This window comes from Drosophila elegans, unplaced genomic scaffold, assembly GCF_018152505.1.
Source record: "Drosophila elegans isolate 14027-0461.03 unplaced genomic scaffold, ASM1815250v1 contig_349, whole genome shotgun sequence".
Taxonomy (NCBI): Eukaryota; Metazoa; Arthropoda; class Insecta; order Diptera; family Drosophilidae; genus Drosophila; species Drosophila elegans.
The window spans coordinates 1,815,102-1,954,318 of NW_024545729.1; the positions used below are offsets into that span (position 1 = coordinate 1,815,102).

General features: G+C 33.7%; 7 protein-coding genes and 3 long non-coding RNA genes across 34 annotated transcripts in view; 7 read left to right on the forward strand and 3 right to left on the reverse strand.

Annotated features, from left to right (window-relative positions):
* The window catches only part of LOC108148387 (polycomb protein PHO), a 7,602-nt gene extending 7,351 nt beyond the window's left edge, over positions 1-251 (forward strand). Inside the window, exon 7 of the mRNA XM_017275414.2 lies at positions 1-251. This exon is cut by the window's left edge and continues 147 nt beyond it. Within this exon, the coding sequence (XP_017130903.1) occupies positions 1-10 (10 nt within the window). The 3' untranslated portion in view covers positions 11-251.
* A 3,036-nt stretch (positions 252-3,287) lies between these two features.
* LOC108148311 lies at positions 3,288-12,693 on the forward strand. 4 transcript variants are annotated; one of them, XM_017275297.2, is made up of 10 exons: positions 3,288-3,504; positions 4,425-4,596; positions 5,650-5,742; positions 5,849-5,994; positions 8,140-8,300; positions 10,659-11,300; positions 11,370-11,503; positions 11,560-12,042; positions 12,222-12,364; positions 12,421-12,693. In XM_017275297.2, the coding sequence occupies exons 2-10, from the start codon at positions 4,489-4,491 to the stop codon at positions 12,518-12,520; spliced, it is 2,010 nt and encodes a 669-aa protein (XP_017130786.1). In that variant the 5' UTR covers positions 3,288-3,504; positions 4,425-4,488; the 3' UTR covers positions 12,521-12,693. The 4 variants fall into 4 exon arrangements, with proteins under 4 accessions (XP_017130786.1, XP_017130787.1, XP_041564556.1 ...); XM_017275298.2 differs by having other exon boundaries at positions 5,650-5,700; XM_041708621.1 differs by lacking the exon at positions 3,288-3,504 and adding an exon at positions 4,126-4,381 and having other exon boundaries at positions 4,454-4,596.
* LOC108148312 (phosphatidylinositol 5-phosphate 4-kinase type-2 alpha) lies at positions 12,627-18,628 on the reverse strand. 2 transcript variants are annotated; one of them, XM_017275299.2, is made up of 10 exons: positions 18,467-18,628; positions 18,013-18,170; positions 17,857-17,954; positions 17,534-17,783; positions 17,348-17,478; positions 17,120-17,288; positions 14,734-14,885; positions 14,580-14,674; positions 12,892-12,956; positions 12,627-12,825 (listed from the first exon to the last, which is right to left on the reverse strand). In XM_017275299.2, exons 2-10 carry the CDS (start codon positions 18,148-18,150, stop codon positions 12,709-12,711), a joined length of 1,215 nt encoding a protein of 404 aa, XP_017130788.1. In that variant the 5' UTR covers positions 18,151-18,170; positions 18,467-18,628; the 3' UTR covers positions 12,627-12,708. The 2 variants fall into 2 exon arrangements, with proteins under 2 accessions (XP_017130788.1, XP_017130790.1); XM_017275301.1 differs by lacking the exons at positions 12,627-12,825; positions 12,892-12,956; positions 14,580-14,674; positions 14,734-14,885; positions 18,467-18,628 and having other exon boundaries at positions 17,253-17,271.
* A 3,606-nt stretch (positions 18,629-22,234) lies between these two features.
* LOC108134617 (microphthalmia-associated transcription factor) lies at positions 22,235-34,238 on the forward strand. Of its 4 annotated transcripts, none has more exons than XM_041708639.1 (9): positions 22,235-22,582; positions 27,872-28,205; positions 28,258-28,377; positions 28,435-28,869; positions 31,021-31,041; positions 32,549-32,708; positions 32,777-33,018; positions 33,073-33,237; positions 33,299-34,238. In XM_041708639.1, exons 1-9 carry the CDS (start codon positions 22,407-22,409, stop codon positions 33,872-33,874), a joined length of 2,229 nt encoding a protein of 742 aa, XP_041564573.1. In that variant the 5' UTR covers positions 22,235-22,406; the 3' UTR covers positions 33,875-34,238. The 4 variants fall into 4 exon arrangements, with proteins under 4 accessions (XP_041564573.1, XP_041564574.1, XP_017110492.1 ...); XM_017255001.2 differs by lacking the exon at positions 22,235-22,582 and adding an exon at positions 27,147-27,776; XM_041708640.1 differs by lacking the exons at positions 22,235-22,582; positions 32,777-33,018; positions 33,073-33,237; positions 33,299-34,238 and adding an exon at positions 27,109-27,776 and having other exon boundaries at positions 32,412-32,616.
* A 4,890-nt stretch (positions 34,239-39,128) lies between these two features.
* LOC108134618 lies at positions 39,129-40,568 on the forward strand. Its single transcript, XR_001773829.2, has 2 exons — positions 39,129-39,452; positions 40,373-40,568. It is a non-coding gene; the product is annotated as an uncharacterized LOC108134618 (long non-coding RNA).
* Positions 40,569-42,197: 1,629 nt separating this feature from the next.
* On the reverse strand, positions 42,198-43,157 carry LOC108134619 (ADP-ribosylation factor 2). The gene is made up of 4 exons (XM_017255004.2): positions 43,006-43,157; positions 42,606-42,868; positions 42,425-42,550; positions 42,198-42,368 (listed from the first exon to the last, which is right to left on the reverse strand). The coding sequence occupies exons 1-4, from the start codon at positions 43,070-43,072 to the stop codon at positions 42,282-42,284; spliced, it is 543 nt and encodes a 180-aa protein (XP_017110493.1). The 5' UTR covers positions 43,073-43,157; the 3' UTR covers positions 42,198-42,281.
* A 4,133-nt stretch (positions 43,158-47,290) lies between these two features.
* On the reverse strand, positions 47,291-52,981 carry LOC108134616 (putative dual specificity tyrosine-phosphorylation-regulated kinase 3 homolog). Of its 4 annotated transcripts, none has more exons than XM_017254999.2 (6): positions 52,725-52,981; positions 51,384-52,514; positions 50,461-51,323; positions 48,400-48,994; positions 47,966-48,343; positions 47,291-47,902 (listed from the first exon to the last, which is right to left on the reverse strand). In XM_017254999.2, exons 2-6 carry the CDS (start codon positions 51,793-51,795, stop codon positions 47,610-47,612), a joined length of 2,541 nt encoding a protein of 846 aa, XP_017110488.1. In that variant the 5' UTR covers positions 51,796-52,514; positions 52,725-52,981; the 3' UTR covers positions 47,291-47,609. The 4 variants fall into 4 exon arrangements, with proteins under 4 accessions (XP_017110488.1, XP_041564567.1, XP_041564566.1 ...); XM_041708633.1 differs by having other exon boundaries at positions 51,384-51,565; positions 52,725-52,975; XM_041708632.1 differs by having other exon boundaries at positions 51,384-51,636; positions 52,725-52,975.
* Positions 52,982-53,904: 923 nt separating this feature from the next.
* Positions 53,905-107,309, forward strand: LOC108134592 (calcium-dependent secretion activator). 7 transcript variants are annotated; one of them, XM_041708609.1, is made up of 25 exons: positions 53,905-54,225; positions 58,562-58,937; positions 59,443-59,563; positions 66,889-67,056; positions 69,154-69,329; positions 69,394-69,625; positions 69,683-69,933; positions 70,012-70,026; positions 75,347-75,577; positions 75,628-75,772; positions 75,827-75,933; positions 75,993-76,168; positions 76,235-76,441; positions 77,974-78,110; positions 80,583-80,770; positions 80,827-81,116; positions 83,092-83,204; positions 90,917-91,123; positions 95,126-95,282; positions 97,421-97,562; positions 97,851-98,018; positions 103,112-103,421; positions 103,488-103,868; positions 105,743-105,879; positions 105,936-107,309. In XM_041708609.1, exons 2-25 carry the CDS (start codon positions 58,603-58,605, stop codon positions 106,138-106,140), a joined length of 4,599 nt encoding a protein of 1,532 aa, XP_041564543.1. In that variant the 5' UTR covers positions 53,905-54,225; positions 58,562-58,602; the 3' UTR covers positions 106,141-107,309. The 7 variants fall into 7 exon arrangements, with proteins under 7 accessions (XP_041564543.1, XP_041564544.1, XP_041564545.1 ...); XM_041708610.1 differs by having other exon boundaries at positions 53,905-54,159; XM_041708611.1 differs by having other exon boundaries at positions 53,905-54,159; positions 58,590-58,937.
* Positions 107,310-114,816: 7,507 nt separating this feature from the next.
* On the forward strand, positions 114,817-115,251 carry LOC121467290. Its single transcript, XR_005977421.1, has 3 exons — positions 114,817-114,910; positions 114,981-115,105; positions 115,169-115,251. It is a non-coding gene; the product is annotated as an uncharacterized LOC121467290 (long non-coding RNA).
* Positions 115,252-115,446: 195 nt separating this feature from the next.
* LOC121467289 lies at positions 115,447-117,373 on the forward strand. Of its 9 annotated transcripts, XR_005977417.1 has the most exons (7): positions 115,447-115,666; positions 115,737-115,784; positions 115,857-115,912; positions 115,983-116,030; positions 116,103-116,159; positions 116,230-116,759; positions 116,832-117,206. It is a non-coding gene; the product is annotated as an uncharacterized LOC121467289 (long non-coding RNA). The 9 variants fall into 9 exon arrangements; XR_005977414.1 differs by having other exon boundaries at positions 116,103-116,759; XR_005977419.1 differs by lacking the exons at positions 115,447-115,666; positions 115,737-115,784; positions 115,857-115,912; positions 115,983-116,030 and having other exon boundaries at positions 116,065-116,511; positions 116,587-116,642; positions 116,713-116,759.
* The last annotated feature ends 21,844 nt before the right edge of the window (positions 117,374-139,217 follow it).

Sequence of the window (139,217 nt, forward strand, 5' to 3'; positions counted from 1 at the left end):
TGCAGACTGAAAGTGTACATCAACCAACACTATTTAAAATTCGGTCTTGATCAAATTTGGAATGCATAGAGATATCGTGATTCCTTTTGCACAATTCTGTTTTTTTAATTCCTTCTAATAATCGCCAGAATTGCAACTACAAATTTCTCAAAAGTCAAACTAAATCATCTTCGAAATCATCAAATTTGATTTTGACTAGAAACCGGAACAACGGGGTGTATATTAAATTTAATATTAATAATAACTTTGTAATTTAGTTTGTAAACATTAATAAAAAATGAACACAAACAAAAGTTCTTTTAGAATTATTAATTATTCCTAGAACTATTATTATTAAATAAAACAAGCATCAAAATTTTTTCTGCCGTTTTTAAAATTTTATTGTGTAAATATAAAAACCGAACAGAACTAATTTTTGTAAGTCTATACTTATTGTTTTTAGTTTGTAAAGGGGTTTTATTATTATGGTTATTATATTAAAAATATATATATGTGTAGGAGATAGGGGGTCTGGTTCGTCTGCCATTATGGAATTATATTTTTCTTCAGCGCAGCGAGTCGCAATGGTTTCTCTGCATGAGCGTCTGTTCCGTTTCGCAGGCTTTCTTGAACTGCCTTCCTCTCGCTCATTATTCTCTACCTCTCATTGCGCCACGCTCAGTAGGGATTTCGCTCTCCTTCCCCACCGCGCTCTCATTCAAAAGCTTCTCTCTTCCTTATTTCTTTTTAACTTCGTTTATTCAATACACTCAGAGACTTACAAATAATATTTCTTCATTATATTTCAAATTAATCTCCGACATATGCATTTTTTTATTTAAATATTTTTAATGTCTTAGCAAAGGGTGTTATAATGTAGTTTTTTTGTCAGCAACCACAACAACGTCTCACAGATTCGTAAAGAGCATCAAGTAAAAAAAACATTCAAATTATAAAGGGAAGCACTTTCCAAAATATATTGCTGGCCGCTAAGACTTCTCAGACTTCAAGAGACAGAGCCGTTGTTGGAATAAATGATTCAGTTCGGCAGTTGTGGAAAAGCCAAAGAGTTCCGGATACACTAAGGAGAAGATTGAGTCCCAGAGTCATTTTTCCAAAGTATTTGTAGCCTCATCATTGCGTTCTGACGAGGGAGAGCACAAGAACTAAGCTATGAGTCGTTGTTTAACGGATCTGCTGTTTCATCATCAGGCCGATCCTTATGACATTTTTATAACTGGACTTACAATACAGCGATTGCTATTCGTAACGTTCCTACAGTTTAGGTATATCTTTTCAGTGGCTTTTACTGGTGACATCTGCAAAATGTACAGATGTGTTCGAATTGCTGGATCAGATAGTTATTTCCAATGTTTACTGTGGCGTGGTTCCCCGCATCAGCCCATTTAAAATTTACAAGCTTGACACCGTAACATGCGGTACAATGCCTGAGTCATTATTTTCAGTTCGAGCTATGCAACAATTGGCTGCTGATGAGAAATCATAATTTACCATCAGATCGAAGGTTCTATTACAAGATTTTGATGTGGAAGACTTAATCACAGGAAGCTCAGGAAACCATGCATCAGACCGCATATATTTTGAAGAAGGGCCATTTCAAACTGCGCAATTCAATCAGCCAGAACTACTTCCCGAAAAATTTCTGATCAGGGTAGGGAAACGTTGTAAATCTAATAAAAAAAATCGAATTGAACTACAACTTAAAGCTTCCATGGGAACAATATAAATATAAAACAAAAATGTTTGAAAAAAATTACTTTTTTATTTGGTAGTTTGCAACGGCAACAACAACGAAATATGCAACAAGATATATACAGGAACAACAAAATCGAAACTAAAAACCATACTAGCACAGCATAGATCGGACTTCAGAACTAGACACCATACGAACGCGCAAAAAAAACAGCACTCATGTCCCACTGTGCCTAGAATAATCACTCTCCGAACTTCGAAGAGGACAGTATCTTAACACAAGAACAACGATTCACCACAGAAATGCTACATATCATAAAAACGCCTACAGACATACGGATGAACTACAAAACGGACACTGACAATTGCGCTCATAAAGACATTTACTAGGGAAAGAAAAATAAAAATTAGTTAACAACTCCACGTCACCGGACGCAGACGTGTAAGTTATGTTAAATGTAAATTGTTCTCGTTTGTTGAGAATATTAAAATTGTTGTTATTCTTTTATAGTTGTCCTGAAGACGGTTTGCCGAAGAGCATCCGAAATATATCGACAGAAGAGCCCAAAATTAAAATTGTATTATTTTTTCAATATCCTGAAGTAAGCCGGCTAACAACCAATATTATTTAGAAAGGTCGCCAAAAATAACTACATTCTTGAAAACATTAAAATTATGATTTACTTGGGTATATGTTTAAACACATTGAAGCTATGATGATTTGCAGCTCAATTATTCGATAGTTCCTATGACAGCTATACGACATAGATTTACGATTTTAATATAATTAAAAGGGTAATTCTGAACTGTCAAATTATAAATAAGTCAAAAGAATTAAAAAACAAATTAAAATTAAATTTGAAAATAAAAAAATTTTTTTTAATACAATAGTTTTATTGTTTCTATGGAAGCTATATGATAATATAGTCGTTTGATTTTGATGAAATTTAAACAGAAATTCTGAAATATTTAACCATTACTGTAGTCGAAGAACTACAGTATGGGAGTTATATGCTATAGTCGGCCGATGCGGCTCGTTCCGACTTATGTACTACCGTCAATAGAAAGACAACTTTTGGGATAGTTTCGTGCAGATAGCTTTAAAACTGCGAGACTAGTTGGCGTAGACAGATGGACAGACGGGAGGACAGACGATCATGGCTAGATCGACTCTCCTAGTATTGCTGATCAACATATATTAATAGGTTCGGAAATGTCTCCTTTACTGCGTTGCAAACTTTGACTGATATTATAATACCCTCTGCAAAGGTATAATAAATCTTTTTTACATTCTGGGTACACACATACTCTTATAAAGAAATAATGAAAACATTTTGTTTCTCTAGATCTTTTGGGTTATGTTCGGGGGATTTGGTGGAGTTTGAACTAAACTAATGAAAATATTGATATCCCAATCAGTTGGCCTTTTAAAGGGGTTTCTAGATCCCGCCGCATTATTCAGACATTTCTATTGTGTAAAAAGCTTTCAAAAACTTTTTCGAAAAAAGCTTTTACTCATTTAAAATTAACTCAACTTTGAAAATTATATCAACATGTACAATATCTGACAACACAAAAAACTCTTTGCGTCTACATAGAAATAGTCTATATTGTTCGCTCGTCAAGTTCTGAACACCGATCTTTAAATAACAAATAATTTTTGGTGTGCTTATTAATAAGTTTAAACAAAACTATAGTTTTATGCACTTGACAACTTAAAGCGAAATACAATTAAATAGCAGTATAAATACAATTAAACAAATTACACTGTGCCCAGATTTGGTTCAGTTGTGAAAGAAAATAATAAAAGAGGTAACCAAGCAAAAATTCATTAACTAGATAGTTATTTTTAATCATGCAGATGAAGAATAAATGGTTCTATAAAATGGGAGCATATAAAAATGTACTTTTCCTTTCTAGTAACCATATACACATAAACATACAATCAGATGCTGATAAATTCATTTCAATCTAGTGTGTATCCATATGTACACTAAAAAAATGCATGCACATGCATGAATTCACAGAAAAGCTTCCTTATTATATAAACATCACAGGTAGAGATTGTAAATAAGGATTTTAAATTCAGGTGGATAACAAATAAATGAACAAAGCAATCCAAAAACAAAAAAATGTTTTTGACAGCAAAAATCATTTGGGTCACGGTTAAACTTTGTTTTTTATGAGATTTTCCGCTCAATTTTTTCGATCTATTCTATATAAATAATATCTTGGTTTTAGAATAGTTAAAACTAGCATGTTCGCTACAAAACTTAAGATTTAACATGCAGATTTCAGTAATGCCTACGCAGAGCAAGTTTATTTCACAACTTGGCGACGCACATTAGTAAAATTATACAGACACACGGTAACGTTCAGATATTGGGATCATTATTTCAAATTAAACATTTATTTCAGAAGAGTTTTATAAAGAAATTAAGTCTATAAAATTAATTTACGCACTCTGACGTTAATTGTCTTGGGAGAAAATCGGTGTTTAGCAGTGCGTTTTTAACAGAATGAGAAACAGAGAAAAGATTTTACAAGCAGTTTTGGAAAGGCCTTTTAAAATTGGTTAGCTGTGTAACGGGAATTTTATAGGCAAATCACTCTCCTATAGCGATCCTCATTGTTATACCATTGCAAATTGAATTGGTATGAAAACTGTTTAAAGCTCCTATTTTCAAAAGTAAGTACAAATAAAATTAAATAAGAAAAAATCTTTATTTCAGCGGAACTAATAACTAGTTTCTGAAAACAGAACCCTAGAACCGACCAAAACAACGAAAACAAGACATGGAATCTCTTAACTTAAATTGTTCAAATGAGTCCTCGGGACCATCAAGAAAAGGCAAATCAAAAAAATCAAAAGCGTATGAATATGATACCCAGAACATAAACATGGTAAGAACAAGTTAAACAAGTTAAGGTGAGGCAGATACATACTGAAAAAATTGTTCTTATTCTAATTCTGATTATATTTCTTAAGTTAGAAACATATGCAAACAAAGGTGACACAGAATTTAACCAAATTTCAACAAAAACAAAAAAGAAAGCAAACTTCGGAAAGCCAAAGTTCATATACCCTTGCAGCTATTTCAAAAATTAAATATTCTTGAAAACATTAAAATTATGATTTACTTGGGTATACTCTATGTTTAAAAACATTGAAGCTATGATGATTTGCAGCTCAATTATTCGATAGTTCTTATGGCAGCTATATGATATCGTTTTTCGATTTTAACAAAATGTAAGGTGTATTTCTAAACTATCAAATTATTAATAAGTCAAAAAGAATTTAAAAAAATATTACAAAATATAAAAGTTACATTTTTTCCTTTCAATTTCAGTCAGAATTTTTCAATGCAGTGAAAGATACGTTTCCGACCCTATAAAGTATATATATATGAGCTATATGCTATAATCGTCCAATCCGGATCGTTCCGACTTATATACTACCTGCAATAGAAAGACATCTTTTGGAAAAGTTTCATAAAGATAGCTTTAACTCTGAGAGTAGTTTGCGTAAAAACGGTCGGACAGATGGACATGGCTAGATCGACTCTCCTAGTGATGCTGTTAAAGAATATATATACTTTATAGGGTCGGAAATGTCTCCTTCACTGCGTTCCAAACTTCTGAGTGAAATTATAATACCGTCTGCAAGGATATAGACTTTTGTATGTTTCCCCTGAAGTATTATATCGTGCCCATGAAACTTCGCACACACTTTACAATTAATTTATCACACAACCTTCAGTTTTTAACATTATAAAATTAAACTAAAGATAAAGATAAAACAAAAAAAATGTATGTTTCAACGTAAGAACTTCTGCCCTTAAACGTTTTTAATAAAATTAATAAGAACAATATGACATTTGATCCTCTTTTTGGTCTGTATCAACCCCTTTATAACACATAATATTAAAAATTTCCTATTTTTATTTTTTTTTTTAGAAAAAAAGTTTCACTAAATTTGACGATCTTCAAAAACGTAATCTTATCCATGTACGTTCACGAGATTCTAAAAAAGCTCAAGAACTTTTTCGAGTAAGCCATATTTCATAAAATTAACTCATTACATATGCATAATAATAAAAGCTTGTTATAATTTTATTTTATTATGCAACTTACGTTTTCCTATTATTTTATTTAGACTACAGTAGATGAACAACTTGACACATGCCGTCAATGCAAAAAACCCGTTTACAAAATGGAGGAAATCATTCTTCAATTCAAGACGGGCATGAATATTTTTCATAAAACATGCTTACGCTGCAAGGACTGTAACAAACAACTTAAGTGGGTATTTAAATATTGTTTTCCCTAATTATTTTTCGTTCTAAATATTTTAAATCATTATTTGTTGTTAACAAAATTCTTCATTTTGTAGTTTTATCGTTTTATTCGTTGTTACTGTTAATGCCTAGTAAAGCGGCCCCAAAAGTCACAAACATATTATGTATAGTGTTAGAATAATAACTGAATAATAAAAAAAAACACAATAAAAAAATATACAATATATGAGCACAGACAGCATTATTGATGGTATACCTATAAAGATGTTAACCATTTTTTATACTTAGAGGCACCAAAAAAGATTTTAAAAACCTTTTAATATGTTGCCACACCAACTGAAAATTGTCAGCCATTGACCGAGAGTTCTTAAGATTACCTAAATTTCAGTATAAACAGTTTGTTGATTTTAAAACATTAAAGTTCTATATAATTAGTTATTTTGTTATACAGCAGATATTTGTGATGTTCTGAACAACGTGTAAAAATTATAAACCTTTATTGTATTAATCAGCATTAACAAAATTTATCAATTCGTATATCAGTCTGTTTTTACGCAACCCAGACTTTTAGTCTTTTTTATTTGCTGTTAATATATAAATCCGAACGAACCGGATTAGACCTCTATGTCATATAGAAACAATAGAAATATTAAATATATATTTCATTTATTATAAATATTTCATTTTGATTTCCAGTTACTTACAAAGACTTACCCTAAGGTTTATTTAAGCATTTTTTAGGGATAAGCAATAGTTGTTAAAAATTAATTTAACTAATATTTGTATTTGGTTACGGACGACTATAGCATATAGCTGCCATAACTTTTAGCTCCTTTTAAACCTGATGAGTGCTATGAGGGCTATGTAGTTGAGAATAGAAGTGTTAAGCCAGGTGATGAAAAGACTCGAGCAGTACGCGATTTTCCAATTCCGCGCGATAAAAAGGAAGTCCAAAGATCTTAAGGATTGACGTCGTATTTTCGAAGGTTTGCGGAAGAATATCCTATAATTGCCAAACCGTTGTACGACTTGTTGCGCAAAGGAGTGAAGTTGAGTTTTTAGATAGCAGCATTCGAAAAGTTCGTACTCGGAGCAGTCTTGCTTCGAATAGATTCCAAGGGTAACTTGTGTCATCCAGTTTTTTACATGAGTCGTAAAACCAAGCCTAGCGAACAAAAGTATCATTCCTATGAGCTTGAAGTGTTAGCATTCACATCCCATCTTTTTAGGGAGTACTGCGATCTAGAGAAAAGTAAGCATTTGCTTAAAGCGGCAGGCGTACCTGCCGATTCTTTGCCATAATCTCGTAGAGAACAGTTGAGAAAAGCATATGTATTTATGTTAAGTTTAAGCAAAACCGTCGATTGTTAATTAAAGGCAATTGTTACGTACAATATTAAAGTCAGCATTCTTTATTAAGAGAGGAACAATTGCAAAAGTTAAATATTCTTTAAAGCAAATATATTTCGACTTTCATGAGCTTATGTTTAAAAACTGTGAAGCTATGATGACTTTTTGCTGAAATATAAGTTCGCTCCTTTGTCAACTATGTGATAAAAACGTCAGTTTTTACTAAAAGTAAAAGCGTAGTTTTATAATATTAAACTATTACTATACCCCAAAGAATAAAAAATTTTAAATCAGCAAAGTTATGTTTTTTAAATTTGTTATTTTGATTGTTCCAATGAAAGTCCCATCCCGCTCGTTCCATATTATATATTACCTGCAATAAAAGACAACTATTGATAATGTTTCATGCAGATAGCTTAAAACTGAGAGTCTTATTTGCAGAGAAGGGAGGGAGGGAGAGAAGGACGTGGCTAGATTGTCTCTTCTAGTGATACTGATCAAGAATATATATACTTTAAAAGGTCTTGTGTTCATCACTGCGTTGCAAACTTCTGACTAAAATAATGCAGAGGGTGGCAATACATTGAAATTGGGTCTACAGAATTTTTGCAGGGAATTTAACGATATTGATTTTTATACAAATTTAGAAACATAAATTATATTGTAAATTTGTAAGTAAAGAAATTTTTTGGTATAAAACAGTGATCCCTAGAGTGAGCACTAGATTATGTGATCCAATTGTAAGAGTGAACCAAAAATTTGATTGTATATACATTCTTTTGTTTATTATCGCCCACAGAGCTGATAGCTATAACGTTCATGATGGAAGCCTATACTGTTCTATGCATTTTAAACTAATATTCGCACCAAGGGTAGTTTATGAAGAATTTACACCACGAAAAGCGGAACTTATAATACGTGAAAACCAACCAATGGAGTTACCACCTGATGTCGCAAGAGGTAAAAATTATTTTAAGTCTTTTATTTGCAGATAGCTTTAAAACTGACTAATTTGTGTAGAAACGGACGAACAGACGGATGCGTCCATCCAGACAGACAGACGGACATGGCTAGATTGACTCTCCTAGGGATACTGATCAAGAATATATTTACATTATAGGGTCGGAAATATCTCCTTTGCTGCGTTGCAAACTTCTGACTGAAATTATAATACCCCCTGCAATGGTATTAAATTAGTGAAGTTACATTTTTAATTTTTTTTTCAATGTTCCAATTGTTTGTAGTGGACAAAACGACAGGTAGCCGTTCTCGTCTAGTGTAACAGTATTTTGATCGGCGGTATTAAATCATTTACTGTAGTACTCCAGTACTCCTGGCCATCTCAGAACTCAGCACCGCACCAGGTCCATGTTTCGAAGCGTCTGTATCCAGAATAAACAATCCCTCGGGATCGGGGAGCATAAGAAGATTTTTAACTTATTGTAGGCATTCTGAGCCATTAACGAGCGATGGAAGCGAACTCCGGAATCAACTTGCGACAGTAAGAACAAAGTCCAACAAACGATCGCACTTCCTTTTCGCTATAAGGCGTCGGCCACTCAACGACTTTCCGAATCTTTTCCGGACATGTCATTACTTTTTGTTGCTCACGATATGACCGAGCTTATTCACTTCGGTCCGGAAGATATGACACTTACGTGGACTTAGCTTTAGTCCCGCGCCTTGAAATGCCTTAAACACTCGCTGCAAGTGGACCAAATGATCCTCTGGGGTACTAGAGTGCACGATTATGGAGCCGGAGAGCAAGCCGCGGAGAGCATTAACCGCTCAAAGGTGGCGGGGCATTGGTCATCACGGCATCACTTTAAATTCACAGAGGCCGGCGTCGCAAGTAAAAGAATTCTTGGGCCTGGGTTCTTCGTCCATCTCCACCTGCCAATAGCGCTCTGAAGATCGAACCGTCACGTGAGAGTTGCTGCATGGCTGTATTCTGGTTACAGTCGAAAACAGCAAACTCAGTTTTTCGGTAGTCGGTGCAAATAGCGGCAGCGACCCCCAAGAAAATCGTAGATGAAGAGCCCTCAAATCCACGGTGGCCTGAAGTCAACAGGAAGTCCATGCCCATCAGGCATTCACTAAGTCGTTGTTGCAGATCCTGATCGTTCGGTAGGGTTACTGCGGAGCCGCTATCGCCGATAAGTTGTACGGGAAACTTCTGTAAAAATATCAAACAGTGTGAATTTTGGCCACCAAAGGCACTACAAGTATACTTAGCCTTGGCGGGAAGGAGCAACTGGTTCCCGCGATGATCATCTAATTTAGAAGAACTAACTTTATTTTGATTCTCCTAAGTTAAGGCCGTTGGGGCTATAGCCCTGATAGCCCTTACTACGCCAGTGGTCGACAAGTTTATATACCCTTGCAGCTATTGCAAAAATTAATTATTCTTGAAAACATTAAAATTATGATTTACTTGGGTATATGTTTAAACGTATTGAAGCTATGTGGATTTGCAGCTCAATTATTCGATAGTTCCTATGTCAGCTATATGATATCGTTTTACGATTCTAATAAAATTAAAAGCGTAATTCTGAACTGTCAAATTATTAATAAGTCAAAATGAATTGAAAAAAAATTAAAAAATAGAAAAGTTACATTTAAAGAAAAAAAAATTGTTATATATTTTTATTGTTTCCATGGAAGCTATATATAAAATACCTGCAATAGAAAGACAACTTTTTGGCTTTAAAACTGAGAGACTAGTTTGCGTAGAAAAGGACGGACAGACGGACATGGCAAGATCGACTCTCCTAGTGATGCTGATCAAGAATATATATACTTTATTGGAAAATCTATCCTAATATTTCTTAAGCAGCGCAAGTTTATTTCAAAACGAACCCATGCCCACTCTAACTCCCACAAATCGTGAATGAATTTACTGGCACTCTGAGACAAGCTAGAATGTAGGTGTTAGTTTCTGTGTGTGTTTCGGCCATATCTATCGGTAGACACAAAAATTGCGCTTTTATTTTAGAAGTTATGAAGGTTATGAAGTCCTCTGCCGACGCGCTGCCCCTCCTCTGGTGCCCCTCTGTCCCTGCTCGTCCGGTGTTCTGCCGGTAATCGACAAAACGAAAGAACAGTAAGCGGGGATGGACCCCCATAGTGCTGACTATGCTGTTCGACAGATGACGCCAGCTAAACTTCGATTGTTTTGTAGGAGGAATACTTAGTTTGAAGTTTTTTGGCTGAATAACGGGTATCTAATAGTCAGGAAACTCGACTATAGCGTTCTAACTTGTTTACGGGCCCAGCAGCTCGGGCGAAAAAATATAAGAAATTTAATATATATTGCAGCCTCCGACAAACCAAATCTTGGACTTGACGAGCTTCAGCAACTAAACGTGCGCTCAAAATTTAAGGTGTTTGAAAATGTCTGCAACGAACAAAATAATCACTTACAAGAACGTCAGGATACCGCTATTACACTTAGCAAGTCAATAAAGACCACGCTTAACAAACTTCATAAGCTCGGGATCCCAAATTCCGAATCAGAAAAATTAGATGAAATTAACAACATTGATAACTCGATTACGGAAGACGATATGGATATGGACCTTTTTTGCTCCAGAAAAGACATTGAAAAGGAAAGACCTGTGGGCTTAGGAGAAGCGATGAACGATATAAGATTGAAATTTGAGCAAGGAGAAGTAATTACAAAAGAAGAACGTCGCGAAGAAAGAAAGCAGGAAATACAGAGCATACGATCTCGTCTGTTTTTGGGTAAACAAGCAAAAATAAAGGAAATGTACCAACTAGCTGTAGCTGAATCAGAACAGGGCGTTTCTTCGGTCGGTAAAACCCCCGATATTAATGTTATTAAGCCCACTCAACTTATAAAGGATCGCTTTGAGAATGGCGAAGTTTTTAACGATAAACGAGTTCAATCAGAAGAAACCACTTGTGGTATGCAGGCAGATGCGGATGTTTTTGAATCTGGTATGTATAGTAACTATAGATATGATACCTTTGTTTATTCACAACTTAAATCCTTAATTTCAAATCCAGCCATAAGCAAGGCATCACGAAGTATTTTTATGGAGCTTGACGCAAATGTATCATCTCATTTAAGCAACAAATGTATTCAAAATAACCGTATTCAAAATAATAAAGTTTCAAATCAGAATCAAATGTGTCAAGAGGTAAGTCTAAAATATGATTATCTCTCGTTTTCTACATAAAGTTCTAAAATACACAGAATACTAATGTTGACGTTATCAAATCCGACTCAAAGCCACAAGAAGTTAAAGTTACCACTGAAGAGTTAACAGAAAGGTTCAAATTTTTTGAAACATATTCGCCTACCGAAAATACAAAAAAAAAATTTCGCATAACCCCACCACGTGAGGGTGTTGTGATGTTGCCAACTCTTGATTCAGACACGGAAGGACCAGTTCAATCGTCCTTATTTAATGATAACGTCTTACAGAAAACAAAAACAACATCAAAAATTTTAAGCAAGTTTCGCGAAATAGAAGAACAAAAAATGAATGATAAAATAAAGGAAAGAAACCCGAAACCAATGAAGTGCTTTACTCCACCACCTGAAAGCGGTAACACTTTTAACAGATCCGATTCTGAAGAAGAGACCGATAGTGAAAGCGGACAGAATAGTGATGACGATGAAAAGGATTTTGAAAATGTTACGCCTAACATTAGTAAGGATCAGTCGCTTTGTGAGGTACGTTTTACGGAAACGTAAACATTATAACAAAATAACATAAATGATAAAAAGTTTTTTTTTCATTACTCTAATCATTTTTTCATAACCAAAGTTTATAGACAAATTGTAAAATTAGATCTGCTAGAAACAATAGTCGTTGAGTTGTGCCCAAAAGTAAAGCTTTTCATCGTTTACAGGCTCAGAATGCAGCTCGTGCCAAACAATTACGAGCGAAGTTTGAAAAATGGCAAATAAACGAAATAGAGCGCGAGCTCAACGAAGGACGCGTAAACGTATATTCAGAACTCATTTCAAATGAACCGATTGAAAGCGCAAAAAAGTAAGATCCAACAATCGTATAAAAAACTATGCCTGGTAAAGTTCTTTTCATTTTAGAATACGGGAACGATTTGAAAATATGAAATCCTTTGACACCCATCTGGAGAACACGCCAAAAACTCAAATTAACCGTTTTGTTGTAGGTGTCAAAAAGTAAATCAATTTGTTCAGCTTAAAGTTATTTTAGTTACTCGATGACGAAATATCACTAAAATCAAACGCATCGGAAAAAGAGGATCCCCCAGAAGTTTCAAAATGATACCTTATATTTTATGTATTATTTTATCTTATATAAATAAACATTTGACATTTTAAATGTGGCAAATACAATATGGTTATAATACTTTATTCTATAGCTTTATCCATGAATTCCAAGAATCGTTTGGCATACTGTTCAGGGTCACACGTAGATATTCCATCTACATTACTGCCATATTTAACAGTTTTGGCTGCTTTAGCTGCCTGAAATATGAAAAAGTGACAGTTAAACTAAGAAATCGATTTTGTTTTAACTTTAACTGTAAGTACCTGCTTTTTTACGCCGTACTGAGTAAGAACGTCAATAATTGCTATAAAGTAGATTTCGCGTTTTTCTGCAATAAAGTTGTATAATATATGTACCAAATATGAGTAAAGTAGCGGCTTGTTTGCTTTACATTAAAATTCAAGTAAAGGGCAAATCTTTGCTAACGTTATTATAAAAATAATACTAGTTAAGAGCACTGGCATACAAATTTATTCGGTCCAATTAAACTCTCTAATTTAAAAACTGACACTTATTTTTGTATGGTACCATTTATTTGATTTATTTATTTGAATCGCAAAGCCAAAAATCCATTAAACTCAGCAATCCGCTGGCAAATCAAATTTAAACAGATTTTTCTGTACGTGAAAAACGGCTATTTTTGAACAGGGTTCTACCCGGTAGCCTTTTTAAACTGTTAATGGCACTTAACGTCACAGCTTCACAAAAAAACTGTATAAAATAGATTTACCGGATTGTTGAGATTTATAGTTTGTTGGTTCTCTTTCCACCTTTAAAGGGGGTATAGTTTTAAATTATTTTTTTTACATTTTTATTTATTCTTTTGTATTTTCTAGCGCGACCAGTGCGTACTTATATAAAATGCGCTAGTCATATTGAATGGCATACAAAAAAATATATACTAATGTTTACTGTAAAACTTATAAATTTATTTATAATTTATTTTTTTTTAGATTTTATTAAACATGACTATTATTAATATTTAAATTATTATTATTTTTGGTTTTGTATATTTTTTTATTTTTTAATTTATATATATTTTTAGTTTTAAGTTTCGTGGTGTGTCATTAACGCATGTTTAAATTGTGGAACCCTCTTAATTGTTTTGAGGCGCACTATTAAATACAACATTTACTTTTCCTTAATTTAAGCATCACTATTACCAAATATAAAGTCAAGTAAAAAGTAATCCACTATTTTTACATGAAATTTAAAGCTTTTTTTATGGTTAGTTATGGTCAACCGATTTGGTTGACCATATGGTTATGGTTATGGTCAACCGATTTATTTTAAATAAACACCATTTTTTCTACAGTCGATTGCCATTTTTATGGTAATTTCAGAAACCAGAATTGTGTACGGTTGGCAGTTACAGTATTAGGGCCATATATGTACTCCATTTACATTTTCAGATGCCTGGTTTGCGTTTTCGCCTATTCCAAAACAAAAATGTAAAAAATAGCGAATATTCTTAACTACAATTATAAAAAAAATTTATATTTCAGCATAAAACAGAAAGAGAAAACAAAAACAAAAAACAGCAAACATTCAATTAGTTAGTTAGTTAAGTATCATCATTTTCCATTTTGCAAAGAATTAGTTGACATACGGTACTATAACAAGCTCTCACTTCTTTGTGTGAGTAATTTCCACAGCGAATCTTGTCAGTGTGTGTGCGGTTTTATTCTGTTCGTGTCGGCCTCTGTCGCAGCGCTGCTGCTGCTCTGCCGAGTACTTCAAGGATAGGCCTTTGCTACCATTGCTCGACACTGACTTTGTTACTTGTGTGCGACAGTTTTTTTTAAATTGCCATAAGGCAGTTTTGAGCAACCATGATTTATATTGATTAAAGTCGATTAAATCAATCTGCTAGTGCTCTTTCGACATAATAATTGTATATCTATCCATTTTACCAAGTGTAGTGATAAGACAAGTATTAATATAAATTTACCTTCAATACTTGGAATGTCATATATATCAACCTCGTAAACGACTTCTTTATACTGCGCACCTCTTGGAGAATCTGGAGGCGTGTTGTACGTCCAGCTAAGACGATAAGAAATACGGAATAATAACTGACTTCATATATAATAACTTTTATTTACCGTTCGCCGCTGTCGCATTCCTCGCTCTCGCTGTTCTCACTACGACCGGCAGCCGGAACAGTATCTCCTTGTAAGGCTTCCTCCTCCGCACGCACACAGTCGTGCACGCCAACCAATAATGAGTAGTCCATGATGTGCAACTTCGTCAGAAGCTGTATTAAAATTGGTTTATGTATATTACAAAGGCGATTACTATGTTTATGCTATTCGCCTGCGGGTTTAGATATTCATTGGCACACGTTTTCACATTCTGCCCAATGTGAAATCATATTTTATTGGAGTTCGGTATCGGTATTTCGTCAGTTTAAGAATGCGTGACAATAAGTCTCGATTATTAAATATTAGGTTCCCATCTCTTGTTCTTAATTTTGTTTGGATTGACTTGAAATTTTAAGGAAGTAAATCGGTTTACAAATTAAAATCGATGAAATCCTTAAGGACTTTTGGGAAAGTTTCATGCAGATATCTTTAAAACTGAGGGACTAGTTTGCGTAGAAACGGACGGACAGACGGTCAGACGGAAAAGGCGATATCGAATATATATAGGAATATATAAATAGTTTTGAGGGTCGGAAATGTCTCATTCACTGCGTTGCAAACTTCTGACTGAAATTATTATACCCTCTGCAAAGGTAATTAAGAATCATGTTGACAAAGAGGAACAAGACTAACAAGCGCATTGTGCACATTGAACGCAGGCGGTACCGGGCTTAAATTGTATAGGTTTTGGTCGAAAATAGCTCGAGTTCGAATCCTGCTTGAATGCATTATTTCAATTTGTATCCTTTTTTTAGGTGATATTCTTAGTTATGTATAATTATGTATTAAAAAAAAAAGAGATCAGGCATACAGTATTATGGGAGCTCGTGTTTTTGCCAAACTGACTTCTTAGTAAATAAAGCTTTCTATTTATGTAGCTTAAGTTAAAGTTTTTTTTTGTGGTTTATGTTGCCGCAACAGCCGTAAGTGCCGTGGACCTTCCTCGCTATCCTCGCGTACGTGGAAATCGCCAAGCTATTAAGTTTAAGTTTAATAAAATTTTTAACTTTGTTTTTTTTTTTCCTATGAAATCAGGCTGGCATTACCGTTTTGTTTTTACATTTCGTTTTGTTAGCTGATCATCAAATAGAAATTAAACATTTTTGGTTATTAGTTTTTAGAAGTATGTTAAAAAATAATCCTAAATTTGTTATATTATTAATAGGTGTTGTAGTTTTCAAAATAAAAACAAAATTTTTTTAATTTAATACGTTGAGTTATTTTTTTTTTAGACATATATAAAAACAACATAACAAATTAAACGACAAACCAAAAACACATTAAAAACACAAACAAAAAATTAAAAACAAAAGGTAACTTAAAAATAAAAACAAACAAAAAATCATAAAAAATAAAATCATAAAAAAAACATACAAGCTAATAAAAATGCAACAAAAAATAAAAAAGGCAAACAAATTTTAAAAGTAAAACAAACTAGAAATAAATACAGAATATAGTTATTGAAAAAATTGTCTGCAGCCAGATTTGAACTCGCGCTGTCCTTCCTAATAGACGGGTACTTTGACCTCTACACTACGATGCCACTTAGGAGGCGGTCGACAAGATATGATGTTAAGATTTAGATTTGCAGGAGCGTGTTCAAAAAAAAAACACTAGCACAAACAAAGCGTCAAACAGAGACAATGCAGTCTATGAAATTCGTGGGTCCACATCGAAAATCCGCGCTAAAAATGTTGTTTGCCATTCGATTGTTTGAGCGTTACGCATTTGAGTGTAATAAAGTGTAGTCGGTAGAACGGTTGGATCACGAATATATGTATGTACTTTATAGGGTCGGAAAAGTTTTCAGCGTTTTAAAGTTCTGACAAAAATTATAATAGCCTCTACAGGGGATTTAAGATCTATATAATTATGATTTTGAGCTTATTAGAATAAGCAGTAGATATGCCAAGCCAATTTGATTATGACAAATTCTTAATGGAGCTCTTGTTAGTAAAATGGAAACATAAGCAATGGTATTAAACTCAATAATAATTTGTTGGTGTACTTTAAGATTTGTTTTAGTTTAAAAAAATACTTATCATATCAAACAAAAACACCTCGAGGTAAGAGTAAAGTGACGATCGAACTTTTAACTCCAAATAGGTCGGATTTCAAATTAATATTTATTTTACCAAAACTTAACTTTTTTTATTTGATTAGTTTTGTAATCGGCATAAAGCTGCATGATACTTAACAATGTTTGATCTTCACCTTGTTCTTACAATGACAAGAAGTGTTATTCGTTTGATAATAATTGCTAATTCAAAATCTCCCTTGGGGTAACTACAAATGCAGATGATGTGTGCTTATAAGCATTAGAAGAAAGTTTTTTACAATTTCTTACGTCTATATCGTTGTTTAAGGTGTCCATCAGTTTCACTTTTGCTTCTTTTCCAATGTCTAATTTCACTTTTTGTTTAATGAAATCATTATCCTTGAAAGTCGGCAAATGTTTTTCAAGTTCCTTCTCCGAAGCTTCACGATCCACGGTACTACCTTTTAAATCAAACTTTCTATAAAATAAATGTTTGGCTATACATATCAGCAGCGTAACTTTTAACAGTTTTCATACTTGTGAATTGTCAAGTGCGAGCTGAAAACATTCCTCATAACAACGAAGTAGTATTGCACGCTTTCTACAGTGATCCGATACATTCCCAAGTATTGCGGTAAAAGTGTTTTTCCATGCCTCTCAACAATGTACTAAAAAATGTATAAAAATATACTTTTTTCTATCAATAAATTAAACTTTACTCACCGGGTGATATTGTTTTAAAAACGCGTGCATACGCTCAATTTCTTCAGATGTTAAGCTTTTAATAATAAAAAACCTATCATAACTCTGATAAAATTGTGCTCCTGACTTTCCAGACGAGTCTATTTGTATAGGCTGTGAACGAGTTAACGACTCGCGGTAGTCAACATCATCAACTCCAAATCTTTCACGCAAATTCCGAAACACGAGGGGGCAATATTCTTTTACTTTGAAATGCGACGGCATATTTTCTCTTTAAAAGTTATTAACATCAATATAAAATTATATCCTCAATACATGTACATATAGATGTTTAATTTTCTTACTTGTTGAACAGGTGATTATCCACCTTGATTTTTGAGTAAGCACGAAAGTCGTCTGGCAGCAACATTACAGGTATGTTTACATGACTTAATTCATTAATCTGGAATTATTTAAAATTTTGTTGATCTCCGCTTTTTATGTGAACTTTAATAACATACAGTGTGATTTATTCCCCACATGAACACACTTAAAATCGGTTCGTTGGCTCTAAATAGTTTTACTTTTTGATGCTTTACCCTAAAGTGCTTCTTTTTCAGAATGCGGGGCTGCGATGTCGATGAGATCTTTTTATCCATAGTGTGGCTGGCTAATTCGTCTTGAAAATATATAAAAAGGTTAAAAAGTACATATATATACATTTTTAAAACAATATTAGAAAAAAAAGGCAAAACAACTTAAAGAAAATATACTTTACAGTCGATGTACAGCGGTCTAAAAATGTGTACGAGCATTTTCAAAAGGTATACTTTAATTTTTTTGCCCACCGCATTTGTATGTGTATGTACTTAACAAATTTAATTAACAAACATATGTACATACATATGAACGAATTCATTTTGTTTACTAATATATGAAAAAAAATTGGTGGTATTGTAATCACATATATATTACATTTTATTAAAACCCAATGTACTCCGCTTTCATAATAAATTATCTTGACTTGTGGCAATGTCAAGTATTTTCGCTTCTACTTCCTTAAGATTTAATCAATGTCAACTTTCTTGCGTTCCGAGAAAATAGTTTACATAAATTTTAAGAACGAAGACTGAGTCGATAAGACCAGATATGTAATAACTTGATCGTGCCTATCGTGTTTTTATATAACAATGTAAAAAGCGATGTTTCCACCTAAAATATAATGACATATTTTTAATACTTGATCTGCTATACAATTTTGTTTCGGTGTTTTCATTGAGTTGTGGAATGATACTCAGACCAACAGCTGGTCTTGATAGAAATAATTTGGGTGTTCATTAAACAACTAAATTGCTTAATTGTGGAATACCGGTCAACTATTTACCAGCTGTCCTACACAAATTTTTTGACATACATTTTTCCTTTGTTTTATTTAATGGTCTAGTCCCACTGAGCACCATCCACAATCACTTTCAAAGATGGTCCGTAAGGTTTTGCCGTGCCAAAAATTTCCCGGTTATTCCTTGACGGTGGAATTTACGTACTTAATTTTAAGTCTAAAGTTTCGGCGAATTAGAGCCGTTTCTGTGAAATAGAAGCGTAGTCGATAGAGATGAGGGATTGCAAGGTAAACGCTCCCCCAGTCAGCAATTTGAATACAGACTAGTTACAAGCCATTACTTTAAAGTTCAGATAACCATTTAACAATTAATCCATAGCATTAAACTAAAATAAGAGCCGGAAAAGATACTTCTTAAAGAGTTTTTAAGAGTGAAAGACCCCCCTTTAAAAAATTCTGCATACGCCACTGTGACTTTTGGACGGTAGAAGGTTTATGGTGGCTCAATGGAAAAACCAGTCCACCATCCATTAAAAATCCCAAACGTTTCGCTTGGATGGGCCCTGCGGGACTGGGATATTACTGGGCATGCATTTTTGGTGTTATTAGATCGCAGCCTGGAGATTTTCTCGGTTGTAATAATTTTTAAAATTTTTATGACTTCGCATGGTCGAAATACAATTGGTTCGACATTAGGTAAGTCTTCTGTTTGCTATCTTGAATTACGCACGCTTGTTGCTGGATTTTGCTGGAACACATTTTAAAGGTGGGTAGCGAATGTGACGGCTATATCTTTGTCGCTTCGTGCCCAGCAACCTGCAGGGTTCCTTATTGGCGTAACAGTTACTGTTGGAGGGCTCAGTGTTGAGTGGGCTTTCCATAGTGGGAATTTTGAACTGGATGGAGATAGCTGCTCTATATAGCGCTTTTGGGATCTGACTTCTTGACGTAGTGTCTTGGAGATTCGACGTAAAACTTCTTTTAGCTGTTGCTTTGCAGATGGTGATCAAAGTAATTGCCATTCGCGCCGGGAACGACGCTTTGCCAGAACTAGCTGCTCTATTTCTGCACTCGTGTGCTTTGTGTTATGAGTTGCGTTTTGCCTTCGTGGTGTTGCGATTCGAGCCGCTACCAAAATGTATGCAGCTTACTAGGTAAGTTAAATAGTTATTTTCATTCGTTTGTTCGACATTAGTATTTACATGCTTCTTATATCAACAATCCAAATTAATCAGTCTTGTCTTGATGATCACCTCAATTAATGGTCGTACTCAGAGGACGACATGATCACTGGTCACTGATGGATTTCTTACGATAGTTCTGCTGAACGCGTATAATCACTGATAATGTTGCAAAAATTCTTCCATCATGATCAGCAAAAAAGAAGTGTAAAAATAGTTCGCTACCTTTTCTTTATACATGATACATATCTGCTAGCCTATATCGATGGTTTAAATATCGATAATAAACTGAAAATCAGAATGTAAGCGAAACAAACAAAAAAAACAAACAAAACTAGCAAAACTTAATTAATTAATGCATAATGTATCATAAGCGTTCAGCAGAAAAAACCTGATCAGAGTTCACTGATGAATCAGTAATAAGTGATCAGGTTTGTTCTGCTAAATACGCCCAAAGTTGCTGTTGTAGCCACCCAAATAAATCGGAAAGAAAATATTAAAAAATTTTGTTTTTCTTTTTCAACATCACCACATGACCTTGAGCCGGCTGACAAAAAACTATTAACCATTGGAAAGGTATCAAAAAATCATGAAAGGCTCATTGTTTTAGGTGATTTTAATATTTTCTCTCCTAATGGCAAGCCTCGAAGGGATTCAAATACGTTCAATTCAAAAAGTGCACATGAGTTTTTTCACTTTCCTCTTAGTCAAGTCAACTCTATTGTCAACTCAAATGGCAAGCATCTCTAGTTTCATTTTATTCATAAACGATTTACCTTTATTACTAGAGTGCACTTCTCCGATGTAGGCTGATGATGTCAAAATCTGTATGGACATTAAAACTATTGATTTGCAAATCCATTTGAAAAATTATCATAATAAACTAAAATCCTGGTGCATTGTTAATGACATTTTATCGTTCTGATCCATTGGTATCCAATTGACCGAACCAAATCGAACGTACTTCGAACACAACAAACTTAAGCGTCCTCTTTAACCTTAATTTATATTTTACCGATCAGTGTGCCGACCACTGCACTAACAATAAAATACCAAATGCACTGCCGTAAGGCAGATTTGAGCACCCCTGCTATAAATGTATTGAAGATCTTAACCTAATTATAATTAAAAAATGTGTAAATATCTTATCAAAGAAGACCTCTTGCCGAGGTAAGAACAAAGTGACGAACGCACCTTCAACTCCAAAAATTTTTACTATCCAATTTTGTGACGATCAAGGGTATAAGAAAGGGTATTTGCCGAAATTTTCTTTGTTTCTTGATCCCGTCAAAAATAAAACGCTGCGAACGACACCTTGATGGTGTCAAAATAAATTTTAAATGTTACTCGTCGAGTAAATGGGTATATTGTATTCGTTGAAATGTATGTAACAGGTCGAAGGAAGCGTTTTAAACCCTCTTGATCGACCATGTTCGCCTGTCTGTACATCTGTATTAACATCGATTATTAAATGTGGACTCGTGCACTCTATCTATCTATTTCCACAGAGATCCATCCACCTTCCACCATCCGTTGAAGGGATGGTCCTTAAGGTTTAGCCGTTCCAAAAACTTGACGGTGGAAGGTGGATCTCTGTGGAAATACCTCATGAGATATAAGGACATAGACATATACATATACATATATCGAAAAATTTAAAAAGTGTATTTATTTAGCCGAAAGCTTATTCATTTTTCGTCACAAAATTTGATATCAGATATTTTATATGTTAAGATGTCTTTTTGTTTGATATATATGTTGTATTGGAAATGGTATAATTATGCAACTATATTTCAAGCTGGCGGGTTAAATTCAAATTGTTTTCCGTTTGTCAACAAGCCCAGCTGTTTGACAATAAGACAGTAAGGCCAAATCTTCAGTCACTCTAGAAAGAATAAGCTTTTTACGCTGACGAAACTTTTCGTCGATCTGAGTACTAGACTTTAAGGTTTTAAATTTAATAAAATCGGAAAACGATAAAATATAGCCGAAAAAGCTTTATTGTTTTTAAACATACACGCATGAAAATCGAAAAATAGTCTATAACGACATTTAAAATTAGTGTTATAGTGGCAAGAGTATATAAACATCGACTTAAACATCGTCTTTGGTTCATATCTTACTTACTAACATTTTTCTCACCGCTATTAAAAGCACGATATTTCTGTGATCACTTACTGTCATTTTCTCACCACTATTAAAAGCTCTAGCCATGTTATGAAATTTTAGGTTTTCATTTGTGGATCCGCCTGTTTGGCAGCAATGACGCGTGCATATGTGCGTGGATTTGAAAAGTAGTTAAATACAAAATTGTTCTAATTTACATACACATTGGAAATATAACATTCCCAATTTATTAATAAATGAGCATTTGCTTAATACTTCAATCGCAAATATGACGGAGTCTGGAATCGATTTGGGCTTTGATATGGAGTTCGATTTAAATATTAGTCTGCTAAATGATAACGACAATATGGATTTTCTACCAAATGTTACTGTAGCAGGAAGTTCCGAAAATGTGGAATTCTACAAATTAAAGTCATCAACTCGGTGTTTACGATCTGATGAAATGTAAGTAACTTGTAATAGTACATGTATATTCAATCTACGTTGTCAATGCGTAAGCGCATGTTAATTAATATTTTCATGATCGATATACGTACATTTGTATAATGATATATTTATATACATACAGTTGAGTGTGTACAAGCATGATGATATTATTTGATGTATGATTAGCGCTATTTTATAATCTTATCACACAATCATATGTATGTAAGCGCATAGATACTTATGTATGTATACTTACATACATATGTATGTATGTATAAACATACACATATACAAAAAAAAAACACAAAACCGAGATTTTGTGATATATATGTACATACAGAAATATCTACATTAAAGTTAGTGAGAATCTACGTAGTACGTTCATATGCACATATTCTAACATATGTACATAGATAAACAAATAAACACCTTGTATGTACATATGGAAGCAATGCAACGTTTAACAGACAATTTGATTAGTAATGGATTTTTTACAATAATAAAGAGCGAAATAGCTCAGGCATACTAACGCGAATTATCTATCGATAACTGAATTGACTCGATAACTCAGAATAGGCGTTAGCACTTCGAAACCGATGGTCTTTGTTTTAATTTATATATTGAAAACACAAAATTTAGGATTAATACATAGAATAGCCGCATATATGATAAATTACAAAAAAATTTCAAATTTACTAGAAATGTCTCAAAAAAGTTATATGTAGAAAATGATCATTGTTGGGGTGTACCTAGATACTAGATACTTACCTAGGTACCATTTTTTGATTATCTTTTACCTTTTACCTTACCTAGGTAAATGATTTTATTTGTCTTAAAAATTTCGGATAAACTTCCAAAAAGACCCAACGCCCGAAAATTTTTAAATTTTCAGGATCCATGTATTTTGCGGTAAGTTTGCGATAAGACCGATTTTTTTGTCAATAAAAACCTATAATATCAACTTTATAAAACATCCTTTGGATAAAAGTTGAAGTTCCAGTCGAAATACACATATCAGGTAAAGTGCCTTTTTGCAAAAAGCGTGTAGCTTTCGAGAATTAAATTATAAATTATAAATTATAAATTATAAATTATAAATTATAAATTATAAATTATAAATTATAAATTATAAATTATAAATTATAAATTATAAATTATAAATTATAAATTATAAATTATAAATTATAAATTATAAATTATAAATTATAAATTATAAATTATAAATTATAAATTATAAATTATAAATTATAAATTATAAATTATAAATTATAAATTATAAATTATAAATTATAAATTATAAATTATAAATTATAAATTATAAATTATAAATTATAAATTATAAATTATAAATTATAAATTATAAATTATAAATTATAAATTATAAATTATAAATTATAAATTATAAATTATAAATTATAAATTATAAATTATAAATTATAAATTATAAATTATAAATTATAAATTATAAATTATAAATTATAAATTATAAATTATAAATTATAAATTATAAATTATAAATTATAAATTATAAATTATAAATTATAAATTATAAATTATAAATTATAAATTATAAATTATAAATTATAAATTATAAATTATAAATTATAAATTATAAATTATAAATTATAAATTATAAATTATAAATTATAAATTATAAATTATAAATTATAAATTATAAATTATAAATTATAAATTATAAATTATAAATTATAAATTATAAATTATAAATTATAAATTATAAATTATAAATTATAAATTATAAATTATAAATTATAAATTATAAATTATAAATTATAAATTATAAATTATAAATTATAAATTATAAATTATAAATTATAAATTATAAATTATAAATTATAAATTATAAATTATAAATTATAAATTATAAATTATAAATTATAAATTATAAATTATAAATTATAAATTATAAATTATAAATTATAAATTATAAATTATAAATTATAAATTATAAATTATAAATTATAAATTATAAATTATAAATTATAAATTATAAATTATAAATTATAAATTATAAATTATAAATTATAAATTATAAATTATAAATTATAAATTATAAATTATAAATTATAAATTATAAATTATAAATTATAAATTATAAATTATAAATTATAAATTATAAATTATAAATTATAAATTATAAATTATAAATTATAAATTATAAATTATAAATTATAAATTATAAATTATAAATTATAAATTATAAATTATAAATTATAAATTATAAATTATAAATTATAAATTATAAATTATAAATTATAAATTATAAATTATAAATTATAAATTATAAATTATAAATTATAAATTATAAATTATAAATTATAAATTATAAATTATAAATTATAAATTATAAATTATAAATTATAAATTATAAATTATAAATTATAAATTATAAATTATAAATTATAAATTATAAATTATAAATTATAAATTATAAATTATAAATTATAAATTATAAATTATAAATTATAAATTATAAATTATAAATTATAAATTATAAATTATAAATTATAAATTATAAATTATAAATTATAAATTATAAATTATAAATTATAAATTATAAATTATAAATTATAAATTATAAATTATAAATTATAAATTATAAATTATAAATTATAAATTATAAATTATAAATTATAAATTATAAATTATAAATTATAAATTATAAATTATAAATTATAAATTATAAATTATAAATTATAAATTATAAATTATAAATTATAAATTATAAATTATAAATTATAAATTATAAATTATAAATTATAAATTATAAATTATAAATTATAAATTATAAATTATAAATTATAAATTATAAATTATAAATTATAAATTATAAATTATAAATTATAAATTATAAATTATAAATTATAAATTATAAATTATAAATTATAAATTATAAATTATAAATTATAAATTATAAATTATAAATTATAAATTATAAATTATAAATTATAAATTATAAATTATAAATTATAAATTATAAATTATAAATTATAAATTATAAATTATAAATTATAAATTATAAATTATAAATTATAAATTATAAATTATAAATTATAAATTATAAATTATAAATTATAAATTATAAATTATAAATTATAAATTATAAATTATAAATTATAAATTATAAATTATAAATTATAAATTATAAATTATAAATTATAAATTATAAATTATAAATTATAAATTATAAATTATAAATTATAAATTATAAATTATAAATTATAAATTATAAATTATAAATTATAAATTATAAATTATAAATTATAAATTATAAATTATAAATTATAAATTATAAATTATAAATTATAAATTATAAATTATAAATTATAAATTATAAATTATAAATTATAAATTATAAATTATAAATTATAAATTATAAATTATAAATTATAAATTATAAATTATAAATTATAAATTATAAATTATAAATTATAAATTATAAATTATAAATTATAAATTATAAATTATAAATTATAAATTATAAATTATAAATTATAAATTATAAATTATAAATTATAAATTATAAATTATAAATTATAAATTATAAATTATAAATTATAAATTATAAATTATAAATTATAAATTATAAATTATAAATTATAAATTATAAATTATAAATTATAAATTATAAATTATAAATTATAAATTATAAATTATAAATTATAAATTATAAATTATAAATTATAAATTATAAATTATAAATTATAAATTATAAATTATAAATTATAAATTATAAATTATAAATTATAAATTATAAATTATAAATTATAAATTATAAATTATAAATTATAAATTATAAATTATAAATTATAAATTATAAATTATAAATTATAAATTATAAATTATAAATTATAAATTATAAATTATAAATTATAAATTATAAATTATAAATTATAAATTATAAATTATAAATTATAAATTATAAATTATAAATTATAAATTATAAATTATAAATTATAAATTATAAATTATAAATTATAAATTATAAATTATAAATTATAAATTATAAATTATAAATTATAAATTATAAATTATAAATTATAAATTATAAATTATAAATTATAAATTATAAATTATAAATTATAAATTATAAATTATAAATTATAAATTATAAATTATAAATTATAAATTATAAATTATAAATTATAGTATATTATAAATGTATATTAAAACCATTTCACCCTGTTCGGATCTATGTCCATTATCGTACATATATGCTGAAAAGTATATATCTGCAGAAATCAAACTTGCACACATATGAATTCTGTTGTTTACTCTTATAAATGCAAAGTATCTGGTATATGTATTAAATGAATACAAAATAGCGAGGTGGTATATATCTAGCAGTATTATCCGCTCAACGTTTAAGTTCGAAAATTAAGTGTGGAACTATAGTAAAAACCATACTATTTTTCACTAACTGCTGTTTAAAGAGTTTGACAGATAAATAAGTTATAAAATAAAATAAATAATTGAATCTAAGTTTTTAGATTTTCCGCTCACTGTCTTAGAGAGGCAGCAAAACGTAGATCCGAATTCGTGGAACCTTACATTAATTGCATCATTAATTGGTATTATTTTGCGAAAGCATGCGTACAACAGGCCCTCTTTTCACATTTGCTAGTCAGATCCAAGATCAAGGTCTTTTTAATACTCTTAATAGTTTTTTGACTGTTAAAAAAATGTTTTCCTACTGGAGCAAAAAGAGTATTCCAAGCAAAGTTGAAGAAAAAAGAAATGAAACATTTGTGTCTATAAACGAAAGTATTTCACAAACAGAAATAAAAATGGATAAGGAAAAGATGGCACTATCGACTACAGATAGGCACGTCCTTGAATTTCATGATTTCCTGAGGCGTGTTCAGACGTTACAAATGTCCCATATTGAGGCTAACAAAAACCAAGATTTAATAGTTAATCGACCCAATATGTGCAGCTCGACAGCAGTTGAGGTCGGCGAGGAACCTGCGACCTCATCGGAAGCTGATAATATAGATATGGAATATCCTCACCTCACAAGTGAATGTGAATATATGCCAGTGGCTACTACCAATATTCGGGTAACAGTTGGTATTGACAAAGATTTAGAGATGATTCTTGAAATGGATCCGAGTATTGTTGATTTAGGTGATATTAGCATTGCCGAAACTGCAGAGCCGCGTATAGTGGGTTTACCTCCACTTTCGGGTGGGTAGGTATATTGACCTTTTTTTTTATCATAGAACTATTTCTCACTTGTGTAAAATGGTTGAAGAAATTTGATCATTAAAAATTTGTTATTAACAGACCGACATTCAAAACTGCCACTCCTACTTCACGGACGCAACTGAAACTTCAGTTACAACGGGAACAACATCAACAACAACAAATGATGATACAGCAACAGACACTAGATTCGCCGGACCCAAAAATTCACCTATTATTTGGCGGTGGACAGGGATCCACGGAGTCTGAATTCATCGACAGCGGTAGTACCAGTGCTTGTGGAAGTGGATCATCTAGCTTAGAACAAATGTCGCAACTGGTGCAAATGGATAATTTAATTGATTCGTCAACTGCAGCTAAACTTAAAGTTCCTCTTCAAAGTATTGGCGTAGATGTGCCACCCCAAGTGCTGCAGGTAATTAATATTTTATAGTTTCAACAAAATATTGTACAAAAATAAATTACAGGTCAGTACAGTTCTTGAAAACCCGACCAGGTATCACGTTATTCAAAAGCAAAAAAATCAAGTGAGACAATATCTCAGCGAATCCCTAAAGCCATCTATATGGGGCTGTCATAACAGCGATGTAAGTCCTTATAACCATTTGGCAGGATGCTATTAATATATATTTTTCAAACCACAGATGAAACTGGCAAATAACTCTGCGTCGACCGGTAACCTTCAGAGTTCATCCTTAGAGAAAGGTGTCAGCCTTCCGTTGGAGCGTACAAATAGTTTTGGGTGTGACACGGCTGTTACTGCCAAAAGACCAAATCATTCCGACGACTCGATGCCGATTTCCTTCTTTGGTGGCAATTTTCCAAGAAGTGATAACTTAAATTCCAACGATCCAAGTTTACTGGGACGTATTAACCATGTTTCTGCAGAATCAGCAAGTGCTCAAAAAAACATCCATTTGGGATTTGTTAAAACTAATTCAAATCTTAGTTCTTCTACTACGCGTACATCTTCGGGAATGATTAACTCAATAAGGCTTTCTAGTACAGCAAGCTCTTCGCAGTCTACTTCAGCACCGATTTCGCCAAGTTTGAGTTCGGTTGCAACAAGTGCTTCGGAGGTCAGTATACACATTATGTTCACAACTGTTTTAAATTAAGTAGGGCCTTTTTATTGATTGTACTGCAAAGTGCTCTTTACATGGTCTATTTTCGTTTATCGTTAGTCGTTACTTATGACGTTAAGAATAGAACTTGACAAATGACATGAACTTAAAAAAGAAAATAAGCTAGCTTCGGCAAGCTACTTTTAGCTATTACAAAAATTAAATGTTCTTTAAAGCAATAAATTTAAAAATTTTAAAGTGTGTGAGTAAAAGCAATGAAGCTGTGGCGGTTTTCCGCTGAATTTTTCGATTTTTTATACTTCGACTATAAATATATCATAACATGCCATAGGAACAATCGAATAATTCAGTGAAAATAATCATGTCTCACTGTTTTTAAGTATAAGCGCATAATATATATATATATATATATAATATAATATAATAATAATAATATAATATATTTCGGCAGTTTTAAGTTTGTTTTCTTTCTAGTTTATTGAATAAAACAGCAGATTAGGTTAGAGAACCAAGGAAATTATTGGTTTTGCGTCAAATCCCTTTTACACAAAGAAAGGTATGCTTCCAAGTAAATTATAGCCGTAGATGATGAAAATTCGCTCAAAATGCAAAAAATCTAAAGCAATATAGTTGTCTCTATCTGAGCCTTAATAATTTATTTCATGAATGTGCTATGTAGTGTTATAAACCTTATTAGCCCAGGCAGAATATTACACTTATATGGCAGCTGTAGAATACGGTCAATTGAGTTTTATCAAACTTAAAGGCTACGTTTGAAATAATACACCAAAAAAAATGCTATTGTCAAATGTGTTTTTTTTTTGCAACAGCGACCAAATTCTGGAACAACACTTTGTTATTTTATATGATTGCGCTAGAATAAGTCGGGAAAAGTACCACACTTCGCTGTTGCCAATAGTGCGCTACACATGTCCCAAACTACCATTTGAAATTAATGTTTTTAAAGTTTTTTTATGATGTTAACTTGAAATTCTTAAAAATTTTTTAGCGGAAAAATTCACATACCAAATAAGCCAAAAATCAGTGATTTTTCGGAAATGTTTAAAAAAACAGTGCAATTGTTCCTATGACAAGATTTTTAAACATGATCAGTGTAAACATATAAATATACGAATTGATACGATCTGCGCAAATAATTGGCTTAGAACGGTATGGTTAGTGTGACAGTTACGTTGCGGTCAAAATAATAGCACCGACAAATGATCAGACAGTTTTTTCTAAATTGTGTTTATGTAATGCACTTTCATTAACCTTTTTTAATGAAATACAATTATTTTAGATTTTGTATTTTGCTAAGACATAATCCCAACATTAAACATAAAGGTTCATTACTACACCACATATGATTATTTTCAGAAAGTTTTGGTGTAGTTGAGATAGAGATAGAGACATGTCAGTGTTAAACACGTTAAGATACAATTTTGCATTCCTTGTAGATTTTATTTAGATTAAAGATAAAAATCTTTCTAAAAAATTGAGTTATTCAGCTAAATTCGTTTTTAAAGAGAAAAGTTTGGCTTGTAGCCCATTGAAGTTTGTTGAAATGCTGAATCTGATCTGCAGCAAGTGTTGTCAGCACACTCGATAGGGACTCTGCGAAGAATATTTAATTTTTGCAATAGCTGTAAGGGTATATGAACTTCGGCTTGCCGAAGTTGGCTTCCTTTCTTGTTTTTATTTATTTTTCCGATTGTTCCTCTGGGAGCTGTATGATATAGTCTACAGTTAAATGGCTCTAAAAAATTAAACAACGGTGTCAAGGTATCGCGTGGAAATTTAGCTTATATCAGGAGTTACATTGCAGGGAACAGGAATCTCAAAATGTTATCTGACAAATAAAAGAAGAGTCTCTCATAACTGTTATTTTTAAGTGAACCAATGGTTCATAACATTCTAAAGCCTACTCTTCTGAAGAATTTGTAGTTGCTTTTTCTTATTTTGCCTGCTATGAGAATCGTTTTGTTATGAAAAAGCAATACAAAACACTATTGACACTTATCAGAAAATATTTAGTAACTCTGTTTTGATACATATAGTCTCGCAGGCTCTGTTTTCAAAGTTCCATGCGTCATTAGTCGTTAATAATATTTCAAAGTAATAACTACATTTTATTTCTATTTACAGCTACCATCATTCGACAGCGATGTAAGTATTTTGGAGGTCACTGAAAATATGATCAGACTTAAAATCAACAACAACTGTTTTGTTTTGTTAGATAGATTTTGACTAAATAATATGTTCTCTAAAACTTATATTACAACTGATATTATTTGGAATTACAATATGAACAAGAAAGGAAGCAAACTTCGGCAAGCCTTGCAGCTATTTCAAAAATTTAATATTCTCGAAAGCATTAAAATTATGATTTATTTGCGAATATGTTTAAAAATTTTGAAGCCATTATGGTTTTCAGCTCAATTATTCGATCGTTCCTATGGCAGCTATACGATATCGTTTTTCGATTTGAACAAAAATAAAAGCGTATTTCTGAACTATCAAATTTTTAATAAGTCAAAAAGAATTTTTTGTTCTCATGGGAGCTTTATGATATAGTCGTCCGATTTTGATTTTGAAATAATTAACAATTACTATATGTTGAAGAACGAATAAAAAATTATACAAGAAAAAAAGCAAAGCCTATTAGTCTTCCTATAGTATTTGAGTCGGAACGAGCAGAATCGGACGACTATGTCATATAGCTTTCATGGAAACAATCAGAAAAAAAAATGAAAAAAAAAAATTTTTTTTCATACATTTTTTTTTATAATTCTTCGAAATTTAGTGATGGTTTATTAATTGGGATTACGGTTTAAGTTTGATCAAAATCGGACGAATATATCTTATAGCTCCCATGAGAACAGCCGGAATGTTACAAAACAAAAACTAAAAAAAATTGTAACTTCTCTAATTTTAAATGCTTTTATGTGATTGTTTTGGACATAGGAATGGTTTCATAGGAACGATCAAATTGTTAAAGTGAAAATCATCATGTCTTCACTGGTTTTTAATAGGTACTTATATAATTCGAAATGTAGATGTTTAATTTTTGCAATAGCTGCAAGTTTGCTTCCTTTCTTGTTTGTTGATTCAATTGGTTTTTGAATATAAAATATTAATCAAATGCATTTTAAATGCAAAATATCAGAATTTTGTGAGCTCACTTAATTAACAATCCAAGAAATAATTTATAATTAGACCTTTTTAAATATAATGGTATAGTTTCTGCGCATTAAAAAAAAAGCTGTTTAAAACATCTTAGCAATTAAAAGTCGAGTTTTCAGTCGTTATCGAAGTTAACGCAATAACGCAAAATTAACGCTTGCACTATGTAAACTTTGCGTTCGGCTATAGAACATTTGCGATTTGCAAGTTAAAGCTCACAAAATCTGGGAAAGCAATGCAATTCATCACGCTTCGTATTCAATAAACCAAGATGACATTTTTTGTTTCTTTTGCAAATAAAATAGGCTTTTCATATAGACTTACTTTTTACACGGAATTCTGGCCTATATTAGGGTTCGAACTTCAAACACCGAACACCGATCCAAACCAAACATTGAGTTGTCTGGCCTCACAGTCCTGGTTATGCCAATGTGTTTAAATGTAAGATTCCTTTAAATATTATTTGTAAGTTTGTATTATTTATTTTTAGCCAGACGATCTTTTTGATGATATACTGCAAAATGATTCTTTTAACTTCGATACAAACTTTAACTCGGAGCTTTCAATTAAGCAGGAGCCTCAAAATTTAACTGACGCTGAAATAAATGCCCTAGCAAAAGACAGGCAAAAGAAGGATAACCATAATATGAGTAAGTTTTTAATATTCCAATTTTGTTTTTTAGGAATGAGTTACCGTTAAACATTGCTTTATTTTTAGTTGAGCGCAGGCGACGGTTTAATATTAATGACAGAATCAAAGAGCTTGGCACTCTTTTGCCAAAGGGTAGTGATGCCTTTTACGAAGTTGTTCGAGATATTCGTCCAAACAAAGGGACAATTTTGAAGTCTTCTGTTGACTACATAAAATGCTTGAAACATGAGGTGTCTCGTTTAAGACAAAATGAGTGTCGTCAACGTCAAATGGAGTTGCAAAATCGAAAACTCATGTCCCGAATAAGGGTAAAGTAAAAGCTCGACAAAAAAAATTCTGTAACTTTACTATAATTTTTCAAGGAGTTGGAAATGCAAGCGAAGTCTCACGGAATATCTTTATCAGACTACCATTTAACATCAGTGTCGGCGCCGACTCAAGCTGACGCTTATCTTAAAAGTTCAAGTCTGTCGCCATCTGTTTCTCGAAGTCGTCGATCACTTTTTGACCTACCCGTCGAGAAAAAAGTAAGCTTTAAAATATATATATAAATATTGTTTATACTAATTATGTATTTTATTTATGAAGATACAAGTTATAAACAGTAGTGATGTTAATATGGGAATGAATCAGATCGATGAACTCATGGAGGATTGTAAGCACCCAGTACAAGGCGGGGACCCGATGTTGTCTTCCCATAGTCACATGCATTCTGCACCACAATCACCTACCGCAAATCAATTGAATTGTGCAAGCTATGAACCAAAGAAAGTCTCGGAAGTTGATGCAGGCATATTTAGGGGAAAGTCTAACTTAGTAGCAGATGAATGTTGCAGCATCAATTGTACTACTTCTTGTTATAGTCAGCATCAGTTGCCAACACACGAAAGTCATCAAAATCATTGTCACCAACCCAGTATACGAGATATCCACAGTTTATCGGATTCAGTTCAAAGCTCGGAGTTTAGTAGGCTTGAACATTGCGATGGCAACCATGATCCACTACTGTCATCTTCTAGGTCACTTGGCACAGTAGACGAAGATCATCATAGTTCTGTTGATATATCTACTGTCATGATAAACGACTCACTTTCCTCATTGGTAGATGACACCCACAGTGAACCCATGATTCTTACTTCTGACACGTTAGATATTGATTTATAGGCAAACAAAATATTTAGGAACACTTAGTTTTTATTTGAAATTCGTTGAGGTAGCAGGCTTTAAGTTAAATTCTGATAGTTCAATCCAATCAAGTGTCTTAAAATTTAAAAAATGGAGTCCCTGAAAGGTCGATAGCATGCAATTTTAGAACGAAAGCCTCAACAAACTATTCAAAACGGTATTTTACACAATTTATAAAATTTGATAAGTAAATATGTTTTTAAAAAATGTATAATTGTTACCTTACCTTACATGTTATTTATAGTCGGTCTAACCGACAAAAACTATTATATATTTGTTACTTTAGTTGTAATAATAGAAACTTGTGGACTGTGAGGAAAAAAAATAAATATAAAAATACTTAGTGTTGGCATACGTTTTTTATACCCTTGCAGAGGGTATTATAATTTCAGTCAGAAGTTTGCAACGCAGTGAAGGAGACGTTTTCGACCCTATAAAGTATATATATTCTTGATCAGCATCACTAGTAGAGTCGGTCTAGCCATGTCCGTCTGTCCGTCCGTCTGTCCGTCCGTCTGTCCGTCTGTCCGTCCGTTTATATGCAAACTAGTCTCTCAGTTTTAAAGCTATCTGCATGAAACTTTCCCAAAAGTTGTCTTTCTATTGCAGGTAGTATATAAGTCGGAACGAGCCGGATCGGACGACTATAGCATATAGCTCCCATAGGAACAATCGGAAAAATAATTGAAAAAAATTATAACTTTGCTGTTTTTTAATTTTTTGTTTAGTTCTTCGACATATAGCAATGGTTAAATATTTCAGAATTATGGTTTAACTTTCATCAAAATCGGACGACAATAGAATATAGCTCCCATAGGAACAATCGGAAAAATAATTGAAAAAAAATTATAACTTTGCTGTTTTTTAATATTTTGTTTTGTTCTTCGACATAAAGCAATGGTTAAATATTTCAGAAATATGGTTAAAATTTCATCAAAATCGGACGACTATAGCATATAGCTCCCATAGGAACAATCGGAAAAATAATTGAAACAAAATTGTAACTTTGCTGTTTTTTAATTTTTTGTTTAGTTCTTCGACATATAGCAATGGTTAAATATTTCAGAATTATGGTTTAACTTTCATCAAAATCGGACGACAATAGAATATAGCTCCCATAGGAACAATCGGAAAAATAATTGAAAAAAAATTATAACTTTGCTGTTTTTTAATATTTTGTTTTGTTCTTCGACATAAAGCAATGGTTAAATATTTCAGAAATATGGTTAAAATTTCATCAAAAGCGGACGACTATAGCATATAGCTCCCATAGGAACAATCGGAAAAATAATTGAAAAAAAATTATAACTTTGCTGTTTTTATACCCTTGCAGAGGGTATTATAATTTCAGTCAGAAGTTTGCAACGCAGTGAAGGAGACATCTCCGACCCTATAAAGTATATATATTCTTGATCAGCATCACTAGGCGAGTCGATCTAGCCATGTCCGTCTGTCCGTCCGTTTATATGCAAACTAGTCTCTCAGTTTTAAAGCTATCTGCATGAAACTTTCCCAAAAGTTGTCTTTCTATTGCAGGTAGTATATAAGTCGGAACGAGCCGGATCGGACGACTATAGCATATAGCTCCCATAGGAACAATCGGAAAAATAAATGAAAAAAATTATAACTTTGCTGTTTTTAAATTTTTTGTTTAGTTCTTCGACATATAGCAATGGTTATATATTTCAGAATTATGGTTTAAATTTCATCAAAATCGGACGACTATAGCATATAGCCCCCATAGGAACAATCGGAAAAATAATTGGAAAAAATTATAACTTTGCTGTTTTTTAATTTTTTGTTTTGTTCTTCGACATAAAGCAATGGTTAAATATTTCAAAATTATGGTAAAAATTTCATCAAAATCGGACGACTATAGCATATAGCTCCCATAGGAACAATCGGAAAAATAAATAGTGTTGGCATACGTTTTTTATACCCTTGCAGAGGGTATTATAATTTCAGTCAGAAGTTTGCAACGCAGTGAAGGAGACGTTTTCGACCCTATAAAGTATATATATTCTTGATCAGCATCACTAGTAGAGTCGGTCTAGCCATGTCCGTCTGTCCGTCCGTCTGTCCGTCTGTCCGTCCGTTTATATGCAAACTAGTCTCTCAGTTTTAAAGCTATCTGCATGAAACTTTCCCAAAAGTTGTCTTTCTATTGCAGGTAGTATATAAGTCGGAACGAGCCGGATCGGACGACTATAGCATATAGCTCCCATAGGAACAATCGGAAAAATAATTGAAAAAAATTATAACTTTGCTGTTTTTTAATTTTTTGTTTAGTTCTTCGACATATAGCAATGGTTAAATATTTCAGAATTATGGTTTAACTTTCATCAAAATCGGACGACAATAGAATATAGCTCCCATAGGAACAATCGGAAAAATAATTGAAAAAAATTATAACTTTGCTGTTTTTTAATATTTTGTTTTGTTCTTCGACATAAAGCAATGGTTAAATATTTCAGAAATATGGTTAAAATTTCATCAAAAGCGGACGACTATAGCATATAGCTCCCATAGGAACAATCGGAAAAATAATTGAAAAAAAATTATAACTTTGCTGTTTTTATACCCTTGCAGAGGGTATTATAATTTCAGTCAGAAGTTTGCAACGCAGTGAAGGAGACATCTCCGACCCTATAAAGTATATATATTCTTGATCAGCATCACTAGGCGAGTCGATCTAGCCATGTCCGTCTGTCCGTCCGTTTATATGCAAACTAGTCTCTCAGTTTTAAAGCTATCTGCATGAAACTTTCCCAAAAGTTGTCTTTCTATTGCAGGTAGTATATAAGTCGGAACGAGCCGGATCGGACGACTATAGCATATAGCTCCCATAGGAACAATCGGAAAAATAAATGAAAAAAATTATAACTTTGCTGTTTTTAAATTTTTTGTTTAGTTCTTCGACATATAGCAATGGTTATATATTTCAGAATTATGGTTTAAATTTCATCAAAATCGGACGACTATAGCATATAGCCCCCATAGGAACAATCGGAAAAATAATTGAAAAAAAATTATAACTTTGCTGTTTTTTAATTTTTTGTTTTGTTCTTCGACATAAAGCAATGGTTAAATATTTCAGAATTATGGTAAAAATTTCATCAAAATCGGACGACTATAGCATATAGCTCCCATAGGAACAATCGGAAAAATAAATGAAAAAAAATTATAACTTTTCTGTTTTTTAATTTTTTGTTTAGTTCTTCGACATTTAGTAATGGTTAAATATTTTCGATTTACGGTTTAAATTTCATCAAAGTCGGACGACTATATCATATAGCTCCCATAGGAACAATCGGAGAAATAAATGAAAAAAAATTATAACTTTTCTGTTTTTTAATTTTTTGTTTAGTTCTTCGACATTTAGTAATGGTTAAATATTTCCAATTTACGGTTTAAGCTTCATCAAAGTCGGACGACTATATCATATAGCTCCCATAGGAACAATAAGAATATATAAAATAACTATCAAATAATTGAGCTGCAAATCATCATAGCTTCAATGTTTTTAAACGTATACGCAAGTAAATTATATTTTTAATGTTTTCAAAAATGTTTAATTCTTGCAATAGCTGCAGGGGTATATGAACTTCGGCTTGCCGAAGTTTGCTTTCTTTCTTGTTTAATTTTATTTTAGTTCTTCGACATATAGCAATGGTTAAATATTTCAGAATTATGGTTTAAATTTCATCAAAATCGGACGACTATATCATATAGCTCCCACACAAATAATAAAAATATATAAAAGAACAATCAAATAATTAAGCTGCAAATCGTCATAGCTTCAATGTTTTTAAACATATACGCAAGTAAATCATAATTTTAATGTTTTCAAAAATATTTAATTCTTGCGATAGCTGAAGGGTATATGAACTTCGGCTTGCCGAAGTTTGCTTTCTTTCTTGTTTTCTATAACATTTTGAAAAGTAAAAGGTCTCTTACCTACTTCTTGGCAATTTTATACTCTTGCAGAGGGTACAATAATTTCAGTCAGAAGTTTGCAAAGCAGTGAAGGCGACATTTCCGACCATATGATGTATATATATTCTTGATGAGCATCGAGAGTCAATCTATGGTGTCCGTTTGTCCGCCTGAGTTGTAAAGCTATCTGCGTAAAACTTTCCCAAAAAATGTTTTACTGTTGCATGTAATATAAAAGTCAGAATGAGCGGGATCTGACGAAGTATGATATATGATGTAGCTCCCATAGGAACAATTGAAAAAAAAATATTACCTATGGTAAGATATTTCAAAATTACGGATTTAATTTTATTATAATAAGACTAATATATCATATTGCTTTCATTGATACTATCATACAAATAAAAACAAAATAAATGAAACAAATTGGTACTTCGCTGTTTTTCAATTGACATGAATTTTTTTTATATATATTAAATGGTTTATTTTTGAATTACGATTTTAATGTAATTAACTATATCGTGTAGCTGTAATTGGAACGATCGAAAAATGCACCGGAAAATCAACTTAACTTCACTGCTTTATAGGCATACAATTTGGAACAAAGTAGTCATGCAGAATATTTAAAATTTTGCTTGCCGAAGCTTCCTTTCTGGTTTTTATAATATTTGCTAGCTGCCAATTAGGCGCTAGTTAGTAAATAGATGTTGTCCCGCTTTTAATACCCCTTACTCGTAGAATAAAAGGGTATATTGTATTAGTTTACAAGTAAATAACAGGTAGAAGGAAGCGACCATATAAAGTATATACATTCTTTATATTCAATAGCCGAGTCGATCTAGCCATGTCCGTCTGTCTGTCCGTCTGTATTTTACAAAAAAATAAGTTTTTCTTTAACTTGAGTAATCATTTATCTCAGCTGTTGCTTCAAAATTCAACTTTTCGAAACTTAAGCACTATAATAACCTCTAAAAACTGAAAATGAGAGTTATAGGGTATTTCTACAGAGATCCATCCATGATAGAAGATCCGTTGAAGGGATGGTCCATAAGGTTTTACCGTTCAAAAAACTTCCCAGTTAGTCTGCCGTTAAAATTTGACGGACTAAATTATGCGATAGTCACCCGATGCTCCTATGGTGCAACCCTCTTTCCATCCCTGAAAAAACCGTTGGGATATTTGAAAAAATCTAAACTCCTGTTTCCACAGAGCACATCCACCTTACACCTTCCGATTTCAGCTGATCTTAACAGCTGTAGCTCATCGAAACATAAACAAAGATTTTTGACCTGTTGACTTTGCTCATCATCACTACGTGGACGGTCGCCCACAGTGATAATTGTCAATTTTAAACAAAGAAGATGATATCGGCCTAATGGGCGCCCTCATAATTGATTGCCATCGTTTTATGGAATTTTTTATCACTTCGTCGAGAAGGCTTGTTCACGTAAACACTGGACTTAAAAAACCCCCCAAAAAACGGTCTGGACCGGTTATATCGGTCGAGTTTGTTGGCCAGTGCAAATCGCCAGCCGCTTAAAAGAGTTGTAGCGAAACAGTTGAAGCGAACCATTCACACAGAAACCCGCTGATGTAAAAACAGCTCATAGGCCTACCACATGTAAGCACACCTAAAAAAAAGAAGAAGAGAACGCAAAATTCAATGTTTCCGCCATTAAACTGGATATTAACGCTAAACTAAATACAATTTTAACATTCGCAAGTGGAAAGTTTTTATTCTGCTAATGACTTATCAACGATTCAGGCTGGATGTTATTTTTACAAAAGGGGCGCACGCGAATTTATCCCGGCTGGGGCTCGTCGGCTATTGAAGTGGGAATTTTGCCGCTTCCCTAATAGTGCCTTTTACTGATTTTACGTGCTGCCACAAGAAATAGAATTGCATGTGGGAATCTGGATGTACACTCTAAAAAAAAGCCTTTCTCCACGCACGTTCCGAGATCTGCTGTGGCCTCTGATGTCATGTTGCCCTCATCTAATACCGCGTCGCTAAATTTTGAATGACCCCTTTAACATAAGCTCACTGGGGCGGCATGCTGGTGGAGGCAATTAAAAGGGAATGATTTAAAACATTCTAAAATGTATTCTTAAAAACTAGATATTTTGCTTAAACATATTGACATAATAAAATAATATAAAAACAGGGTTGAGTACAAATATAAAAGCATGTTAAATTTCCGATTAAGTAAACGGAGCGCAAAGTAATCATTTAAATTTACGCCAACCCGAAAACTAAGTAACGTGAGGTGGGTGAGTAAGGATTGCAAGCGCGAACTAGATAAATCAACAATATCTTTTGTGGTATTAACAAATTATTAGATTTTGGCAATAATATAAAGGAAATCTCTTATTAATTTTCATTTTTATATGCATTTCGTTTATCTTTCCATCGAAATTTGCCGTTCTCTTCTTTCTTTTTCTTTACTTTTTCGTGCCTAGCAATGCACTGTGGGACGATCTCGCAGAAACAAATTGATTTTTAGCCTTCTCACTGGGTTCCTTCTTCTTCACCTGGTTTAGGGTCATCCGTCTAAATTTAATAGGCCTCTCTGGCAGACTCCGGATGCAGCTTGCAGACCACCAGCGTGATTACAAAAATTGGCTTTTACTTAGCGTCAAGCCTAAATGCACAAAAACCACTTTTAACCTGAATATGGCGGTTCCAATGGTAGTTTGACGGCATCGGTCCGAATAAATATATGAGAGCATTTGTCTATTTGCGTATTGTTGTTCTATATAGCATATTCGCAGCCGATGATTTAAGGTCCTCTTTTAAACAGGTACGAAGTCCAAGCAGAGTGATGGGTAGCAGTTCCGGCCAAGGGGTGTTTGAATGGCACATCATCGCAGTCTTAAATGATCTGTGCCATCTTTCGAGCATTCCGTTGGACTTCCGTTGGCAGGTGAAAATCAGTCGTGTGAATGTGTTCGCTGCCCATGAGGTGGGCCAGCTCCTTGAACAGCGCTGATTTTAACTGAGTGCCTTGGTCAGTTGTTATTGTTTTAAGTGTTCCAAAACGCGCAACCCATTGTGACCAAAAAGACATATCAGCCGATATGTTTGTAAGAGGGACATCCTCCGGCCAGCGAGTAAATCGGTCTATAATGGTAAGGCAGTACCGAAAGTTTTGATGGAACGGGAACTGTGATCTTTTCTGGAGTCAGATGATAATGCCTGCTTATCTTGGCACGTTGACAAGAAAGACAAGTTCTGCATCACTTAATGACGTTTTTCCTCATTGCCGGCCATACAAATTTTTGCTTAATTTGTTGTTTCGGCTGTGAAAGAAAGAGAATATTTTATTTTTATAAAGACGAACGTTATTTGACGATGTGTCACAGTAAAGTGCGACATTGCCATCGTAGCATATTTTTTTCAGCTGAAGCAAAGAAGTTCCTTGCAGTAAGCTCGGGAGCTCTGTATCGGCTGCCTGTGCTTCCTCGATTTGCTTTAGGTTGACAGAGACTGACATGGTAATAGCACATAGCTTGGAAAATGTACCTCCTATTGAAGAAAAAAAAGTGCTGAAGTGGAATTCGTTCGCTGAAGGAAAAAATCCGCCTATCTGAATAGGCTATGTAGCGCATAGTGGGTTTTTGATGCCCCAAAAGACATAGTTTTGCTGGTTCAAGTACCCGCAGAGGTGGAAATTAGCCATCGCTCACTATAATTTTGGTCGAAAAAATAGCCATTTTGTCAGTTGTGACGGCGCCTATTTGACCGATATCATCTTCTCGATTTGACCAATAAATTAGTTCAAATAAACATAATCAAAAAAGGGAATAGAAATTTTTTATTAAGAAAAAAAAAATAGTGCCAAAAAATACGGATGACTTCTTTGGCCAACCTTGTATAACGATAACAAAGATTTCTCCAACGGGCCCATATCAGGTGTTAAATTTACACATGAATTGTAAATCATGTAGTACAAGTTTCTGTCTGATTTAGTCTTTGTTAACAGTTTTCTCTGACAAGTTAAATATGTAAGTCTCAAAAAGGTGAAACTTTCAAAGAAATATATTAGTTCTCAAAGTAATTGCATTTTTTTTGTACATTATTTGTACAAATGAGTGAATAAAAGATTATTTCAAAGACAAAAAGAATTCATCAATATAAATTTCCCTGCATACCTATCAAAATTTGATAGATTTGACTTTATATTTAAAAAAAAAAGGAACTGCAGCAAGGCATGAAATAATTGTTTCACGATTATTTTTGGTTATAAATTTCTGGGACGCTACTAAATATGTCCTTAATGAATAATAATGATCAATACCGATAATACCTTAATAAAATTCGAATAGGTTCTATAAGGCTTTTTACAATATTTAAAACAATTTTACATACATGTACAAGTTTATTTATGGTCTAGTTTTCAGCATAGGACAATACGAATTCTTATGTTACAATTTAAAGAATATTTTTGAATTATTTTTTAGCCAACTCAGCTGAAAGCCAGTCAAGTCCTTCATATAGTCCGTGACCCTGGGTAGCACAAGTAGCTTGAATAAACCACTAAAAAATAAATTTAAATAAATACTTGAAATATACAAATTAGAATTCATTTATACATGGCGATTCCTTAATTGGTTAAGGTGCAACTTGTCTGTAAGCTCTGCAGCTGTCATTGCGTTTGGTAAGTCCTGTTTGTTAGCAAAAACCAATAGCACAGCATCTCTGAGCTCGTCTTCCTGAAGCTAGGGCGAAAGAAAAATTGTATTGATGGACGAGCACATTAGAAAAAAAAAATACCATGTTTTGAAGTTCTTTTTCAGCTTCATTGATACGATCACGATCGTTAGAATCCACAACAAAAATCAGACCTTGCGTATTCTGGAAATAGTGGCGCCACAACGGACGAATTTTATCTTGGCCACCAACGTCCCAAACAGTAAAACATATATTTTTATACTCCACAGTTTCGACGTTGAAACCGATAGTTGGGATGGTGGTTACAATTTCTCCCAACTTAAGTTTATATAGTATAGTCGTTTTTCCGGCGGCATCCAGTCCAACTGTGTATAACAATATTTTATTAATGTTCACGCTGTTTGCAAATATTATATGGTATAAGCGTGAGTTATAACCAATAAACAATTATTTACATGACTGTTTATGTCTAAAGCGTTATTATCATATTTTGACGACATACCCATTAAAATACGCATTTGTTTTTTTCCGAACAGACGTGTCAGAAGACTTGATATTGTTAATCCCATTTTTTTTATAAAGTTCTATATTTTGTACGGTCCTTATCTTTGAGTAAATTGACGTGTAAACTAGTCATTCGTTTAGTGAGGCCGAGTACTGGAAAAATCCACGAAATTTTTAAAGAAACGCAATAAAAATAAAATACTGTCAAAAGTATATTTAGTAAATAAATATTATGTGTGTCAAAGTAGCGTCAGTGATTTAGTGGCGATTTTGGAACGGAGCGAAATGTGTGTTTTTAATTATTTTTCCACCTATGACACATTTCCACAGAGCCCATCCACGCAAAACGATTGAACTTTTTGATTGATGGTAAACTGGTGTTCCCACAGAGCCACCATCCGTCAAAAGTAATAATTCCGTTATGTTTTTTCTCGCAGAGATCCATCAACTTACCGTTGAACGGATGGTTTATCAGGTCCGTGGTGAAAATTTTAGTAATATCGTTTTTCCACAGAGATCCATCCACCTACCACCATTTGTTGAAGGGATGGTCCAAAAGTAATTTATGCGATAGTAAGCTGATGTTTCTGTGGTGAACCCTCTTTCCACGCAGTCCATCCCTGAAATAACCGTTAGGATTTGAACCGTTGAAGTGAAACTCCTGATTCCACAGAGCACATCCACACTTCTATAACAGCTGATCTGAACGCTGAGGCTCATCAAAACATATACAAAGATTGTTGAGCTGTAGACTTTGTTTATGTTTCGATGAGCCACAGCTGTTCAAATCAGATGTTATCGGATTTAAAATGTTTTAAATTATCTATCTTGCATTTATTATAATAATTTCAAAAGGATATTGGTTAACAGTTACCTGTGGCAACTCAGGGACTACGTCGGCGAGTTTCGGCTTACGCCTGAACCGTCAGGTAGATACTGGGCAGGCGTTCGGCAATTCTGGCCGGGACAGAGTAAGGAACAGGAGGCTGCGGCTGCGAAAGGCATACCTTGAGAGCACAGTGCCTCTTCACCCTGATAGCCATCAAGCTATCGAACTATGGGGCCGACGACCACATTCGTTGGCCAAAAAAGGTTGAAATCTATCCTGATGTCCATGCAAGCGGTAAAATAAGTTGTCTTACACGCTTTCTTTATTACAAATCTAACTTTTAACTAGAGTAACAAAGCGAGTCCACTTCTAAAAACTTTTGAAATTTGTAGAGTATTTAATTCTTGTTCAAATGTCTGTCGCCACTTATTGCCACTTTTTAAGATATTTAGTTTTTTAAGACACAACCTCAAGTTTTGCAACTTTGAGTTATTTTTTATATGGAATGAAAAGAAGATGCTATTTTAACTTTCTTAACAACCGCAGCAGCTAATATAACCTTGACAAATAAGAAACGACTTTGGTAACGGTAAGCAGAAAATTTAGCTGCACGCCTATATCAATTATGTAGCAATTACAAAGGAAATTTGAAGTTGTTCCAAAAAGATGATGCAAATTGGTTTGAAACCGTTATAGTATTTCTGAAAACCTTGACATCGGTGGGGGTCCAACATTTACCATTCTAGCAAGAGGAACTTGATCCCGGAGAAGGTAAACTGCAAATTTAGGCGAGTCCACTTCTAAAAACTTTTGAAATTTGTAGAGTATTTAATTCTTGTTCAAATGTCTGTCGCCACTTATTGCCACTTTTTAAGATATTTAGTTTTTTAAGACACAACCTCAAGTTTTGCAACTTTGAGTTATTTTTTATATGGAATGAAAAGAAGATGCTATTTTAACTTTCTTAACAACCGCAGCGGCTAATATAACCTTGACAAATAAGAAACGACTTTGGTAACGGTAAGCAGAAAATTTAGCTGCACGCCTATATCAATTATGTAGCAATTACAAAGGAAATTTGAAGTTATTCCAAAAAGATGATGCAAATTGGTTTGAAACCGTTATAGTATTTCTGAAAACCTTGACATCGGTGGGGGTCCAACATTTACCATTCTAGCAAGAGGAACTTGATCCCGGAGAAGGTAAACTGCAAATTTAGGCATTAACATTTCACACATGTGTGATAAACAACAAAAAACCATTTTAAACTCGATATTATTAAATCAGATTTCTAGGAATATTTTTCGTAATCGCAAGGTCTATTAAATCGGGAAGTTTCTTTGGGTCTACCGGCCAGTTGGTCTGCAAGAAGAAACGTAGTCAAGATTTTACTTGGCTTTTATAATTGCATTATAGAGCTGCTTTCCTTTTAAAGTCACGAGACGAGATCCCCAGTGTGTGTGCTCGGCAATGTAGTCCCCTGCTGCTATAAAGTATTCTCCTAGTGAGTTGAAAAACTGCATAAACTCATCTTCAGCTATAGTGAAGCGAGGTGGGCAGTATACGGCAGCTAGGGTAAGTTGGTTGCCCGAATCTAGTTGTATATTTATAGATATGGCCTTTAGGTAGTTTTAAGCAAATTTGTTATGATAGTGGTGCTTAATACGGCTTCTGATTTGAAATCCAGTCCCACATTGTGCTTTACCATCTGGATGAACCGTCTCGACTGAAAGATAATTTTCCTAATGGCCACTGATCCTGATTTTTTTCTTAAAAAGTAGGTCTTTGTCGCTTTATTCTATTTTCGAGGGTACGTGAATTTGAATTTGTAAGTTTTTGTATTTCTTCCAAGCGCTGAGCCACAAATGTTTTGAACCTGGTATTAAGCCAACATAAAACAATCCCTCATAGGGTATTTCCATAGAGATCCATTCACCTTCCACCACCATCCGTTAAAGGGATGGTCCATAAGGTTTTGGCGTTCCAAAAACTTCCCAGTTAGTCCGCCGTTAAATTTTGACGGACTAATTTATGCGATAGTTAGCAGATGTTACTGCGGTCCAGCCCTTTTTCAACGCAGTCCATTCCCGGAAAACCGTTGGAATTTTCAACAAATTTGAAACTCTGGTTTTCACAGAGCACATCATCCTACCACCTTCCGATTTCAGCTAATCTTAACAGCTGTAAGAATTTAAAAAAAACTTTTAAAATACTTTTTATATCTTTGTAAAAGTAAATGGAACAAATATAAAAATCTGAATTTTTCTTTAAATAATATTTTAATGATAATAATTTTAATTGCACCAATAACAATAAAAAATTGTTTAAAGATCTCAGTGGACTGATTTCTATTAATTCGAATACATATATACCTATATTTAAACATTTTACTGCTACCACTGATTTGAATTTGTAAACAAAAATAAAATGTATTATAACAAATAATATTCATATTTTTATCAAAACCCAATAGTAAATACGCCCCTATATTGGGGACCAAGTTTGAAAAGTAGCAAAAGAAAAAATATTCTTGATGCGCCGAAATGCAATAAAGGCACATATGCTCCCGTGTATGAGAATGCATGATCACACATACATACAAAGACCAATTCAAGCGCAGGGCAACCTTCTCTCTCTGCGACTGAACGACTGAACTCGTGCAATGAGTGCGCGAGCATAAAAATGAGAATAAGAATGAGAGAAGCGCCGGGGCCTGCTGCTGAGAGCACCGGGGGCCTGCCGATAAAAAAAATGTTGTGTCCAAAATCGTTGTATGAAATGACCAGTTTATATTTTGTATGGTTAGTGGTAAAACTTAGTAGAGCTTGATTCTGTTGTTAAATTAAAACTCATTTTAACAAATACTAAACTAATAATGTAAGGTTTCTGGAGTGCTGAGAGTGTGTTTTACCAAAAAACATTAGGGTAATTCCAAATTTATGGACTACATTTGTATTTAGAAAATGGCGCTAAATATCGAACACTTGCGGAACCTGCGGGTGGTGGAGAATACATTTATAGAGTACTTTTAATTAAGAGCACCAAAATATACTGCAAAATTTAACTGTGTTAACTGTGTCTTCGAAAACCATCATATTTATTTAATTTACCGGTTCGTTTCTATGGCAGCTATAGGATATAGACGTTAAATAGCAAAGATTTGTTAACATCGTAATACGGTTTAAAAAGTTAAATGTTACACCATCCAATTTAAACAGAACTCAAGATGTTAAACTAAAAATTAAATAAAAAAAACATACTAGACGGATCACATGACACCTATGGGATTTAGAGGTATAAAAAGACAATTTCATAAGTTTTAAGCTTTGAGCTTTTAAATTAAGACTCGCTAAAGGCAAGAATATATCGTCGCAAACGTCTCCACCTTTGCGTTACAAACATCTGACCAAAATAAGAATGCCGTCTGCTAGGGTATTAAAATCCAGTATAAATATACAATCTTTTATCGGGGCTTTTATTTATATGAAATAAAGTTCGCAACATTAAACAAAATTTCATAACATTTTCAAGAAGCTTTACTCAAATAACGGGTATACGCTTTTTGTAATTAAAATGCAAATTTTTTAAGTTTATTTTGTGAGATCTCTTCTGTCCAAGTGCGATTTCATGCCAATATTAGAGCAATGCAAATCAGTGCCAAGACGTATTTAGTTTATCACTTGTATGGCAGTGCGTTGTCAGTTAATCAGATAACAACATGAAGTACTGCTTCTATTCTTTTACATGGCAAATTGCAAATTGTCAAATATTGACTATGTATCATCCGACTGCATTTTTAACTTATTCGAACGAACCGACAAATTTGATTGCCCAATAATGTCGTTTGATTTATCCATTGCGTACGTACTAGATAAGTTAACCAAGGACTCTTGTGCAATGTCTATGGCCATTGAATCTAAATTAAACGCATAGCTAGTGTCTGTTGCTGGTACATTTGGTGTGATTGAGGCCGAGTATTCTCCCAAAACATCTAAGTTTGTGATTTGTTCCAACTGCGTCAATGAGTTGGCCGAGCTGTTTAAAGAGCCCGAAAATTTTAATAATCCTGAAAAATATTTAAAAGTTAACAGGGGTTCATTATTATATAAATAAATGTATGTAATTTTACGGTTATTTTCATTATTATTCATATGCGGTAAATATGAAAGTGAAGACGGATAATATCTTGATGCCCCGACGTCCATTGTGCTAAGACCACTAATTCCGCCAGAGTCAGCAGAATGCGTTGTAGGCAAACGTGGTGACGCAACTGTGGTTTTGCTAAAACTTTCTACTAAAAGCTCAGTATTCATTAGGGGTGCTTTTGTTCCACTTAATGATCCGTCTGGAGCATTGTGGCATTTAGTAAGTTTCAAGTCCGTTTCTGTAATACCTCCATGTTTAAGACGAAGATTGGAATGGCTGTTATCCCTTTTTATTGTTAAGGAGATAGATGTCGCAGAGGTTGACAATGACGCTACATCGGTCGCCAAGTTCTTGTTTTGCCCTGAAATCAAAGATATGTACTAGAAACATGCACTGTAAACTCTATAACTACTTTACCTATTACTGGTGATTGGTTTCCACTAACACCAATAACTCCACCAGCGCCACTTGAGCTACTTGGCGGCCTAGGTAAGCGCCGTCGAAGCCATGGATGCTTCAAAGCCTCGGATGGCGTTAATCGTTTGTCTGCATCCCATTCCAAGCAGCCACGTATAAAATTCAGGAAGAGAGGATCTTTGCATCCATCTAGCGCCTTGGATAAACTCTTTGAGCATGGTGGACCACGAGGTTTGCCTCGACGTGATTGTCCACCAATTAGGACCACCATTCCATCAGACATCGTTCGGACAGTGCAATACCGTGGATACCCCTTTGGGCTGAAAAAGGATTTCGACCTCTTCGAGCTGGCTAATATATTTTTATTTGGCATGCCCAAGACTTCAATAATGCAGGCCAACTGGTCGCTTTCATTTTCACCAGGGAACAACGCGTGTCCAGATAGCAGCTCTGCTAGAATACAACCCAAAGACCACATATCGATTGCTCTTCCATATTTCGCCCCCAAAATTACTTCAGGAGCACGATAAAAACGCGACTGTATATAGGTGTATATTCGCTGATTCTCAAAGCAGGACGACCCGAAGTCAATAACCTTTAATAATTAAAAACAGAAAGATATACAATTGAATTTTGAAATTACTGTGATTGTTGTATATGTATATATAAAATGTTGTAAAACTTAAAGCTTAGTCTTCGTAGTTGTTACCAACATAAAAAACAATGTAGCAGCTCTGCTAGAATACAACCCAAAGACCACATGTCGATGACTAATTGATGATATAAATATTAGGGCGTCATAAAATTCCTGCGGTATTTTTAATGAATTTTCAAATATTTATAAAACTGGTTAATAATTTGCGATTTGAGTCAAATATGCTCCGTATTTTTCGATGTCACACTAGATGCCAACTTAGTAATGCCCCTCTAATAGGAGCTTGTTACCCTATTGGGAAAAAACTAGGAGAGCCAATTTTCCCAGGCCTCTTTTGTGGCCAACTTCCGACTACCAAGCTCGTTCGCCATTAACAGAGACGGTTTGATGACTAATGCCGAGGTCTTGGCTGCTACTATGCCGGTCTTCCTCGACCAATTCAGAGATTTTGTCGCAATTTTCGACGACTATCCTTCCAAAGGGAGGACCGGGCTCAATTCAACAATCTTTTAAAAGTACCAATCAGCGGACACTCCAGTGGTGTCACCTGGTTCGTTGTGAAGCAATGCCACATCGTTAGGAATAGCGTTTTTACTAAAAAATTGTTTTGAGGCATATTATTAATAATGATCATGATCAACTTTCGTACCAAGTTGATCGGACGACTCTATCTAAAAGCTGCCACAGGGACGAATTTGTAAAATTTGATAAATTTGGATGTTTTAAAGAATACAACAGTTTTAATATAATATAATATAATAATTTAAACTGTTACTCGTAGAGTAAAAGGTTATATTGTATTCGTTAAAACGTATGTAACAGGTTTCCAACCCTATAAAGTATATATATTCTTGATCAGGATCAACAGCCGAGTCGATCTAGCCATGTTCGTCTGTATAGACGTCGAGATCTCGGAAACTATAAAAGCAAAAGTTTTGAGATTTGGCATACAGATTCTAGTAATTCCTACATCCTACAACAAAGCCACACTCACTCTTACGCGCACAAATCGTGAAAGTGTGTCACTCTGTCACTCTGAGATATGTTAGACCGTAGCTATTGGAATCCTTGGAAGACACGAAAATCGATTTAATTATTAAAGTTCGTCTTTATAAAATCCCCTATTTATTTACATAGTACTTTTTAAATCCAGGAAGTATTTAGTTCTCAACCTTTCGGAATTGGTTCATTTAAAGGTTTGTGAAATGCGGAAAAACAAAACCGCTCGGAGTTCTGTGGCACCCAAAATTTTTCCCGCTGAATGGGTTTCCGCTGATTCGCAAACAACGCCCGAGTTCTGCTATTCCCTTGATTTACTTTGACACATGAATTTTTTAAAAATACTACAATCTGTTTGCAAAACACAGAGAAAATTATTGCGTATACATACTTGTATATAGACTTACCTTGATGCCAGACCGACCCTGTTGTTTTAAAAGCACATTTTCTGGTTTCATATCACAATGAATAATGTCATTTTTATAAAGTGCATCCAAACATTGAAGCAGTGAGTGCGCAAACTTTCGTACCAACTGCAAACTGAAACCCTTGAATCCATTTTTTTTTATTAACTCATATAGATTAATGCTGAGGAGCTCAAATGTAATGCAAGTATGATTGCGAAATGTAAAGTAGTCAAACATGTGTATTATGTTCATTGTATTATATTTATCGTGGCGACGCAAATGATGAAGAATGCGAATTTCTTCTTGTGCCTGACGGTGAAACCGCTTTTCGTTGCGCACTATTTTTAAGGCAACATGCTCGTGAGTCTTATGATCGTATGCTTTAATCACCTGTCCGAAGCTGCCTTTTCCGATTATCTTAAGCATTTCATAACGATATGCCACATGGTCATGAGGTATATGAATATATGCACCTTGCTCATTATCATAATCAGAATTATTTGGCCCATAGATTCCTGGGCGTTTCTTAGCATTGGCACCAATAAAATAAATCTGTGGATAGGTAACTATTTCCGTACGCTCGTAGGGAGTCAGCTTATGCATGTATAAAATCATAACTTGTTGCGGTGAAACGACGAGTACTTTTGGTTTCTCATGCAACTCACTTTTTTGTTGGCCTGACATTATTATTTGCTCATGAAATGAAAAAGTGTCGTTTTCCATTACTAAAGTTTCTTTCAACAAATCAAGCGATTCACATTTGGGTTCCGATTGTGATTTAGAGCTGCCGGAAACAGCACCTATATGTAACACGGGAACATCAGTTTTCTTTGAAACTGCCTTTACATTAGGCAAAGATAAGGCTGAAATGTAAATAAGCAATAAGATCATTTTATTCCAAGTTTATGGCGCATAGCAGTTACCTTGAATGGACCTCGAATCTTCACACCCATCGGATGTGGATAAATTATTGACATCTGCACTGTAATTGGCATATTTATTTGATGACTGCTGTGGCAAATCTTCTTTAAGTTCATTAAGCATTCCCGATGATCCATAGCTACCGCTGAAATATTGTAATCCACTGCCCCGACACGGGTGATGACTTGAATTATGAGAATTAGTTTGAAGTATGCCAGTCTGAGCGGAATTTGAGTTAATCATCTGAATTTTAAGCTGAGGTAGTGATATTGGGGATGAAGGTGTTTTTGAGACTTGTAAGTTTTCCGGAAGAGTTGTTTTTAAATTACTTTCAACAGTGTATGTGCTATTTTCGCTTAATGCGTGCGTTTCAGATAATTCGATATGATTATTTTTTTGCTGAGAACCAACCATAGTGCGGTGACTATGGGTATTTTTGTTAAAAAAGTTTGAAAATTGATAACTTATATGGAAAATATTTTATAGAAGTAATTTTAATTATTATATGTTTGGTTTTTATATTCAAAATTACTTATTGGCTGGATTCAGACTAAACATATGTATTTTAAGGTCATTCCATTAGCTACCTTAAAGGAAATCTCTATTCCTTGCCTTTTAGTTCGTTTTAATCATTGACATAACTCTTAGTGCAATCTTCAGATATATTTTTGATTATTAGCCTTCAAATCTGGCACCGAATTTATTTTACATATATGTATGCATATTTAAAACACCATTTTCCTGATATTTAATATCGAATTCAAACGTAATCAAACATATATTTTTATAAGATTAATTTAACTTGGGGGAAATATTAATATTTTTCCCTATGTAATAATGTTTCAGGCTATTCGGTCTTTTTTTTATATTTTTGGTTTTTTATGTGAAATATTAAAATATTTTATTTTCTCCAAACCATTTCCCTTATAAATCATTGAACATATGTAAATTCAATGGCAAAGTTATTTCACTGACGTTTTTAATGCAAAGACGCTACCTTTCACGTGTGTCATACAATGCATTTTATTAGGTTTCTTATTAGAAGTTTGTTTTCTCAAAAATATTCTTTTGCTTTCGTTGTTTTGATGAAGATATAAGAAGCGGCGATCCATACATGTTGTTTTTCTTTAACGCTAAAATAAACAAAGCTTTCATGTACTAGTTGAACATTTAATTAAATTGTATTTTGTATACATATATAACGCTCAGATTCAATTGGTTACTAAAACAATAACTGAATTTAATAAGTTTTTAAAATCCACCTCACTTTAAAAAACTAACTCATACTCTTACATATGAACATAAGTACATATCCGTAATGCAAATATTTATAATAATAATACCTCAACGCAGTCACTTTTGGAATATTGTCAACACAGTATTTTCACGCATAAATGTATTTATTACATCCACCAATTATACACTGCTAAACACAAACTTTGAAAAGTTAAACACAGAAATAATTAAAAATTAAGCTAGAATTATTGAAATACATTGGATTGGATGCTTTTCTTTTACAATTTAACCAATTTACATCGTACAATTAAATTCGAATACACATTTTTTCAGAGCGAACAAAGAGATCAATAGTGTGGCCGTGTCATCACTATTATTTTACACCACCCGGCTCACAACTTTTTATAAGGAATTTTCCTATACCATCAATTACCCAACAAGGTTATGTACCGTCTTCACACAGCCGAAAAAATAAAGCAGCGCTTACACAGTTTCCGATTGTAGAAAATAAGTGTTGGCACTAACCATATGTTGTATGTTGTATGTTCTGTTTTTTTACATACCGAAGAACGGATATCATTTTTTTGGCTCAATGTCAACTAACTAAATTTATTTTGATTTTTTTGATAACATTCCTTAAGTTTTCAAAGATCTTATTGTTTTGTTTTATTTAAATTCATACTAATATTAATTTGAAAAATTGAAACTATAGTACAAAGAACTATAAAACAATTAGGACAATTAAAAATATGCACTATCGAGGTTCTTACAGCTCTAGGATGCACCTACTAGTTGCTTTGGTCATTGGGTGGTGTAGATATTGTATGACTCCTTTTTACGGTAGACAAAAGCTTGAACATATTTTTTGATTTTTTTTTTTTGTGGTCTTCCGAAATTCTTGTGCTAGACTTAAGATCATATTAGTCTAGTATTCTCAAAAAACCCAACGGCTTTTCTGGGATGGACTGCGTGGAAAGAGGTGTGCACCGCAGAAACATCGGCTAACTATTGCATATATTAGTCCGTCAAAGTCCGTCACATCTTAACGGCGTACTAACTGGGATAATGGAAGGTGGATGGATCTCTGTTTCTGGACAGCAAGTGCATAAATTTTCACGAATAATTTACGGTTAATTAACGGCAAATTATGGTTTAAAAACTTAATGCACATTTTCTACGATTTTCAAATGTAAACTCTTCGCCGATGCAAAGAACTTGCCCTTTCCACCTGTTCCAAAAGTAAAGATAACCCGTTTCTAGTAGTCATGTGCAATCGATAATTAATCATAAGGGGTAGTAAAGTTGCCGTTGCAGACTGAACTATTTTCAAGTGCAGTATTTATTTTGCATATCTATATCTACGCTTATACGCTGATAATAAATATTTCAATAATAGTAAAGATTCATTATTCCGCTGACATATATAACCGTATTGTAGAAGCTACTTTTTGTTTAATACATTTCCTATAGCTATATACAGTACAGCCACCCCTTGTGCTCTGTTTAGTTATCGTGAAATTTACACATACATAAGTCTGTAACGTGAGTACTTTGTGGATAACGGTTTACTGAAAACAAAATACTTGTGAGCTCGATTTGGTGCAAGAGGTACATATATAAAATGAAACTTTCAACTTCTTAAAGAAAATTAACGGGTTTTTCCACCCTTACCGGTAGGACTAAAACTAATATATTTATCATTATGTGTGTAAGGTTGTGTTGTACAAATAAAATGTGAACTTGTATAAAGCTCTCTAATATATGTAAGCTAAGTAAATACGATTTAATCTACTGTCAAGGTCCTAAAGAACAAAACGAACTCTTAAATTAAAAAAAAGGGTGCCATATTTAGCATCAAACATGTTCGTTACCTCTATTCATTTGTAAAGCAATATATATATTTAATTAGCTACCCTCCCTCCCTTAAGCTAAAGGTCCAAAAATATTTACGAAATGAAAGGCTTGGCTTAACTTGTGTACATAAAAAAGTAAGAAAATAGTTTTAAGGGGTTTAGCTCAAAAATGATTTTTTAATTTTATGGCTTTTTAAGAAACTTTGATTGGTTCTTTTGCTCGTTTTCTTGTTGAAATATTCCACGCAAGGGATTTAACTTTAGCATATCCTCAGATTATAGTTTTTTCGTTGTATCGAAAGTCTAACCAAAAATTTTGTAACGCAAAGAAGGAGACATTTCTAACCCTATATAGTGTATCAAACAAAAACACCTCTTAACAAGGTAAAAAAGAAAGTCGTGACGATCGCACCATCAACATACGAATATACAAAAAATGAAAAACATTCGACTAAATAACTAAATTTTTAAATGTTCCCATTCGGGCCGCTTTACCCAGGTATTTAAACTTTTTGCCTACACAGGCATTTTTTATCGCAGCGTACCGAATGGGTTATATTTTTGTCATATTTTTCTAATTGATCCCATAAATTATTATGAATTATTTAACAATATTATTTAAATATATAAAAAAAATTTAAAAAACGTTATAATTTGTTTTATTATTTTTATGATCGGGTCTATTAAAAATACAATCCGATTTAAGCAAATTTAAAACATAAATAATAAAAATCCAAACATCTTGAAGAACTAAAAAAAGTAAAAAACAGCAAATTTATAATTATATACTACCTGCAACAGGAAGACAACTTTTGGAAGAGATTCATGCAGATAGCTTTAAAACTGAAAGACTAGTTTGGGTAGAAACGGACGCACAGACGGACTTGGCTAGGTCGACTCTCCCAGTAAACAAAAATTTATATACTTATAGGGTCTGAAATGTCTCCTATACTGCGTTGCAAACTACCGACTGAAATTATATTACCTTCTGCAAGAGTATACAAATTGAAAAACAGCAAATTAAGTGTTTATTTGCCCATGGGACCCGGGTCGTTCCGACTTTTATACTACCTTCAATAGAAGGTAGACAACTTTTGTGAAGTTTAATGTAGATTCAAAAAAATTTGCTTAAATTTGTTGCATTAAGTACATAACATAAGTCGGAACAAGCCGGTTCGGATGAAGTTCCCATAGGAACAATCGGAAAAATAAATTTAAAAAAATTATAACTTTTCTGTTTTTTGTTTTTTTTTAGTTTTTCGAGATGTAGTGATGGTTAAATATTTCAGAACTACGGTTTAAATTTCATTAAAATCGGACGACAATATTATGTAGTATATTAAAAAAATATTTAATTTCTATATGTTTTAATTGTTTAAAAAAATTCTTTTGGAAATAGTAATAATTAAATAGTTCAGATTTACAATCATCAATGTTTTAAAACATATAGGCATATAAATCGGAATTTAAGTCTTTTCATAAATATTTAATTTTTGCAATACTGCAAGTGTATATAAACATCGACTTGCCGAAGTTGCTTTTTTGCTTGTTTTTAATAAAATGGTTCTCGTTAAATTGGTGATGCATACTTTTAGGAGAAAATTCGTTTTCAGGCAGCGTTAACAGGTGCTCAGAACTACTAACCATACAACTTATAGACTGGTCATTTCATACAACAAATTTGCACACAAAAATTTGATTGCGGCAAACCCCCCGGGCTCTCTCTTTGTTTACAAATTCAAATCAGTGGTAGCAGTAAAATGTTTTGCATATGTATATGTATGTATGTATTCGAATTAATAGAAATCAGTCTTCTGAGATGGGAACAGGGCATATCGCAGTCCTGTCACTTAAAACACTGACTGCTCTTAATTGGTTGAGAAAGCTTCACACTAAATCAGTTTTATTTGTTGTTTTGCGAGCGGAAGGTGCCTGCATACCCTACCGACGATTGCTTTTAAGGGGAGCGGGCTTTTAGGACACTTGTTTTAAATGTTATGTTTAGTGATCTTTGGTTGATTTATTTTTTAGTTATTCGAAGTGTAATTTTAATTTTCTTTAACAATTTTAATTGTTTTTAAACAATTCGTTATAGTTCAAGATATTGGTACAATTCAAATTATAAAATTATTATCATTAAAATATTATTTAAACCAAAAATGCGGATGCCAATATCTTGGACTATAACAAATTTTTCAAAATTCGAATTATTTTCGGAGATACCGCCGATTTTGTGCGTTTTTCTCGGAACTAATTTTTTTGAGGTGGTTTACGTGATATTTCAAGTTCTACTGAACTGATTCCTTTTAAATTTGATATATATTTTATTTATAAAACTCTTTATAGCGTCATCCTCGGACCTAAAAAATGTTAATTAAAAGATATTTTTAAATATTTGAAATATTTGTTCAAAAACTTTTTTTGTTTTCAAGTCAATGCCATTTTTTATTTTTACTCTTGCAGAGGGTAAATCATATTTTTAATGTTTTCAGGAATATTTAATTTTTGTAATAGCTGCAAGGGTATATGAACTTCGGCTTGCCGAAATTTGCTTACTTTATTGTTATATATATATTTTTTTTAATGTGGTCATCCCGATAGCGACATCATTATTAATAAAGAATTTGTTTGAATTTTGAATTTTATGTCAACCAGGACGAACCGTTTATTTTTTTTTATTTTTTTTTCAATAGAAAACATATAAGAAAATTTATTTTAAAAATGTTATTCGTTGTTATTTTATTTTACTTGAAAATATGCCCAAAATTCAGGCTTCTAGACCAGAATACCCGCTAATTCTAAATAATTCTTTGTTTATTTTGAACCTTAATTTTACAAATCTAACCGTAATTCTTAAGGGCCGCCTTGGAAATCCAAAATGGATGCCCATATGCGATTATTTTTTCAGAGAAAATATAAATCGTGAGGGATATTTTGTACATGGTTTAATTATGCATTCATCAAAGTTGCTTAGAGAATTTTTGTAAACTTTTTATACCTTTGCAGAGGGTATTATAATTTCAGTCAGAAGTTTGCAACGCAGTGAAGGAGACATCTCCGATCGTAAAAAGTATATATATTCTTGATCAGCATCACTAGGAGAGTCGATTTAGTCATGTCCGTCTTTCCGTCCGTTTCTACGCAAACTAGTCTCTCAGTTTTAAAGCTATCAGCATGAAACTTTCTCAAAAGTTGTCTTTCTATTGCAGGTAGTATATAAGTCGGATCGAGCCGGATCGGACGACTATAGCATATGGCTCTCATAGGAACAATCGGAAAAATAAATAAATAAATAAATATTATAACTTTGGTGTTTTTTAATTTTTTTGTTAGTTCTTCGAGATATAATAATGGTTAAATATTTCTGAATTACGATTTAAATTTCATCAAAATCGGACGACTATAGCATATAGCTCCCATAGGAACAATCGGAAAAATAAATGAAACAAAATTATAACTTTGTTGTTTTTAAATTTTTTTTAGTTCTTCGAGATAAAGTAATGGTTAAATATTTTAGAATTACAGTTTAAATTTCATAAAAAAATCGGACGACTATAGCATATAGCTCCCATAGGAACAATCGTATAGCTGCCATAGGAACTATCGAATAATTAAGCTGCAAATCATCAATGCTTCAATGTGTTTAAACATACACGCAAGTAAATCATAATTTTAACGTTTCCAAGAGTATTTAGTTTTTGAAATAGCTGCAAGGGTATATGAACTTCGGCTTGCCGAAGTTTGCTTCCTTTCTTGTTATTGAGCCTTGTATTAATTGCTCTTAAAAAGTATCCTACAATGGTCCTCAAATGATTTATCTGGAATGGTATCGTTTTTGAAAGTATTTCGAGAAAAATGCGTTTGAAGTTTTTATACTTGCCAATGAGTATTTGCAGGAACATAATTCTTTATTACCATCAATTTGCGATACCGCCTCCATAGACTTGCCCTTTCTGAGTTGCTTGGACTTAAGACTATCGGGAAACATATGAGCTAAAAAAAATATATTTGGAAAATCTCAAGATGTCTTACCCCTTTATAAATGTTATTTACTAAATTGCAACATTTCATTTTTGTTTTGTTATTTGCAGAATTGAAAGTGAATTAATCCTGCTTCAGTTTATTTTGAACAATGATTGATCCTAGTTCAAGTGAGGAGGAAGGCGAAGATGACCCAATTGCCAATGTGCCATCAAAAGGACGTATTTCACAAGCGCCCAAGGGTGCAGGTGCCGTTTCTGTAATAGTTGGATCCTCAGGTTCCGGTGTAGGATCAAATATTCCTTCATCAACCTCTAATAGTGATTTGGCCGGGAATCAGAGACAATCGAATATTAGTTCTGTCGGTAACCGAAGTGAGGCTGGAAACATTGGTGCGGCGACCGGATTGGGAGCATCCTCTGAGCAAACACACTGTACCCGAGTTGATGGAGGGAATCTTGAGGTTCCCAACAATGGCATTCCAAGGTGGGTAATAAAATATACAAACAAAAAAAAATACAGTACTAATTTCTACAAGATAATACTTGATTACGAAGTCGTAGATGAACTATAAAATTGTGTATACGCTCTGGATTTTATTTTTTTTTGTAGAAACATGTAATGTGTTATGTCATGCATATGCGGTGGAATTCACTTTTCTTCAATTTACAGTGAAGTTACTCTATTTTTTATTAGCACTAAAAATACAAGCTAATTTGAAAACAAAAATAAATTAGTACCTAAATACCTAAATTGGCACAGTTTTATGATAAATAAAAATCTTTATCTAGATAAGGTATACGGTATCAAAAATTGTACTTAGGTACGTACCTAGGCTACGTTTTTTTACAAAACGTCTGAAGTCGATTTAATTTTTAAATACAATACATATATCTAGATTTAGACAGACCAAAGCCTTTTTTTAAATATATTTAATAAATACATATTCACAAAAGCTAGGGTGGACTAAAAATTTTATTTTCTTATCTAGTGGTGTTTCGCAAGAAACTTTAAATCAGAGTATCGGATCCTCAAGGGCAAACTCTCTACCACGACCATTATCACCATCACCATCTTTAACCAGCGAGAAGCCTGAAACAGGAGATCCGCATGTAAGTACAATAAAAAAAGTCTTAATTGTATTGTAAAGAAACTCATCTTTATGAATACGTTTGAAATAAAAACACTTGAAGAACTTGGTTGAGTACGTTTTTCTTGCGAAGAAAAAATTAACTGAATACTTGAGAATTGTATACCTTTTCCCGAAAGCTGTCTCTCTGTAACAGATTGTTTACTTAATTATTTTTTATGTATTTATTTGTTGTTTATATCCCGACTTTGTGGTTGTTATAAAATATCTTAAAAACTAAGAGTACAATTAAATCACATTACAAGAACAATAAGTAGTTTAACATTCAGACACAAGCTTTACAGATAAATACATACATTAAATTGGTTTTGTGGTATTTACTTATATATATATACTTATTATTATTATGTATATACTTATTATAAAAAATGAATTTTGAGTGAAAGTAGGTAATTAAAAGTGATGAGGTTCTTCCCGAATAACCTCTAAGTAGAGCTGAGCTCCGTATTGATTTACACCCTTCTAAACTGTTGTAACTGCTTCCTTTTGTACCATCCTGCAGCTATTTTGTGCTTTCCTATATCCCTTAATGAATTCAACTGGTAGTCCTCGAAGTACCGCGCCCTCATCTGGTTAAGTGATGGGCGACGGCAAAGCATGTGCCCAGGTGTCTCTTGTGTGTCCGTTTCTTTGCAGCTTCTGCAGCTCGTGTTATAAGGCAGTCTCATCTTCATGGCGGGCACTATGGCCCAATGGCCGGTGATGACTGCAGTGATCCTGCTGATATCTCTTTTGCCTTTAGTTATCAGTTCTCGTGTCCTCCTGCTATCATAAATTACCCAACAAAGCTTCGATCTCCTGTGATCTTGCTTTCCGACCATCTTTTTTTGGCTCGTATTTTAAAATGATCATGAATCCTTGACTGGACTGTGATCAGGGATACTGGTATAACTGTAGTATTCGTGTTATCAGCCGACTCCATTTCGGCCAGTTCGTCAGCTTTCTCGTTTCTTGGTATGACTTTGTGTCATGGCTCCCATGTTATTTGTACATAGTTGCTTGTCGCAAGTGTATTAAGGGGGATGGTTTCCGATGCTGAAAAATAACAGATTTTTGCGATTTTTTTTCATTTCTGGGTGAATATAAAAATTCAAGTTTTTTGCACATATACATATACACATATTATTATTATTATCTATGATTTTTATACCCTTGCAGAGGGTATTATAATTTCAGTCAGAAGTTTGCAACGCAGTGAAGGAGACATCTCCGACCCTATAAAGTATATATATTCTTGATCAGCATCACTAGGCGAGTCGATCTAGCCATGTCCGCCTGTCAGTCTGTCCGTCTGTCCGTCCGTCTGTCCGTCCGTCTGTCCGTCCGTTTCTACGCAAACTAGTCTCTCAGTTTTAAAGCTATCTGAATGAAACTTTCCCAAAAGCTGTCTTTCTATTGCATGTAGTATATAAGTCGGAACGAGCCGGATCGGACGACTATAGCATATAGCTCCCATAGGAACAATCGGAAAAATAAATGAAAAAAAATTATAACATTGCTGTTTTTTAATTTTTTGTTTAGTTCTTCGACATTTAGTAATGGTTAAATATTTCCGATTTACGGTTTAAATTTCATCAAAATCGGACGACTATAGCATATAGCTCCCATAGGAACAATCGGAAAAATAAATGAAAAAAATTATAACTTTGCTGTTTTTTAATTTTTTGTTTAGTTCTTCGACATTTAGTAATGGTTACATATTTCCGATTTACGGTTTAAATTTCATCAAAGTCGGACGACTATATCATATAGCTCCCATAGGAACAATCGGAAAAATAAATGAAAAAAAATTATAACTTTTCTGTTTTTTAATTTTTTGTTTAGTTCTTCGACATATAGCAATGGTTAAATATTTCAGAATTATGGTTTAAATTTTATCAAAATCGGACGTCTATATCATATAGCTCCCTTAGAAATAATAAAAATATATAAAATAACTATCAAATAATTGACCTGCAAATCATCATAGCTTCAATGTTTTAAAACATATACGAAAGTAAATCATAATTTTAATGTTTTCAAAAATGTTTAATTCTTGCAATAGCTGCAAGGGTATATGAACTTCGGCTTGCCGAAGTTTGCTTTCTTTCTTGTTTATTTTTATACCCTTGCAGAGGGTATTATAATTTCAGTCAGAAGTTTGCAACGCAGTGAAGGAGACATCTCCGACCCTATAAAGTATATATATTCTTGATCAGCATCACTAGACGAGTCGATCTAGCCATGTCCGTCTGCTCGTCTGTCCTTCTGTCCGTCTGTCCGTCCGTTTCTACGCAAACTAGTCTCTCAGTTTTAAAGCTATATGCATGAAACTTTCCCAAAAGTTGTCTTTCTATTGCAGGTAGTATATAAGTCGGAACGAGCCGGATCGGACGACTATAGCATATAGCTCCCATAGGAACAATCGGAAAAATAAATAAAAAAAATTATAACTTTGCTGTTTTTAATTTTTTTTTTAGTTCTTCGACATATAATAATGGTTAATTATTTCAGAATTATGGTTTAAATTTAATCAAAATCGGACGACTATATCATATAGTTCCCATAGGAACAATCGGAAAAAAAATGAAAAAAAATTATAACTTAGTTGTTTTTTAATTTTATTCTTAGTTCTTCGACATATAGTATTGGTTAATTATTTCAGAATTACGGTTTAAATTTCATCAAAATCGGACGACTATATCATATAGCTCCCATAGGAACAATCGGAAAAAAAATTTAAAAAAAATTATAACTTAGCTGTTTTTTAATTTTATTCTTAGTTCTTCGACATATAGTATTGGGTAATTATTTAAGAATTATGGTTAAAATTTTATCAAAATCGGACGACTATATCATAAGCTCCCATAGAAATATTAAAAATATATAAAATATAATTATCAAATAATTGAGCTGCAAATCATCAAAGCTTTAATGTTTTTAAACATATACGCAAGTAAATCATAATTTTAATGTTTTCAAAAATAGCAATAGCTGCAAGGGTATATAAACTTCGGCTTGCCGAAGTTTGCTTTCTTTCTTGTTTTATATATTTTATTATTTATTCCGTGGCGACGGTCTCTTCAAGAAAATAGTCTTGCGTGCGTAAAGCCTGGACACAGTAATATTAAAAAAAAAATTTAATTGATTTATTTAATATATTAGCTTATAGTGCGGATGAACGAAACTAAACTAAAAAATGTACGATCTTGAATTTTTGGGGCGGTTTTAAAGTGGGAGGTACTATTTTTAAATAAATAATCAACCCATTATTGCCTGTAAGAAAATTACAAAATTTGTTTATCTTAAAATTTGTACAAAAGTTCATTTAGGTCGGACCATTACTTTTTGAGTTACGTTAAGCACCGACTTGAAAAACGCGTCTAAAATTTTCTACGTACCGCATATCTGCCTTGAGCAAGACTACGAGATAATCAGTATCTCAGCCAGTTTTTGTCCGATGGACAAAAAATGTTCTTAGGATATTATTGAGATGTTGTACTTTTATATAAAAAATTTCAAACCATCCTGCCCTCTTAAGGGCCGACTTGCAGTCGGCTACTAGCACAAAGTTAGTCCTTACTTCTGCGGGAGATTTAATAGTATCCGAGTATATCCTTACTTTGGTATTCCCAAGGGACTGCTGTATGGAAAGATTAGCTGCTTCCAATATATGGAGTACCTCAGCCTGGAAATCTGTCGCTGATTCCGGGAGGTGGAATTTCGATTCTATACCCCAGCTTTCCATCTTGGATCCGTCTGTGTAGAGTAACTCCTCATCTCGTCCGGTCAATTTTTCTCTCTTCCAATGTTCTCTTGTTGGGAATTTCGTTGTAAACTCGTTTCCAAATCTTAACGTATGCTCAATCCGGCATTTGTATCTGGGCTACAATGTGAAAACGACGCTGTTGCCGAGCTTGTTGTTGTAGTCGTTGTTGTGAGGGCGGATCTCCTGGCCATTTCTTTCTGTGTAATTGGCGACTGAGAGTGTCAAGGGGTGTTTTGAAAGCTGAGAGGCGCGGGAGAGACTGATTTGAGCAGTCATGAGATGCAGAGCGTAGACAATTTAAATGTGCGCCCCAATGTTCCATGGATGTTTACCACGATTTCAAGAACCATTCTTTCAGTTTAATCTAATACAAAAAAAAGACAAACCTTACATTTTGTTGTGAGCTTAACCTTCATTAAAATATTTTTTAACAATTTTAAATGTAATTTTACTAATAAATTGGCCTGGAGATAAAATAGTAAATTTTTTTTCTTCCTCTTTCAATAGTACCGTTTAATCCGTCAGAAAAGCAACAACAAAATATTTTCAGATTAATTATACGATTGATATATTTTTAGTGTGCACGCCCTTGGCCAAGAAAGCAAAAATAAAATGCATGACAATTGTAAAATAATGAAATAACTATTTTCGTATGTTATTTTTATTTATAAAATTTCTTGGTGTGTACGCACGTGGAATGAAAACCAACAACAAAATACATGAAAAAATACAATATTAAATTTACATATGACATTTTTTGTATGTAAATAACGTCCGCACTAATTTGTACTGCCTAAACCTATGATATTTTTGCTGTAGTGCAACTATTCGGCTTAGGATCCTCATACCCGAAACCATCGAGAGATTTTTTTTAAATTTCAAAAAGAAAGCAATCACTTCAAAAGACCTAAAAGCTCTTTGTTTGGTTGTGCCTAAAAGTAGGCATGCAATTTATGCGAAATGTCTAAAACATTCATGTACAATTTTACATGATTGACATAAATTTGAAGTAATTTAACATTAGGGTTGAGAAAGCTTTTTTCAAACACTACTGGCCGCTGCAGTTTCTAACTAACAAAATGTTGTCATTTTTATCACTTCAAAAGACCTAAAAGCTTTTTGTTTGGTGGTGCCCAAAGGTAGGCATATAATTTATGTGAAATGCCTACAATTTTACATGATTGACATAAAATTGAAGTAATTTAACATAAGGGTTGAGAAAGCTGAATCGATTAATTCGTCATACATATGCGGGAGGTTCACTGCAAAAAAACTATGACGAAAAATTTCGGAAGTAATTAAATTAAAGTATTTTAAATACTTCAATTCCGAATGCCATAAGAATAATCAGGTAAAAATAGTTCGCAAAAGTTTGAAGAGGAAGAAAACGACATTGAACTTGACACAGACGGGAAGTGTAATCATGAGTTTTTCAACCAACTCGAGCTAAAAAAAAATTAAAACAAAAAAAACTTACCAAAACAACCACCGTTTCCTGCTACCGTAATAGGGGAACAGTACTTTTCCCAGACCGAATCATTGGTTTTCTGCCACAATGAACCAGGACTTTTAGGGAGTTTAGGCGTTCAGAATTATGACCCAACGATTTGGAGGCTTTTCATAGTTTCCTCAAAAAGAAGCTCGAAGGCGGTTTTATTGGACAACAATTTCAAATATGCTTCTATACCTGTTGGACACTCGGTTCACATGAAGCAGTCTTACGACAACATAGCTTTTTTTATTGAAAACATTGAATCATTAAGAGCATACCTGGCTCATTTGCGGCGATTTGAAAATTTATCTTTGGTTTTGGGTCAAGAATCTTAATATACTAAATATGCATGCTTTTTATTCGAATGGGGCAGCAGAAAAGAGAAGAACAGTGCTTGGCTCCCTAAATGTCATACGTCCTCCTCTTGTAGAGTTTTCAAAAATTGTACTGCCTCTCTGCTTATTAAACTTGGTTTAATAAAACAGTTTGTAAAAAGTTTAAATAAAGCAGAAGAATATTTTTTTTTATCACAAATTTTCCAATTTAAGTGAGGCAAAAATTAAGGAGAAAAGGAGAAAATTAATGAATGACCCAAATTTCGAAAAAAAAGTATGACAGGAAAAGAAAAATAGTGCGGAATGTTTTTAAAAACGTTGTTAAAGGATTTTTAGGAAACCAAAAGTCGCTCAAGTCGCAATGAGCTTTAAGTTAAAAATATGTTGGATGCAAACAGAGCTTTAGGGTGTAATATGAGCATCAAAATTCACTTTCTGAGCAATCATTTGGAATATGTTTTTGAAAATTTGGGCAGCATGAGTGATGAGCAAGGCGAAAGGTTCCACCAGGACTTTAAAGAAATGGAAAAACGATATCAAGGGAGCTGGGGCACCAAAATGTTAGCTGATTACTGCTGTCCTTTCGTCTATTTGTCTGCTTGTCTGTCCGTCTTTCCGTCCGTTTCTACGCAAACTAGTCTCTCAGTTTTAAAGCTATCAGCATGAAACTTTCCCAAAATTGTCTTTCTATTGCAGGTAGTATATAAGTTCCAACGGGCAGGATAGGACATATAGTTTCTATTCGAAATACGGTGTTTTTTAATTTACTTTGAGGTATATCAATTATTAACTATTTGAGAATAACGGTTTTCGTTTTTTTTGTCGGACAAGGTAAAGCAAACTTTGGCAAGCCGAATTTTATATACACTTGCAACTATTGCAAAAATTAAATATTTTTTAAACAGTCCATCTAATCTAATTTACAAAAAAGCTAATTAAGGTGAAAATCATCATCATTTCAATGGACAGACGGACTATGGCTAGATCGACTCTCCTAGTGATGCTGATCAAGAATATATATACTTTATAGGGTCGGAAATGTCTCCTTCACTACGTCGCAAACTTTTTACTGACTTATAACACCCTCTGAAAGGGTTTAAAAACAATGATCGCAGCCAGCTTTGCTGCCTATGAATCTTTAACACACCCCTCATAAAAATTGTTTTAAGAAACTCCAACCTTTTATTCTCCCTGCAATAGTAATTCATGAACAATTTTTCGGAAAGTTTCATGCAGATAGCTTAATGACAGGGGGACTAATTTGCGTAGAATCGGACGGTAGTTTAATGGAATGGTGGCAAAGTAAGCTAAATAAATAACGATTGTTGTCAGCTGGCATTGCTGCTTAAAGCGATCATTTCTTTTTGTCTAGCAACATATTTACAGAAAAATAAAGATTAGAGCCAGGATCAGTTATTCTTGTTTATTACTTATAAGATCGGAACTGTTGTGTTCCCTAATGTGGGTTGGTGGCGGCTTTGGAGCTTTATTGGCTGCAGAGGACTGGTTGCTTCCTCAACTGATCACCTAGTGTGGCAAATCAGTTTCTAAAATTTTTTCAGCTTAACGTTGCAAAATTGCAACGTTAACACCAAAAGTTGTGATGTTACCAAAAATAAACACATTTTTGTGTAAGCAAACACAACATTTAAGAATCATTTCCTCTTAATAATATTTATATTGTAAATTTTTTGTTCTTTGATTTTTTTTAGGACAAACATGAACGTGAAGAAGAGGAACGCAAACGTCGAATCCAGCTATATGTGTTCATATCAAGATGTATTTCATACCCGTTTAATGCTAAACAACCCACGGATATGACAAAGCGGCAAACAAAAATTACCAAACAGCAATTAGAAATTATAACTCAACGATTTCAAGTAAGATGACAGAAATGCATATTCCTTTAACATTTATAACTTTAGCTGTGCCAATGTTTCCTAAAACCGAAAGCCGATTTACTGCAATACAATTAAATACCGTAGACCATAGATCGCATGAAACTGTTGACACTTTAAAAGTGGAACTTAGGCAACGAGGAGTGGATTTCTAATCCAAACATTTATAATATAAACAAGTAAAATTCATTTTCAGATAATTATTTCTTTGTTTAGTGAGTGAGCAACGGATATTGTAATTTAATTCAAAAGTTTGAAACGCGGTAAAGGATCACTAGGATAATCGATCTAGCCATGTCCGTCTGTCCGTCCGTTTGTCCGTCCGTCCGTTTCAACGCAAACTAGTCCCTCCGTTTTATTTATTTATTTATTTATTCGCCAATGGATAAATAAATCTTTTGGTTTTAATGCATTTTAAACAAATTTTCCTTTACGATTATGTGAGTTTTAAGCTGCAAGGGTTTATAAACTTGAAGTTCGTTTTCTTTCTTGTTTATTTTTATAACTGTTAAGTCACATATTTTATCAAAAGAATTACAGCCAAGTTAGTCATCAAAACAGACAGTAGGTCAGCCTAACCAACAGCAGTTCGCCGCAACAATACGATTAGCTGACACTACGATTTCATATATCATATACCAATGCATTTGTCTATAGTAAAATATAAAATCTATAATTGCAATTTCACTTTCCTCCTGCTTTGTAAAAATAAGCACAGATCACATTGGAGATACTATCGAAATAAGTCCTTTTACAGAAATTGTCAACAGACGACAGATTAATTGGAGGGCTGGTCAACAAGGTGACCATCTCCGTCAAAACTATAATTTTTTTTGGTTCCGGAAAGAAAGATTGGTGAATCTCACGCCGGACACACTTTTAAAGTTGTCAACTATGCGACACTTTTAAACCCCACCTTTGCCCCAACCCAAGAGTGTTCAGTTTCCTTGACCAACTTTGGTTGCGAATAGGAGCGTATCAAGCATAAGCGAACAAAGCACTCCCACCTGGTCAGAAACACAGAACAAGGAATAAGGAAGGCGGACGGCAAAGGAACTTCGCCGGAACTACGAAAAAGATACTTATATATTTAAAGAAGACCTTGAAATATTGGTGCATGGCACGAGCCAGAGCCTCAGATTACAAAATTTGATAGGAAATTGGCAGCCAAAAGATTATTTGCCCTTGTACGGAGGACTACATCAGAAGTTTGGAAAGGCTACAGCCAGAGTTCATTACAGAGTATGTAAAATTGGGACACATGAAGAGTGTAAATTCAATACAGATCCCAAACGAGCCTTATTTCATCCCACATCATCAGACCATTAGTCCTACTCTGGTCACTTCGAAGCAACTAAGAGAACAACTCGATAAAATCAGAGACCATTTAGCACCAGACCAAATGCTTTCGGTCTCAAAATCATGCAAGCAGAAAGAACCACAACATACACCTATGTCATAGTCCGCTTGACATATTCATTGGTATCCACAATGTCTCAAAAAGTCTTCAGTGTTATTCCGATCCCCACATGGAAGTCAGGAACATGGAACTCATTCATACTAAAATCTAACATTATTGTGGTCAACGCGCACAGAGATCAATTCATGGGATTCACTGAGAAAGAATACCAACGATGCCAAACTGCTCCACTCATTAAACCTCGTCAATCAAGGGCTGCCTATTTAACGGGTCTACAATGGTATGCGGCTGCTTGAGCATGGGCAACGTCGGTCGTTAGCCTTCACACTCCTGGTTTGCTTTAATATCGCTATAAGGAGAATAGGAACAATAACAAAAACAAAAGATGTGTTGTAGGAGCTGGGCATATTACTGGTGAGCTTTAAGTCTTACTGAGCAATAAATATCTCGAAGACCTGTGCAAAATGTCATTAAGATCCATTGAGTTGTTTGCTAGAAAACTTGACAAACTACTTTGAAAATACGGTTTCGGTAAAAAGGCGTTTAAAGTGTTAAATGAAAATTAAAGTTTAAGGCTGTATTTCCAAAACAATCAGAAAGTACAGAATTAAATAAAAAAAATAATTTTTTGAATAAGTAATAAAAACTTTTAATTTCAGGCGTTTCTTAAAGGTGAAACACAAATAATGGCTGATGAAGCATTTCAAAATGCCGTACAGAGTTATCATGACGTGTTTCTTAAATCAGAGCGAGTTTTAAAAATGGTCCAATCTGGTGCATCATCGCAACATGATTTTCGCGAAGTTTTTCGCAATAATATAGAAAAACGTGTCAGGTAACATAAAAAAAATCATTTAACGTGTTAACGAAGTTTAAATAAACACGTTCCTTCTTTTCAGATCTTTACCAGAGATCGACGGGCTTAGTAAGGAAACCGTATTAACTTCATGGATGGCAAAATTCGACATAATATTAAAAGGAACTGGAGAAGAAGATTCGAAGCGACCATCTCGTATGCAACAATCACTAAATAGCGAGCTAATTCTATCCAAAGAGCAATTGTATGATATGTTTCAACAAATATTATTAGTAAAAAAATTTGAGCATCAAATTTTGTACAACGCCTTGATGGTAAAGCCTTTTTTTATGCTGATTCTTAAATTTATATGGTAATAACTTGAATTTTAGTTGGACTCCGCCGATGAACAAGCAGCAGCCATAAGAAGGGAATTGGATGGAAGAATGCAACGTGTAGGAGAGATGGAAAAGAATCGAAAACTTATGCCAAAATTTGTACTCAAAGAAATGGAGTCTCTTTACGTTGAGGAACTTAAGTCGTCAATAAATCTTCTAATGGCAAATCTGGAATCCCTGCCAGTATCAAAAGGAAATATGGATAGTAAATATGGACTTCAAAAATTGAAACGTTATAATCACAGGTTAATTAACATAAAATATAAATTATTGAATATTTAAATAATTTTGTTCTTTCCATTGCTTCTTGTATTGATTTACAGTACACCGTCATTTTTGTAAGTTACCATAAAGCAATATATTTAATAAGACATAATGTAAACTTTAGAGTGAGAACTAAACTAGTTACAATAATCCTTAATTAATCTTTATTTCGATTCGATTCTATTTTTCAAATTCATGTATATATTGTTGAACCCCGGTTATTGATTACTAAAGTTTACACAACACAAATACTATTGTGGGCAAAAAGAAAGGTGAAATTTCAATATAAACTTTTTATACCCTTGCAGAGGGTATTATAATTTCAGTCAGAAGTTTGCAATGCAGTGAAGAAGACATTTCCGAAATATATGTTCTTGATCAACATTACTTGGAGAGTCAATCCGTCTGTCCGTCCGTTTCTACGCAAACTAGTCAGTTTTAAAGCTATCTGTATGAAACTTTCCTAAAAGTTGTCTTTCTGCTGCATTTTTTTTGCTTCACAATTAATTTTTTCGAATCGGAGAACGATATCATATAGCTAGCATAGGAACGATCGAATAATATAGTTGAAAATCATTATAACTTCAATGTTTATAAACCAGGTATAACAAGAAAGAAAGCAAACTTCGGCAAGCCGAAGTTCATATACCCTTGCAGCTATCGCAAGAATTAAATATTTTTGAAAACTTTAAAATTATGATTTACTTGCGTATATGTTTAAAAACATTGAAGCTATGACGATTTGCAGCTTAATTATTTGATTGTTCTTTTATATTTTTTTATTATTTGTATGGGAGCTATATGATATAGTCGTCCGATTTTGATGAAATTTAAACCATAATTCTGAAATATTTAACCATTGCTATATGTCGAAGAACTAAAAAAAAAAAATTAAAAAACAGCAAAGTTATAATTTTTTTCAATTATTTTTCCGATTGTTCCTATGGGAGCTATATGCTATAGTCGTCCGATCCGGCTCGTTCCGACTTATATACTACCTGCAATAGAAAGACAACTTTTGGGAAAGTTTCATGCAGATAGCTTTAAAACTGAGAGACTAGTTTGCATATAAACGGACGGACAGACGGACGGACAGACGGACGGGCAGACGGACATGGCTAGATCGACTCTACTAGTGATGCTGATCAAGAATATATATACTTTATAGGGTCGGAAACGTCTCCTTCACTGCGTTGCAAACTTCTGACTGAAATTATAATACCCTCTGCAAGGGTATAAAAATCGAATTATATATTGGTTTCTGTTATGATTACAACCAAAATAACCAACTTCATTTTGTTTCGGTTACGGTTACGGTACCGCAACCAAAACATGTTCCGGGTATCGGTATTGTTCCGTTCAAAACAAATTAGTATTTATATCAATATAACTATATATTATATTATTGCAAACAATTAATGATATGAGCGAATAAGACTTTAAAGCTCACAATTTTACAGAACCGGTACTAATGCTCGTATCGGAAACAATTATTCTGGCTGCTATATATTTCGATTACGGTTCCGTTTAGGCAAAAACTTGCTATATAGGTTCCGGTTACGGTTTTGATTAGGTTTTACCGGTTAATGATAACGGCTACGAAAACGGTTTGATACCCTGTTATAAACATAATCGAAATTTAGATGTTATAAAGACTAATTTATTTTAGCAGTAGCTGAAAGGTTTCTAGTTTTTGGTCATCTGTAGAATTACTAAACTCCTTCCGCAACATCCTCAACGTTTCCGCAGCCGAAATATCATTCTGCAAACAAAATTTAATGGCACTTCTCTGCTCAATTAAATCAGACGTTTTAAAATTGCAGTCTTAGACGTGTGGTTAACACAAGCGTAAATATACTACTGACATGAAAATTGGTCCAGATGTAATTAACAGTTCTATCAACTCAAGAAAATAACAACTAACACGAAGTGTTAGTCCCGCGATGCTTAAATTATAAAATTCACCTCACTTTTTGCCCACAGTAGTACAAATTGCATTTTTTTAAATTAAGTTTTGGTTTAACAAAAAACTTGACAACAGTCAAACAACCAATATGACATCAAATCGAGTGTTCTGGTTAAAGATTTCATTTCCGTTTTCCGTTTTTTTTTTGTAAACCAGTTATTAGAGGGCACTTTGTTTACTGAGTGTGTTCCCTTTCTCACGTGTCTCACAATGTTCCGTTTTCCCAAAACTCGTTGCAAAATTCGAATTTCGGGTTTAGGAAAAACTTTTGTTACAGTTTTTTTTAGGAATTGATGTGGCTATTTTAAAACCAAAATTTTATAATTTACAAAAAATGTTTAACATGTATAATCGTTGTTCAAAGTTGAAAACATTTTTCCGAATTTGAAGAAAGGTAGAATAACGTGCTGAATAGGCCAATTTAAACTAATGTTTCTCAAAATGATGGTAAGCTAGAAAAAATGTTTTTTTTTTCATGTTTTTCAACTTCAAGTGGAGATAAAAAAATGCCATATTTCGCCGAGCACACGACTATACTAAAATTAGTGGATGTATACAATAATAAAAAAAAAAAACATTGCAACAATTGTGCCCATTTTGAAATACTGATCGTTTTTCCTACTGACCCATAATGACTAACTGACCTTACAAAGCCGGTCATTACGAAACTCTGAAGGGATTTTGCGTAAAAACTTTTTTAATTTGAGCTCCAGCGCTAGTAAATCATTAAAAACCACTTAATGAGGAATAAATATTTAATTTTTTTTTTAAATATATGGGCTTTATATTAATTAATATAGTTACACAAAATACAAATACAAGTTAATTTTTAAACAAAAATTTTCTCGGATATCGCTCCTTCAAAAGAACTGCCGTTTGGGTGGCATCCTGCCTGAACAATTTTGGATCCATTTTTTATCTGCAATTGAACTCTCTTAATGATTTCATTATCTATTCCAGTAAAGCGAGCAGTAATTTCAACCTTTTTTGCAAAACCTCCTGGATGTGTTGCCATGTGGTGGAAATACCCGTAGTTGCTTCCATAAGTTTTCTTTTCTTTGTGAATTGAGTAGTCTTATTTATAAAAATTGCTGGTCGTCCTAATGCATTTTTAGACGTAGTTGGCTGCTCAAGCACAAAAATTATATTTTCTTTGAAGACACGATTTATTTTTTTGTAAATCTTTCTCTATTCCGTTTTTGGCAGTGTTGAAATACTGCAGTTAGTTTCATTTCATATGAATGTGTTTCTGCTTCTGCTCCTAGAAAAGCAAAAGTCGCAGTCAAAACAAATGCTAAAATTAAAAATCGACAAAAATCAGAAAGCAGCATCTTACGCTGCTAAAACAAAAACAAAAGCGACAAAAAGCAAATTTATCCAACAGTCGAAATCATTCATTTTCCCGACTGCTACTTTCGAAGCCTTCCGAAAGTCGATGCCTGCCGCAGCTCCGACTTTCGCTCATAACTGTAAGCAACAGCAAAGCAGCAAGCAATACAACGAAAAACAGCTTTCTGCTTTTTGTCGCTTTTTGATTTTGCAAGCAGTCAAATCACCAAAAAGCAAAAATGTTTCGATTTTTGCTACTTTGACTGCAGTTTGCTTAACAGTGGTTTTTGGTCATTTCACTAGTCTTTAAAAGTCCAAAGTTCTTTATGTTCCATTTCACTTTTCACTACATGTATAAGCTTTCAATACCTGAACTCAACTCCATGACTAATAAAATAAAACAAGTTGGGAATTACAAAGTGTAGTTATAATTTACAAAATAAATAGGTACATGTGTTATAAAAATATTTATCCGCCTGCAGCTTCATTGGTGTCTGGGGCTATAAAGTGCAGATCGCAATTATACGGGTTCAAACTCCCGAAGTAAATTTAAAAAAAACAAGAAAGAAAGTAAACTTCGGCAAGCCGAAGTTCATATACCCTTGCAGCTATTGCATGAATTAAATACTTTTGAAAACATTTAAATTATGATTTACTTGAGTATATACTGAAAAACAGTGAAGCTATGATGATTTGCAGCTCAATTATTAGATAGTTATTTTATATATTTTTATTAGTTCTATGGGAGCTATATGATATAGACGTCCGATTTTGATAAAATTTAAACCATAATTCTGAAATAATTAAACATTGCCATATGTCGAAGAACTAAACAAAAAATTAAAAAACAGAAAAGTTATAATTTTTTTTCATTTATTTCTCCGATTGTTCCTATGGGACCTATATGATATAGTCGTCCGACTTTGATGAAATTTAAACCGTAAATCGAAAATATTTAACCATTACTAAATGTCGAAGAACTAAACAAAAAATTAAAAAACAGAAAAGCTATAATTTTTTTTCATTTATTTTTCCGATTGTTCCTATGGGAGCTATATGCTATAGTCGTCCGATTTTGATGAAATTTTTACCATAATTCTGAAATATTTAACCATTGCTTCATGTCGAAGAACAAAACAAAAAATTAAAAAACAGCAAAGTTATAATTTTTTTTCATTTATTTTTCCGATTGTTCCTATGGGAGCTATATGCTATAGTCGTCCGATTTTGATGAAATTTAAACCGTAAATCGGAAATATTTAACCATTACTAAATGTCGAAGAACTAAACAAAAAATTAAAAAACAGCAAAGTTATAATTTTTTTTCATTTATTTTTCCGATTGTTCCTATGGGAGCTATATGCTATAGTCGTCCGATCCGGCTCGTTCCGACTTATATACTAACTGCAATAGAAAGACAGCTTTTGGGAAAGTTTCATGCAGATAGCTTTAAAACTGAGAGACTAGTTTGCATATAAACGGACGGACAGACGGACGGACAGACGGACATGGCTAGATCGACTCGCCTAGTGATGCTGATCAAGAATATATATACTTTATAGGGTCGGAGATGTCTCCTTCACTGCGTTGCAAACTTCTGACTGAAATTATAATACCCTCTGCAAGGGTATAAAAATATAGGCGCCCCTCTTGGTAGGCGTAATTTAACAAATGTAACATCTCAATAATTTTGGCTTTGCTTATTATTATAAAAAGGAAATCAAGTTGATAACAATACGAGCTCAAAAGTTATTCATTTTGCAACGTGTTTTGAGCAAACGAGCCACTGTGTGTCGCACAACTAACAGAATTTCGGCAAAATTAAATCATTAAAAATCTATGTCGTTTTCGGGTTTTTTCAAACCAAAAAAAAACGTATGCATGGCCATACTAAACTGTACATTTGTATGAATTTGAATCTGAAGATATGCTTCATATATAAAAACATATTGTAAAACTAAAAATAAATAACCAATTGGATGAATATTACTGTTGTAATTTGACCAATTTTGAACTTTCTTTTCCAAAAACATTTGTATATATTTTAAATAAGGTACAATAATTTTATTTTATTTTTTTTTTAATTTCCTGAAAAAAAGGAAATTGATACTGCGATCCCACGGGTCTTTGTCTAAGCTGGAGGGTGACTCCGAGGATGGTTCTACACAATTGACAAAGTTAGATGTTGTACTCACCTTCCAATTGGAAGTGATCGTTATGGAGGTTAAAGGACTTAAATCATTAGCTCCCAATCGCATTGTCTACTGCACAATGGAAGTCGAAAATGGCGAAAAACTACAAACAGATCAAGCGGAGGCATCAAAACCAATGTAAGAGTCTATCACAAAAATTCTACAATTAACATACTTTTTTTGATAAGGTGGGACACACAAGGCGATTTTACAACAACACATCCATTGCCAGTTGTCAAGGTGAAACTTTACACAGAGAATCCGGGCATGCTGGCATTGGAGGATAAGGAACTAGGAAAAGTAACTCTTAAACCTACTCCGCTTTCATCAAAAGTAAGCTAAACGTTAACAAATTTATTTTATATTAAATATCTGACCATGTTTTAGTCACCTGAGTGGCATCGAATGATTATTGCAAAAAATCTTCCTGACCAGGATATACGTATTAAGATAGCTTGCCGACTTGATAAGCCTTTAAATATGAAACATTGTGGGTACGTTCAATGATTTTATATAAATTTACACTTTGAATTAACCATTAAAAATTTTGTAGACATCTTTATGCGATCGGGAAATCAGTCTGGAAAAAGTGGAAAAGGCGCTATTTCGTCTTAGTTCAAGTATCACAATATACATTTGCTATGTGTAGTTATAAAGAGAAAAAATCAGAACCGTCTGAGATGATGCAGCTTGACGGATATACGGTAGATTACATTGAAGCAGCGAGTGGTACATATAGCAAAGTACTTGTTAATTATGAACAAGATTTATTTTAGCACTTACATTTTCATTTAGCAAACTTAATGTTTGGGATCGATTTAAATGGAGGGCGCTATTTTTTTAACGCAGTTCGCGAGGGTGATAGCATTTCGTTTGCTTGCGATGATGAAAACGAATGCAGCCTATGGGTCATGGCTATGTACAGAGCTACCGGTCAGTCCCATAAACCAACACCCCCAATAACACAAGATAAAAATTCAGCAATGTCAAAAATACAAGGAGGTAAGTATTCTTGGTTTATATTGTTTATTTTTCTTTTTTCGGAATTGTAATGATATTTTGTTTGTTTTGATTTTTTTTAATCTTCTCCCTTAGGGGACTAACAACTAGTTTTAAAATCCTAAATCTTAAAATTTATTTAGTGCCCAATAATAGGGCCACTTGGTTGATGTGTGGCCTCGTTGGATGACTGTGTTACGTATGTACCAGGTCGCTGCGGTTATAGTTCTAAGCACTTTTGACTGTGCTCTTTGAATAAGCTCTAAATTGCTATTAGTGGCATTGCTACATAGCTTGTCGGGACTTATGTTTTATTTGTTCGCACTTCGCTTCTATGTGCTTCCTCCAAGTGAGACGCCTATCTAGGTGTACTCCGCGATATGTGACTTCATTTGTAGATGGTATTGTGGACAATTTTTTTTTGTTAAGGGTAAAGGTATTGTGGTTGCATTTTTGCTCGTTCACTTTTATGCGTCAATCAGATAACCAGCGCTCAAAGAGGTGCATAAGTACAGGCGAATGGTGGGATGATAAATAAGATAGACTTACGGCATCTATTTCCGTGAGTTCTTCTCGTGATGGCAAAGTCACCGACACCTGATACCGCATGCAGCTCAAGCCCAAATACCAACGGATATTTAAAAAATTCTTATCTGGATAGTTTAGTGGATGAAGTTCCACCCCTGGTCCACACCCCCATGCCCACCTGGAGAGTGTGCTGTATCCATGAGTTTGCAGGGATTTCTGGGTATTTACCTTGAATTAAACTTCCTACATTGTCCGCATATGCGATCTTAAAGCCCCTCTTTTTAGAAGTTGTAGTAGTAGGTTGACTACTATGACCCAGAGAAGAGGGGAGAGCAATCTTCCCTGAGGAGTTCCTCTGCTGACGAATCTTGTAGCGAGAGCCCATCTCATAGTAGAGGTCACTCTGCTGGCGAGTATTGTGTATGATTCTCACCATGGTTGGTTCAAGCTTTAGGGATAAAGATGACTTCAACTTCGAGCCACTTTTTAGTTAAATGTTGCAAAAGTAGGCAGTTATAGAAGATAAATGTTAACCACGGCATGATAATATGAAGGGTCTTTTGAAGTTGTGTTGGGGAAAGACCTTCTGTTCCTGGGGACTTAAAGGGCTCGAACGTGCTTATAGCCCAAGCTGCCTCGGTGGTAGACTCTATGCTATTACAGAATCGGGCCCATTCTTTCCTTTTGACCATCCTAATTTCCTTTTTATATATGCTAAATTTTGAGTAGTACTCTCTCCAGCAGTTGTCAGTGCTAACATATTTGGCCTTGTTGAATTGTTGTCTACGGTCTAGCTTCTAGTCTTAACACTTAACACTTAATAATTAATAATTTAAAATCTGGCTAAGATTCTAAGATGAATGTTTTATGTTATTGGAATATCATCATAAAATCTAAATGTTCTTGTTTTAAAGAATATTTAATTTTTGCAATAGCTGCAAAGGCTTCTTTTCTTGTTTTATACATTTTTTTTAGGTGCTAATATATATTTTCTAATTTCATTTTAGACGCAGACAAAGCACGGAAACATGGAATGGAAGATTTTATAAGCACTGATCCGTGTACTTTTGACCATGCTACGCTTTTCAAAACATTACAAAACCTCACACTAGAATATAGGCTTAATGATCCATACGCTTCTCTGGTGAGTTGATTAATTATAATTAATAACACAGATTATGACTGAATAATAATATTTAACCTTTTTTTTGGTGTAGTCCTACCGACCACTATTTATTTTTTTTTATATTTATACCCTTGCATTATATATATTATATTATTATAGTTTCAGTCAGAAGTTTGCAACGTAGTCAAGGAGACATTTCCGAGCCTATTAAGTATATACATTCTCCCAGCATCACTAGCAGAGTCGATCTAGCCAAGTCTGTCAGTCCGCCCCTCTGTCCGTCTGTCAGTCATTCCGTCTGTCCGTTTCTAGGACAAACTAGTCTCTCAGTTGTAAAGAAATTTGATTAAAACTTCCCAAATTGTGTCTTCATGTATGTGTCTTCACCGCAATTTTTGAGTTAATCACGAAGATTTTTTTTTGTTTTGAGTTTTACACGGATTGACTTGATATTTGCACAGAATATTCTCAGCATATTGGACATAATAATAATTGTTGAACGTTGATGCACTATAAACAGTACAAACAAGTGGTCCAACGAAATCATGTAATGAAAATTTGATAATATAGATTATTATTATTATTACAAAGAACACGAAAGGGTTCACGCCGGCCAAAATTTGAGGTACATCTTAAGAGGATGGCAGTTGCGGGTTGGTCTAAAAGGCAATATTACCTTTCACAAGATTGTGTATAAAAATAGTTCCAACCATGATTCTACGATTTACAAGAGTAGATAAATTAAACAATACTAATCTTGTAGAGAAAAAAGGCAACCTTACGATCCCAGTTCAAACCACGAAGGCGAAAAGAAGAAATTTGTTTTGTTTCGGCTCAGTACGATCAATGTGTACTTGATATTGGGGACTCCAAACGGGAGCGCAATATTCCAAATAAGGACGGAAAAGGGAAGTAAATAATAATTTTGTTTTATAAGGATCGTCAAATTCTTTTGACCATCGCTTCATAAATCCAAGAACACTCATAGCCTTGTTAACAGTAAGCTTTACGTGACAGTCGAATTTTAATTTTGGGTCAAGAAGAACTCCTTAATATATTATATTCGGTCCAGTGGCATATTATGAAAGAATTGCTTATAAATGATGGCGAACTCTTATAAAATGTCATTAGATTACATTTAAGGCAATTCAGAATTAAGAGGTTAGATTGTCACCATCTCTGAAATCAATCAATATCAGACTGTAAACCCGGGTTCCGGGTTGCAAATTTGATAGGAGTTAAAACATTTTTTTTAGAAATAGTGATAATATGAATGTTTACAAATTCAATTTAAATTTAATTCAAATCGAAAACCATATCATATAGCTGTCATAGGAACTATAAAATACTGAGCTAAAAAGCATCATAGCTTCAATGTTTTAAAAATATACGTATATAAATCGAAATTTCGATGTTTGAAAGTTTGTTTCCTTAAATTCTTTGAGATGTAGTAATTGTTTATTATATATTTATTTATCAGAATTACTGATTAAATTTGATTAAAATCCAATAGCTTTTGCACAAGCTGCAAGGGTATATAAACTTTGGCTTGCCGAAGTTTTCTTCCTTTCTTGTAATTTTAAAACGTTGGACAAAGACATCATATAGTAACGTTCGAAACGTAGAAAAATTTAATTATAATCGTTTTAAAGAACAGTTAATTTTTTTTTTAATAGCTGCAAGGGTATTTAAACATTGTCTTGCCTAAGTTAGCTCCTTTCTTGTTTTAAAGTCTATTTTTAATTAGTTTATCTGCAGCAGCTAATTTAATTTTTTTTTAATAGCTGCAAGGGTATTTAAACATTGTCTTGCCTAAGTTAGCTCCTTTCTTGTTTTAAAGTCTATTTTTATTTAGTTTATCTGCAGCAGCTATGTCTTTTAAACGCATAAACATATAGCCTAACAAGGCTTGCAGAGTACTTTAAAACTTTCGAACAAGGGCGCAAAACAAGAATCGGAAAATTTCGTTCTTTACGTAGGTGCCAAGCGTATTTTGCTCGCCAACACTTTTACCAACGTAGCAACGAAAAATGACAAATAGGGCGTGCAGGACAACTATGGATGTGGCCCGAGCCAAATACGATCAAACGAAAACTGTTGGTAGAAACCATCAGGGCACAAGCTAATCAAAATATTCGGTCACAAGCAATAGTGCATGACCAATGATGCTTACAAACGATCGTGCATGTGGTTGAGAGCGACCACAAACAATGATTAATACGCTATGATCGTTTGATGCCATTATAAATGTTCATTCACAACATTCGCTCACAGCTCACACTTTTCCGATGAAACTAAGTGATTTAACCATACAAGATATGTGTCAGTGACGTATGACTCGTTGCAGTGCAGTGTATTCATACATAAAATTCGCCGTGCTAACTAACACCAAGTTGGCCAACAAAAAATGTAATTCTAGAAATAGTTAAATAAAGTAACATAGTTTTTAGAACAAAATTAAAATTAAGAATATTTGTGTGCTATTTTCAGGGCTGGTTTAGTCCTGGACAAGTTTTCGTGTTGGACGAATATTGCGCCCGTTATGGGGTACGAGGATGTTACCGACATTTATGTTACCTCTCTGATTTGCTGGATCGTGCTGAAAAACAACACATGATAGACCCAACTCTAATACACTATTCTTTCGCGTTTTGCGCTAGTCATGTTCACGGAAATCGGTATCATTGATTTATAGTGCTAAGCCTAAGAAATTAATAACAATAAATATTTACAGGCCCGATGGAGTTGGTAGCATAACGCATGAGGAGAAAGAGAAATTTTCTGAAATCAAAGAACGACTTCGTCAGTTACTGGAGTTTCAAATAACTAATTTCAGATATTGCTTTCCGTTCGGTCGCCCCGAGGGTGCACTTAAAGCAACATTATCTTTACTAGAGAGAGTTCTAATGAAAGATATTGTTACCCCGGTTCCACCTGAAGAAGTTCGTCAAATGATTAAAAAAAGCTTAGAGACAGCAGCGCTTGTAAATTACACTCGTCTCTCTAATAAAGCTAAAATTGAAGGTAAGTAAAGATAAACATGTAATTGAATTATAATTAAACAAGAAAGGAAGTAAACTTCGGCAATCCGGAGCTCATACACCCTTGCAGCTACATGATATGGTTTTCCGTTTTTAATCAAATTAAAAGCGTAATTCTGAACTGTCAAATTATTAATAAGTCAAAAAGAATTTTAAAAAAAAATTACAAAATAAAAAAGTTACATATAATTTTTATATTTTTGTAATGGGAGTTTTATTTTCTAAAATTAAAAAAAAAAAAACAAAATTAAAAAACAGCAAATTTATAATTTTTTTAAATTTATTTTTCCGATAGTTCCATTGGAGCTATATGCTATAGTCGCCGATCCGGCTCGTTCCGTTTCATGCACATAGCTTTAAAACTGAGAGACTAGTTTGGGTAGAAACGGACGGACAGACGGAAGGACAGACGTACATGGCTAGATCGACTCTCCTAGTGATGCTGAAAAAGTTTCGGCTCTATCTTCGGACCCAGCTACCTGTTGAATATCCTATCGGAATGACTGTTTTGATTGGAGAGCTCAGGTTTGGGTGAGCCCTCCACAGAGGATATTTTGTATTGGTTGGCGAAAGTTTTTCAATGTAAAGTTTTTCCCTTTTGGTGTTGAAATAGTGGCTGCTGCCACGAGTATATTTTCAAAAGCATCGGCAGAACAGTCGATGTCCGCTTCGATGTTGAGCTGCGGTGTTAGTTCAATGTGGGAACTTACATACTTTTTATATTTTAGCCAGTTGGTTCTGTGCGATGTCAGCCTGTGGGGGTGGTCTGTGGCTTCTGGGCTTTGAATAAGAGTTATAAACACTGGCAAATGGCCAGATGAAAGGTCGGAAAGCGTTTTGGCGCTTATTATATTACGTGGAATGTTTTTTGACACCGCAAAATCTATTAGTCAGGGACTTTTCTGGGGTCTGCTGGCTAGTATGTGGGGCTACCAGGGGAAAATAAGTCCCATTTGTTGCTCAGTTTGATGATTGCATTATACAATTGCCTTCCTTTGGGAGTAACGAGTCGTGATCTCCAGTGCGTATGCTTAGCATTATAGTCTCCTTCAGCTATAAAGCGATCTTCAAGTAAGTTGTAAAAATCCATGAATTGTCCTTCAGAGATTGTATAGCGAGGCGGGCAGTATACGGCGGCTACAGAAAGGTTTCCGTTACCTGGTTGCACTATGATAGACATGGACTGCAAGTAGTTTGTTGCAAACCTTTAGTGAAAATGGTGCTTGATGCGTACCCTAATTTGGATGATCTGTGCGGTAGAAGGTGTAGCCTCTTATTTGGAAGTTGTATTTGCTTGTGTGGTGCGTCTCTACCAGTAGCATAATGTCGATATGATTTATATTCAGGAACTGAGTTATTTCAAGTTTGTGCCGGGAAACGCCATTGGCGTTTCACATGGTTATTCGTAGATTTGCCATCAATTATTTGGACTGCTTAGCTGCAAGCAACTGTAACACCATGTTCTTTGCAGAAAAATAGTTTTTTTGAGGGCATTGATAACTTTGTTAGGGTTTACATCGGGCTCGATTCCCTTTAACACAACTTGCAAGCCCTTGCTGCTTTTTAGTTATTTGGACACAAATCTGTTCTTCAGATTTGGTCTAATGTTTGGTTTCGTGAATATTCCCTTTAGTAAGCGGAGCAACATGAAATTTTCCGTCCCCGACCAGCAAAACAATTTTGTTGACCAGGGCGTTCGAGTTTTTCTTCCTAATGTAAATTGGTGGGGGCTTAGGTTTCGGTTGGGGCTCTTAACCCAGTTCTGGTCGAATTTCACCTATGAGGCCAAATCTGTTGTTGTTAGGGTTGCTACCAGCCCCGGTGCTCTGCGGGCTAAGCTTACGCTTAATTTGGACATACATACTTTATAGGGTCTATATGTCTCCTTCACAGCATTGCAAACTTTTGACTGATTGATTATAATACCCTTAACTTAAACATTTTTTATTGATCCGCAGAGGATTTGCGAGGAGAAGTTATTGTTCCGGCCCCAAAAAAACTGGAGGACCTAATACACTTAGCAGAACTTTGTGTTGACTTGCTCCAACAAAATGAGGAACACTATGGAGAAGTAAGTTGATACAAAAATTATAAAAATAATTCGTTTGCCTATATTTGTATAGATAAATATGTACATAAATGTATATAATGTTATAGTATATATGAATTTATTAGCAACCTATTATTTGTGGTAATGTTGTTCAATACCTTAAATCTATTTTTTAAATTTTGAACTTACAAACTCAAAAATAATTCGTTTGCCTATCTATACAAAATATGTACATAAATGTATATAATGTTATAGTATATATGAATTTATTAGCAACCTATTATTTGTGGTAATGTTGTTCAATACCTTAAATCTATTTTTTAAATTTTGAACTTACAAACTCAAAGTGAGACTGTTTAATAATTAATTTTGTCGTTATTTTTATTTTTGTTTGTTTTTTACTACTTATTAAACTCTGTTTATATTTTGTTTTTGTTTTTGTATCGATTGTTGATTGTATTAATAATGTATTTTATAACATCTTAGAAATGAATGATTTAAACTAAATGTATACATTATTACTGTATTTTAAATTTGTAAATGGCTGTATGTTTGATGTTAGTGGCTATAAGACAACAAATTTTTCAACTTTTTCTTATATGTGTAACATACTTTCAAATGATAATATTAAAAACATATAAAAAATACACTTAAAACAAGAAAGTATGCTATAGGCGAGTTCCATATAAATGAATGATCTAAACTAAATGTATATACATACTATTATTGTATTTTAAATTTGTAAATGGCTGTATGTTTGATGTTAGTGGCTATAGGAACAAAAATTTTGCAACTTTTTCTTATATCTGTAACATATTTTCAAGTGATGGTATTAAAAACATATACAAAATACACTTAAAACAAGAGAGAATGCTATAATCGAGTTCCCCGACTGTTAGATACCCGTTACTCAGCTGACAAATGTCAAACCAAACATTTCCCAACATAAAAATCGGGGCTTAGGTGGCGGCATCTGTCCACCTGCTTTGTCAACTCAAGAAGGTAAGAGCGTGCAGCACCCCATCCCCCGCTAACAGTTCCTTCACTCTTTCTCTCTAAATCAGCGATCACCAAGGCCCTAACTAAAGAGCATAAGATAGTGTTTTGCCGGCAGCGCAGCGGCAGAGCGGTGCCAGGGAACGTATTAACTCAATAATTTCCAAAATAATAGCCCAATTTGAAAAAATATTGTGTGTCTACCGATAAATGAGACCAAAGCACTCATATAACTAATTTCTACCAGACTGACATAAAAAACTTTCGCGATTTATAGAATTTACAGTATGCGTGTGGCCTCGTTTTATCTGCATAATAATGTGCAATAACAATAATAATAAACTAGCAAGGATCTGCATTCAAAATCTCAAATCTTTAGCCTGTATAGTTTCATACGGACGGACATACAGAGGGACACGCAAGATCGACTCGGCTATTGATCGTATTGATCAAGAATATATATATATATATATATATATATATATATATATATATATATAGGTATTGCTTCCCTCTACCGGGTACATACTTTTCAACAAAATATAATATTTTAAAATAAATATTGGGGTGCCGCCATTGGGATTTCACATGCAGATTCTAGTTATGGGCACGCAGCGCAAGTTTATTACAAATCGCGAAAGTTTGTCATGTCACTCTGTTTGTTTTATTAATATCTTTCAACTCAATCAAAAATTTTACAAATCGAACTCGAAAGTGGATTTAATAACATTTTCGGATTTTTCTTTAACATAATCGAACTTCCCCTATCCATTTTGGGATTTGCCACTGAATTTCCCTTTGGTCGTTTTTTTTCCAAAACAAAATCAGCTCACTAACAACTGGCAAAGGCGTTTGATTAGTATGAGTTTTGCAAACATGCTGGACCCAAATAAACAAAAATTTATATAAAGTCAAATATGTCTGTTGCCGCCATGAGCTAAGTTTAAATTTAACATGTAGTGAAAACATTTTTTGTAAAACCAGTTTTTTTCGATTTATATAGGTTTAAATTTGTTATTAAGGCCATCGCAAGGAGCGACGCGATATTTCTATTGGCTAGCGAACAGGGAGAAAAATACAAAAGTTATTAAGCATGCTCAGCAATGTAATTATAAATCATATTGATCCGGCGGCAGTATTTAAAAAAGTCTAGTTCCCTGCTATCTGGCTGTGATTATATTTTGTGGTTGTACATCTTATCAAAGATTATACAATGCATAAATGCGACATCTTATACAAAACAAGAAAGGAAGCAAATTTCGGTAAGCCGAAGTTTATATACCCTTGCAGCTATTGCAAAAATTAAATATTCTTGAAATCATTAAAATTATCATTTACTTGCGTATATGTTTAAGAACATTGAAGATATGATGATTTGCAGCTTAATTATTCGATATTTCCTATGGCAACTATATGATATCGTTTTCCGATTTTAATAAAATCAAAAGCGTGGTTCTGAACTGTCAAATTATTAATAAATCAAAAAGAAAATTTGAAAAAATTACAAGATGGAAAAGTTACGTTACAAAAAAAGTTTTTTTTTTATATATTTGTATTGTTTCCATGGGAGCTATATGATATAGTCGTTCGATTTTGATGAAATTTAAACCGTTATTCTAAAATTTTGAACTATTACTATATGTCGAAGAAAAAACAGCAAAGTTATAATTTTTTTCATTTATTTTTCCGATTGTTCCAAAGGGAGCTACATGCTATAGTCGTCCGATCCGCCTATGTACTACCTGCAATAGAAAGACAACTTTTGGGAAAGTTTTATGCACGGACGGACAGACGGACGGACGGAACGATTTGCATGTGCTTCCAACTTGTTCTTCAAATTACAGATTTTTCTATTTCGGCAGCCGGGTCATCGCCGGCGTCATTTCTTTTTCTTCTTATTTTACCATTTTAAATTTAGAAAGGGATTTCTTAATGAAAACTAAAGGTTGTCCTCTAATTCATTTTAAAAATAACGAATTTTGTGTGCAAAATTATCTAACGTTTCGTATTTTAAAAACTTTAGGATACTTTTATATCAAAATACCATAACATATTTTATAAAAACATGATTTTTTGCTGTTTAGTTTTATAAAGTGCATAAACCCTAAACCAACTCAAAAATTTATAGGTAAATGCAAACTTTTAAACTAAAAGAATCAAACTTTGATTTTATTAAATTAAAAATCAAAAAGCATTTACTTGGCTTAACCTTGAACTATTTAATTATTATGCTTGGCAGACATAGTATAAAATTATTTTTTCCTCACATTATGTTAAAAGATTAAATTACATTTTTAATCACTGAAGACAAAAAAAAACTTTCCCCATTGTACAGCTGGACACCAATTAAAAAAATTTTAGTATGAAGTTTTCTCCCAAGAAATTGTAGATACTTTTGTTTATTTTCTGCAATAAAGTGCGATTTGTAATAAGAAAATAATTTCAAAATCTGCTCCGCTTACTTGTTTTAAGAAAACATACGTTTCTAGAAAGCTAAGCCTAAACAATTTTTATACCCTTGCAGAGGGTATTATAATTTCAGTCAGAAGTTTGAAACGCAGTGAAGGAGACATTTCCGACCCTATAAAATATATATATACTTGATCAACATCACTAGGAGAGTCGATCAAGCCATGTCCGTCTATCCGTCCGTCGGATCGGACGACTATAGCATATAGCTTCCATAGGAACAATCGGTAAAATAAATTTTAAAAAAATTATAACTTTGCTGTTTTTTAATTTTTTTTTAGTTCTTCGACATATAGTAATGGTTTAATATTTCAGAATTACGGTTTAAATTTTATCGGCTTTTTCGGCTTGCCGAAGTTTGCTTCTTTTCTTGTTTTAAGTTGAATTGGAAAATAAAACTTATTAAGGGTAAACTGTTAAATATCGGCTATGTCGATACCTCAAATTGTAATACCTTCTGTCAACAAAGTACCAAGGCTGGATAAATTAAAAAAACCTGTGTTTGTCGAATTTCCTTCCATCCACATCTTTCACCGACACTAACATCGATGCAGTGAGAGGTAAGAGGGATAGCAGAAGTCCCGAACATCTTTCACGAGTCAGTTCGTACCATTTTGACTGACCGTTTGGGTATGAAACGAGTCGCTGCCGGGAACGTTTAAGGCTAGAGATCGGTATTGAAAATGCAGAAGCTTGTGAACAGAGTGAACCGCAAGTTGGTTGCAGGATTGTGATAATGTATTGGGATACCTGGATAATTGACATATCTTCTAAAATATATATTAGGTTTTAATAATAAAAAATAATACAAAAAAACATACACTAAGTGCACATAGAATTGCAATTTATCTGGAAAATTTGAAAACAAGCATACTGCTTTAATCCGATAGTGTTTAATCTGACTACACTTATTTTTTTTGTTTTCGTCAAACTAACTAATTAAATTTCAATGTAAGGGCAAGTAAATAATCTTCGTGATTTCTCGAAATGTTGACCCTATTCAAATGAGATATTCTCGTCTAAATTATATAGCTGACATAGGAACAATGTGGTTAAATTTCGTTGATTTATAACATTTTTACGTTTCATTGATAACAATATGTGATTAGATTCATATCGGACTCTTGACAATGGGGCGACTTAATTCTATAGCTGCAACAGGAAAAACCGGTACCATTTTGTTTATTTTTAAATATTTATTTGTTTTTATTTTTATATGTGGTTACATTCATTATACACCCGCTTTTTTTGCTGTTTATTTGTGGAAAACCACTTCATTCATGTGGCTACATATGGCTATGATCGACCCAATTTTTCAACACATTTGCGATAGTATGGCCCTCAATAGCCCTAATTGCGACTTCAATATCGTGCTGTTGGCATAACACTCGTCCTCGACGACGACCCACAAAAAGTAGTCCAAAGAGGTCAAATCGCAGCTGCGTGGCAGCCAGTTAACATTTCGGCTTGCAGCGCTGTCCTGCCGGAACCATATGATTTTTCGATAAAAACGCGCATCTTCCACCAAGCGCTCTTTGGCACATTGCGCGAAATAAAAACCCATTAAGTGGTCTTCCACAAATAAATTGTAGGCATTTTTTCAAGTTAGATAAATAGAAATGAAAAACATTTGTAATATGCTGTTTTTTAAATGGTTTTATTGCCATTTTAGGAACACAAAAAAAAATATAAAATAAAAAAACTCAATTTTCGCCGAATACGGGCCTATGGATCGGGATCTTCAAAAAAAATTGCTGCGTCCTGGTTAACATGTTTTCAGCCCTTTGTAGAGATCGGAAAAAAATCAAACAAATTCTTCAAATTCGAAATAAAAAAACGGCGTCGACTTAAAAACAATAAATACTTATTTTTTTTTAAACAATTTTTTTGACTTTTTCGAATATTTTTATAATATTTATAATCAAACTTTTTTAAGTCCGAGGCAGACGCGATAGAGAGTAGTACAAAAAAATATATACCAAATTTCAAAGGAATCGGTTTAGTTGAACTCGAAATATCAAAAAAAGTAGTTTCGAGAAAATCGCGTTAAAAGTTTAGGAAACATTTACAAAGACTCGGACGCCACGTCACAAAATCGGCTGTATCTCCAAAAATAATCCGAATTTTGAAAATTTTGTTAAGGACCATATTTTTAAGAGTGCTAAAAACATTAATTTTTCAAATTTCTACACCAGAATACCCTCTTAAGTCATTAGGAAAAGTTATCTACAAATAAAAAAAATTTCGAAAAGGAAATCTCGTATTCAATGGTAACCATTGGTTTATCATAAAACACAATACATTTTTTTTGAAATTTTCCCAGAAACAGTTTTGTTAAAAATTATTAAAATGAGTTCAAAGCTTTCAGCCTTAATACTTATTCTTAATTACTTTACTTATTTCGCAATAACATCCAAGGTTTCGTTTTAAAAACTAATGGTAACATTATAAGTAAAGATTTTTTTGTGAAAATGTGTTGTGAAATGTGATGAAAAAATAAACAACTTTGGAGGTAGATGTGTGGCTTAGGACAGACGTTTTAACAGTGAATTATCCTACAGACCGTAAGTTTAGTTACATATAAAACAAGACAAGAAACAAAACTTTGGCAAGCAATAGTTTATATACCCTTGCAGTTATTTCTATTTTTAACAACAGTAAAGCGTTGTCCGATTTAATTGAATCGCAAGCCCGTAAATCTGAAATAACAAACAATTACTATATGTCAATTGAAAAACAACGACGTCATCATTTTACTTATATTTTTTTATTTGTATGATTTTTTCAATGGACTTCGTCCGATTTTAATACATTTAAAGCAGTTGTTTTAAAATATCTGACCATTATTATCAAAATTAAAACACAGCGAATTTATAATTTTTGTCCATATACTTTTTTTGTTGTTCCTAAGGTAGCTATGTGATGTGGTGATGTGGTCCGTCCTACCTACATTCTAACTGCAACAGAAAGACAGTTTTTGAGAAATTTTAAGGAGATAGCTTTAAAACTAAGAGCCTAGTTTGCGTTAAAACTGACCAGTGTTTCAAGATAAGCATTTTTCAGGGTTGATCTAGCATTTTTTAAATGATCTAGCATTTTTCTAAATATATCAAATTTCAGCCTATTCGTCAATACAACTATATAATAGTGAGGGAAAAAAAATCCGTTCTCGGCCCTTTTTAATTGGTATAGACTTCCCGAATGTGAATTGGGTAGAATATAATTTAAGTTATACATTAATTTACGCAATTGACTGTTTTAAGTTTTGGAATCATTAGTAATGCCATTTATAAACCTATATTTTTTTCGTATGTTTTTCTTCTATTTGAATATAGCTGTTTTAGCATATTTCTATCCAAAATCAAGCTTATGAGGGAGCTGACGGACATGGCTAGATCGACTCTCCTCGAAAATGACTGCTTCAGTGAAACTATAATACCCTCTGCAAGGGTATAAAATCTTATTATTATTTTCTAAGTTTCTTCTCAATGAATAAAAACTAATAATTCCATTTTAATAGCAAATGAAGCCTCAAGGGTATGCACATCACCTATTTTGTATACCCTTGCTACTCCTGGTAATGTAATGAACGTAGTGAAGGAAACATTTCCGACCCTATTTATTCTTTATCAGCATCGCCAGACGACTCGATCTAGCCATGTTCGTCCGTTTCTACGCAAAGTAGTATTCTATGATTATAAACATGTTATTTTTATAGCAGCAAGGGTATATCAACTTCGGCTTGTCGTCGTTTGCTATCACTCTTGTTTTACTTTTTTCACTCTGCTTTAAAGTTTTAGGCACAATGTTAGAGGAATACATAAAACATGGCCAAAACTCGATTAATAATCTTAAATAGGGTTATATTCAATTGTTCGGCCCTAGCGTTTTATTTTTCTTTAGACAAGTATAGCAAAATTTCGGGTTTTAAGAGGAACAATTGAAAATTACCTTACTCCTTAATATAATTTAAAAGTGTTAAATTAAATATAATAATATAATAAATAAATAATGCTTTTCCATCTGCCCTTATTAGCAATCATAATTTCGAACTGATAACGCACCAATTTAGAACCCAGACTGAAAAATAGTTTATCTAAACAAATATATCAATATTTTAAACTATAATTTTTCTAATAGATACCTACTGTTTGGGAGTTGCAGAATAGTGCAAATGTGGCATTATATATCTGTATATGTTACTTATAAATGAATAAAGAATTTTATGTACTTACACCTATTTAACACACTATGCCCGATTTATTTAGCTGCGCAGACATGATAAAATGGATAAAAATAATATGAGTAAGGAAGATGGTGATGTACCAGGAGACCACAATGAAAACGATGTTAATTTGACCGCCAATACTGGACTCATTGGCACATCTGATCTGGCTACTGCAGCATCAACTGATGGACCATCATTTCGTTACTGTATGCCGACTCATGCAGTTTATACCCCGCCAGTACCGACGGCATGTATCGTTGATTAGCATAAGCTTATTACATTTTGGATATGACAATTATATTGGGACTTAATATTGATTTTGCACCATACATAAATTTACTAAATTCAACACAAATTTGTGCGCGTCATTTTCTTACCAATTCACCTTACGGTGAGACTGCAGGCACAAAATATGCGCCACAATTTCAAAAACCCCGCACAGCCCCCTATTATGTGTATATATTATATTTATTTAAGCATTAGTTGGTATCACTTAAATTTTAAGGTTTTAGATTAATTTCTAAATGAATCCGATGCAAGAAACACATAGCGCAGGGTATGTTCCCAAAAAGCTTGTTATTAAAACAGCATTATGATAAGTAACCATGCATAGCTTGATCAGATGATGAAAGTCGGTTTGGTTTTTTCAATGCAAATTATCTTAGTATATCAGGCCTAAAGCTATTTTATAGTGCTCCAGGTGTTGTTGGTTGTAAAGTTAATTTTATTTGTATATCGCGAGGAAACCGATTACCGGTAACTGGGGCAAAATCAGCATTCGCCCATTGGCCAGACGGACTTGTTTGTATCGAGTCGCCTGGTGTTGAAAGAAAAACAAAAAAACATTTGTGGCTAAAAGAATTTTATTGTTGATTCTTGAAAACAATCATTCATTGTTCTTGCCTCTGTTTCTCCCTCTGTTTCCCTCTTCCTAATATTATTTGCCAAAAGAAACATAGCTGATTCGATGATAAAAATTATCTTAACTTTTTAAAAAATGGTAATTTTTTGTACCTTTGCTTTCCTTTAATCTTTGTGAAAGAGAGACACATCTTAAGCGATTATATTTTCTAGTTTAAGTGGCCTGCACTTACAGATTACACGTGCTAACAACTGCTCCCTTGACGGGTTTGAGTAACAGATCATAAATTGTTGCTCTAGATCGTTAAACATGACTTGCTCAGCGCTCATAAAGTCTTGATTATTCGAACTATATTTCTGAGCAATACTCTTGCAGAGGGTATTATGAATTTAGTTTATTTAGTTTTTATTTATTTAATATTATATCCAGCGCTGCAAGCATTAGCTTTTTTTTGACAATTTTTAATAGTAGTAAGATTCAAAATTTATAAATTTATGAATTTGATTCTTATTATACCTATGGGGACCTCTTTTTTATTGTATTTTTTTGTTTATGTTTTAATTGCTCTAACGTTATTTTACTTATATAAATATTCGCTTTTTAAAAATTGAGTTGGCCTCCGAATTGTTTTAAAGAGATGATGGGGGAGATTGTTATTGAAAAATATACTATTAATAATAACATATAGTAGACTCTCCGACTAGGAGAGTCGATCTAGCCATGTCCGTCTATCCGTCCGTTTATCATCTATCAGTTTTAAAGCTGCATGATCTGCATGAAACTTTACCAAAAGTAGTCTCTCCATTGCAGGTAGTACATAGTATAGGAAAAATAAATAAAAAAATTCTAACTTGACTGTTTTTTAATTTTTTTTTAGTTCTTCGAGATATAGTAATGGTTAAATATTTCAGAATTTGGGGTTTAATTTCATCAAAATCGGAGGACTATAACATAAAGCTCCATAACTTGCAGAAGTTTGCTTCTTTTCTTGTTTTTATTTATTTTTCGATGTATAGTAATGTTTTGTTAGTTTAGAATTACGGCTTAATTTTTTTGAAAATCGGGCGACGATTGGCAACAATTTTTATTTTAAATTTATGTTTAATTCTTTTGGATATAATATTGGTTTAATATTTAAAATTACGTTTTTAGTTTCGTTAAAATTGGAAAAATGTCTTATATAGCTGCCGTAGAAACGATCGAAAAATTTACTTGAAAATCATCATAGCTTTAATGTTTTTAGGCAGCTACGCATATAATATGAAATTTAGATTCTTTAAAGAATATTTAATATCGGAAAAAAAATATAAACTATAAGTCCTTTCTAGTTTGCTATAATGGTTTAGTATTTCAAAATTACGGTTTTATATATAGCTGCCATAGTAAATATCGAACATTTCATCGGAAAATCATCATAGCTTCACTGCTCTATAATCACAGAAATCGGAACAAAGTTGTTATAAGCGAAACAGCCACATTAAAAATCAAAATAAATGTTACACAGAAATCTGTTGATTTTACCATGTTTTCTAGACCTTGATGCAATACATTTAGCAAAAGTCCATATCTGCGTTTTTGCTTGTTTTTCTTCAGCATCAAGATAAGTTATGAAGTTAGGTTGTGTGTAGGTGCAATTTCAGAACAAAAGTTTCTATCGGTTAATAAAGTCTTTAATAGATAATTTGACAAATCAGTTGAATAATGCTCAATTGTTTAGGTTTTAGTCTGAAGTGTGGGTACAGAAACAATTTCCCTACCCCCAAAATTAACTATTTAGACAAAAGACTGTTCAAGCAATTAAATGTTAATTTGAGCGACTAAAAAAATACCGTGAGTCTTTTAGAGCCGAATTTTTAAAAAATGGTGATGGTTACGAATTCTAACTCGATAAATAGATGTTATATATTGATGGTCTTGCACATGGCTGCCGGCAAAAGCTCGACAGATATGGGGCGGATTCTTTGTAAACCACTTTTCCTCCAACACAACATAAATTAACATTTTATAAATGAGAAAAAAATGATTGAATTTGATCGTAGCAGGCTTATTGCTTGTTTTGCTGTTTTACTTGATTTTTCTCCCCTTCCAAGATATGGTGTGCGTTTGTATCAGCAAGACATGTTCCAAATTCTGATTATTCTGCAAGGCGCATTCACTTCTACTCTGACATGTGGAAGTATTTCGATAGGCGCCTGTACAAATTCGACTTCCAAAACTTCTATGACCTTTGCCTTTAGATTTTAAAATGCAGAGTCAAATTAAAACTTTGGGTTTGCGTTACTAAGGGCACATATTTTGTTTGCCGTTAAACAAATTAAAGAAAGACCGGTACACGCCGACCACAAATTAAGTAGATGCTAAAGGGGTTTGTATGATTTTTGTCGGAAATTTGAAGCAATCTTTACGTGGAACTCTAAATTTTAAACAGACAAACAGATATGAAAATATCGATTAGAGTCTTTTATTTTTTAGATAACTCTTTTGCGTTATGGAAATATAATATAATAAAAATGTACCCAATGAAATACTTCACCATATTTTTATAGAAACGTAACTTAAAAACCAAATAACATCAAATTTAGCATGACAGTTTTTGATTTTAACAAATAAGTTATAAGTTTAGCAATATATCATTCGGTCTCAAAGATTTTGTACCCAAATCTGATTATAATTGGCTTCGCAAGAAGACGCCTAATGCTAAAAATATATGTACGATGAAGTAATTCCCTGTTCAAATTTTATGTAAATAATTTTCTTTTGTGTATCTATAATTTTTTTAAATATTTATAATATAGATAAACTATATTTTTTTTTATAATAATCCCTGAAGGCAATTATATATTTTAACACGTCACACAAGGATGGTCCTTGTTTTCGTGTATGTTATGAAGAGGTGTTCCAAAGATCCCAAATATTCGGGTAATAGGTGCTCTCTTTCCAGGTTAGGTCATTTGTCAGTATTCTGGTGGCTTTAAAGATGGCACCCTATCACGGCCAAGAATCCACAGGTCCGCCGGGTGCCGTCTGCGGAGACATAAAGATAAACTATAAGTTCTTTTTGCTATGTTGCCAGATTGTTGTTGTGGGAAAATATTAGGCGGTGGTAACCTATTTATTACCTACCTAAAGTCTGTTGATATTCGTGCGATGACGATCAAGAACATAAATAATAATTTTTTTCCAAACCTTCCTGTACACACCTAAACGAATTCTATATCGATTTGTTACTAAACTGTAAAAATGTCTATAGATCATGTGTCTAATGCTCATATTTTCTTTTTAAAATGTTGTACTTTGAAAATGTTGCCTGTACTTTTCTTATTGATTGTAAAAATTTGCAAACCATTTTTTATTAATCAATAACAACTAAACTTTTATTTCCTCTAGGCTTTTGCATGGTTTAGCGATTTGCTGGTTGAACACGCGGAAATATTTTGGTCCCTCTTTGCAGTTGATATGGACAGAGTCTTATCAGAGCAGGCTCCCGATACGTGGGATTCTTTTCCATTATTTCAAATTTTAAATGATTATTTAAGAGCAGATGGTAAGTATTTAATTCTACATTTTCTTTTAAAATAATGTATATATAAGCTACGTATACATAAAAACTGCGGACTTCTTAATCAATTTATAATACAATTTTGTACATTACTGTCATTTTACTTCTATTACGCTTCAATGGGGATTTCCTCAATCGACTAGGCTTTATCGTTAAACTTTTAGTTTATAAAGCGCAATTTATGTTGTTGGACAGCTTTTAAAAAGAGACTCTGTTTTGATTTAATACCGACAACCGATGAAGAACTTAATTTCGATATTTTAATAAACTACACATACACTCTTGGTGGCACTTCATATGTGACCTTAAAAATATAAACTTGTTTAAATGTATTTATTTAATTATGTATTTATATAATGCTAACTTATAGTTAAAGCTAAACAATAATGGTTAAAGCTACAGCAGCTATAACGCTTCAGCATATCTAGTGGATAAGTATTATATATTTAAGTATTTAAAGCTACAAGATTCATATCAATTCGTCAAGACAAATTAATTTTTTATTAAAAACAAGAACGGAAGCAAACTTCGGCAAGCTGAAGTTTATATACCCTTGCAGCTTTTCCAAAATTAAATGTTCTTGAAATCATAAAAAATATTTACTACTTGCATATATGTTTAAAAGCATTGAAGCTATGACGATTTGCAGCTCAATTTTTCGATAGTTCCTATGACAGCTATACGATATCGTTTGCCGATTTTAATAGAATTAAAAGCGTTATTCTAAACTGTCAAAAATTACAAACTAAAAAGTTACATTAAAAAAAAAAATTGTTTTTTATTATTAATGGTTTTATGGGAGCTATATGATGACAAATGAGCGATTGTTCCTATGGGAGATATATACTACAGTAATCCGATCCGGCTCATTCCGACTTATGTACTTCCTGCAATAGAATGACAGCTTTTGGGAAAGTTTCATGCAGATAGTTTTAGAACTGAGAGACTAGTTTGCGTTGCAACGGACGGACAGATGGATATGGCTAGATCGACTCTCCTAGTGATGCTTATCAAGAATGTATATACTTTATAGGGAAATGTCTCCTTCACTGCGTTGCTAACTTCTGACAGAAATTATAATACCATCTGCAAGGGTATAAAAAATGTGTCCAAAAAGTTTTTAAAACAGATTGTAGGTAATCAACTAGCGTATAAAATGTTACTATATCAAGAAATGAAGCAAACTTCGGCAAGCCGAAGTTCATATACCCTTGCAGCTATTGCCAAAATTAAATATTCTTGAAAACATTAAAATTAGGATTTACTTACGTATATGTTTAAAAACATTAAAGATATGATGATTTGCAGCTCAATTATTCGATAGTTCCTATGGCAGCTTATGTTATAGTCGTCCGATTTTGATGAAATTTTAGGCGTAATTCTAAAATTACTATATGTCAAAGAATTACAAATAAATTAAATATCTGCCAACTTATATTTTTTTCATTTAATTTTCCGATTGTTCCTATCGAAATTTTTTAAGAACTAATTAATGGTGCCTATTCAAACTTTTTTAAGTTTTTGCATCTTTACTAGTTGAAGGTTGTAGACGTTCTATTATTAGTAAAACCAGCTTTTGATGACCGTAATCGGTTTAACAGAACAGGAAAAAAAATAAAAAAGCATGAAAACAAATGAAAAACGTTATTTACACTTTTAAACAAAATGGTACCATCTATTGGAAGTCCAACTCCACTGGATCTCCGGAGAATTTTTTGGATTTAAATTTGTAAACCTGTGTATTTAATGACAGTCATGGAAAAGATTTTAAAAATAAAAAGGAACGTTCTAATTTTAGTAAATCAAGCTCTCAATGACACTTGAAAAAACCATACAAATACTTTTTTTGGGAGTCCAACTCCACCGGAAAGTTTAGGTTTGATCTCGGGAGGATTTTGTCGATATAAGTTTGTAAAACTGTGTATAAATGACATTCATAGGAAAGATCTAAAAAATTAATTGTACCATAATTATAAAATCAAAGGATTTAAGTAAGAGTAAGTTTCTAGTCTTTTTCAGTAAAACGTTTTAAAATTTTTAACTTTCTTGTTTGAGCTAATTTTATTGGCCATTTGCTATATTATTTAATTTTAAATCATTTTTCAATATATACTTTTTTCTAGATAATTTGCGAAACGGACGTTTTCATCAGCACCTGCGCGACACATTCGCACCGTTGGTGGTCCGGTATGTTGATCTTATGGAATCTTCAATAGCTCAATCAATTCATAAGGGATTTGAAAAAGAACGTTGGGAAAGCAAAGGGTAAGTTTAACTTTTTGGTTTCCTTCTTAAACGGGAAAAAATGCATAAGTAATATATGCACATATTGCAAACCATAATCATAGCTTAACTCTTAAAATATTGGCTGGATAATATTTAAAATTATATTAAATTAAACTAATTTACTGTTTGGATTGGAAGTTATTATTTTGGAAGTCAGACTTACGAGGTCACACATACGTACATATATTAATAAAGGTCCAATTTTATATTCTGCATTCAAACGCAGTGTTTGTGTTGTATTTATATTTTTATTCTATAAAACTTTAGGATTAACGCTGCGTTGAACCCTGCAGCATTAAACAATGCTGCCCAGGCGCTCAATACAGCAGCTCTCAACCCATCAATGCTACTCAGCGGCAAAAAAGAACAAGTAAATTTTTATGTACCGAAGTTACCAAAGCAATCAAATTCAACAGTGGCCAGCGACGATATGAGGTTTTTAAATAAAAAGTCAACATATATATAGAAGTAGATTTTTAAATTATCTGCATTTGGTTTTGCATTTTGTGTTCTGCCAAATTTTATGCATTGCCGAAAAAGTTTTTAACTAGTCAGCATTCAATTGCATTTTACAAGTTATTTAATATAAGCCAATATAACGTTATAGCTAAATTGTAGTTAACTCTTAAGTTACTTGAAAAGATTACATTATTCATGATTTCATGTTTATAGCTTCGTTCAGTTCAGTTTGTTCGCTGCTTTGCAGAAATATCATTGAAAACCTGCATAATAATATACTTCGATACATATCTATTTTCTATTAGAACTTAGAGCACGTTTCTCGTCTTAAAAGACAATTAATATAGGGCTTAAACTTAGACACATTGAATTTTACAGTTTTAAACCTTTTAGCTTATCCATTCATTTTCAGATAAAGGTATTAGTAGCCATATTTAATTATCCAGTTCTATTTTATGATTCTATATAAATCCAGATATGATTAGGGAGAATGTGGTTATATCGTTTTTTAATGCTGAATTGACTTTAATTAAGAACTGACTTCAACAGATTTTTATATAATTGGACCGATTTTTCTTATTTATATATAGTAGTCAGATTTTTATACCCTTGCAAAGTTAACAAGTTTGCAACACAGTGATATTTCTAGTGCAGGTAGTAAGTAAATTGCAACAAACTGATCCGGATGACATCAAACAGCTCTTATAACTATAAGATCAATTGGAAAAAAATGAAAAAAAGTTATAACTTTGACTTTTCCATTTTATTTGTAATTTTTAAGATATAGTCATGGCATACTTTTAGTTACGGTTTTAACTTCATTATACCATACAGCTGTCATTAGAACAATCGAAAAATTAAAAAAAAATAATAATATGAACAAAAATGTACAACTCCGCTGGCTTTAATGTGCAACTCTTACCGGATTGTTGTTTTTAAAATCCGCAAGGATTTATAGACTTCGGCTTACCGAAGTTTGCTTCCATTATAAAATATAAACCATATTTCTGAAAGCGCAGAGTGAGCAAGACATTTTTTGGCCAAAAGTCTGGTATAAATTTTCCTGTATAGATAGGGAACTGAAATAAAGCCGGTTATTTTCTGAAAAGTACGAACATTCAACGAACTAAAAATACATTCTTATAGATTTTTATAAGATATACTTAATCTGAACCAAAGTCGGAAAATATTTGCACGTATTTTATTAAAAAAAAAAAAATATGGAACGGATGGAAGTCTTTTCAATACACAGTTGGTTATCATCAACAGAAAAATTTTAAATGATTAGGGCATTTTCGAACTTATGAGGTATTTAAGTTCTTGATCAGCATCATAAGGAGAGTCGATCTAGCCATGTCCGTCTGTCTCTCCCTTTCTACGCAAACTAGTCTCTTAGTTTTAAAGCTATCTGGTTAAAACTTTTCTAAAAGTTGCATTTTTTTGCAGCTGGTATATAAATCGAAAAGAGCCGGATCGGTCGACTTTATCATAAAGCTCCCATTCAAACAATCGGAAAATAAATTTTCCTGTTAGATAGGGAGCTGAAATAAAGCCGCTTGTCTTTTGAAAATAACGAACATTCAACGAACTAAAAATACAATTTTATGGATTTTTATAAGATATACTTAATCTAAACCAAAGTCGAAAAATATTTGCGCATATTTTATTTTTATGGAATGGAACGGATTGAAGTCTTTTTAATACACAGTTAGTTATCATCAACAGAAAAATTTAAAATGATTGGGGCAGTTCCGAACTTATAAGGCATTTATGTTCTTGATCAGCATCATAAGGAAAGTCGATCTAACTGTGTCCGTCTGTCTTTCCCTTTTTACGTACACTAGTCTCGAATCGAAAAGAGCAGGATCGGTCGACTTTATCATAAAGCTTCCAATGGAACAATCGGAAAATAAATGAATAAATGTATAACTTCGCTGTTCTTCATTGTATTCAAACATACATTCGGGTCTTAGAAATGATTAGAGTTACGGCATTATTTTATTAAAATAAGAAATACACTTATAGACAAAGTAAAATGTGTGAATTTTTTTTAATATCTATTTAAATCGATATAATTCGGACATGTGATTTATTTATTCGTCAACCATTATTTATGTTAGTTACTGGCTACTATTATATAAACTTAAGACTATATATAACAATTTATAAAATATTTAGATAGTTGGTTACGAATTGCCCTTTTATTACGGCTTAAGCTAAACCGCATGCTAGCAGGGAAATTATTATATAAGCGCATGCTTCTGCAGAGAGGCTCATTGGCGGCATAGTTCGTCCAAAGGTTTCTTTAAAAAATAGTTTAGAAGAACGTAGTGTGCGGTTACGCCTCACAAACACATAAGAATTAGGAAGAATGTAATTTTAGTGTTTGGCAAAGATAAATTCCCTATCAAATAGTACCCCAAGGTCCAAGGACTCATCGTGGTGTGTCAAAAGCTGCGTGCATTTGCTCTACCTGACATAATGACATTTATTTAAGTTAAGAGACAGCAAATTATGGCAACACCAAGCATTAACTATGTACATTTAAGCATTAACCATACAACATATAGACTGGTCATTTCATACAACCAAAATGGACACAGCATTTTTCAAGCGGCAGGTTCCCGGTTCTCTCAGCAGCAGGCCCCGGCGCTTCGTGTGCATTCGGGTTTTTTGCTCTCTCATTTTTATTCTCATTTATGTGCTCGCGGACTCATTGCACGAGTTCAGTCGTTCAGTCGCAGAGTTGCTGCAATGCGATTGAATTGGGCTTTGCATGCATGCGTGATCATTCCTTTTCATACACGGGTGCATGTGTGCGTTTATTTCATTTCGACGCATTAAGAATATTTTGTCTTTTGCTACTTTTCAAACTTAGTACCGTAAGAATATGGGCGTACTTACAATTGAAAATTATGTGTTATAATATATTTTTTAATATTTCAGGTTACATTTTATTTTTATTTACAAATTTCTATCAGTGGTAGCAGTAAAATGTTTGGCATATACGTAAGTATTAGAACTAATAGAAAACAGTCTACTGAGATGGGAACAGGGCATATCGCAGTCCTGTCACTTACTCTACCATCGATTGCTTTTTAGGGGAACTGGCAGAAAGAAAAACAGCAGCTTGGCTTTTGATTTTTTTACACTTTTTCGCAGTGTAACTTGTTGTCTTTTTCATTTGCTATTTTTATGAAAAATGTTGTTTTTGGCAATGCAAGTAATAAATATTAAAATAGTTCTAATAGTTTTGTTAAGGTAAATGAAACAAATTAAAAATCCGCATTTTTTGTTTAAATATTATTTTAATGAAAATAATTTTAAATTTTAGTTGTACCAATATCTTGTCTTAAAGACAATTAAAATTTCACTGCGAATCATAAAAAAAGAAATCAACCATAGATCGTTAAACATAACATTCAAAAAGTGTAAACAAAACAAAAGCCAAGCAGCTGTTTTAGTTTCGGCCCGCTAAAAAGGAATAGTCGGTAGGGTATGCAGGCAACATCCACTCGCAAAACAACAACAAAAGCTGATTTAGTTTAAAGTTTTCTAAACAACTTGAAAGCAGTCGGTGTTTTAAGTGACAGGACTGCGATATGCCCTGTTCCCATCTCAGTAGACTGAATTCTATTAGTTCTAATACATACGTATACACAGAGAAAATTAATCAAGTATATTGCACTCAATCTGAGAATATTCGTACTCAAAAAAAATCCAAGAGCAAAAATTCTTACTTTGAGACCATTTTACTCAGTTTGAGTAAAAAATTTCAAGAATGAAAAAACTCAAAATGAGAATCTACCAAAATAAATCGGCCAAAAATGTAACTAACATTTTCTTTCAACTTTATTGTTTGTTTTACATTATGTTATATGATTTAATTTACGTGTTAAATGAAATCATTTTACTTACGAAATATTTTTTGGAAAAGCACATGCCTTGACTGAGAATTGATCCCGAAACCTTTCGCCCTCTAGATGTAAGCCTTAACTACTCGCCCAAGCACGCTCTAACTTCTCAGTAAGCTAAGTCGCACAACTATTTTATTTCAAAAGGCAAATTTATAATTTAAGCAAAATATTTGCGGTATTTTTCAGAAATGATTAAAAATAACATAAATAAGCATTATAAAAATAAAAACAAAAACAACGAAAAACAAAAAACAAAAAATAAAAAGAATAAATAAATAAGAATAAACTCGAAGTGAACTCGGAACCTCAAAACCTTGGGTGTTGGCTTACTGGTCCGGACATCTCAGACCGCTAGACCACGGATTTTGAGTACATTTTGCCTCATTATTAGCACATTTTTTCTAAAATTCAGAATATATTCTCAGTTTAAGAATTTTTTCTTAAAATGAGTACAAATATTCTTAATGTTAGTTTTTGGGCAAAATCAGTACTCAAAATGAGTATATCCTCAAGTTGAGAATTCAAATTCTCAATTTCTGAACGTCAGAATTTTCTTTGTGTATGCAAAATATTTTACTGCTACCACTGATAGAAATTTGTAAACAAAAATAAAATGTACCAAGTTTGAAAAGTAGCAAAAGACAAAATATTCTTGATGCGTCGAAATGAAATAAACGCACACAAGCTCCCGTGTATGAGAATGCATGATCACGGATACATACAAAGTCCTGCCGCTTGAAAAATGTTGTGTCCATTTTGGTTGTATGAAATGACCAGTCTATATGTTGTATGGTTAGTGGTATAAATCAGGGACCATAACAGTTATTACCGTAAAGAACCAATGTATTATCTACATAATTGGAGTTATTTACAGTTTTTATTTTAAATATCAATAATAAAATTTAAAGCTAAACCAAAAAAAAAATATTTTGTGACCTCCTCTTTTATGTGGGCTTTGTTTTTTTCAACCTAGTAAGATTTATTTGCGGTCCCTGGTAAAATTAAATTAAATATTTTGAACTAATTATTTTTGTAAGAATGCTTTTTTCAAACAGTTTTATTTTATGTTGACATAAATAGAGTTTAAGATTTTATTTGATGTCTTTACCAAAAAGCCTAACATATCTTGAATTTGCCGTTTTTTATGCTTAGAAATGGGTGTGCCACCTCTGAAGATTTATTTTGGAAACTCGACGCTTTACAGTCTTTCATAAGAGACCTACACTGGCCAGATGCGGAGTTTCGACAACATTTAGAACAGCGTCTTAAGATGATGGCTGTTGATATGATCGAGCAATGTATACAACGAACTGATTCGTCTTTTCAGTCTTGGCTGAAAAAAAACATTGCGTTCATATCAACTGATTACATATTACCTTCTGAAATGTGTGCTATGGTCAATGTGATATTAGATGCTAAAAATCAAAGCTTTAAATTGACAACGATTGATGGCATTGATTTGGTAAGTCATTTAGTTTTGTATGGTTTAAGTTATCTAAAAACTATATAACAATTTTTTTCAATATAGTATAAATTTCATGCAAAAATTGACGACCAAATCGACAAAGCGAATGTAGCTATGACACAAGGTCTAAGCGGAAAACTTATGTCAGTGCTAGAGTCGACTTTGTCAAAATTAGCACGATACGATGAAGGTAGCTTAATCGGCTCGATTCTAAGTTTCACAAATGTTTCGAGCTCAGGAAAGGATCTTGGACAAGGATATGTAAACTTCTTTAGAAATAATATGGATCAAATACGAGGAAAAATTGGCGACGACTTATGGACCCTCAATTTTTTTGAGCAGTGGTATTCGCAACAGATCAATATGCTATGTAATTGGCTTTCAGAACGTTTAGACCACGCTCTGCACTATGCTCAAGTTTCATCTATTTCTCATATCATCAAGGTAACTTTATTCTGTGTGTATTCTTTTAATAATACTAACATAAATGGTCATTATTATATAAACAAAAATGTTCACATGTTAATAAGTAAACATGAATATCAGGACTTCGCAAAATAATAATTTTTAACATTGGACGTTGATGCACTATGGTCAGTAAAAACAAGTGACTAGCCCTTACGACACCAAGCAAGGCTTGTTGAAAACGAGATCCCGAGGGGTGAAAGAAAAGGGGCAATAAAGAAACGAAGGGGCTAATTCAAAACATTCTAATTTCTTATGTCGTGATATGTAAGATATTAATCTTATCTTAATATCTTATCTTTCATAATCGGTAAAAAGTCGGTAGTAGAAACGATGTGATAGAGTTTATTGTAGTCATGTTATAATACTTTTAAAGGTTCATGTATATCATAGTTTGATCGACAAGGGTTTAAAATAAGAGGAATATAGTTCCTAACATTTTCATAAAGAACCGCTTTATGAAAATCTTTATTTCCGAATATAGCGGTCCGATCAACTTAAATTTGTCTAACTTATTCCGATTAACATTTTTAAAGTCAGTATTATAATTTAAGTCAGAAACTTGCAAAGCAGTGAAAGAAACATTTCCCAACATTTAAAGTATATATAATGTCTTGATCAGCATCACTAGGATTGTCGATGTAACATTTTCATAAAGTGCCGCTTTATGAAGCGTTTTGTCTGCGGTTATAGCGGTTTAATCGACTTATTTTGACTAACTTATTCCTGCCAATAAACATTTTGAAAGTAAACTAGTTTTGTTTTGCTTAATAATTCGATGACATTAATTGCTTGTGTTCACGTGCGCTGCATCGGAGGTTCAAAATAAAAAATTATTGCAAGAACAAATTAAATTGAACGCGGCTTATATACCGCAGCTCCAAAATGCAAAGGCAAAAGCATCATTTGGACTATCCTGCAAGATATTTTTCAAGAAGTCAGGGTTTACTGCAGTACTTGCAAGCCCCTTATACTTGTGTATAAAGCAAAGCCAACTAATTCTTCAAAAACGTGTTTAATACTTCAAGTAGCAACAGTTTAGGCCACAGTTTTTGTAATGTTCACTGGGTAAAACTTATGAAAAAAATCTTAGAGAATAGTGGGAAATGACTCAAATGAAAGAAAAACAATGCTTATTCATTATTTATCATTACTATGTTGGCTTGCGTTTTAATGAATATTTAATGTTTCCAATAGCTGTAATAGTATATACGCTCCGGCTTGCCGGTGTTTTCTCCCTCCCTGGTTTTCAGCCATTTTTATGCAAAAAAGTTTTGTTTTCGAAAGCAGCCTAAGTATGCGCCCTCCTTGCATATAAAAGTCAGCTGTTCTAGTGGTGGCACTGACGAAAAATGTTTAGCTACCGCTATTTTCCGCTATTTGTTTTAGGATAAATGCGTTTAAATGCTCCTATGGAATCAGTCTAATTGTAGTCTAACGTTTGCGACGCAGTAGTAGTGTCATTTTCGACTTTATAAAATAAATATATTCTTGATTAAAATCACAAGACGAGTTCATAAAGCTGCCCTAAGAACATTTGGAAAATATGTTATCGTTGATTTCCTATACACCTTTAGATTTATTAATTGTTTGTTTTCTTTGAAATTCCGTTTTATTGTAACCATAGAAACAATTTTAACTTAGTTGTTTCTAGACATACAGACACTTAAAAGAAATTTGTCCATAAAATTTTTGAAAAAGTAAAAATTAAATTAAATTTGAAGTCCAGAGAACCTTCTTGTACCTGCTTTTAAAAGCTGTAAACTAGCCATATATTTTCATATACCTTTCTAAGGTCGTAATTTAAGTCGTTAATAATAAATGGATTTTACATTGCATTCTTCTACCTTTAGAAAATATATTCAGACTTTGAACTGCAAGGTGTTTTGGAAGATAAATTAAACTCAAAAGCATATCAGGCGGTTGCACAGCGTATGGCAACTGAGGAAGCAACATGTGCTTTAACAATGCCTGACGTTGGCGAAGATGAGTAAGTTATTTTGTGTATTAAAACTAACTATTATAAAAGAATATTTCCCTACACAGACCTAGCGATGATACTCGAGAAGGAGAAGAAGAAGACATCGGTGACGAATCTACCTCTAATATACCAAGGGGCTTACCAAAACCAAAAGTGGCTGCCGCTCAAGCTGCAGCTGTTACCAACGTGGTTGCCGGGCGCGTAGGAAATTTACTGGGCAAAGGAATTGGCGGACTTAGTTCAAAGCTAGGGAGCGGAAGTTGGTTTTAGACGTTGATTTGCTCGTATTGTTTTTTTTTATGTAAAGTATACTTATTTTAGATTTGTTACTCATTTGAGATGTCATAACATAAGAATATTCGGCTTTTAAAAGTATGTTGTATTTTTCATACAGTAAGAAACATATAGAGACACCTTTTGCTCTCTTAAACCCATAGCCTAAGTAACATATAGATACACTATATGCTCTCTGCCCAAACTCAGTTGAGAGCCATGTTCAAAGTTAAATTTGATTCCACAAACAGATGATCAGTTTTTGGGTCGAACTTGTAATTCTGTCCCGGCGAACGTGCTGCTGCACTGCTCGGACCAGCATTTTACCATGAGCGTGAGCAGTGCAGTTGCAAATATTCACCGTGAGGTCATATTAAAGGTTCGAATCAAACCGTAAGGGAATCAAAACTTTCTTGTTTTTTTCACTATGTAGCATCACCGAAAAACTCACTCCAAAGCAGGCAGAGCAAATGGCGCCTCTAGATAGTTTCCTTATCCATGACTTTGTCAATAAGCTGTTAGCACCGGTGAACATATTTATCTACAAACTTTAAATTTTAATTATTGATAGCAAACAGATTTAACTATTTTACCTTTTGCATTTCTGTTCAATTCAAATAAAAATTTACTTCCCTATTTATTCTTAATAAAATATCACGTATTAAACTCTAGCATTATAAATAAATATATAAAGGCTTAGTTTGTCATATGATTTTCAAAGAATATATTGATACTACGGCCTTTTGTACTACATAACTGAAAGCTGAGCTGCTATCTGATCCAACTAGCCTTTTTCAGAAAAAACAAATACATTACTACTGTGTAATAAACACTAATTTATCATGCAATTTCCGCAACAATATACATTTTTATGGCTCATCAGCTGGCTGAAAACCAAAGCTCACGTTAAAGGTTTAGATGTCAGTTCCGTTTTTAGTTTATGTATATATACGGCCAAAAAAATTTAAGACATATATAATTATTTATTTCGTTAAACTATCCGAAAATATATGGCATTTTAAAAATTGTTACAAACTTTACTTACTACTCCCCTAATAATTCTAGGAGTAACTTTAACAGTCAGAAAATTAAAAAGCTGAGTTTCAAACTGTTAATAGAAAATCGAATAAAATATAACACACTTGCTTTTACGTAATCTAATCTAATATTTACATATCTTGTTTTTCCATTGCATTGGGATTTTGATTTTTTAAATAAATTTTTTTTTCCAAATCCTATCGCCAACTCGGGGGAAAGTTGGACCGGGAAAGTGAAGATACAGTGGATAGACACTTCTGGAGAAAATGACGTTCTACACTACTGTTAATTAAAGAGCTTACTTGGCGTAAGCATTGCGCCGATTCTAGCCAATAAGCCCCACAAAACGGAGGCATTTCCGTAGAGGATGGAACGTCTGCCATCCCAAGCGTAGTAGGGAATCCAATAATCGGAATGATTATTCACAGAAATGTTGCGCGCGTTGGAAACTTGAGCGGAGAAAAATGAACTTTTATTTTGAGCCGAGGCGCACACGTAACCTTGGAGGATCGGATGCAGTCCGAGCCTAGACGAATAATTGCTTGGTTTCAACATCGTGTGTTGCAGTTTATGCCAGTTGAAATAGGGACGGTTGCTCGTGCAATTGCCAAGCTGATGGCCTATTGCGAGGCAATTCATGAACAACTGTTTTCTTCGGACTTAAGCTATTCGATCGTCAACCGTCATATTTTGGAAGCATAGACATTTATGAACTGGATGGCTCTCACTATAACACAAACCACAGCCATAGAGTATTAGAATTGATACAGGAACCACCGCGGAACAAGGGTCTTTTTTGTACTCCTGAGGACCCGAGCTATCAATGTAAAAAACTATCTTTTCCGATTTCTAAAAATATATATTTTTAAAAATGTAAAATCGTTAAATATGGAAAAAATTATAAATAATGTTGGCTAAAGCACTTAGCAGTATGAAACAGGCATTCGCTTCTCTATATGTCGCATATTGGCCGAGATATCCCGCAAATACACCTCAAAATAAACTTTAAGGAGTTTAATGCCAGCAAACTCATATAATACAGGACCCACCGCAAAAAAAGGGTCTGTTTCAAGCTCCTGAGGACCCGAGCTATCACTGTAAAAACTATTTTTGCCTATTTCGAAAAGTACAATTTTTTTAAATATTTTAAATTGTCAAATCTGAATGCACCGGGAAAAAATTTATATATATATTTGGATAGGGCCCTCAGGAGTTGGAAGCAAGCATTCACTCCTCTGTATGTTGTATATTGACCTAGATATCCCGTAAAAACAGCTCGCAAAATATGCGGGGTATGCGGAGTAAATCGTTTGACTCGGGACCCACCGCGGAAAGATGGTCTGTTTGGGACTCCTGAATGCTCAAATTATTAACGTAGCCAGTATAGCTGAAGTTATTTTAATTAAAAGTAAAATAAAAACACCTCCATTGCTAAATATAGATTTTTGTATGTCTAAATTTTAATTTTATTTTGGATAAAGCAATGACTTGATTGTAATACATTTTGTTCCGCTGTGTATTCACTTTTGCTTTCTTTTAATGTTCCTGCCCAGTCAAATATCCGCCATTTTCAAAGAAATCTCCGAGAGTCATCAGTTTCGTTTGGTAAGTAGGCAAGAAAAGGACAACTCTATTCCACCGTTTTACAAAAATTCGCCATATTAAAATACAGTTATATTGCTATCTTTCTCGCATGCATTGCAACAGAAACTGTCTGCACTGCCGAAAATAAATGTGTTACAAGAGTAAAATTAAATAAAATATAATATAAGCATAACAAAAAATATGTTAACTATTTTTAATAAATTATTTAATTAAAATAGAGATATTTGTTTATATTGTAAGATGAATAATTTTTTCATTAGCAAAAAACTCTTTTCCGCAGTGTATTTGTTTCGCTCTATAACTTTGAAGGCTCCTCTTTCAGTGAAATATTATGTATTTTGAAAGACACCTGCGAGAGTAATCAGTTTTGTTCGGTACGTAGGCGAGAAAGTGACAGCTATAATCTACCGTTCTACAAATATACGCCACACTTAAATATAGCTATAATGTTCTCTTTCTCGCATGCATTGCTGCAGAAACTGTATGCACTGCGCAAAAAAAAATGTATTACAAGAATAAAATTTGTTAACAAACAATATATTTATAACAAAATATATCTTAACTCTTTTCAATATAATGTTTAATTACAACTAACATATTTGTTTATGTTTCAAGAATAATAATTTGTTAATTAGGAAGGTATGGGTATCTATATGTCTTAATTACAAATGAATATTATAGTTAATGAATGACCTGTTTGTAACAAAGTCTCTTACGCAGTGTATTCGTTTTGCTCTCTATCTTTGAAGGCTTTTCCTACGGTGAAACATCCGCTATTTAAAAAGAAACCTGCAAGAGTAGACTGTTCCATTTAATATGTATACACGAAAAGGAAAACTAAGCCGACATGTTGGCAATATTCGCCATTTTTAAACACATCACTATTAACATTTTGTTGTCTCTTTTGCAATTATGGCAACCAGAACTAAGTACACAACACAAACAAAATGTGTAACAGGTGCAAAATTAAATAAAGTGTTGTAACAATATGCCAACAAAAATGTGAGTAATTTTTGAGTTTTCTATTAAATTACAAAGAATATAATACATTTGATTATTAATTGAGTTAGTACTAGTTTAAAGAAATATTGATATCTGTACAGTGGTATGTTTATTGTATTTTGTGGTTCGGAAACGACTTGCTTGGTACTACTTCCTTTTTGGGTGTGTATTTAATGTAGCTCTCGATTTAGGGTTCCACCCCCTTAAACAGTCCTTTAATTTTAATAACATTTGTAAGAGAAATTAGTTGAGCCTGGTATGTATGCAAGAAAGAGACAACTGTATGCCGCCGTGTTGACAATGCACGCCATTTTAAGACACAATGACATTGACATAGTGGTCTCTTTCTCGCACGCATAGCGACTGGAAATGATTACACCGGCCAAAAAAAAGTAACACATAAGCCAAATTAGTTAATATATACTTTAAATACTAAACAAATACTATTACTGATTTTAATTAAATATTTAGTAACAAATTATATTTAGGTTTTAATTTTAAAATTGAAACGTTGTTAAATATAAGAATATATATATGTGTTTTAGAATGAAATTATATATTTGTTTATCAGTGGTTTGCTTGTCATACATTATTTTCATTTTAAATTTAGTTTTGCTTTTTCCTCACACTCTTCTGCAATCATGGCAACCAGAACTAAGTACAAAACACAAACAAAGTGTATAACAAGTGTAGAATTAAATGAATTGTTGTAATAATAAGCCAACAAAAATTTGATTAATATTTCAGTATAATATTAAATTAAAAATAATATATTACATTTGTTTATTGATTGAGTTACTACTAGTTTAAAGAAATATTGATATATGTACAGAGGTATGTTGATTGTATTTTGTGGTACGGAAACAACTAGCTTGTTACACCTTCTTTTTGGCTGTGTATTTAATGTAGTTCTGAATTGGGGCTCCACCCCCTACAACAGTCCGTTAATTTTAATAACATTTGTGAAAGAAATTAGATACGCTTGATATGTATGCAAGAAAGAGATAACCGTATGTTACCGTGTTGACAATGCACGCCATTTTAAGACACATTGACATTGACATAGTGATCTCTTTCTCGCACGCATAGCGACTTAATATGATTACACCGGACAGAAAAAAATAACACATAAACCAAATTAGTTTATATATACTTTAAATACTTATAAATATTATAACTGATTTTAATTAAATATTTAACAAAAAATTATATTTATGTTTTAATTTTAAAATTAAAACGTTGTTAAATAAATATATATATATATATCTGTGCTTTAGAATGGAATTTTATATTTGTTTATCAGTGGTTTGCTTGTCATACATTATTCCACTTTAAATTAATATTTACTTTTTCCTCTCTCTCTTTTATGTATCCCCCCAGTAGAATTACGCCATTTTGCAACATTTTTGCAGGAGTAATCAGCTCCGCTTGTTAATTGTACAAGAAAAAGACATATATATAAACAGCTTTTCCATAAAAGATGTCGTATGATGCCATTACATATATTAAAATAAAAGAGCTGTATACAGAAAACAGATGGAAGGCGCTCTATACACAACTACCAAAGAAAGCGCTTTGTAGATAAAAAGTAAATATGACGCTGAGAGAGTAAAAGTGAAGAGGACGCCATGCACATGCTTACCAAAAGAAGGCGCTGTATACAGAAATACTAAGCATGGCGCTGCGTATGAAGCCATTACACAAACCATAATAAATAGGCTGTATACAAAAAAGAAAAGAGGGCGCTCTATACACAAATACTAAAGAGTGCGCTGTGTAGGTAAAAAGTAAAAATGACGCTGTGTAGAGAAGTAGTAAAGGGGGCGCCATACACATACTTACCAAAAGGAGGCGCTGTATACAAAAATACTAAACAGGACGCTGCGTATGAAGCCATTACACAAACCATAACAAATAGACTGTATACAAAAAGAAAAGAGGGCGCTCTATACGCAACTACTTAAGAGTGCGCTGTGTAGGTAAAAAGTAGAGATGGCGCTATGTAGAGAAATAGTAAACGGGGCGCCATACAAATACATACCAAAAGAAGGCGCTGTATACAGAAATACTAAATAGGGCGCTGCGTATGAAGCCATTACACAAACCATAATAAATAGTCTGTATACAAAAAAGAGAAAAGGGCGCTCTATACACAACTACTAAACAGTGCGCTGTGTAGATAAAAAGTAAAGATGACGCTGTGTAGAGGAATAGTAAGGGGGGCGCCATACACATACTTACCAAAAGATGACGCTGTATACAGAAACGCCAAAGCGGGCGCTTAAATACTATAGAGGGTGCTGTATACTTCACATTTAAAGAGGGCGCTCACAGAAACAGTAAGGAGGGTGCTGTAAACACAAATAATAAAGAGGGCGCTGTTTAATCAAATAATAAAGATGGCGTTTTGTTTACTGAAATAATAAAGAGGGCGTGTTGTATACAGAAATAAAAAACAGACGCTGTTGTGTACAGAAAAAGGAAAGAGAGCGCTGTGCTTGCAAACAGTAGAGAGGGCGCAATGTACACGTACATTACAGAGGGCGCTGTATACAGAAAATGTAAAGTAACCGCTGTAAACGGAAAAAAAGGAGCGCTACATAAAATAAAAAAACCGTGCACTTCATGTAGATTGTATAGACGTTTTCCATTAATGTACACTACAGGGCAATGTTGTACAATTAATAATGAACGTTCCCCACATAAAAAGGCGCTGTAAATTAATTTTAAAGGCGGGTGCGTACACTGGCTAAAGGAAAGCGCTGCATGTAAAGCAAAGGGTGCCGCTGTATATAGTAAAAACAAAACACGGTCATGTAAATAGACAGAAAGACACTCATATATACTAATGTTGTTCTATACTTTTGTACACATTTGACACACATTGTACATTATTTTAACACACTTTTAGAAAGAAAGAAAGAAAAAAAGAGACCAATATACTAACCGCTATTGTACATTATTTTAACACACTTTTAGAAAGGAAGAAAGAAAAAAAAAGAGACCAATATACTAACCGCTATTGTACATTATTTTAACACACTTTTAGAAAGAAAGAAAGAAAAAAAAAACCAAATAATAAACCCCTTTTTTTTTTTTTTTTTTAAAATTTTTAAAAAAAAAAAAAAAAAAAAAAAAAAAAGTACATTATTTTAACACACTTTTAGAAAGAAAGAAAGAAAAAAAAGAGACCAATATACTAACCGCTATTGTACATTATTTTAACACACTTTTAGAAAGAAAGAAAGAAAAAAAGAGACCAATATACTAACCGCTATTGTACATTATTTTAACACACTTTTAGAAAGAAAGAAAGAAAAAAAGAGACCAATATACTAACCGCTATTGTACATTATTTTAACACACTTTTAGAAAGAAAGAAAGAAAAAAAGAGACCAATATACTAACCGCTATTGTACATTATTTTAACACACTTTTAGAAAGAAAGAAAGAAAAAAAGAGACCAATATACTAACCGCTATTGTACATTATTTTAACACACTTTTAGAAAGAAAGAAAGAAAAAAAGAGACCAATATACTAACCGCTATTGTACATTATTTTAACACACTTTTAGAAAGAAAGAAAAAAAAAAGAGACCAATATACTAACCGCTATTGTACATTATTTTAACACACTTTTAGAAAGAAAGAAAGAAAAAAGAGACCAATATACTAACCGCTATTGTACATTATTTTAACACACTTTTAGAAAGAAAGAAAGAAAAAAAGAGACCAATATACTAACCGCTATTGTACATTATTTTAACACACTTTTAGAAAGAAAGAAAGAAAAAAAGAGACCAATATACTAACCGCTATTGTACATTATTTTAACACACTTTTAGAAAGAAAGAAAGAAAAAAAGAGACCAATATACTAACCGCTATTGTACATTATTTTAACACACACTTTTAGAAAAAAAAAAAAAAAAAAAAAAAAAAAAAAAAAAAAAAATAAAAAAAAAAAAAAAAAAAAAAAAAAAAAAAAAATATTGTACATTATTTTAACACACTTTTAGACACTTTTAGAAAGAAAGAAAAAAAAGAGACCAATATACTAACCGCTATTGTACATTATTTTAACACACTTTTAGAAAGAAAGAAGAAAAAAAGAGACCAATATACTAACCGCTATTGTACATTATTTTAACACACTTTTAGAAAGAAAGAAAGAAAAAAAAGAGACCAATATACTAACCGCTATTGTACATTATTTTAACACACTTTTAGAAAGAAAGAAAGAAAAAAAGAGACCAATATACTAACCGCTATTGTACATTATTTTAACACACTTTTAGAAAGAAAGAAAGAAAAAAAGAGACCAATATACTAACCGCTATTGTACATTATTTTAACACACTTTTAGAAAGAAAGAAAGAAAAAAAGATTTTTTTTTCAAGTTTACTCAACGACACTCAGGAGAAGACTGTTGATCAGCATCCCCTGGTCGTAATATTTATTGGCCTCTGATTACATGTTTGTAATATTTAGGTACATTAAATGGCGGGAACTAGTATATACATTGCATTTTTATGTGTTAGTGTATTATGTCTATTTTTGGTTTTTAGCTATTTTGTAAGTTTTAAAGCTAGATTATGTGTTAGTATATTTTGGGTTACATTTGGGATTTTTAGTTTAGGGTCACACTGTAATTTATTGTAAACTTTGGTGATAGTAATTTTAAGCGTGTTTTCTTTTCCCGCAGTAATATTTCTCGCCGACTGATTTCTCGCCGCCGTGTCCTCCCCCGCCGCGGTCTCCTCCCCCGCCGCCGTCGGTTCCCCCGCCGCCGTCAGTTCCCCCGCCGCAGTCCTTCCCCCGCCGCCGTCATTTAGTAAGAGCCGCCGTCGCAATCGCTCCAGGATGATTTGATAGCAAGCAAAACAATTGTGGCAGGTGAGTTTTTTGTTTTGTTTGCATCTCTTTCAGCACTCTTCAGTAGACTTTTGGCCGGATCCGCAATGCGTTTGTGGTAGGTAAGTTTTTGTAGTCGCAGCGGTTGAGTGTTGGCAGGTGTGTTTATATTTGGATTTTGTTTATTGCGTATTATTTTGGTTTGTTTATACGCAGGCCCTGCGGGAGTTTGGTTAGTTTTGGATGCCAACAATACCCTTCAATTCAGGTAAGTAGTTTTTAATTTATATTTGTTGATTGAGTCTGTGTTAATATTTTTTATTTTTATTGTTTCGCAGGCGCAGTGGGAATTTTTTTGCTGGTGATTCGCAGTTGTGTCAGTTAAGTTTAATGGTTAAATAATTTGTTTTTTATTGCGCATTTGGTTTTAGTGTTAGCGGTTTCTGGATCGCATTTGTGTCAGGTATGATTATGTTTTAGTTTTGTTTATTGTTTATTAGATTTTTTTTATTTTTATTTCTCACAGATTAGTCCCTCGCAGCCGTCTCAATCGTAGCTTCATCTTTCTCCGCAGTCCGGTCGTCTGGAGTCACAGGAAGAGATCCGTCCAGCCAGGGTGCCCTTAGCTGACTTTGGGTAGGGATGTTGCTGGATTTAGTGGCACGTCTAACTGGACTGTGGAGGACCAGAAAGGATGGGTAAATCTCCCGCCACAGACGTCTTAGCTTGGACCAGAGAGGAATCTGTTGGCTGAGACAGCTGTGTGTCTGTGTGGGAAGTGTCCCTCGCTGCTGTCTTGTCTCAAGATCCTTATAGGATTCCTTCGCGTCAGTTGTCGGCGTCCTGAGGTATTCGAGTACATAGTAGCTACACGTACTGGATGGCTTTTGTGTCAGATAAGTTTATATTTTTAAATTTGTTTATAACGCATTTTGCTTTAAAAGATTTTTTATTTATATTTCTCGCAGGTTCGTCCGTAGCAGCAGCCTCGGATTTACGGATACCAAAGGACCCTTTAATACAGGTAAGTAGTTTTTATTTAAATTTGTTGATTTAGTGTGTGTTTATGATTTTTTATTTTTATTATTTCGCAGGCGCAGCGGAGATTTCTTTTGCTGGTACTGGATCGCTTTTTGTGTCGGGTAAGTTTGTGATTTTAAATTTGTTTAATGCGCGTTTAGTTTTAAATAATATTTTATTTATAATTCTTGCAGGTTCGTTCGTAGCAGCAGACACAGATTTTAGGACACCGGAGGACTCTTTAATGCAGGTAAGTAGTTTTTAAATTTAATTTGTTAATTTAGTATGCGTTTATAATTTTTATTTTTATTATTTCGCAGGCGCAGCGGAGATTTCTTTTGCTGGTACTGGATCGCTTTTTGTGTCAGGTAAGTTTGTGATTTTAAATTTGTTTATTGCGCGTTTAGTTTTAAATAATATTTTATTTATATTTCTTGCAGGTTCGTCCGTAGTAGCAGACACATATTTTTAGGATACCGAAGGACTCTTTAATGCAGGTTAGTAGTTTTTAAATTTAATTTGTTAATTTAGTATGTGTTTATAATTTTTATTTTTATTGTTTCGCAGGCGCAGCGGATCTCTTTTTATTCTTTGTTGGTACTGGATCGCTTTTGTGTCAGATAAGTTTATGTTTTTAAATTTGCTTATAGTGCATTTAGCTTTAAAAGATTTTGTATTTATATTTATCGCAGGTTCGTCCGTATCTGCAGACACGGATTTTTGGATAGCAGGTAAGTAGTTTTTTAATTTAAATTTGTTACTTTAGTGTGTGTTTATAATTTTTATTTTTATTGTTTCGCAGGTGCAGCGGAGATTTATTATGCTGGTATTGGATCGCTTTTGTGTCGGGTAAGTTTGTGTTTTTTTTAAATTTGTTTAATGCGCGTTTTGTTTAAAATAATATTTTATTTATAATTCTTGCAGGTTCGTCCGTAGCGGCAGACACAGATTTTAGGATACCGGAGGACTCTTTATTGCAGGTAAGTAGTTTTTAAATTTAATTTGTTAATTTAGTATGCGTTTATAATTTTTATTTTTATTATTTCGCAGGCGCAGCGGAGATTTCTTTTGCTGGTATTGGATCGCTTTTGTGTCATGTAAATTTGTGTTTTTAAATTTGTTTAATGCGCGTTTAGTTTAAAATAATATTTTATTTATGTTTCTTGCAGGTTCGTCCGTAGCAGAAGACCCAGATTTTTCAGAAACCAGAGGACCCTTTAATGTAGGTAAGTAATATTTAATTTAAATTTGTTGATTAAGTGTTATAATATTTTATTTTTATTATTTTGCAGGCGCAGCAGAGATCCCCTTTTTTTTCCTCTTTTGCTGGAGCTGGATCATCTTTGTGTCAGATAAGTTTGTGTTTATTTAAATTGATTTAAATTTGTTGATTGAGTATGTGTTATTTTTTTTTAATTTTTATTATTTTGCAGGTGCAGCGTACATTTTTAGAGGATACTGGATCGCATTTGTGTTTTGTATGAATATGTTTTAATTTTGTTTATTGCATGTTAAGCTTTAATATTATTATTTATTTATTTTTTATTTTGTTTTATCGCAGGTTCTTCCATCGCCGCCGTCACAGTCGTAGCTTCGTCCCTCTCCACTGTCGCGGTCGTCAGGAAACTCAGGAAAAGATCGACCCAGCTAGGCCGACCTTTGCTGGATTTAGAAAAGCCAATGTTGGATTCAGTGGCTCGTCTGACAGTAAGGAGTCCGTTGGCTGAGGCAGCCGAGCGTCTGTATGGATGGTATCCCTCGCCGCTGTCATGTCTAGAAGTTCTTGTAGGATTACATCGCTTTAGCTTTCGGCATCATCGTCAAAAGGGGGCGCAATTCAGTCATACAGCGCAGGATTTTCTCTATAGGCCAGGAAGCGTTCAGGGCAGTAACAGGTGCTTGTGGAGATCAGGTTCCACATTCGTATGAGGTATTGCAGGTGAGTGCATTGTCTGTTACTTCAATAGTCCTGTTTTGGTCCATTGTGTCCTCTGCGTTTTTGGAGAGTCAGCCTTTGTAACAATATCCCCAATGGGGAGCTGTGGTTGATAAGGACCCCTAATCGCGCATCATGTGTCGTGTTTATTGTATTTCTCCAGTTTAGGAGAGTCAGTTGCAAGGAACCCCTTTTTTGGGAGAGCTGCACATGGCAAGGACCCTTTGCTGTGAGCAATTTTTTTGTGTTTCTGTTTAAGTCTCGCATTTTGGAAAGTCGACCTTTACAGCAAGGACCCAGAGGGAGAGCTGTGGTTGATAGGGACCCTTAATTATTCCAAGTGTCTTGATTTTTATTTGTGTTCATAATAGCTCAGTTTGGGAGAGCGAACTGTGGTAAGGACCCCTTTTTTGGGAGAGTTGCAGTTTGCAGAACCTCCAGTGAGAGCGCCGAACAATTTCTTGGTCCAGTTTAGGAGAGTCAAGAGCAGTAAGGACCCCTTAATTTGGGAGAGCTGTTTATGGCAAGGACCCTTTATTTCTGGCATTAATTTAATTTTGATTTAGTTTACGCGTCCGTGTTTCCTTATGGAATCTCCATCGCCGCAGTCGGAGGGTGGTTGGGGTTGGTAAGTGTGTTTTGTTTTGATTTTATTTATTGTGAGTGTGTTTTAATTATGTTATTATTTTTATTTTAGCAGCCATCTCCCGCGCCGCAGTCGTGTGTTCCGGAAACCAGGCGGAAGTCCAATCTTGGTTCAGACGGGTGAATTTGTTATTTATTTTATTTATTTTAATTGTGTTTTTAATTATGCTTTTTATTTTCCCTCGCAGTCATATCCAGCCAGGCGCGTCAGTGTGGGCAGAGAACCATTGTGGAACCCATGAGAGCAGCATCATGGCGCTGCTAGGCAGTTGGAGTCTTCCCGTAGAAAGCAGGACAGTTTGGAGTCATCCATGGCAGGAGCAGGTGCTTGTGGGAAACAGGTGAGTTGATTATAGTCCCATTTCAGTATTTTATTTTGACCCCTCTCCCTTTTATTATTATTATTTTTTTTTTTTTAATTTGTTGAATAGTATAGGGTTTGTTGTCCTATGTGAGTTTGGAAATCAGGTATGATTATCCTTATGATGCCGTGGGGTTGTCCTTCCATTTTGTCCAGTAGTTCTTCTCGTGTTATTCTTCCCTCTCTAAAAAGTTTATTATATTTATTTATAAGCAATTCACACCATCTCTCTGGGGGTTTATCTTTTAATGCCCTTTTTTTCTCGTTTTTCTTTTTGATCTCCTTTTCATTTTCTTCTAGTTCCTCTCTCTCGTCTGTTAGTCGCAGTAATGTAGGTAGACTTTTTCTAAATTTTTCCCTTAATTTTTTTAATATTTGTTTTTCCTCCCCTTCCGTGTAACCGTAGGTGCTATTGTAAATGGTCTCTATTTGTGGTTCAGGGATATTTGCTTTTGCTGGAAGCAGGTGTTTTTGGTATTGGTCTAGGTATCTGGATCTGCTCGCCGCTAGCCTTTCAGGGATATACGGTTTTAGAATAAGGTCTCTTATGAGTGGATTTCTGTGGTTTACTGTTGAAATCGCAAACCTTTGGCTAGAATGAGCAAAGACTTCTGAGAAAGAATTAATGTTGTGGATTTCTCTGATAGTGGATTGTTTTGTGTACCTAGATGCACCAATAGATTTTCTTATTAGTTTATTCTCTACAGTTTGAATTTGTTTGGCGCTCGTTTCTGATATTAAGGATCCCCAAACAGCTATTGAGTAGTGCCAGATGGGCGATATTATTTGTTTAAAGAGGAGTGTTTTGGTGTTGTCAGGCAGTTTGCTTTTTTTGCCTAGTAACCATTCCAATTTTTTGTAGCTTGAGAAGATTTTTGCTCTTAATTGAAGAATATGAGGTTTAAGAGTAAGTTTTTTATCCAATATAACCCCCAAGTAGCATTGCTTGTTTTGTTTCTTTGTCCTTTGTCCGTCAACAAGTGGGGTAGTATACGGGTTTTCCTTTCCTCTTAAGGAAAATAGTATGTGTCCCGTTTTTTTCGCATTTATTGAGATGTCCCAATGTTTAGCCCAACTACAATATTTGCTTAGATATGTGTTGCTCAACTCAGTGGCTGTATTTGCAGTTGAGGCACTACTAAGGATGACGGTGTCGTCAGCGTATGTGGCAAGTAGCATATTTTTAGGGAAGTAGTTTGGGAAAGACCTTTCATAGCTGGGGTTAATTGGGATTGGAAGCGGCATGTCTGATGTGAAAACTGAGAATAGTATGGGCGCTAGGTTTCCTCCTTGGGGCACTCCAGCTGTTATTTTGCATGTTTTAGATGTAGTTCCGTTGCCTAGCTTTACAGAGAATGTTCTATTCAGCAGATAGTTTTCTAGGACATTGAACATGCAGGTAGGGAGAAGCTTAGCTAGTTTGACAAGGAGTCCATCATGCCAGACCCTGTCAAATGCCTCTGAGACATCAACGAAGGTTGCTGAGCACACCTCTTTCTCTTCAAAGGCCTTCAAAATAAATTGCGTTACCCTGCTTAGTTGATGTTCAGCACTGTGTTCCTTTCTAAAGCCAAACTGGTGGTGAGGAATGGCTTTAGCAAAGGATTCAGTCTCGAAAAGCCTGACCATTAGGATCTTTTCGAGTATTTTGGAAAAGCAGGGTAAAAGACTTATGGGTCTGTAGGAGCTTGCACAGGAAGGGGACTTTTTTGGCTTGAGAATCATGGTGATTGTTGCATGTTTCCACTGGCTCGGAAAATGACCTGTTTGTAGAATCCTATTGTAAATAAGGACGAGATACAGTCTGGCTTTTATTGGTAGGGTTTTAATCAGTTTGTTGTCAACTTTGTCATGTCCAGGGGCCTTTTTAGTCTCTAGGGCATCAATTAGCGTATTAAGCTCCGCTAATGTGACTGGCCTAAGGTTGCTATAATTCTGTGCTCTTGTCATTGCTGCGTTAAGTGTTTTGTGGTTCATTAATTCCTTTTTAATTTGTTCTCTGTCTGTAATTTCGTTCCTTAGGTTCGGGGTAAATCGGGATTCTAGGTGAAGTGCAAGGACTTCGGCTTTTTCATCCGCAGTCCTGGTCCAGAGGCTGGCTGGTGTAGGCTTACTTGGGTCAATTTCCTTTTTTAAGGGCCAGCAGGGTTGCTCTTGTTTTTTAATTATGTTCGTCATCTTCCATAACTTCTCCATTTTGTATCTGTCTGTTGGGTCAATATCTTTTATTTTGTCATTTATGTTTTTTTCCCTAAGTTTTTTAATTTCTTTGGCCAGTTTGTTTTGAGCAGCTTTGAACCATGTTTTTGCTTCTTTTGTTCCTGTAGCTCTGTATATTTTATTAAGTTCTCGTTTTTGGTTAAGAAGGTTAAGGGTTTTTTCGTCTAGTTTTATTAGGTTAGGGTTTTCCTTGTGTCTGTTGTTGTTTCTATTTTGCGTGTGGGTTTGAGGGGTTGCCTCCTTGGCTGAATTGTTGATGTTTCTCATTAATATATCGATGCAGTCTTCTATGTCCTGTCCTGATTTAATGTCTGTATTTAGTAGAATTTTGTCTTCCAGTAGTTTTTTAAATTTAGGAATATTAGTTTGTTTTGTGATTATTGTAGTTTTTGTTTTTTCCTGCATGATGTTTGTTTTGTTGAAGTTAATAGTAAGCTGAAGAGGAACATGGTCAGAGCTGAGGTCTTGGGAGGCAGTGATCTTAAGATTTTGCCTTCTAAATCCTTTGTAGATGGCAAAGTCAAGTGCTGAAGGCTGCTTTCTGCTGTCAAATGGATAATGGGTTGCTTCGCCTGTGGCTAGAGTCTGTAGGCTTCTTGAGTTTTGTAGACTGTCATGTAGGTGTCTGCCTCTTTCGCAAGAGCGGTAGTTGCCCCAATTTGAATGTTTGGCATTCCAGTCCCCACTCAAGATAAATTTAGACTTTCCGCCCAGTGCTTCCTTGAAGTAATTAAACATCTGGGTGAAATGACTTGGACTCCATTTGTAGGTAGGTGGACAGTATACGGGGGCAATGATGACCATGTCTGCTCGAATACCGCTTGATGGGATGAGGACTATTGGTGAGCTTTGAATAAATTCAGTTTCAATGGGACTTAGGGCCATGTGTCTTATGTTTTTATTTACTATTATGGCAGTGCCGCCCTTTCTATTTGAGTTAGGGTTGCGTGCGTGGTAAGTATGGAATCCTGGAAAATTGAGGGCTTTTGAGTTTGGGTGTAGCTTGGTTTCAATGACCATCATTATTTGTATTTTTTCTTTGACTATAAAGGCTTCAATTTCGTTCGTCTTGTTTCCTGCTCCACAGGCATTCCAGAAGCATAATTTTAGTGTGTTTGTGTTATTGTTAATATTGTTTGTGGTGTGTGTCATTTAATAGGATTCTATTTTTGCGGTAGGTTTGTGTTATTTTATTTTGTTTTTTTTTTTTCTCAGTTTAAATTATTTAATAAGGTCATTATTTTATTTATGAAGTTGTCCAGTTTAATTTCTAAGCTATTGATCCTTGCTTCGAAGGCTTGGCTAGTTATATTTTCCTGTGTCGGGGTGGGGTTATTTATTGGCTTTGTTTCTGTAGGGGACTTTTTAATGTAGGTTGGGTTCTCATTCTCAATTTTCCTGGGTTTGAAAAATGCCCTAGCAGCACGGCTTGTTGTTGGTGGGCTTTCACCAGTTTGCTGCTTTGTTTGGGGGGGAATCTCGTCATTTACTTGTGATGTTGTCCTTTTGTATTTTTCCCTTAGTCCTTGTTGAAAAGCTTTTAGGTGACTTTCAGCTGGGTTTTTTGTCCTGTTTTTTGGTTCGGTGCCTCTTCGTATGCGGTTGAGTCGTTTTTGAATGGCAGAGTCATGGGGTGAGGGGCGATGGAACGAGGGATATCTTTTTTCCTTTATTTCTTTTAGTGGATTTGGTCGGGCAATTTCTACTGGCAATTTAGGATAATTGTATACAGCGGATTGGGGCCTGGTTTCTTTTCTGGCCTCCCTTATATCTCCTAGATTTATTTGGTTTACAAATAAAGCTTTCTTTTCTTTTTGATAGATCGGACAACCCTTGTATGAGCTAACATGAGCCCCCAAGCAATTTGCGCATGTAGCCGGACTTGATCTCGTTTTTTCAGAGGAGTGCGTGTATGCACTTAGTAAAGCCGGCGCAGAATGAGCGTTGCGGCTAATTTTATTTGTGTACATGAGTTTACATATGTTTATACAAATATACATAGTGGCTAAAATATATGCAGAGGCTAGAAAATAGCTAGCTTTAATGAGTTTTACATTGGTTTAACATTAACAGAGAGTAAAAATACTAGATTTGCATGCTCGGGAATAGTGACCGTTCAACAGTTTTTTAAAATACCAATAGGCAACAGCAACCTGTTAATAAATTTTGGGCTGGCAGTGCCGTGCCTATTGTTTACATTTGTAGCTTGGGAAATTTATGCTGCAGTTTTAGGTTTGTAGGTCAAAATTATGGTTTTAATTGCATTGAAGATGCTTTAACTGTGTTTTATTCTTACATTTCAGGATGGCCAAATCGGACCTGTGGCGGTCATCAAATCCAAATGGAGTAGGAGTAGCTGGCGTCGCGGGTTGCATCAGGATTTGTTGTGGCGGCCATCGAATCCAAATGGAGTAGGAGTAGCTGGCGGCGCGGGTTGCATCAGGATTTGCTGTGGCGGCCATCGAATACAAATGGAGTAGGAGTAGCTAGCGTCTCGGGTTGCATCAGGATTTGCTACTCAACCGAGGCGAGAGGATTGGCAGGAGCGTAGATAAGTTTTAAAGTTGATTTTATGGTGTTGATTGTAGTTTTCGTGCAATGGGATTTTAGTTGTGTTAATATGTGTTAATATTCCTTTTCAGCATGGCCAAAACGGATCTGTGGCATCCAACAAGTCCAGTAAAGAAACGCAAGGCAGGAGTGGCTGGTTTCTGGGTAGCATGCAGGATTTGCTGCGTCAAGGCGAGGATTTGAGCAGGAAGGTAGAGTAGGTAATAGTTGTCTTTATGATTTTAATTACAATTTTGTTCAGAGTTGTTCTGATTATGTTTTCTGTTCCTTTGCAGTTTGACCAAAACAAGCGTATGGCGGCGTATATTTATGGTTTAAAATTGCAATTTGCGTGCAAAAAATATTTTTACTGTGTTTTTATCTCTTTTTTTTTCAGCATGTCTAGTTCAAGAGTATGGCAGCCACCAATTCCAATTTGAGAGTTGCAGGAGTAGCTGGTTTCTGGGCAGGAGTAGCAATTTGGCCAGAATCTAGCGTATGGCGGCGTGTATTTATGGTTTTTAATTGGAATTTGCGTGCAAAAATATTTTGCTGTGTTTTAACAATTTTCTTTTTCAGCATGTCTTATTCAAGAGTATGGCAGCCACCAATGCCAATTTAAGAAATGCAGGAGTGTTTAATTCAGGCGTATTACAGCCACCAAATTCCAACTAGGAGATAAGAGGCAGGAGTAGCTGATTTCTGAAACCACATCAGCATTTGCTGCGCCGCCGAGACAAGCAATTATACAGAAGCTGAGATAAGTTGAACGTTGATGTTTATGGTTTTAGTAGCAGTAAAGATACAAAATATTTTAATTGTGCATTTTCCATCTTTTTAGCATGGCCGGATCAGACCTATGGCAGCCAACGAATCCAACACAGAAAGGTGAGACAGGAATAGCTGGTTTCTGGACCACATGCAGGACTTTCTGGATCGCCGAGGCAAGGATTGAGCAGGAAACAAAGAATAGGTTAACGTGAATTTATAGTTTTAAATTGTAGTTTGCGTGCAATGATATTTTAACTATGCTTTATCTTTCTTTTTTTTTTTTTTTTTTTCCCTTTGTTTTCAGCATGTCCAATTTAAGCGTGTGGTAGCCACCAAATCCAGTTGAGAAATGCAGGAGTACCTAGTTTCTGGGCAGGAGTAGCAGTGTGGCCAAAACAAGCGTATGGCGGTGTGTATTTATGGTTTTTAATTTCAATTTGCGTGCAAAAATATTTTTACTGTGTTTTTATCTCTTTTTTTTCAGCATGTCTAGTTCAAGAGTATGGCAGCCACCAATTCCAATTTGAGAGTTGCAGGAGTAGCTGGTTTCTGGGCAGGAGTAGCAATTTGGCCAGAATCTAGCGTATGGCGGCGTGTATTTATGGTTTTTAATTGGAATTTGCGTGCAAAAATATTTTGCTGTGTTTTAACAATTTTCTTTTTCAGCATGTCTTATTCAAGAGTATGGCAGCCACCAATGCCAATTTAAGAAATGCAGGAGTGTTTAATTCAGGCGTATTACAGCCACCAAATTCCAACTAGGAGATAAGAGGCAGGAGTAGCTGATTTCTGAAACCACATCAGCATTTGCTGCGCCGCCGAGACAAGCAATTATACAGAAGCAGAGATAAGTTGAACGTTGATGTTTATGGTTTTAGTACAGAAAGATTCTAATCGTGCTTTTTTCCCTATTTTTAGCATAGCCGGATCAGTCCTATGGCAGCCACCGAGTCCAACACGGAAGGACTTTATTTCAGGATGGCCAAATCGGACCTGTGGCGGTCATCAAATCCAAATGGAGTAGGAGTAGCTGGCGTCGCGGGTTGCATCAGGATTTGTTGTGGCGGCCATCGAATCCAAATGGAGTAGGAGTAGCTGGCGGCGCGGGTTGCATCAGGATTTGCTGTGGCGGCCATCGAATACAAATGGAGTAGGAGTAGCTAGCGTCTCGGGTTGCATCAGGATTTGCTACTCAACCGAGGCGAGAGGATTGGCAGGAGCGTAGATAAGTTTTAAAGTTGATTTTATGGTGTTGATTGTAGTTTTCGTGCAATGGGATTTTAGTTGTGTTAATATGTGTTAATATTCCTTTTCAGCATGGCCAAAACGGATCTGTGGCATCCATCAAGTCCAGTAAAGAAACGCAAGGCAGGAGTGGCTGGTTTCTGGGTAGCATGCAGGATTTGCTGCGTCGAGGCGAGGATTTGAGCAGGAAGGTAGAGTAGGTAATAGTTGTCTTTATGATTTTAATTACAATTTTGTTCAGAGTTGTTCTGATTATGTTTTCTGTTCCTTTGCAGTTTGACCAAAACAAGCGTATGGCGGCGTATATTTATGGTTTAAAATTGCAATTTGCGTGCAAAAATATTTTTACTGTGTTTTTATCTCTTTTTTTTCAGCATGTCTAGTTCAAGAGTATGGCAGCCACCAATTCCAATTTGAGAGTTGCAGGAGTAGCTGGTTTCTGGGCAGGAGTAGCAATTTGGCCAGAATCTAGCGTATGGCGGCGTGTATTTATGGTTTTTAATTGGAATTTGCGTGCAAAAATATTTTGCTGTGTTTTAACAATTTTCTTTTTCAGCATGTCTTATTCAAGAGTATGGCAGCCACCAATGCCAATTTAAGAAATGCAGGAGTGTTTAATTCAGGCGTATTACAGCCACCAAATTCCAACTAGGAGATAAGAGGCAGGAGTAGCTGATTTCTGAAACCACATCAGCATTTGCTGCGCCGCCGAGACAAGCAATTATACAGAAGCTGAGATAAGTTGAACGTTGATGTTTATGGTTTTAGTAGCAGTAAGGATACAAAATATTTTAATTGTGCATTTTCCATCTTTTTAGCATGGCCGGATCAGACCTATGGCAGCCAACGAATCCAACACAGAAAGGTGAGACAGGAATAGCTGGTTTCTGGACCACATACAGGACTTTCTGGATCGCCGAGGCAAGGATTGAGCAGGAAACAAAGAATAGGTTAACGTGAATTTATAGTTTTAAATTGTAGTTTGCGTGCAATGATATTTTAACTATGCTTTATCTTTCTTTTTTTTTTTTTTTCCCTTTTTTTCAGCATGTCCAATTTAAGCGTGTGGTAGCCACCAAATCCAGTTGAGAAATGCAGGAGTACCTAGTTTCTGGGCAGGAGTAGCAGTGTGGCCAAAACAAGCGTATGGCGGTGTGTATTTATGGTTTTTAATTTCAATTTGCGTGCAAAAATATTTTTTTAATGTGTTTTTATCTTTTTTTTTTTCAGCATGTCTAATTCAGGAGTATGGCAGCCACCAATTTCAATTTAAGAGTTGCAGGAGTAGCTGGTTTCTGGGCAGGAGTAGCAGTTTGGCCAGAATCTAGCGAATGGCGGCGTGTATTTATGGCTTTTAATTGCAATTTGCGTGCAAAAATATTTTACTGTGTTTTAACTATTTTCTTTTTCAGCATGTCTGATTCAAGAGTATGGCAGCCACCAATGCCAATTTAAGAAATGCAGGAGTGTTTAATTCAGGCGTATTACAGCCACCAAATTCCAACTAGGAGATAAGAGGCAGGAGTAGCTGTTTTCTGAAACAACATCTGCATTTGCTGCGCCGCCGAGACAAGCAATTATACAGAAGCAGAGATAAGTTGAACGTTGATGTTTATGGTTTTAGTACAGAAAGATTCTAATCGTGCTTTTTTCCCTATTTTTAGCATGGCCGGATCAGTCCGATGGCAGCCACCGAGTCCAACACGGAAGGACTTTCTGAATCGCCGAGGCAATGATTGAGCAGGAAAAAAAAGTTAACCTTTATTTATAGTTTTTAATTGTTATTTGCGTGCGTTGTTTTAAAAGCGCCTCCGATCAAAAATAAGTTCAACGTTAATTTGTGGGTTTTAACAGCAATTTGCATACAAAGATATTTAACTGCGTTTTATTGTTGCTTTTTTAGCGTGACAAGATCAGAGCTGTGGCGGCCAGAGGATTCAAAAGGAAACCAGAGGCAGGAAAAGCTGTTTTCAGGGCAATGTGCAGAATTTACTGAGCCGCCGATGCAAGATAATGAGCTAATAAATTTGAGACTGCAGTGAAAGATCGTTTTACCTGAATGTTCTTGCTTCTTTTTGGCCATTAGAATAAAACATTTGTCGACAGTCGTGATCTTGTCCCATATTATTGGCGCATTCGTTGTAAGAAGGTATCGGACTTGTTGCACACCAGATTAGGGAGGTTTTAGAACTTCAGTTTTCCAAAGTGCGGCAATGGAAGCGGTCTTAGATACTGGGCAGGCAGTAGTGATAGGCTGAAAGAGGCTGAGAAAAGAGTTAGGAAGCAGAGGAGTTATTGTTTTTCTGACTCCACTAAGCAAATCTCTGTCATTAGAATTATCAATCATATTTTCTAGTTGCAGTTTAAGCCTTAACAGGCCAGCCTCAAGCTGCTGCTCTTGGGTAGGTGGTGGAAATTCATGTGGTTGGAGAGGTGTCATTATAAGTCTCTGTATATATTCAGGCTGGTATTTTATTTTTTGAGCCATCTCCCATCTAGATGTAAGTCCTTTACGAAGATCCTGTGACATGGCATTGACCCAGCAGATAGATGGCCGCTCAAGTGGTATACCAGTGGCGAGTGCGCTTTCGTATTTACTCCTTTGTAAGTTTACACGTTCTTCCGCAAGGAGTTTTTGCCTCTCTAGGGATTGTCGTTCTAGTAGTTGCTGCTCAAGGCGGATTAGGGTAGGATACTGCCGTTGTAGCTGATTAGGGCACTGCTGAGGTTGGTGGTTTAAGGGCAGAAAATGGCGTTCCAGTTGTGTTTTATATCTAGGCCATTCCAGCCTCTCAGGGATGAATGGCTGAGTAACCAGCTGTATTGCCTCAGGGTTAGGATGGCAAAATAGTGAAGCAGCAAGTCTATTACTAGCTTGATGGAAAGTTTCCTCTGCCGATTTAATGTCGTAGAGTTCTCGGATATCCTGGTTTCTAATATACCTGCTTGCGTTAACTATGCGTCGAATTATCTTGTTTTGGGTGGCTTCAATTTGCTTGAACCTTGTGTTGGATATCAAAGAGCCCCAAATAGGAAGGGCGTATTGCCAAACCGGAGCAATTAATTGTTTGTAAAGGGTAATTTTGCTACTTGTTGGCAGTTTACTTTGATTTCCTAAAATCCAGTTTAAACCAAAAGCTGTGGAACGAAGCCTGTTAATAAGTTGCGTTGTATGCAGATGCAGTATTAGTTTTCTATCCAGTAAGAGCCCCAAGTAGCGATACTTGGTTTCGTTTTTTATTTCAACTCCATTCATACAGGGCGATTTTGGTCCGAGTAAACTTGTTGTAGAGCGCCTGGAAAAGAGGACATGCACTGTTTTGTTTGCATTGAGTGTTATGCACCATTGAGAGGCCCATTTGGTGATTAACGAGAGATATTTTTGATTTGTATTAATAGCAGAGTGGGCTTCTTTGCTGGCACAGAGAATAATTGTGTCGTCAGCGTAAGTGGAGAGCAAGATGTTGTTAAACAGATCACTGGTATGAGTATGCTGCTGTCCAGCAATCGTAGGTAGAGGCATGTCAGAGGTGAAGATAGTGTATAGGACCGGCCCAAGGACGCTTCCTTGTGGTACTCCAGCGCCTATCTTCCCCTTTCTTGATGTAATTCCAGAATTTCCATTTACGTAGAAGGTACGATCTGTGAGATAACTTTCCAATACCCTATAGAGGCAAAATGGAAGAAGCTTAGCAAGTTTTAATAACAGGCCATCATGCCAGACCCGATCAAAAGCCTCGCTAACGTCAATAAAGACTCCGGAACAGAACATCTTCTTTTCATATGCAGTGAGGATGTATTGAGTAACTCTTCGCAGTTGCTGCTCTGTGTTGTGTTCCTTACGGAATCCGAACTGATGCATAGGTACGGCCAACTCAAAATCCTTGCACGCAAACATCCTATCCATTAGCAGAGTTTCAAAGATCTTTGAGAAGCCGGCTAGCAAGCTAATGGGTCTGAAAGAGGAAACTTCGTGAGGGTTTTTTCCCGGTTTTCTAATCATGGAAATAGCTGCGCATTTCCATTGCTCTGGGAAATGGCCGTATCTGAGAATTGAATTAAAAATGTTTGTCAGGTAAATAATTGCCTTTTGTGGAAGAACCTTGATAACGTGATTGTCTATCTGGTCCATCCCAGGGGCCTTTTTGTTTTGAAGAAGTTTAATCGTTGAAATAACTTCGCTAGGCGAGATGGGACGAAAAGGAGCGTCAACTCCATTTTGGCTCCCCCCAAAGGATTCTCTTTGAATCCAATTTGGAGCAACGGTGAGTCTTTTATGTTGTACAATTTCTTCTTTCTCAGTAATAATTTGTTTTCTAAATTCTTCAGAATTTGTTAATTTTGGGGAGAACCTTTCCTCAAGATGTTTTACAAATAATTCTACTTTTTCCTCACTGCTTTTTGTCCAATTAAAATTTTGCCTATTGTTAACATTACTATTACTACCACTAATGCTATTTATGTGTGTTTTTAATGGCCAGTTTGGCTCAGGCTGCCTTTTGAATTGATTTGTAATTTTCCAAAGTTTCTGCATACGATAGCGATCAGTAGGGTCGATTTTGTTAAAGATATTGTTAATTCGTTTTGTTTTTGCTTCCTTTAGTGCATTTAAGAATTTTTTGTTTGCAAGTTTATAATTTTTTCGGGCGTCTGAAGACTGCCTTCTCATTAGATCTTGTTTACAAGCTTTTTTGACATTTTGTAGGTTTCTCAGTCTATGATCAAGAAAAATTTGACCTGGGCGGTTTGATTGCCTAGAGTTTGAGTAGCGTGTTGCAGATTGGGCTGCATGATAGATATTACGATTAAATATGTTAATCGCGTCCTCAATATCTTGACCAGATCTAATTTCTGTGTTAAGTAAGATAGAGTCTGATAGGATTTTTTGAAACTTGTTGACGTTTGCGTTATGAGGCAGCAGCTTGCGATTTATTGATTGGGTATTTGAAGGCCCATTGACGGATAACTCGATGAATATTGGAAGATGATCAGAACGCAGATCAACTGCAGAATATGTTCTAATTCTGTCACAACTAAAACCAGAATAGACAGCAAAGTCTATTGCTGAAGGGCGTTTCCTTTTGTCAAACGGGTAGTGAGTCGCCCCACCTGTGGCCAGCACATTTAGCCGTGAATTCAGGTGAATAGCATTTAACAAAGAACGGCCTCTTGGGCATGAACGAGTATTACCCCACCAGGAGTGTTTCGAGTTCCAATCACCGCATATAATAAATTTTGAGTTAGGGCTGAGTCTGCTCATATAACCGAAAAATTCTTTAAAATGAGTGGAAGACCAATTATATGTCGGAGGACAGTATATGGGAGCAATGACGATTTTTTTGTTGTGGCCAATAGTCAGGACTATGGGAGCTACTTGAAGAAATTCCTCCTCAATGGGTTCAAGTGCAATATGATTAAGGCAGGCCCTGACATAAATGGCTACTCCACCACTTCTTATTGAAGAAGGATGTGAGGCAGTGTAAAAAACATATCCCTCAATACTGAGTTTATTAGTGGTAGTGGGAAAAATAATAGGGTTAAAAGCAGTTCGGGTTTCTATTATCATCATGATGTCTATATTGTTTGACTGGATAAAGAAATCTAGTTCAGTAATTTTGTTGTTTAGCCCACAAGCGTTCCAATAAGCAATTTTAATTTTGTTGCTGTTGAGCGTATGCGTAGTTGGATTAAAAGTTTGGGTTGTGATTGTTCGGGTATTAGTAGAATTATTTATATTGTTAGGAATATTTAAATGGCGCTGGTATGTATTGGCTAGATTAGGCATTAATTATGTCATTAGCATTTGTATTTATGTTTAGTTTTGAATTTGAAATGAACAAATGTAAAAGGTTTAATAAGGAGTCCATCTTTTTACCCATCTCATTAACCACGGCGACGCTTTCTTTTACCATCAGTAGCATGTCATGGTTCGAGACAGTAGGTCCATGATTTTGATGACGTGGAGAATTAGGAGTCCAAGGCTGGGGCCCGTGCTGACCCTGTTGTTTTTGTGGCGTACTTACATAGGGAGACAAACGTGAGTTGTCGGGTAAATCTGCAAAATTCCTTTCAGCAAGCAGTTTTTGTTGAAATTTTTTTAAGTGGACAGCAGCTGGGTTGTGGACAGACGACTTTTGGGCGGGTTTTTTAACAATCTGACTATATGTCGCTTTATTTGCCGAGCTAGGTGATTGCCGGAAGGGATTCCGCTGATTAAGTCCAGTTTGAGATTCCGTAGGATTGTGTGCCTGAGGTAGCCCCCTCTCCGCAGGTGGCTGGGGAAGATTGCTATTCACAGCGTTTGTATAAGCATGTTTTCTGTTTTTAATGGCGATGTGGGCACCGTATGCTACCAGTCTTGCTTGTGCCTGCTTATACGCAGAACAGCCTTTATAGCTAGCTATGTGTCCCAGGCCACAATTGGCGCATTTGGGATTAGGTATCCGAACTTGGGCGCAGTCAGTGGAAGGATGAGGTCCTGCGCATTTCTGGCATACAAACTCACGTCGGCAGAAGTTCTTAGTATGGCCAAACTGCTGGCAGCGGTGACACATGGCGGGGTCTAGGCGACGCAACTGGCGCTCAACAGTTACGCGTTGGTTGCCTAGCATGTTAATGGCAAGGATTTTGTCATTAAGATTGTCTGGTGTAGGGGCCAATTCAACCTCAAAAAGATCAAGAGGCTTGCGACTCCGCCGGTGTTTAATGTTATTTACGTAGCGTACAGTCAGACCTAGATCACTAATTTGCTTGCTGATCAAGGAGCAGGAAGTGGAATGATGTAATTGCCTAATAACAACCCTAAAGCCACGCTCTGATTTGAGCTGGTGAGTGTGGGTCTGCTGGTTATTTGCCTCAAGTTTCGCAAGTATTAGTAAATAAGATCGTTTGTCCTTACATGTAATTTTAATTTGGTTGCCCTTTATGCAGGTGGTGGTAAATTTATCCGCTAGACCTGGAGTACCCAGGAGAGAGTCCAGTAATGGTTGGATAAGAGTGACGTTATGAAGGAAAATTGCAGGAAATTTTTCTTTATCGTCTTGATTACTTGCAGTGCCTTCCAAGTTTTCCCTTAAATTGGCCAGTGCTTGCCTACTTGTTGACGGCGCCTTACTATAGAGCCGTTTGGCAGCACCCGGGTTGGACCGTAGGTCCGGGTTGGGGGTGTGCCCAAAGTGGGCAGCAGCACTAGGATGGGAAGTACAGCTGGGCTGGGGGTCAGAACAAACTTGATTGTCATCGCTGGGCTGATCAACAGCACCAGGCTGGGTAGCAACACTGGAACTAGGCGCAGAGCTAGGATTGGCGGCAGTACTAGTATGGACAGCAGATGAAAGTCTAGGGTGTTTAATCCTTGAGAGCGTTAGGGCAAGAGTCTTTTTTCTCTTGCTGGACTGTGGACCAGGTTTATATTTTTGTGCAGCAACAGGTTTAGTAGCCCGGGTTCCAGGGTTCGGAGCCGTGACAGTTTCCACAAGCTACACAAACTGACCTGAGGTTGCAGTAAGCCCTGGTGTGTCCGTATTCCTGGCAGTTTGTACATTGCACTGGTCCGTTCCGTTTGTGCGGCTCTTCAACTGTGATCCTACGGTGCAGAAGGTACTGCAACTTATAGATCGGGTGCACTGCTTTTTCAAAGTTCTGCTGTCTGGCTCCAGCTCGACCTTGAAAAGTGGTTGCGGCTTCTTGTTTTTGTTCATAATGCTTGTAACATTTTTGGCGCAAAAACGTATTCTTTTAAAGCCTCTATAATTTCAGAGGGGGTCACATCGGGTTCTATTCCCTTGAGGACAACTTGTAAGCCCTTGCAACTTTTCAGCTGGTACGTTTAGTAATTCTTTTTGGCATTGTTTTGGTACTTTTGACACTGCTCGAGTCATCTTCGGTTTTGGTTTGGTTTGGTTTTACCTTATATTCCCTTTCATAAGCGGAATAACATGAAAGTTATCCTTCCCGACAAGCTCAACTATTTTATTGACTAGGATCTAGTCAACTATTATTGACTAGATCTTCCCCGAATAAAGATAGGTGGGGGCTTAAGTTTCTTTGGGGCTAATTCTTCGTACTCTGTTTCAGAGCTCCGCCAGAATGGAAAATCTATTTTTATTTATGTCCCATATTTAGATTTTCAGGGCCTTTGTTGGTACGGTTTTATTTTGGGCATATTGCCGTCAGATTTTTTTTGGGGGTTAGCTTGCGCTTGGAAATATTAATATAGCGATCCATGCCTGTCTGCATGGCCGAACCCGCTTGCGGAATTGTAATTTTTCTACCGTAGCTTTGTTTTTGCCGTTCGACCCGATTTTTGCACTTGGTTTGTGTTGGTTTACCCGCTGCAGAAGAGAGAGTGGAGTCGTTATATGGCGTTGTTGGCGACAAAGAGCCATTGTAGTTGACGCGTAGTTGCTGTTGTTGTTGCACTAGGTAGTAAAACTCGATTTGAGTTTCCCAACCTCCATGGTGTTTGTGGTGTGCAGGGGGAGGAGAGCAGAACTAGCTCTCTCTTGGTTTTCCCGGCAGTCCCCTTTCACACTTTCGGTTCTATTATTCGTGAACGTGAAATGACTTGTTTCGGAGCAAAGAGGATTTGCTTGCTCTGAATTTTTTCACGAGGCTACGTCTTGTTTTTTTGGGCGTTGAAGTGCTCGATCCAGGTTCTCGCTCATTTATTGATAGAGCGTAATATTAATTAATTAATTAACTAAAACCTTTAAGTTTACAATATGCGTAATTATCATCGCAATCGCAAAAACCTCACGTTTATAAATTTTTCGAACGTTTACGACTTAGTGGCTTATTGTTTTTCGGGCGTTAAGAAAACACGTCTACTCGCGACCGAAGTAGAGTTTACTTGGAACAGAATTGGCGCCGTCTCAGTTCCACCTCGGGTGGCGGCGACGGTAGTGTGGTGAATTAGGGTGTAATGTAGTGTGAATTAGCGTTAAGAAAAACACGTCTACTCGCGACCGAAGTAGAGCTACATTAAATAACTGCCTCTCTCTATCAGTGATAACGCTAGATACTTGGGGTTAGTACTAGATAAAACATTGGAATCGATGCTAAATCCCGTTCGCTTAGATGTTGCAGTATATAGCTTACTTACGCTTGATAGTTCCGAGGTCTCATCAAAATCGAATCCGGAAAAGTCTCGCGGCAGTTATGTTCTCTTTTCTGCTGGTTCTCAATTTTCACTCATGAAATCATTAAAACGGCTTATGTTGTGTGCCAAAAGAGAAGTAAGAGTACAGCGATAAAATAAGGTTTTAAAGTTTAGCAGATTGTACACCCACATGGTTTTTCACTATTCTATCCACTAATTCCCGGACGAGCCCCCAAATGTTTATTATTGTTTATTTATTTTATTTAGAATTTGATAACAATTTGAATGCGGTCTCTCGTGTTCACGTCCTTGGTTATCGCCTTGGAAGCCACTCTCGTTAAAGGCTCGAACTCAACTCTCCGTCTTCTCGTCGTCTCCATAGAGCCAACTCTCGTTTTTGCTCATCCTCGTCGTTCGTCTTAAAGTCTTCGTCTGGTGCTTCATCGTCTTTTTCTCCTTTACTTTCAGATCCTCACATCTTTCGTAAGTTTTCGTTCAGCAATGGTTAGGGTAAACGTATGGCTTGCTTGCTCCTTATGCAGACACACCACATAAATTCGGACCGAATGGATTTTTAAGTTTTTGGATACAATATATCCTTTGTTTTTTAAAGAAGGTAGGTAATTATTATTATTATTTTATTTTTATTTTTAACTAGTTACAACATTTTTATTTTTGAGAACACCGACATATTGTTTTTAAGTCTTGAACTGAACGATTCTTAAATCTAGTTATCTTGTGGATCAAGCTTTCCAGCTTTCGATCTTCTGAATGAGTTGTACATTTGAGTGAACTTTCTATTTCGATTGGTAATCTTTGATTTTAATTGAGTGTCTTATATTGTTTACAGGTTGAGGAAGCATTTGAATATAAATGTGTGAAGAACGTGCCGTTGGGCCCATACGGCGGCGCGACCATTAATGTTCAGTCTGGGTTAAAGTTACCAATGGAAATTTCACGAGCCTTCTTGAGTTAGATTGTCACTATACATATATATTAATTATATGTATATAATTTTATTTATTTTGGTACTGTTCATAGTATTTTTATATTTTTTTGCATCCGCAATATCAAAAGTTTAAAGTTTTTAAATAATTATGATGTATTATGATGACGTCAGTACGACCCTTATTATTTGTGTATGTATATTTGTTCTCGTATTAGAAGATATAAAGGATGCGCATAGCTTTTGGGCTGCAGCGGGCTTTATTAGACTTCTAAAACTACCTCTTCTTCAAATTAAGTTCATACTTAAAACCGCGATACTCTTAAACTAAAGCAAAACCGGGCGAAATCAGCGGGTGATTTTGGTAGTTAATTGATCAAAGTAACTCTAAAGCAAAGTATCAAATTACGAAAAAAAAAAACATGATTTTCTAAAGTTTTAGACGAGAAAGAAAAAAATCCAGCTAAATTACATTTTTTTCTTGACATTCCCTAATGGAATCAGGCTATAAAGTCCTGAATTAGCATGCCTCGGAATCAATGGTTAGTGGTACGATTTTTGGTCGAAATAGTCTGGAAAATACCAAAATAAATCGACACATACGTGGTCTTAACTATTGATATAATTCTGTTTAATTTTAATACATTTTAAAATAAGTAGAGTGAATTAAAAAATGTTTTTTTTTATAGAAAAAAAAACCAAAGATGTTGTTCGTCTGTGTGCTGCGTGTAACTTAATTGACTTCCACACGTGTGAAGTGTACCAGGAATTAATGTTCAAAAGGAAAGGTCTCCTACAAAACTGGTAAGTACGGTATCTAATTAATTTGTAAAATAAACCGCAACGGTAATACACCGCGAAACTTAAATAATAAAATGAATTTCAAAATCTTATTTGGCGCCCGACGTGCTCGTAAGACCCTCGATGATTATCACCAAAATCAGGGTATCCAGCCGGTTTAGTAACCGTTATTATTAACCGATAAAACCTAATCAAAACCGATACCAAAAGATTTGCAACGATTTGCTAATGCCTTCTTAGAAAACATAAGTCGTGCAACGTTTTAACAAATTCATATGTCAGGTCTTGAAAATGTATTGGTTTTAGAGAATTTTTTCCGCAATATCAATGCAAAAATAAATGCAATAAAAATTTTAACGACCAAAAACAATTCACTACCGAAAATTTTACACGATCGACAAAGTCAAAATTTAAGTTAGCGCACACTTTGGTCGTATGAAGTTGGTAAGCGTACGTAGAAAATATGTATACTCCAAGCCAGGGTCGGCTTATGCATGTCGGGATCCCTAGGCAATGCTCGTCTCGGGCCCCCACTACCGTCTTCAAAAGTTCAAATCAATTTTTCGCTTAAACCTAGTATTCAGATCGACGAACAATTTCGCCAGCGAAAAAAACTTTATTCTTTCAAGTGAGACCGAAGATTTCAGAGTTCTACCCGGTCATACTGACAATCAGCTGGGCTTGTTGACAAACAACGTTGTGTTTGTAATCATAAGACATCTATATATTTGCAAAGCTGTCATTATATTCGGTAAAGTTGATTGTGCCATGTTACCGATATTAAGCTTGTAAGACTCTTCGGCAGGAACAATATTGAAAAATTTTTGTGTCTTCTTTAATTTTGCATTTAGCTGTTTTTGTTGCTTTTGCCGCATTTTACGTTTTTCTTAGCCACTTTGGTTTTTTTGCTTACACATTTTCCCACATTTCGTTCCTAAGAAAAATGTAATTTCCTGTTTAATAACAAATAGAATGGGTAAAAGAATGTGAAAGAAATAAGAAAACTTACGTATAGTAATTTTAACTTCAGTTTACACTACACGGATTTTAACTTGTAGTTTCACCGATTTTCTCGAAGCGCGAAGCACATTTTGTGGATCTTTTGCTTATGCGATGGTTCTATCGTAAATCGAGTATAAAATCGATTTATTGCACTTGGAAATGTGTTCGCAGTTTTTAAGGATGCGTATTTTTACCACCACTAGCGGGCCATAAGGAATGCGTGGCGAGATCATGCGACATTCTCACCAAAAAACCGAAAATACGGAATGTGCTTACAGTGCGAACACCAAATAACTGTGCATTCACAACGTAGAATTAAGCGCGATTTTCTATCGTGTTTTTGAAAAAAACAGTTTTTTCTGTATAGCCATCTGATTAGTCGGAGTTTAATTATAACCTCGTAGAGGTTATTATAATTTCAGTAAGAAGTTTGCAACGCAGTGAAGGAGAACTTTCCCAAAGTTGTCTTTCTATTGCAGGTAGTATATAAGTCGCAACGAGCCGGATCAATCGAGTATAGCATATAGCTCCCTTAGGAACAATCAAAAAATAAATAACAAAAAATTATTACTTAGCTTTTTTAAATTTATTTTTGTAGTTTTTCTCGATTATATATAGTACGGCGTGAAAATATTTCGGACAACTATATTATATAGCTCCCCATAGAAATATTAAAAGTGCCGTATAAAATAACTTATCTAATAATTTAGCTGCAATTCATCATAGCTTCAATGCTTCTTTAAATACATACGCAACCATCAAATATTTTCATTACGTCTACAAAGAAACATATTAGCGGAAAGAATTCTGCAAATGTCCCACCGTACAAATAATAGTGAATTGAATCAATCTAAGAAAAATAGAGAGCGATACTTTTATCTCTCTCCATTCTCGAAGAGTAACTATACGAGTGAGAAAATTTCGTCAAGTAAAGCCACTCACTCCCTCAATTTCGATTTCGACGAAAGCTTCATTTTTGCATACTCCACGAACTCACTTTTAATGTTATTTTGATTTTAAAATTTCTATTTGATTTTATTACGACTATTTTTTTTTTCAATTGATTGTATTTCATGTATTTATGGATTTATTTAATATTTCCTTTTATGATGTCCTTCCGGCAGAGGGGTTTTTGGTAACGAATGGACAAGACAGGGAATCTTCATATAGTTCCTTCGAAACAATTGAGGAATTTCGCGAGTGAAATTGCCACTTTCCTTCATGCTTCGATGGATTGGAATAATGCCGCCTTCTCTGGCTCACTTGATAATGCGTTATCGTAATCGATAAATTTTTAGAATATCTTTGCGTCATGATAAAGGACAAGACCACTACCTCAAATGTGGAGCAGTCATTCCCATGCGCAGGTATCTCTCATAATATTGTAATTATATCTCGGTTACTTACTCGTTCACAAATGCCGAACGCACCTATGGTCAGCGGGACAGGAGTGAAAAATAACATACACAGCCCGAAATCCACTAATTCGATGAAGTGCGTTTAATTGCGGGGAATATTATTTCCACCATGGGCGGGACAATGGCTATGATAAAGCAATTTCGAAAGTTACCATCATTGGATTTAATTAAAAAATATTTACATTTACGCAATAGCATTTTTTGCGCGTGCGAATAACTTTATCTTCAATTATACATACATTAATATTTTTGTGATAATAAAAAACAGATCTAATGATCGAATAGCATAAACTAAAAATCTCCATTTCCTTGACGTCAAAGATCTAGATCTTACGCAAGCAAGACTGCTTCCGCTCTGCATGACGATGTAACCGGAGTTTTCGAAAACATATGAGGGTCTCTTTGAAAAATACCTTTTGCAGAAAATGAAGATCGTACCTTTATCTATCTATTTAGCGTGATATTTTCTGCGGCGGCTTTTAGTTGATGGATAATGCCCTTATTGATGCCTATGTTTCAACAGACTTGCGTAATATGATCAAGAGTCTGCAACATGGTAA

Bases quoted from the DNA above. Each gene is read 5' to 3' on its own strand.
- LOC108134616 (XM_017254999.2), bottom strand. From the start codon at position 51,795: ATGGTTGGTTCTCAGCAAAAAAATAATCATATCGAATTATCTGAAACG. The intron at 51,324-51,383 runs GTAACTGCTATG...TTTACATTTCAG, and splicing joins AGATTCGAGGTCCATTCAAG to CCTTATCTTTGCCTAATGTA. The intron at 47,903-47,965 runs GTAAAATTACAT...AATATTTTTCAG, and splicing joins GAATAATAATGAAAATAACC to GATTATTAAAATTTTCGGGC.
- LOC108148312 (XM_017275299.2), bottom strand. From the start codon at position 18,150: ATGGATAAAAAGATCTCATCGACATCGCAGCCCCGCATTCTGAAAAAG. The intron at 17,784-17,856 runs GTAAGAAAATTA...TAACTTTTAAAG, and splicing joins GATAATCACCTGTTCAACAA to AGAAAATATGCCGTCGCATT. The intron at 17,289-17,347 runs GTATGAAAACTG...TTTATTTTATAG, and splicing joins TCGCACTTGACAATTCACAA to AAAGTTTGATTTAAAAGGTA.
- LOC108134592 (XM_041708609.1), top strand. From the start codon at position 58,603: ATGATTGATCCTAGTTCAAGTGAGGAGGAAGGCGAAGATGACCCAATT. The intron at 69,626-69,682 runs GTAAAGCCTTTT...CTTGAATTTTAG, and splicing joins TTTTGTACAACGCCTTGATG to TTGGACTCCGCCGATGAACA. The intron at 91,124-95,125 runs GCATGTATCGTT...TATTTCCTCTAG, and splicing joins ATACCCCGCCAGTACCGACG to GCTTTTGCATGGTTTAGCGA.
- LOC108134619 (XM_017255004.2), bottom strand. From the start codon at position 43,072: ATGGGATTAACAATATCAAGTCTTCTGACACGTCTGTTCGGAAAAAAA. The intron at 42,869-43,005 runs GTATGTCGTCAA...TGTTATACACAG, and splicing joins ACAAATGCGTATTTTAATGG to TTGGACTGGATGCCGCCGGA. The intron at 42,551-42,605 runs GTATTTTTTTTT...CTTTCGCCCTAG, and splicing joins AAAAAGAACTTCAAAACATG to CTTCAGGAAGACGAGCTCAG.
- LOC108134617 (XM_017255001.2), top strand. From the start codon at position 27,175: ATGCGTACAACAGGCCCTCTTTTCACATTTGCTAGTCAGATCCAAGAT. The intron at 28,378-28,434 runs GTAAGTCCTTAT...TTCAAACCACAG, and splicing joins GGGGCTGTCATAACAGCGAT to ATGAAACTGGCAAATAACTC. The intron at 28,870-31,020 runs GTCAGTATACAC...TTCTATTTACAG, and splicing joins TTGCAACAAGTGCTTCGGAG to CTACCATCATTCGACAGCGA.
- LOC108148311 (XM_017275297.2), top strand. From the start codon at position 4,489: ATGGAATCTCTTAACTTAAATTGTTCAAATGAGTCCTCGGGACCATCA. The intron at 5,995-8,139 runs GTGGGTATTTAA...TATCGCCCACAG, and splicing joins GACTGTAACAAACAACTTAA to AGCTGATAGCTATAACGTTC. The intron at 12,043-12,221 runs GTACGTTTTACG...CATCGTTTACAG, and splicing joins AGGATCAGTCGCTTTGTGAG to GCTCAGAATGCAGCTCGTGC.